This window comes from Pan troglodytes, chromosome 6 (assembly GCF_028858775.2).
Source record: "Pan troglodytes isolate AG18354 chromosome 6, NHGRI_mPanTro3-v2.0_pri, whole genome shotgun sequence".
NCBI lineage: Eukaryota > Metazoa > Chordata > Mammalia > Primates > Hominidae > Pan > Pan troglodytes.
The window spans coordinates 28,920,870-29,036,424 of record NC_072404.2 but is presented as its reverse complement, the minus strand read 5'-3'; the positions used below and the strand labels follow the sequence as shown (position 1 = coordinate 29,036,424).

At 39.7% G+C, this 115,555-nt stretch overlaps 2 protein-coding genes, 2 long non-coding RNA genes and 1 pseudogene across 17 annotated transcripts; 2 read left to right on the top strand and 3 right to left on the bottom strand.

Annotated features, from left to right (window-relative positions):
* Window positions 1–9,912: 9,912 nt before the first annotated feature.
* NUP42 (nucleoporin 42) lies at window positions 9,913–29,322 on the bottom strand. 6 transcript variants are annotated; one of them, XM_016957163.4, is made up of 8 exons: window positions 28,762–29,000; window positions 25,654–25,882; window positions 23,798–23,892; window positions 15,023–15,099; window positions 14,175–14,261; window positions 13,694–13,768; window positions 11,382–11,466; window positions 9,913–10,751 (listed from the first exon to the last, which is right to left on the bottom strand). In XM_016957163.4, the coding sequence occupies exons 1-8, from the start codon at window positions 28,880–28,882 to the stop codon at window positions 10,174–10,176; spliced, it is 1,347 nt and encodes a 448-aa protein (XP_016812652.3). In that variant the 5' UTR covers window positions 28,883–29,000; the 3' UTR covers window positions 9,913–10,173. The 6 variants fall into 6 exon arrangements, with proteins under 6 accessions (XP_016812652.3, XP_054543405.1, XP_063670193.1 ...); XM_054687430.2 differs by having other exon boundaries at window positions 28,479–28,992; XM_063814123.1 differs by lacking the exon at window positions 13,694–13,768 and having other exon boundaries at window positions 28,479–29,322.
* LOC134810415 (uncharacterized) lies at window positions 29,313–34,832 on the top strand. The gene is made up of 2 exons (XR_010158359.1): window positions 29,313–29,449; window positions 34,476–34,832. It is a non-coding gene; the product is annotated as an uncharacterized LOC134810415 (long non-coding RNA).
* A 721-nt stretch (window positions 34,833–35,553) lies between these two features.
* KLHL7 (kelch like family member 7) lies at window positions 35,554–105,258 on the bottom strand. 9 transcript variants are annotated; one of them, XR_010158358.1, is made up of 14 exons: window positions 104,844–105,256; window positions 87,134–87,236; window positions 86,238–86,331; window positions 85,847–85,971; window positions 85,093–85,258; window positions 83,807–83,863; window positions 70,076–70,251; window positions 66,981–67,155; window positions 58,794–58,936; window positions 54,196–54,474; window positions 45,039–45,279; window positions 42,935–43,136; window positions 37,917–38,014; window positions 35,671–36,962 (listed from the first exon to the last, which is right to left on the bottom strand). XR_010158358.1 is itself a non-coding variant. In XM_054687428.2 (13 exons), exons 3-13 carry the CDS (start codon window positions 89,456–89,458, stop codon window positions 36,679–36,681), a joined length of 1,656 nt encoding a protein of 551 aa, XP_054543403.1. In that variant the 5' UTR covers window positions 89,459–89,536; window positions 93,052–93,182; window positions 104,844–105,233; the 3' UTR covers window positions 35,554–36,678. The 9 variants fall into 9 exon arrangements, 8 of the variants coding, with proteins under 8 accessions (XP_054543403.1, XP_063670192.1, XP_001155436.1 ...); XM_054687428.2 differs by lacking the exons at window positions 54,196–54,474; window positions 83,807–83,863; window positions 85,093–85,258 and adding exons at window positions 89,444–89,536; window positions 93,052–93,182 and having other exon boundaries at window positions 35,554–36,962; window positions 104,844–105,233; XM_063814122.1 differs by lacking the exons at window positions 54,196–54,474; window positions 83,807–83,863; window positions 85,093–85,258 and adding exons at window positions 89,444–89,536; window positions 93,052–93,182 and having other exon boundaries at window positions 35,554–36,962; window positions 104,196–105,216.
* On the bottom strand, window positions 81,092–81,961 carry LOC134810414 (GTP:AMP phosphotransferase AK3, mitochondrial-like; annotated as a pseudogene).
* A 47-nt stretch (window positions 105,259–105,305) lies between the features above and the next one.
* On the top strand, window positions 105,306–115,352 carry LOC134810416 (uncharacterized). The gene is made up of 3 exons (XR_010158360.1): window positions 105,306–105,408; window positions 106,656–106,723; window positions 111,661–115,352. It is a non-coding gene; the product is annotated as an uncharacterized LOC134810416 (long non-coding RNA).
* Window positions 115,353–115,555: the final 203 nt, after the last annotated feature.

Genomic DNA, 115,555 nt, shown 5'->3' with positions numbered 1-115,555 from the left:
GACTGCAGCCCAGGGTCACTGAGGTGGCAGGCAGCAACCTCACAGGGCACTTTCCTCTGCAGCCCTCCACCCCACAGGTGGGCTGGGCAGAGGAGACAGCCTCCCAGGAGCACAGGTTGGCCAGCCAAGTGCTTGGAGGAAGAGGAGACAGAGGAGTTGAAGTTAACACATTTTCAAAAGAATGATTATAGCCATGGGCCATGCAATCTTGGCTAAAGAAATATGCAAGGCCAGGAGGTGGCGAAATCATGTGGGGATGGTTCTCTCTTCCCCTATTTGAGTTTTCCTCTCCCTGTTGCAGCTTGTACCCATTTTGGTCTCAGGTTTGGCTTTTTAGAAGCTGCTTGGCTAGTTAGAAAGCTGGAGTTGTATTACAGTCACCTCTGTCCACTTCTGTGGGGACCAGTGAGCTGTGTAAGGTGTTACTTTCTAGAAGTAAAAATTTTTTTTCCTTTTGTTTTGTCGAGATTCATCTCTGGGGTGAATGACAGGCTCATACATTCGGTACCATTAGATATTGTAAAAACTGGTCTGCAGAGCAGATCAATGCCTGATGCATCTTCAGAGCAGCTGAAAGTCCTTTCCCTCCAAATCTTTGTTGTTGTTGTTGTTTGTTTTTTAGATGGAGTCTCGCTCTGTTGCCCAGGCTGGAGTGCAGTGGTGCAATCTCGGCTCACTGCAACCTCTGCCTCCTGGGTTCAAGCAATTCTCCTGCCTCAGCCTCCCAAGTAGCTGAGATTGCAGGAGCCCACCACCATGCCTGCCTAATTTTTGTATTTTTAGTGGAGATGGGGTTTCGCCATGTTGGCCACGCTGGTCTCGAACTCCTGACCTCATTTGATCCACCTGCCTCGGCCTCCCAAAGTGCTGGGATTACAGGTATGGGCCATGTGCCTGGACATTTTCTCTGGTTTTGATGGGGGAAAAAAAAGTCCAGAAGACCCAAAGCAATGTCCATGCAATGCTGGTCCAGGGGGCTCCCTGCAAGGGACTTATGAAAACATTGCTGATCAAACCCCCCATCCCCATGGCTCTTATTGCTGTATGTATTCAATTACAGCAAACTCATTACTTGCTCCCCTTTGAAATGTGAGTGAGAGGTTTTTTCTGTTTTCAGAATGTACACTGTGGAGAGGATGGGGGCAGGGAGCAATTTAACAAATATATTACAATTAAAATTGTTCATACTTTCCAACTCAACATTTTCACTTACGAAACATTCCTGCATTGTGCAAAGATATATTTTCTAGAAAGTTCTATTGAAGCATTATTGGCTCAGAACTAGGGGCATGGTTAAATCAATTAAACAATGGAAATATAATGGAATACTACATGGCCTTTAAAAACAGGCATGTTAGCTAGGCACGGTGGCTCATGCCTGTAATTCCAGCACTTTGGGAAGCCGAGGTGGGTGGATCACGAGGTCAAGAGATCGAGACCATCCTGGCCAACATGGTGAAACCCCGTCTCTACTAAGAATACAAAAATTAGCTGGTCATGATGGCTTGTGCCTGTAGTCCCAGCTACTCGGGAGGCTGAGGCAGAAGAGCTTGAACTTGGAGGTGGAGGTTGCAGTGAGCTGAGATCGTGCCACTGCACTCCAGCCTGGTGACAGTGTGAGTCTCAAACAAACAAACAGGCACATTAATCTATTTGTGCTGACAGAGAAAGTTCTTTGAGAAGATGCAAATAGTATAACATTGATAATAATTATGAGACTGTATAAACATTGGAGAAATGTGTGCAAAACATTAAAGACTGTTATTGGGAAGGTAGAATATCATTTTAATTTTCTGTATTATTATTATTTTTAAAAAGACGGGAGTCTCACTCTGCCACCCAGGCTGGAGTGCAGTGGTATGATCTTGGCTTACTGCAACTGCTGCCTTCTTGGTTCGGGCGATCCTCCCACCTTAACCTCTCAAATAGCTGGGACTACAGGCACACACCACCATTCTCGGCTGATTTTTTGTATTTCTTGTAGAGATGGAGTTTCACCATGTCGCCGAGGCTGGTCTTGAACTCCTAAACTCAGGCGATCCTCCCACCTCGGTGTCCCAAAGGGCTGGGCTTACAGGCATAAGCCACCACACCTGACCCATTTTATGTATTTCTATGTGACTGGAATCCTCTATAGTGAACAAGCATTATTTTTCTCAATGATAGAATTGAGCATAATTTCTCTGCTAAGCATTTAGAGTTCATTTTTTCATTTACTATTCACAAAATCACTAGATGGTGGGTATTACATATTCTACAGGTGATACTTAGAAAAGTTAACCTAATTTCAGCAAGGTAGTAAATATTCTTTAAAGAATATTTTCAAACACTATCTAAGGTTAATGTAATCTCCACAGGCTCATTTTGTCTCTATGAGAAGGTGACTTCTATTTTGGCTATTTCTCCTTCCCATTATGATTTCACTTCCCTCTCAAAACTACTCAAATCCATTTCCTCTGGGAAGTTATCACAGGCTGTAGCCCCTAGTGACTGCATTCACTCTACTCTCTAGCATTTTAATGCACTCCTTTCTCGGTCTTTGCACCTGTCACCATTTGGATTTGTATGCAACGTTTCTATTCTTTTCCTCTCCCTCTTTTGCTTGAGCGTTGATCATTTGCCTGGAACTTCCCGTGATCCTTCAGAGCCTGATTCCAAACCTACAGGGTAGGTGTTAGGACTGAATCCTTAAGTGTAGCATTTGATGGGTCCTTAATATTGAGGAATAACAATCTAACCAATCAAGCAACCTTTTCCTTATACTGGACTATATGCTGAATCCACCGAATTATGTAAATGTCTCTGAGTTGAGAAACTTCTGAAATAATAGATAATTCAAGTAATGTCTTCTTTTCTGTGTGTGGAGGAGAGGTATGAGTCATAGAGTCACAAATTTTTTTTTACAAAATATGCTAATTGTACTAAATACTTTGTCATACACTGGCAACCTCTTTAACATCTAGACACTAGATGTTGCAAAATTAGGACTCATTTGTCCGTTTTATACACTATATACAGAGCAAAACAACATGCACAAAACATGCAAAAAATGGTGTCTGAAAATGTCCAAGTATGAACACACTGGCATATTATCTTTTGCAATGTCTTCCCTCCCATCTCCTCTAAACCACTGAACAAGTATAGACAGTACTATACTGCTCACAAAGGTGGCTTCACAATTCAATTTCCAAAAGACAGCATTCCCTATGAATTTTAGCAAAAAGATATTTACAAAGTGGTATTTTACTACCTCTACATTTAACATACATTGGGCACTTCTAAACATCTAGATAGACTAGATGTTTCAAGTAAGGAGTTAATTTGTCCACTACAAACACAGCAGTCTTGAATAAACTGCAAACATGTAACAACAGTTATAATTTGAAAGAGTCTTCCAAATAGGAACATTCTGGCCTAGAACCCTTCCCATCTCCATCAACCAAGCGGGCAAGAATGCTCAAATTTTCAGAAGACAATCCTTCCTAGGACTTCTAAAACAAAATGTACAAAATATATTAGTTTACTAACTCTACTTTTATCATGTACTGGCAACCTCTTTAATATCTAGAAAGACTAGATGTTGTAAATCAGGACTTGTCTGTCCTTTATGTACACTATATACACAGACAAGTAAAACAAAATGCGCAGAGATAATGATTAATCTTGCCTCGCTGTAAGCACAGTGGCATAGAGATCTCTGCACTTCCCCCTCCTCCCCTGAACCAGTGCACAAACACAATGAGTATTACTCAACAGGTGATTGGGCCATTCCCCCACCAAACATTTCATATGAATTGTAACAAAAAGATATTTACAAAAGGTTATTTTTTTCTACATATATCAGGCACTTCAGAATATCTAAAAAGAATAGACATTTCAAAAAAGCTTAGCATTGTCAACCATATACACAGTAGTGAGGAATAAAATGCACACAAAACAATGGAGAGAATATGAAAATGTCTTCTAAATATGACCAGTCTGGCACAGAAGCTTCTTCTCTTCCTTCTCAGGTCTTCCAGCTCCATGTCCTCTAAACCACTTAACAAACGTGGACGTCTCGCTTCCAGAGGCCGTGTTAACAACTCCATTTCCAAAAGTCGTCTCCAGAAGACATTTATTTTCTATGATTTCTTTTAAGCAAATGAGAATTTACAAGATGTGTGATTTTCTAACTTTATCATACATCAGCAACCTCTTTCCATCTAGCCCATAGAAGGGCTAGATGTGGCAAATGTTTTCTATTAAAAGGTTTGGGTAGTGTTGAGAGCAGCTTTTTCATATTAAATACACAGGCCTTCCATAAACGGCCAGTAAATCTTCCCAAAGGGTGGTGGGCATTTCCAAGAGGCCAGACGTGGCTTGTCATTCCACCATTTCTCTCTTCCGACAGCAAGCTCTGGTAAAACGAGACCAACCGCCCGAAGGCCGCTAACTGTTCCACCCGTCATCGTTCGGGACTTCGCTCACCTCCCAAGCCCGTTAAGGCCTTTGTCCGTTGTCCTGAGGACTCGGCAGGTCTCGTCCAGTGGGAACAGAGCGGTCACCCGGGCCCGGACTTGCGCGGCTCCGTGGCCTAAAGAGGCGGCCGAGCTTGCCTGCGTCGCGAGACCGCCTTCCCGGGCCCTGCACACCCTAACGGCCTCCGCCGCGCGGTGTTGGGGCGGCCGCCATGCTTCCCGGCCCGCCTCTCCCGCCGCCACCCAGAGGCACTGCGTCCCGGCGGCTCGGCGGGGTTTCGTCGAGGCCGGGCAGGATCCGGCGGCGGGGTCTGGGCAGGGAGAGGCCGCCGCCAACAGTCACCGAGGTGGGGTGGGGAAGAGAGGTTCGCCGCGGCTTCGAGGCCTGCGCCCGGCCAGTGGGCAGCCACAGCGGGGCCCCCCGTGTCTGCAGGGCAGAGGGCGCAGCCAGTCCGGGGCCCCCTAGCTCATCTCCCCAGCTCACCCGCCGGCCTGGAGGGCCGTGGGGGGAGCGCGCCGCGCTCTGCGTCTCTTCGAGCTCTCTCTGCCGGGCCGGAATGCAGGAGTCACAAATTGATTCAAATAGGTTTACAAATTTAAAAAAGAAGCTTGACAACCACTTAACCTGTTAAAGGATACTACAGGAGTGGCAGAGAATTCCTCAATTCTTCTGCTTCTGCGCTGCCAGGGCTAAAAGCTGCTTGCATTGTAAATAACCAGGAAAAAGGAACAGATTTCCAGGTGGTTGATGATGTGTGGTTGAGAAAAGAGCCTCAAGGTAACTACTTAATATGTTGATTCTAGATTATTTTCCTCGTCCAGTGTAATTAGAGAAACAAACACACAATTAGTGAATCAAAGATTTTTATTTTGTTCCACAAATGTGTACCTTTTATATTTCGTTAGTCTGATAGCAAAAATTACATTTTCCACCTCCACAGTCAGTTCTCTAGTTTTACTCCTGTGCTTCAGTGTTTGAATGACAAGCCTCATCAGCATGACATATTTAATCCAACAGGCTTGGACACCATTTGGCAAACCAGTGGATTCACAGTGATCACTGCAGAAATCTGAAAGTGACTTGATAATACACAATTTAGGGTGGGGAAAAAGGCATTTTCCCCCTAAATCAAATATTTAAAAGTTTGCAGACTTATTTCAAGCATGTGGGAAAGTATAGAAAACAACAGCGTATTACTATGTACTACTCATCACCCAGTGTCAATTTAAAAAAAATTTTTTTTTGAGACAGCGACTCACTCTGTCATGCAGGCTGGAGTGCAGTGGTGTGATCATGGCTCACTGCAGCCTTGACCTCCTGGGCCAAAATGATCCTCCTGCCTCAGCCTCCCAAGTAGCTGGGACTACAGGTTTGTGCCATCATGCCCAGCTCTGTCAAATTTTATGCTTCTCATATTAAGCTTTTTTTTTTTTTAAGTCACATATAAAGCTCCCTGTCTGTGCCTTTCAGATCCCATTCCTTTTTTTCTTTCCCTAGGTAAACACTGTTCTGAATTTGGTGCTTGTATTAGTCCATTCTCACACTGCTAATAAAGACTGGGTGATTTATAAAGAAAAGAGGTTTAATTGACTCACAGTTTTGCATGGCTGGGGAGGCCTCAGAAAACTTAACAATCATGGCAGAAGGAGACGCAAACACATCCTTCTTCACATGGCGGCAGCAGAGAGAATAAGAGCCCAGGAAAGGGGGAAGCCCCTAAACCATCAGATCTCATGAGAACTCACTATCGTGGGAACAGAATGAGGGAAACCAGCTCCATGATTCAATTGTCTCCACGTGGTCCTGCCCTTGGCACATGGGGATTATTACAATTCAAGATGAGATTTTGGGTGGGGACACAGCCAAATCATATCAGTGCTTATTATCCACATGCTATTATTCCTGTGTTTATGAATCCATACATAATACTACAGTATTGTTTTGCTCTTTTGTACTTTAAATGGTATATCATACATACTATTCTGTACCTTCCCCTTTTTGGTGGTTGTTTATACAAGTAACTTGAGTCATTATACAGTTATATTCCGTTATGCCAAAGTTTATCCATTATCCCGTGGATGGACTTCTGGTGCTTTCTGTTTTGCTATATAAACAATACTGTGTACATTTTTGTACATCTCCTTTACACATGAAATAGTTTCTGACATGTTCATGTGCATACAAATCATTTGGTGGGTCTTGTTAAAATACAGACTGATTCAGTAAGTTTGGGGTGGAACTGCAAATTGTACTCATATGAGGAAAAATGGGGGAAACATATAAAGGTAATGCTATTGTAGAAAATACAAAAAAAAAAGACAAAGTGTCCTCATAATCTAGTATGTGGTATGGCAGAGTGGTTTAAAGCATGGCCCCTTTAAATTCAGTGTTTGAATTACAACTCAACTACTTGGAAGTTGAGTGACTTTGGATAGGTCATTTAATGTCTCCAAATCTTGCTCTTCTCATTTTGAAAATGAGAATTGTTATAATAGCACCTAGGTTATATGGTTGTGATGAGGCAATTTGCTAATATACTAGATACAGAATGCTTAGGACATTGTCTGGCACATAGCAAAAACTCACTAAAATTTGAGCTATTATTGTTAACTTTTAGCCTCCCCCCATTAATATACTCTTTCTCTCCAAATTGGATCACACTGTACATGCTCTTTTTATAGCAAACTCTCGTCCACTGATTGCAGAATGAAAACATTTCCAAGTTATTCTCTATTAAGTCATTTAGAAAGGCTGTTTAGTATTCCAATGTATGTATCTACCACAATTAAATCATTGTTTGATGCTTCAAGTTGAATTATTTTACTCATGAATAATACTGCATAGCTAAATCATTTTATACCTTTTAGTTTTAATATCAGCTCACTTTCTCTCCCCTTTTAATCAGCTCTCAGCTGTTACCATTCTCCCCTTCTAATCTGTGATCAGATAATCAAGCGAGTTAAATCAGTTTATTTGCTATACCTTATCTACAATTCTGTCACTTGCTCTAGACCTTAGGTGAAAAGGACAGCTATTCCAGCAGCTGTGAAGGCAGGCTGTTTTTGCCTATTTTAGGGTATGCCTCTTAGTCCAGCTCTGCTAGTCTCACTGGATATGAGATTAGGAGATACCATCCAGAAGATGCTGGCACATCCTCTTGTTGTGGGTGCCTTTTCCCTTCTACTACCTCCCTCTTGGGGTCTGAACACTCAACCTACCTTTATACCCAGCTGCTGCCACCTCATTATTACCTGTTTCTGATTTTCTGAAGCCCCGATGCCCCTTAGCCTAGGTCTGGGAGTTACCAGTTTTCTTGACTTCTGACACCAGTATGTATGCATGGTGCTAGATTCTACTTTGTGGGCCTCTCTGCTTTAGTTTCTCAAATTTTTTAATAGCCTGTAGCACTTATTTGTGCTTTTTAAAAAACTTCGGATCCTGTTAAATTCCCACATTTTTGTCTATATGGGAGCACAGAAAACAGACTTCAACAATTAAAACTCCCAAATCAGGTATTACTAAGTAGCCTAAATCCAGCTGGATAGTCCTGTTTCCCAAACTTGCCTGAAGGACCACAAGGAATACCTGTTGACATATTCCCAAGCCCATCCCAATGGGCAGCTCCTGTAATTTGGATATGTTATCTGGATATATTATTTAACACCCCAGGTGATTCCTATAATCAGGCACAGTTGGAAACAATGGGCTTTTAACTAGGATTTTCTGAGATCTTCCAGGACACTGGGAAGTTCAACTGAGACCTCAGGGAGCTTGTATGCAATTTAGAGGTAGTGTAGGGCTCATCCCAGGGGGGCCAGGAAAATTCTAGGATTCAAGTATTAGTTCGAATACTGGAAAGTCTGTAGAGCTTGAGACCAAAGAAGGAATTTATGCTCTTTTTGTTTTAATCTTGCTCCTTCTAAAGGAACTTATGCTCTATTTACCATCTCTACACCAGCATGGTTTCAAATATGTATCCCCTGGTTATAGTATAGATTCTGTACCAAACACTGGGGTTCCAGAACTGTCAGATGAGTCATGCAGCTCCTCAAAAAGTGTAATGGAGCCAGGCATGGTGGCTCACGCCTGTAATCCCAGAACTCTGGGAGGCTGAGGCAAGCGGATCATGAGGTCAGGAGATCAAGACCATCCTGGCTAACATGGTGAAACCCCGTCTCTACTAAAAATCCAAAAAAATTAGCCGGGCATGGTGGTGGGCGCCTGTAGTCCCAGCTACTCAGGAGGCTGAGGCAGGAGAATGGCGTGAACCCAGGAGGCGGAGCTTGCAGTGAGCCGAGATCGCGCCACTGCACTCCAGCCTGGGCGACAGAGTGAGACTCCGTCTCAACAACAACAACAACAACAACAACAAAAGTGTAATGGAGAATGCAGGTCTTTTGAGGACTGAATCCTTTGCATACGTTAAAATCATTTGGAGTGCGTATCTTTTATTATGTAAGGTTTTATATTCACTTAGAAAAATCAGCTGAATGCCAGAACCGTGTTAGTAACTGCTCTGGCAGTGCTAGCTATGCAATTTTTGAGGCCTGAGAAAGCGCAGAAGTCTGATATACCTGCTTCAACTCGTGACAGGCATTTAGTTTCTTGGATCATCCATATGTAAAATATAAATCTTACTCCCTCAATCTGAGGACACAGGGAGATCCAAACATGCACAATAATTCTTTTTTTGTTGGGGGAGGGCAGGAAAGGGGATGGAGTATCGCTCTGTCACCCAGGCTGGAGGGCAGTGGCGTGATCTCAGCTCACTGCAACCTCTGCCTCCTGGGTTCAAGTGATTCTCCTGCCTCAGCCACCTGAGTAGCTGGGATTACAGGTGCCCGCCACCACACCCAGCTTATTTTTTGTATTTTTAGTAGAGATAGGGTTTCACCATGTTGGCCAGGCTGGTCTTGAACTCTCCTGACCTCAAGTGATCTGCCCGCTTCAGCCTCCCAAAGTGCTGGGATTACAGGTGTGAGCTACTGTACCTGGCCATGCCTGAGAAGATCTAGAAACAGAAACTGGTGAATCCTGACCCCACTACACACATTATTTATTCACATGAGATCACAATTTGTTTTTCTTACAACTCATCCATTTGACAGACTAATGTGATGAATAAATAGAATTCTATAAAAGTGAGTCCAAAATAAAAAGCAGCCTAAGATTGTTGAAGAAAACTCAAATGGTGGTCCACGAGACCGCCAAAGTTGAGAGGGAACCAAACTTATGGGGGGGGAAATGCCCCTATGGTTCTAAAAATAAAAGCTTGTCACTCTTTACAAACTGATTTATCTCTTTGAGAGAATCCTGAACATGAAGTCATGCTACTAATGTTTATTCTAAAAGTAGGCTAAATATTTGAGCATGTTCCCCCTAATAATTACAGAAATTATCTCCTTCCTAAAAAAAAAAGTTTAAAACTTTAAATGGTGAGACAGTAAAGTGGTATGGCATGAGAAAAGTACTTTATTCGTGCACAATTTTTCAGTTCCATTCAAAATTACAGTACAAAAAAATTCCCTTGCTTGCAGAGTTTTTGTTACTTTTTACTTAAATATTTAGAGTTAAGAAAAAAATCAAATTTAAAATCACTATTAATGGAAGCTTATATTCCTTATGAATATATACATGTATGCATATATACATCTCTATATGAATCACTCAAAGCAATTTTAAACATCATTCTTTTTTGTATTTAAAATTACCCTTTTAAAAATTTAGAAGTTCCAGAGGTGGAGGCTTTAATGGAATTTTTCCCAGAGTAAATTTCTTGGATTGAAATTGTTCCAGTTCTTCTACTGTTAGTTTATCTCTGGGTGTGAATAACACATTATCTGTTGCAATGATGCTGCTTGAGGCTGACAGAGAAGTGGATATGCTGCTATTTCCAAAAGTGTCACTGGATGGCTTAGAAAAAGCAGTGTGAGAATGTGAGCCCGGACTACCAAAACCAGCCACAGAACTGCCACCTCCAAAGGCTGGGGCCACTGGAGCTCTGACAGGACCTGTTGCCAAGGAAGCTGGAAGTCCTGAAAATCCAGGTGATCCAAAACTGGAAGCTGCAGGGCTTTTGAATGAAAATGATGCAGCCGATGTGACTTCAGGCTTCCCAAATCCAAAAGCTGGAGCAGAAGTAGAGATACCTGAACTGGTAGAGGCTGCAGCTCCAAATGCTGGGGAACTCCCAAAACCAGCAGGGCTTCCAGAAGAGGCAGCGGCAAATCCAGAGTTTGTTTTAAAACTAAAGTTCTGAGCATTATCACTGCTGCTGTTATTGACTGGAAAGCCTACAAACAACAACAACAACAACAACAAAAACCAAAAAAAAATCTATTACAGTCAGAAAAATGTCACAATTATTTCCTCCCCCTATCTTTTTTTCTTATTTATGTCATGTTTCAGTGTTGAGAAGCTTACTGGAAGGACGAGATGAGAAAAGTAAAAATGAGAGGCTAGAAATACCCACTAAAGCCTGCTGCCTGTCTTTTCTGCTAACAATCCCATTTTCACCTTGATCGACCTTCACCCAAGGAGAAACCACAGGGACTAGGGAATAGACTTTCACTTTGGTTTCTACTTACCTCACCAGAGCTGCTACCTGAGGACAATGCTATGCTGTTATACACAGTGACAAGAAAGTTCTCAAAGGTACTGCTATCATAGCTATGTACTTCTACGAAACTCCTGAAAACTCATTCCTAAAATGTACTTCTAAAGCTTAAGTGTCTTTCAAAGAACATGCCCAATCTGGCCTCCCTTTCACAAATGTCTAATGAGTCAAATGCTTTGAGGCTCTATGATGGAAGGTTGTAGAATTTACGAAGGTAATTTAAAATGGCGATTCAGGCTTGTAATTTGAAACCTATAAAATCTAATTTTTCTAAATCAGTGAAGTCCTGCATTACTTTATCACTTACCTGGCGACATAAATGTTGCTGCTTGACTACTGCCAAATCCAAATGCAGGTGCTGCTTGATTTACTCCATCCTTTACATCAGAGAGCTGAAAAAAAAAAAGTGTGCAAATAATAAAGTGCTTGATGAATAGTGCTCCAGTATCTTTTCTATACACTTTATGGACAAATTCAAGTTTTTAAAATGTGCATTAAAGGCTGGGTGTGGTGGCTCACACCTGTAATCCTAGCACTTTGGGAGGCTGAGGAGGGTGAAGGGCTTGAGCCTATGAGTCTGGGACCAGCCTCAGCAACACAGCGAGACCCCCATCTCTACAAAAAATTAGCCAGTGGTCCCAGCTATTTGGGAGCCTGAGGTGGGAGGATCACTTGAGCCTGGGAAAGCCTGGATGACAAAGTAAGACTCTGACTCAAAAAAAGAAAAGAGAAGAAAAAAGTGCATTAAAAAAGGCAAAGTTAAATGCTTAACATGGAAAATGCCCATAATATGATGTTGAAAAGGATAAGATATAATACTGTATAAACAGTATAATCACAACTAGTAATATGAATATGCATAAAAAATGTACATTAGTAAGTTAACAGTGATTATCTCTGGCTGATAAATTACAGGTGATTTAAATTTTATTTATGCTTTTTTATACTTTCTAAATTTCTACAATGAGCAGATATTATAATCAGAAAAATATTTTTAAATTTTTTTCAGTGTCTATAAGGGTAGATCTGCATTTATCAAGAAATCTAGATATTAGGTAAAAAGGACCTTTATAGAATACCCAGTCTAATACTCGAAATGAAGTAGATCCACTATTATATAATTAAAAGCTTATGACTAAAAATCCATTAAACATTTCCCATTCCCTGAAAGTACTTTATGTTCTTGCTGTTCTGTGCTCTAGAAATGTCTTTCATCTCTGCTTACTGAAATCTTAATCCTACTTTCAAGGAACTTTGTATTTGCTCCTTCCTTTCAAGAAGACTTTCTTAATCATCCAAAGCAAACATAAGCGATTTCTTTCATTTGGAAGTCTCAAAAGCATTCTTTGGCCAGTGTGGTGGCTCACGCCTGTAATCCCAGCACTTTGGGAGGCTGAGGCAGGCGGATCATGAGGTCAGAAGATTGAGACCATCCTGGCTAACACGGTGAAACCCCGTCTCTACTAAAAATACAAAAAAGCTGGGTGTGGTGGTGGGTGCCTGTAGTCCCAGCTATTCGGGAGACTGAGGCAGGAGAATGGCGTGAACCCGGGAGGCGGAGCTTGCAGTGAGCTGAGATGGCACCACTGCACTCCAGCCTGGGCGACAGAGTGAGACTCTGCCTCAAAAAAAAAAAAAAAAAAAAAAAAAAAAAAGAATGCTTTTGTTTTTGAGACTGCAACCTCTCCTGGGTTCAAATGATTCTCCTGCCTCAGCCTCCTGAGTAGTTAGGATTACAGGTGTGCGCCACCATGCCTGGCTAATTTTTGTATTTTTAGTAGAGACCGGGTTTCACCATGTTGGTCAGGCTGGTCTTAAACTCCTGACCTTGTGATCCGCCTGCCTCAGCCTCCCAAAGTGCTGGGATTACAGGCGTGAGCCACTGCACCCAGCCCTCAAAAGCATTCTTACTCCTGGTCCCTGGCAACCACTCTGTCTGCTTTCTATCACTACAAATGAGACTTGTCTTTTCCAGAGTTTCACACAAATGGAATCACATGGTCTACACTATTTTTTTTTTTTTTTTTTTTGGTCTGGTTTCTCTCCCTCAGTGTAATATTCATTAACAGGCAGATGATAAACAAATTATATCCATACAATGGGTTACCATTCAGTATAAAGAAGGCATGAACTCCTGATACATGTTAAGTCAGCTATGGGTGGGTTGTCCCACATCCTAACCTATGGAGGGGCCCTGGGCAGTTAGCAAGGAGCAGGGACCTTCCAGCCCTGAGGGAAGTTCCACAGTTCTTTGGACTCAGTTATCCTTTCTCCATCAGCTCTCATCCATGGTGATGGTGGGCCACCTCTCACACAAGGACAGACTACTTCCAAGAGGTCCCACTAAATTCAAATAGCATTACAAGAACTAAAAGATGAAAGAAATTAGCTTGCACAAGAGTCTAGTTATTCAGGAAGCACATATTTAAGAAAGGGGTGGGGTGTTGGGACTGTCAACCATTCACTAAGTGTAGGGAGATATTACTCTCATATCCTTATACAGAGTAGAAACCATCTGAGAAATTGGAAATATTAAAATTATAAATGTGAATATCTTATTTTAAAATAAAATTCTTAAGAACTTTTTAATGGGTGTAGAAACATCATAACTTTATTTACAAAGATAATGAACTTGCCACAGTCGGGACCATAGATCTTTGGAGACAGGTGGGTATATATCTTCCAAAGGCATTTCTGTTTAAGACAAGGAACATACTGTGTTCTTCAGTCACAAAACGATACATTACATTCTAAATGTGCATTCATATAACTGTTCAAAGTAATTTCTTTTTACATACAGATAACCTTAAATACTTAAACTTATGTAATAGTTTGCCATTTTCAAAACTAGCACTACCAAAGTTAAAAACTTTACCCTAAAAAGCTTTTAAAAAGCATAACTATTTCTGCTTTTCTGACCAAGGAACACAGAGAAAACTATTTCAAGACCCTGACTCTTAAGTGATGCTATTTTGGGAATGTGTGTATCATAATTCTTGATAGAAAGTTTTTGTTTTGCTTTCCAAATCTAAAGTAAAATATCCTCTGCAAAAAAGCAATAGGTAAGACACTTCCCTCAAGAAAACTCTCCCATACTCACCAAAGCTACTTTAGTTGATATATTTAGACTTTTCAGTTCATTTACCCTGTTCCTCCATTGATTTATTAAATGTTGGACAGAATTTAGCTGAAAACGGAAGACAGAAAAATAACAGTTCAATATTGTATGTTTAAGTTAGTTTCTTCAATAAAAACTTCACATACTTCTTTGCCAAAATCACAAAAGGTTTATGTAACAGTTTTATGGCCCATGACTTGCAAAATTTGCATTGACTTGGCCTATTTGTCAAAGATATTCCAGCTCCAGTTCCCTCTCCCTGTTCAACTCCTTGTATCATCTGGTTAGTATCACAAGTACCTGGCAGCACGTAGTTAGTTATATTTGGATGGGCGGTGAATACATGTACTAGTTGAAATGCATGATCATGACTGTAGAAACAGAAAAATACAGCATTTAAACTGCTTCCTTCAGGTACTCAACTTATTCTAGTCAAGATTTTAAATTTTTTTTGATATTTGATATATGAGGATGTTAATCTGTATTACAGACTGTATCTTATTTTTGTTTTTCTAGCATTCATCACTGGATTGGTACCTAACAGATGTTCAATAAATATCTGTCAAATGATAAAAGGGTTTCATTTCTGGGATTGACTGTTGGGTAATTTGTAATAAAAATAGTAATATTCCTAATTATTAAAGTAAAAATATATTATCATTTTAATAACCAACCAAATTCAATGAAAATAATATAGAAAAGAAAAATAGCCTACTCCTGAAAAAAGATCATAGACCTCATCGGTTTTGCCAAAACACAAGCCACGATAAAGAAAGCAGTAATTAACAGCTCATCTGTTATTGCAGTAGATTAATAGGAAACAAACTTACATAACTCTGTAAGTTATTGCTGGTTAAGAAGTTATGGTATTCAAGCCTCAATTCCTCTGGTGAAATGTCTGTAAAACCTGAAGTGAGGAATCAATCGGAATCTTTAAAATAAATGCCAATAATTTTGATAGTAAAGCTAGAGGTGCTAAACAAGAAAATATCTAATGCTGATTAGAAAATTTTCATAATCATAAGGAAGAAACTTAAAGCCTACACTCTACTTAATGTTTAATAAAGTGTAAAATTACAGTAAAATATAGTTGGTTATTCTGATCTTTAAATGGGGAAGATTTTCTAAAGATAAGTGGCGTAGAATGAACAACAAACACAGGAGAAAGATTTGACTACATTTATATTCAAACTTTTATTTAAAAAATTCTGCCAGAAACTATACTAAGCAAAATTACAAGGCAAATGGTACACTAGGAAAATTGCAATTTTAACATATATGACAAGAGAAGAACTAATGCCCTAATGTATAAATAGCTCTTACAAATAAATGAGAAAAGTAAATGTATTTGGGCAAAGATAATGAACAGGCAATTCACACACACAAAAAATCAAATAGTAAATAAATGAAATAAAGTTAAATGCAACTTAAAATAGAGATAAAATGCTTTACTTATCAGACTGGCAGAAATTTTAAAAGCTGGTATTTACTGTTGTTCCAAATGTGGTGAAATGTATCATTTCCTAAATTACCGTTAAGGGAATTAAAATGGTACAAGTTTTCTGGGAGGGATAATTGTTAATAAGCATCACAAGCCTGAAAAACATTCATATCCTGTGACTTATAATACAATTTATAGGATTTAACCTTGGGAAATAGTTATATATGTAAACAAAGGTTGCTATGTATAAGGGTGTTCATTCTAATATTTTTAGTACCAGAGACAAACTGAAAGCAAAAATTAGAATATAAAACTAGGGCCGGGCACGGTGGCTCATGCCTGTAGTTGCAGCACTTTGGGAGGCTGAGGCGGATGGATCACGAGGTCAGGAAATTCAGACCATCCTGGCTAACATGGTGAAACCCCCTCTCTACTAAAAATACAAAAAATTAGCCGGGTGTGGTGGCATGAGCCTGTAATCCCAGCTACTCGGGAGGCTGAGGCAGGAGAATTGCTTGAATCTGGGAGGCAGAGGCTGCAGTGAGCCAAGACTGCGCCACTGCACTCCAGCCTGGGCAACAAAGCGAGACTCCGTCTCAAAAAAAACAAAAACAAAAACAAAAACAAAAGCAAAAACAAAAAAAACTGGATTACAGCCGGGCGCGGTGGCTCACGCCTGTAGTCCCAGCACTTTGGGAGACCAAGGCCGGTGGATCACCTGAGGCCAGAAGTTCAAGACCAGCCTGGCCAACATGGCGAAACCCTGTTTCTACTAAAAATACAAAAATTAGCTAGGCGTGGTGGCATATGCCTATAATCCGAGCTACTCGGGAGACTGAGGCTGGAGAATCGCTTGAACCCGGAAGGCCAGCCGAGGCTGTAGTGAGCTGAGATGGCGCCACTGCACTCCAGCCTGGGCAACAAGAGCGAAACTCTGTCTCAAAAAAACAAAACAAAACAAAAAACAAAGAAAAACTAGATTATGATCCTTAATATATATATGTATACATATATATGTATAGGTGAGAGGTGACAGCATGCTGGCAGCCCTCACAGCCGTCACTCGCTCTGGGTACCTCCTCTACCTGGGGTCCCACTTTGGTGGCACTTGAGGAGACCTTCAGCCCACCGCTGCACTGTGGGAGCCCCTTTCTGGGCTGGCCAAGGCCGGAGCTGGCTCCCTCAGCTTGCAGGGAGGTGTGGAGGGAGAGGCGCGAGTGGCGACCAGAGCTACCCAGGGCGCTTGCTGGCCAGCTGGAGTTCCAAGTGGGCGTGGGCTTGGTGGTCCCCACACTCAGAGCTGCCGGCTGGCCCTGCCGGGCAATGAGAAGCTTAGCACCCGGGCCAGCGGCTGCGGAGGGTGTGCTGGGTCCTCAGCAGTGCCGGCCCACCGGCGCTGCGCTGGATTTCTTGCCGGGTCTTAGCTGCCTCCCTGCGGGGCAGGGCTCCGGACCTGCAGCCCGCCATGCCTGAGCCTCCCCCTCACCTCCGTGTGCTCCTGAGCAGCCTGAGCCTCCACGAGGAGCGCCGCCCCCTGCTCCACCGGCACCCAGTCCCATCGACCACCCAAGGGCTGAGGAGTGTGGGCACACACCACGGGACTGGCGGGCAGCTCCACCTGTGGCCCTGGTGTGGAATCCACTGGGTGAGGCCAGCTGGGCTCCTGAGTCTGGTGGGGACTTGGAGAACCTTTCTGTCTAGCTAGGGGACTGTAAATACACCAATCAGCACTCTGTGTCTAGCTCAAGGTTTGTAAACACACCAATCAGCACCCTGTGTGTAGGTCAGGGTTTGTAAATACACCAATCAACACTGTATCTAGCTACTCTGGTTGGGACTTGGAGAACCTTTGTGTCCACACTCTGTATCTAGCTAATCTAGTGGGGACTTGGAGAACCTTTGTGTCTAGCTCAGGGATTGTAAACGCACCAATCAGCACCCTGTCAAAACAGACCACTTGGCTCTCTGTAAAATGAACCAATCAGCACGATGTGGGTGGGGCCAGATAAGAGAATAAAAGCAGGCTGCCCGAGCCAGCAGTGGCAACCCACTCAGGTCCTCTTCCACACTGTGGAAGCTTCGTTCTTTCGCTGTTTGCAATAAATCTTGCTGTTGCTCACTCTTTGGGTCCACACTGCCTTTATGAGCTGTAACACTCACCACGAAGGTCTTCAGCCTCACTCCTGAAGCCAGCGAGACCACGAACCCACCGGGAGGAACAAACAACTCCAGATGCGCCACCTTAAGAGCCGTAACACTCACAGCGAAGGTCTGCAGCTTCACTCCTGAGCCAGCGAGACCACGGACCCCACCAGAAGGAATAAACTCCGAACACATCTGAACATCAGAAGGAACAAACTCCGGACACGCTGCCTTTAAGAACTGTAACACTCACCACGAGGGTCCGCGGCTTCATTCTTGAAGTCAGTGAGACCAAGAACCCACCCATTCCGGACACATAGGTATACATATATACACACATAGAACAACTTATACATCCCTGTACAAGTGGACCCTTGCAGTTCTGTTCAAAGGTCAACTGTACACACAGCTGTACAGGGTCCACTTGTACAGGGGCCACTTGTACAGGGATTTTCTTCCGCCTCTGCCACTCCTGAGACAGCAAGACCACACCCACGTATCCCTCTGCTACTCAACATAAAGACAATAAGGATGAAGACTTTTATGATGATCCACTTCCACTATGTGAATGGTCAATATATTTTCTTATCCTTATGATTTTCTTTTTCTTTCTTTTTTTTTTTTTTTGAGATGAAGTCTTGCTCTGTTGCCCAGGCTGGAGTGCAGTGGCGTGATCTCGGCTTACTGCAACCTCTGCCTCCTGGGTTCAGGCAATTCTCCTGCCTCAGCCTCCCCAGTAGTTGGGATTACAGGCACGCACCACCAAGCCCGGCTAATTTTTTTTGTATTTTTAGTAGAGACGGGGTTTCACCACATTGGCCAGGCTGGTCTCGAACTCCTGACCTTGTGATCCACCCGCCTCAGCCTCCCAAAGTGCCGAGATTACAGGCATGAGCCACTGCGCCTGATCCGTTATGATTTTCTTAACATTTTCTTTTCTCTTACAGTACGTTATTAGTAGTTAAGCTTTTGGGGAGTCAAAGCTTATACGTGGATTTTTGACTGCACAGAGGATCAGTGCCGCTAAACTTTATGTTGTTCAAGGGTCAATTGTATACATAAACAAGAAATATGTTTGTGTGTGTATATGTTTCAAAAGAAATATACTAAAATGTAGTAGTTACCTCTGTGATATCAGGTTATTTTTATTTTATTTATATATTTCTGTACTTTCCAAGTTTTCTAAAGCAAAAGCTGTAACTTGTTTTTTATTTTTGAGACACAGTCTCATTCCTGTCACCCAGGCTGGAGTGCAGTGGCTCACTGCCGCCTTGACTTCCTAGGCTCAAGTGATCCTCCCATCTCAACCTCCTGAGTAGCTGGGACTATAGGAATGTGCCACCACACCCTGGTAGAGACAGGGTTTCACCAAGTTGCCCAGGTTGGTCTCAAATTCTTGGGCTCAAGTGATCCACCTGCCTCAGCCTCCCAAAGTGCTAGGATTACAAGCATGAGCCACCACATCTGGCCCAAAAGCTCTAACTTTTATAATTGGGCAAACTTACTAAGAAAGGCAAAAAATGTTCGAGATATTTTCTACCAAGAATTCCTTGTAATCCAGTTATTATTAACTCCAAGGACACCTGCTTCAGAATAAAGGAAAGACTAAATGTTTCCCTGGATTCCTTCTAATGACTTGTCTTCCCCATCTTTACTTACCTCTCAGGCCAAAAAACCCTAGGAATCACCTTGGATTTCTCTTTCCCTATATCTAATTAATCAGCATCCTGCCAGTTCAAGCTCCAACAGAGAACCCAAATATGACCAATTCTGTCTTCACTGCTATGAACTCTAGTCACAAGCAGCAATGTCTTCTAACTTGTCTCCCTATCTCTACTTTTGCCACGGCTCCCAACAGACCTTTTTCCCCCCTCACACAGCATGCTGAGTTAGCTTTTTCTAATCAGATCACGTCCCTCTTTTGCTTAAAGTTCTTCATGGCTGCCTGCCCAGTGCAATTAGGCCCAACATGATCTGGCCCCTGGCTATCTCTGGCCTTACTGTCATATTACTTTCCCTTGTTTACTCTCCTCCAGTAATTCAGGCCCCACTAGTCTGTAAACACTGCCAACCTTGTTCTTACCTCAGGGCCTTTGCAATAGCTAGTCCTACTGCCAGGAATGTTTTCCCCAAATCTTCCCATAACTGATACCCTCTCTTTATTCAGGACTCATTTCCAATAGTGTCTCCCAGGAATAGATAACCACTCTATCTAAAGAAATATTGTTCCCCTAATTGCCTATTCCTTCCAGCTGTGCTCAACCAGAATTCCTCATCTAAACCACAGAACACAGAAAATGATTTGAGTGATAATTTTCTCAAGTCTTGCAAAATGGGGCAAAAGTAGTATCATTCTTTTTTTTTATTTTTTATTTTTATTTTTTATTATACTTTAAGTTTTAGGGTACATGAGCACAATGTGCAGGTTTGTTACATATGTATGGGCAAGGACTTCATGTCTAAAACACCAAAAGCAATGGCAACAAAAGCCAAAATTGACAAAAGTAGTATCATTCTATTATAGCTGCATGGAAAAAGTTAATTTATTAATACAATGGATGCCTAAGGACAGAAGTACTCAAACTTTTGGTCTCAGTACTCCTTTACATTCTTAAAAATCATTAAGGACCCCAAAGAATGTTTGTTTACATGGGTTACTTACATTGATAATTACCACATTTGAAATGAAAACTGAGAAACTTAGTATTAATTCATTTAAAAGTAAGAAAACAATTACTTATCTACATAAATGAAAAAGCTATTTTCCAAAACAAAAAATGAAAATTTAGTAAGATGAATAGCTTTGCTTTATGTTTATACATCTCTTAATGTTTGGCTTAATAGAAGACTGCTGGATTCTTATATATGCTTCTGCATTCATTCTGTTGCAATATGTTGTTCTGACTGAAGTGTATGAAGAAAATGGGCATTCACACAGACACGTATTGGAAAAGGAAGACTTAAATGGCTTTTTCAAATAACTGTGGACATTTTTCTTTGATACTACACCAAAACTTGACAAGTGGTAGTTTTTTAAAGGTTAACTATAACATAGACTCAAGCCATACTAATGAACTTTTTGTGGCATTATATTAACATTCACTGGTTTATCATGCATGTAGAATGGACTTTCAGCCACGCATAATTTTGTAATATCACATATAAGTCATTTGAAAAATGCCAGTTCACTGAGTTATGCAGAACTTCTAAACATTGGCATGTTATTATACAACATCAAAAAAAAAATTTTTTTTTTTTTTTTGAGACAGAGTCTCGCTCTGTCACCCAGGCTGGAGTGCAGTGGCACAATCTTGGCTCACTGCAAGCTCCGCCTCCCAGGTTCATGCCATTCTCCTGCCTCAGCCTCCCAAGTAGCTAGGACTACGGGCGCATACCACCACGTCTGGCTAATTTTTTGTATTTTTTAGTAGAGACGGGGTTTCACCGTGTTAGCCAGGATGGTCTCCATCTCCTGACCTCATGATCCACCCACCTCGGCCTCCCAAAGTGCTGGGATTACAGGTGTGAGCCACCGTGCACAGCCAAAAAATTTTTTTAAAGAGACAGGGTCTCGCTCTGTCACCCAGGCTGGAGTGTGGTGGCACCATCAGAGCTCACCATAACTTTGAACTCTTGAACTCAAGTGATCCCCCCACCTCAGCCTCCAGAGTAGCTAAGAGTCTTGGCATATGCCATCATACTCAGGCTAATTTTTGTATTTTTTGTAGAGACAAGGTCTTGCTATATTGTCCAGGGTAGTCTCAAACCCCTGGCTTCAAGCCATTCTCCCACCGCAGCCTCCCAAAGCACTGGGATGACAGGCATGAGCTGCTGCGTGTGGCCCTCACATTTGTGAATGTTGCCATCCATTTAATCAGAAGAGATTTTAAGTGCTGAGAAGCCATCATGCTCACGATGACAAAGTTTTCCGTAATTTCAATTTTTGCTTGAAAGTTTTAATTTTTTTCATTGGCAATAAACACTATCAACTGTTTTCTTCTAAATAACCATAGTTGTCATTCCTTTCAAATAAATATTGTCTTTGAAAAAAGTGGCTAGCTCAGTCCAACTTGAACAATTACACAAGATTGTTCATCACACTTGGGCATGGGGCAGACACACTTTGTGTGTGCTTCCCATTTTGTCACACAGAATACTAAAAAGGTGCGTACTCAGGGTCAAGGGTTAACAAAATTAATAATTTTTATCTCTTCATAAAGGAAGTTCTTAAGTTCAAATGGCATTAAACATTTTTTTATTGTGACATCTACTAGTAATTTATTGCCTCTGCCTTGATTCTTGCTAAGATACAAGTAGTTCTACTCCTCAATGCTGCTGCACCAACAGTGCAAATGTCAACACAGTGAAAAATGGCAATTAATCACTTAGTATTATCAGAAAATATTTTTGAACTCAGGCAACTCCTAAAAGGGCCTCAGGGATAAAGTTGCCAGACTTAGCAAATAAAAATACAGGATGCCCAGTTAAATTTGAATTTCAGATATACAATAAATACTTTTTTTAGTATAAATGTGCCCCAAATATTACATGGCATGTACACATACTAAAAACACTGTTTATCTGAAATTTAAATTTAACCGGATGTCCCATAGTTTATCTGACAACTATATTCAGGAATCCACATTTTAAGAACCACTGCTTTAGGGCAACAGGCATTAGGTTCAATTTGGAATGGATTAATACTCAAGTACTAATACTTAAGCTGATTAAGGGCTTAATACTTTGTTGTTTCTTTATAGAAAATATCATTATCTGAAATTATCTTAGTTTATTTGCATCACTTATTGTTTTCCTCCCTCAAGAATGTAAGATTCATAAGGAAGGGATCTTGTCTGTCTTGCTCATCACTATATTCCTAGCACTTAGCACAAAAGAAATTCAGTAAATATTTGTTAAATGGACAAGTGAATAAATAAGAAGCGTTGTAATGCAAATGCTCACAGAAAGTGAGCAACTAGAACTGAGACAGAGGAAAGATCCCAAGGTTCTGCGATATTGATTGCAAGAGCTCCCATTTGCAAGGTACCCACTGTTTCCTCAAAAGGACGGAGGCCCAGGAACACCCAGAGTGGGCTTGGGAAAGCCCGGTGGTCTAGGTTTCAGCCCAGAAAGGGCTTAGGGACTATGGACAAAAATAAAATAAAAAATAAAAAATAAAAAAAGAGAGAATATTCTAAAGCAAATGCTATTCCAGGCCAGAGAGAGAGAGAGAGACAGAGAATATTCTAAAGCAAATGCTATTCCAGGCCAGGTGTGGTGGTTCACGCCTATAATCCCAGCACTTTAGGAGCCTGTGGCGGGCGGATCACCTGAGGTCAGGAGTTCTAGACTAGACTGGCCAACATGGTAAAACCCCATCTCTAGAAAAACACAAAAATTAGCCAGGTGTGGTGGCGGGCAACTGTAATCCCAGCTACTCGGGAGGCTGAGGCAGGAGAATCACTTGAACCTGGGAGGCAGAGGTCACAGTGAGCCGAGATCGCGTCACTGCACTCCAGCCTGGAGGACAAGAGTGAAACTCCGTCTCAAAAAAAAAAAAAAAAAAAAAATTGCTATCCCTGTAGCCCAGCTAAGCCTCCTCACATTTAAACATTATCTCCAGAACAGGTCTCAACACAACTATTCTTAGAAGGAAAGACAGGGAAGAAAGAACAGAACCAGGCAGCCAAGGCCTTAATGACAGGCAGGATGACTCTTCTATTCACAACAGGAAGCTAAGAGGTTCCAAAGCTGTACATACAGGGAATCAAGAACGTAGAGTCTCTTCCTGGGCTTTATTTAAATGTTTTCTCCCAAGAACTATATGTCTTAAAAGACTATATTCTCCAACCTTAATCTCTAAATTATGAAGTTTGGCTAGAATACTCGAATACTTTAAACAATGCCCAAACTCTCCTAGTTGTAGCTAAGTTGGTAGTTGATTTCTGTATTTGGCATTCTTTTGGTTTTAGAAAATAATAGTTTTAGAACATACTTTAAAAATGCACAATTTTTCAGTTACCTGAAATATTAGGTTTCTTTTTCACTGGTGAATAAACAGAAAACATCCACTGCCCTGATGATTCCCAAACCTCCATATCTTTTACAATTCCTTCCCTGCAAAAAAGAGAAAAAAAAAAAAAAAAAAAAAGAGTAAAGGATTTTCTTAGCTGCTTGGTAAAATTTATTGTTAATGATTTTCCACAACTGAAAATTTAAATTCTAGTAAATACTTTTCCATTATATTTTCTGAAGAGTGTTCTTTAAAGCACAAGTTTATAGAAGTGTGAACTATATTTCATGGTTACAAATAGTATCATAATGTCAGAGAAGTTAATGAGTTTGGCTTTCCAATACACTGACCCATTAACCAATGTTAATACATAACATTGGTTATGATATGTAACCATATCATGTGGTATCATTGGTATGATATGTAACATTGGTTATGATAGTAATTACATAAATACTATCATAGATACCATACTTTTTTTAGGAATTAAAATCTAAAATACTAACTTTAATCTTTGTTAATTATCACAAACATCAATAATCATTTAACTGGGAAGAACAAAGTACCACTTACGTGATACAGAATCATAATATTTTAAAAGTGGGTTATAGGACTTCAGAGATCATTTAATCTAATTCTCACATTTTGCAACAGGGGAAACAGACCCACATCCATACAACTAATCTGTGGTAATGCCGTGGGTAGATTCGGCTCTAAATTAAAGTTTCTCCCTACTTAGACTATGTCAATAAAAGGAGAATTATCACAGAGAAAACTGTATTAAATTTAGAATTGCAACAAATGCAGAAAGGAAGGTTTTGTTTGTTCATTTACTTAAAAAAAAAATCGGTTGTATATGGTATATGACTCAACATGTCTACAACTGGTTCTGATTTAATTAGGATAAGTAAAAGACTAACCAATTACATTTAAATTCCATCCTAGTCACCATGAGTTGAGAGAACATTACAGATAGCCAAGCACTGTTTTGACACCAGCCATAAATTTTACCATAAATATTCTCAAGAAATGTCATGTATCTACTCCATAATAAATGTAGGAAATCAAATGAGATCAGTTTGAATAGGATAATCCAAGTAAAAGTTTTAGAAAGAAATAAGATATGTGGCTGGGTATGGTGGCTTATGCCTATAATCCCAGCACTTTGGGAGGCTGAGGCAGGCAGATCACTTGAGGTCAAGAGTTCAAGACCAGCCTGGCCAACATGGTGAAACCCTATCTCTACTAAAAACACAAAAAATTAGCTGGCTTGGTGGCAGGCGCCTGTAATCCCAGCTACTTGGGAGGCTGAGGCAGAAGAATGGCTTGAGCCCAGAAGGCAGAGGCTGCAGCGAGCCGAGATTGTACCACTGCACTCTAGCCTGGGCAACAGAGCAAGACTCCGTCTCAAAATAAATAAATAAATAAATGAGATGGTATAATGACCTCCAAGTTCACAAGTTGTTCTAAATTACATCATACTTTGTAAAGGACTTGTAAGTTAGAATGAACTTAAGCAGGACTAATCTTAGAAAGATATTCACAATATAGTGTTATCAACACAAAGTGGAAAAAGCGTAATTACCCCTAGGAAGGCACTCTACTATTATAGAAAGATGATATATTTTTAAGTGAAATAAAATCTAGAGTAATACACAGCAAAAGAGTGGCTATCTATGAGTGATAGGATTGTGGGTGATTTTTCTTCTTTTTGCTACTCTGATTTAAAAATAATGCATTATTTCTTTTTTTAAAGAAAATATTGTATTGTGAAAAGATGTTACAAAAAAAGAGAAAACAACAAAGATTGTAGGTGAAAAAACATAAGCAAATGGATAGTAATTTTCCTGAAAACTTTCACTTACAGAAGTTTCTTTTCATCTTTCTGCTCATCAGGACTAAGTGAAGCAAATGGGTTCTCAGACAATCCAAAGCCTTCCTTCCTGTTAGTTGAAGCTCCAGAATCAAAAGAACTGAAATATGGCTTTTCTTGATCTCTGCTGCCCCCCCATGGTGTGGATTTGGAGAAACTGGATGGCTGGATGACATTGGAATATCTCTGGCTAGTTGTATTCCATCCACGTCTATTATTACCTAAAATAAACAATAAAACAAAATAATTTTACTAGCAACTTTTCTTTCTATTTTCTTTTTAATTGAGATAGCGTCTCACTCTTTTGCCCAGGGTGGAGTACAGTGGCATGATCTTGGCTCACTGTAACCTCAACCTCCTAAGCTCAATCGATCCTCCCACCTCAGCCTCCTGAGTAGCTGGGACCACAGGCGCAAACCACCATGTCTGGCTAATTTTTGTACTTTTTGTAGAGATAAGGTCTTGCCATATTGCCCGGGCTGGTCTCAAACTCCTGGGCTCAAGAGATCCACCTGCCTCAGCCTCCCAAAGTGCTGGAATTATAGGCATGAGCTACTGTGCCCAGCAACTGTTCTTTAAAATCTCAAAAATCTTCATTATATCTTAGTATGTCTAGACAATATAGAAAGATTCAACAAGCACTACATTTAAACTCATTTTAAATGACAATCTCTTCATTTTTTATTTATATACAGTAGTTAGGTTGTAATATCAACAAATCATAGTGGCCAATTGCATTTTTGTTTGAGATTGAGAAGAAAATAATATAGAAAAATAGTGATATATTACTAAATTCAGCTGACAAAGCTTATTAAATGAACAACTGCTTGATAGTTAAGTTGACAGAAGGCATGCATCATAAATCATAAACTCCTTCAGGATAAAAACTTGTGTTTTTATCATTCTTTGCTCCCCCACCAGGCCCTATACTGTAGTAAAGGCTGAAAAATGGACATTGAATTAAAGTTTCTCGAATATAAAAGATTACATTCTACCCTCTGTTTTTGTACAGATGCTTAAGTCTGTTTGATGCAGTCTTTTCTCTGGGCAAACACCTACACACCTATTTTCACAGAGAGATTATATATGGTATTTACATGTGTACAGAATGCATGTAGTTCCTCTACGAGCTTTCCAATATTTCATAAATATCAAAATGAGCCAAAAAGATTCTCTCCTCTCTTTATATATTGGTTTTGTTTTGTTTTTTAAAATCATTTTAGCAATCTCATTTACTCATCACTTCCTAGTTGGGGCCAAGATTAAGGTAATTCATCTTGTTTCTGAATGAATTAAGAGATAAGCCATTAAATATATTAACAGTTAGAATGACACACATGCCCAGTTGTGAAAGTTCATCCTGCAACTCTAAACTACCCTAAAAAAGAAAAAAAAAAGTGGAGACTGCTAGACCAGATCCCTCAAGTAGAAGTTAATGGTATCTTCTTCTTCTAAAGTTCCAAATTCACTGGGGGATGATACAACTGAAGAAACTCACTTCCTCCTTTTTTTTTTTTTTTTTTTTAAATTGCTTTTGGTCTTCATACTTATAATTCCAGAAACATTCATTTGTTTCTGGGAGCTAAATACAATTTGTCTGCCAAATTTTGTTTACACTCACATTCATCAGACCTGAGTCCTAATTTTCGGTCTGAAATATTTCACTAGATTAATTGTGGAGGAAGTAAAAGGGCTGTCTTCCCTGAAGTGGGATCAGACGTGAAACCATCACGCAATACAAGGTTTAAAGGTTAGATGAGGCCCGCCGCGGTCGCTCACGCCTGTAATCCCAGCACTTTGAAAGACGGAAGCGGGAGTATCACCTTAGGTCACGAGTTCGAGACCGGTATGGCCAAAATGGCAAAACCCTGTCTCTACTAAAAATACAAAAATTATCAAGGGCATGGTGGCGGGCACTCGTAATCCCAGCTACTCGGGAGACTGAGGCATAAGAATCGCTTGAGCCTGGGAGGCGGAGGTCGCAGTGAGCCGCCTGACTGAGAGAACAAGACTCCGTCTCAAAATAAAATAAAAAAATAAAGGTCAGATGAATAGCCCTAAAGGAGGAGAAGGAAGGGAGACAGCACCGAATTATTAACCCGATCTTTAAAAATCTTGTGTTGTTCTAAGGTTTCATGTCTAATCTCTCCTTTCCTTGAAGATAAAAAGCTTTGACAATGATCTAGGCCCAGGGACTAGATCAACGTGGCCCCCACATCTCCTTTCCTCACCTCCCGGATAGCCCTTAACTGGGCGTCCCACATTCCCAATTTCACCCCCAATTTATGAGCAGGTGCATTTTTGCGGTATGGCTCTATAGGTTTTATTACGGTATGGCTCTATAGGTTTTATTAGATTTTCTTTTTTTCTTTTCTTTCTTTCTTTCTTTTTTTTTTTTTTTTTTTTTGATAGTCTCCCTCTGTCGCCCAGGCTGGAGTGCAGTGGCGCGATCTCGGCCCACTGCAACCTCCACCTCCCGGGTTCAAGCGATTCTCCTGCCTCAGCCTCATGAGTAGCTGGGATTACAGGCGCGCGCCACCACGCCCGGCTATTTTTTTGTTTTTGGTATTTTTAGTAAACACGGTGTTTCACTATGTTGGTCAGGCTGGTCTCGAACTCCTGACCTCGTGATCCGCCCGCCTCGGCCTCCCAAAGTGCTGGGATTACAGGCGTGAGCCACCGCCCGGCCGGTTTTATTAGATTTTTTCAAAGAAGTCCACGACTTCTCCAAAATGAAGTTCTGATTCTGACCCAAGCTGCTAGCCTCACCCTCGAAAAAACAACTTAGTAAAAATTATATTCAATTCCGGCATTTACCTACAAGGTAGTTTCGATAGGTACTTCCGATTTAAAAACTCAGTTTCGCACAAGCATCCAGGCCCAAACCCAGGTCCTCAGAAGCTCAATAAAAACGGACCACATGAATAATATGTAGATAAAATCCTCGGTTTAAAAACGTTGTGCAGGGCCCAGTAGGGCCGGCAAGGCCGCGACGCGGGCACGTTGGGGTCACCAGCAGCGGGACACACGCAGGACGCCCGGTCCCCGCCGGCGGGCCCTTCCCGGCTCGGTTACCGCGGAGGATTCAGAGGAGAGTCACCTGAAGGCTGCTGCTGCGGTTGCTGCCGTCCTCCTCCTGCACCCCTAGCACCGGGATGTTCGTTCCAGCACCGATCTCCAAAGCGGCACCGGCCTTGAAGGAAGAATTGACAAATGGCCATTGCGACGGCGTCGCTGACGGAGGGCGTCTTCAGTCGGCACCTTTCGATGCCTGTTACTGGGCACAGAGCCCTAAGGCAACCTCGGCGCCCGGCCGGGCTACTGTGACGTCATCTTCTCGCGCCGGGGAAGGCCTTTTTCCGCCTCTCACCCGGCAGTGCCATGAGCGCATGGACTTGAGCCAATAGGACTTGAGAAGAGCGGACCGCTCTGACGCTTTGAGTGTGTCCTGGGAAGGAGGGATGCTTGAACGGTTACGGGAAGACCGGAGGCGCGTTTGACCCCGGTGCAGGGCCTCGGACTACAGGAAGGCTGGAGGTCCAAAATGAGAGGAAAGCGGAGCAAGCAAACGCAGAACTTCAGCAAGGCCCTCAGAGGAGAATTAGCTATGATTTGAGAGACTGAGTCGTTCTTGCTGAGACGGTAAAACTTAGCTTGGGCTGAGAAAGTAACAAACTGCCTAGCCTTTCATCTGGATGGATAACAGAGTCAAATAAAGCCAGACGACGTTAAGAGGAAACAATGTTTCTTTTAGGACATGCTGCAACGGAAAAGTATTACCCCTTTGAGTGAGTAGTACATTCTTACTACACACTGAGAAACCTTGTTATTTCTTTTTTTTTTTTTTTTTTTGAGACGGAGTCTCGCTCTGTCGCCCAGGCTGGAGTACAGTGGCGCGATCTTGGTTCACTGCAAGCTCTGCCTCCAAGGTTCATGCCATTCTCCTGCCTCAGCCTCCCGAGTAGCTGGGACTACAGGTGCCCGCCACCACGCCCGGCTAATTTTTTTGTATTTTTAGTAGAGACGGTTTCACCGTGTTAGTCAGGATGGTCTCTATTTTCTGACCTCGTGATCCGCCCGCGTCCGCCTCCCAAAGTGCTGGGATTACAGGTGTGAGCCACCGCGTCTGGCCGAAACCTTGTTCTTTCAAGTCCACATAAACGTTGCTATTTGAAATTATATCAGAACGAGTGAAAAGTCCCATCCTTGCCTGGAGGCTCTAAGTCTCTTTGACGCAGAGAAGCAGCCTCAATTTCTATCCAGGTGTAGAGCTTCAGATAAACGGTTCTGAAAACACTCTGTATTTTCTTAACTTTGCAGTTTCCAAGGAAACATGCCCTACATTCAATTCTCGTCCAGACCTGATGTTAATGCCTTTACACACAGCTATGCTTTGAGATTTCATTTAAATTTCACCTAAACTTCACTCTCCCCGCCAAAACATACAATAACTACCTTTTATTTTGTACGGTGAGACACCCCACAGCTCCTCTGGTGTGCAGTCTTCTTGATTGCAATAAGTCAATAGATCTGACTTTGTTGGATTACAGGTTTGTGCTGGTGGTTTTAGGATTATTGAGCTGGGAGTGAGCCATCATTCTTGCTCATGTAATTTGTTTGGATTTTGAAGACAGCAGAATCTACAGGACGGGAACTACTTGTCCAAACTAGTTTTTTATTTTCTTTAATCAATGCAATTCATTTATTTTGAAACAAATTTATGGAAAAGTTACAAATAACAGTACAAAGAACTTTTTTCCTGAACCATTTGAGACTATGTTGCAGACCTAATGCCCCATGATCCAAATACTTATTGTATATTTTCTACAAACAAACCAGGGCATTCTACATAACCACAACACAGCCAACAAAATTAGGACATTGATACTGATGCACTACTACTCTCTAATCCTTAGACTCCATTTATGTTTTGCCAAATGTCCCAATATTGTCCTTTAGAGGAAAAGGGTTCAGTTCGGAATCATTGTTGCTTAGTCATATTTCTTGTGTCTCCTTCAATTTGGAAGATTTTTTGTTTTTCCTTTTCATGACCTTGACACTATTAAAGACTACAGGCTGCTTATACTGTAGAAGTTCCTTAGTGCAGGTCTGTTTGATGTTTTCTCTTGATTAGATTCAGATTATGCATCTTTGTCAGGATTATCACAGAAGTGATGCTGCGGTTTTCACATTGCAGGTTGTGCACAATTTCAGTTTGTCCTGTTACCTGTAATGCTCAATGGATTACTTGCTTAAGGTGGTGTCTGCCAAGCTGCTCTACCATAAAGTTATTCTTTTCCTTTTTGTTATTAATAAGAATTTTGTGGGGAGGTACTTTGAAAGTATATAAAAATCTGATTGTTCATCCAACTTTTAGCTCATTCACTTATTTATTCATATCAGTATGGACTCATGATTTCCAATGTTATTCAATGGGTTATAATCCATTACTATCATTATTTATTTTGATGCTCAGATCATCTCCAATTTGGCCAATGGGACCCCCTTTAAGCTCCTTTGCACATTCGAAAAAGGAGAAAAAAAAATTCCCCATGATTACTTGAGCACTTTTTTACTTTCTGGTGCAGAGATGTTCCAGGCTCACTTTTACATTCTCTACTCCAGTCCTGAAATCAGTTATTTCTCCAGGGGTCCTTTTGGTGCTGCTTAGAAACCAAGATCTGAGCTTTAATGTGCTTATTGCTACTGGGATGTCTTTGCTGTCATGAACATTGCTGGGAAATACATATGTATAAACAAACACGAACATTTACATCAAACATTTCTATATTTTATATATTAAAACTATTATGCCTTCTATGTCAAAGACTATGAAAAAAAGAAAAAAACTTGAGTTCACACTGATAATCTCCAATTTCAATCCAAAATCACATGATTCATTTTATTTTCCTCTATTTTTAACTCCATTGATAACAAGAAACTTGGCTTTCATTAACCTTAGTATATTTATTTTATTACCACCTTGTGTTAACCAGTATTGCTTTGTAGCCGCTGACTTCTCATTCCTGCACATGTCAGCATGTGTAAGGACTTTGCTGGGATCAAATACCTAAAATAATACCAGTGGTGACTGAAACTTAAGTGAGGGTAAGCCCAGTGCTTGGTGAAGGTAGAGAGGGGCAAGGCCAGCATGCCGGTTGAGACTGTCTAGGTGGAGTGTGTGTGAGACAATGAGAGCCTAGGGCTTGCAGGACTTGGTAGTGATCGGTTTGGTGATGGGTATATATAGGTGGAAATCAGGAGGGTGGGGTTACAGGAAGGAAACTTCTGATTTCTTCAAGATGGCAGAGGAAAAATACTGCTGCCTCCCCTTGCAATTGGATGAGGCAACTGTCTCGACTTGATAGGAGATAGGATTCCTCCCCAATAAAAAGGAATGAGAGACACTTCAGATTCTAGGACATCAGGTACAGAGAGGGCTTATGCTTATTGAATGGTGAGTCAAACATCCCAGAAAAATACCTATGGATCTCTTATGGACCAGCAACAAAAATAGTTGGCCATCTCCTCATCATATAATGAAGTTCATTGATTAAGCTCACCCTTGTACCCCTGAATTATCAATTTTCAGATGTCTCATTTAAATCCAAATGCACAGTCAGGGACTAGACATTTGAAGGCAGATGCCAACAGGAAAGAGCAAAGCAAAGAAACAGAAAAAGAAGTTAGAGGAAACAAAAACACTAAAATATTTTTAAAATTTAAAGAAACTAAAATAACGTCAGAGAGGATAACATGAAACAAGAATGGCATACTATATAAAAGAACAATTATAGAAATAAAGTACTCTTGGAAAACGCAGATAGTGGGAACAAATTAAAGAAGGTTAGAAGATAAAGTCTGAGGGAATTTCTATAAGATTCAAACTAGATCTTGAACCCCATTTTAAATCTGTTATGAGAGAGGGCGTAAAGCTCTGGAGAGTAAAAAGATTTCTAGTTAATAAGGGCAACATTTCAAACAATTTCCCAGCACAGACTTTTTTAAATAAAATTTTTATTTTTTCTAAAGTAGTGTGAATCATCTTGGGAAGGAGGAAGGTTAGAAAGATAAAAGTGGATTCAAGCTTTTTGAAGTCTTTTGAGGCAACTGTAGAGAGGGAGGAGGATATTTAAAGGAAGGATTTATCAAACGCCGAATGATGCCACCTGTAAAATGTCCTTTCATTCAAAGAACAGATTATTTGGACTTAAGAGTCCAAATAATGACTCTCAGTGAGAGCTGGTTTGGTGCCATGTGGGAGTAAATTGGATTTTCTCAAGTCTTTGGTATAACCTTAGAAAGCAAAATTTCGTCTAAATACCTCCTTTACCCATGCATATGTAGCAAATCCAAAATTTTTGCTGTTAACAGTATATATGGCAAAAGGAATATAGACTGCTTGGTGGAATAATTGTTTATTAAACGGCTCATTTTGATTTTGTTAGCAATATTGTCATGTCAAAATAATTCATGACTCAAAATTTTCATGGGATGATATGTCAAGTTTTTGCCAGCTGGGCCACAAAGTCACAAGTATATGTTTTGTTTTGTTTTTTTCAAATAGCAACAATTTTTTTAAGATGCTAAACTTTTCTGACCGAATTGTGATTTTTGAAAGCATAGACTTACTTTGTCATCAAAATAATATCATTGCAAAGGATATAACATTAACTTATCAAATGTCTACTAAAAAGCAAGCAGAGCACTTTACAGGACAGGGAGTTTTGGGGAACAAAATAGAAAATGTGCTTGTCAGTATGGTGAGTGTACTTTTACCCACTATCCTGATATTGACAATTCTGTAGAAATTTCCAAGGCAGAAAAAGACACTAATTGGGAATTATGATACAGATTACTAAGGAAAAAAACCACTTCATTATAATCCACATCAAACCTGTGTATGTATTTACTATAGTGTGTTCTAGTCAATTGACATAGCCTAAAAGGAAATGCTGGTGTACTTAAAATATCTCAGACAGGTACTGTATATTCTACATAGGAGATTGTCAAATTATATAGCTATATTGTAATATCATAAATGGATATTTCACTCTCAAAAAATTAAACTAGCCACATTTTTCAATAGAGTGCAAAATTGAAAACCCTACTACAAATGTTCAGAATAATCAAATCTAGAGACAGAAAGTAGATTAGTGGTTGCCTAGGGCTATGGTGTTTGGGAGGTTTTCTGTGTTGAACAGCATCTCCCCAAATTCATGTCTATCCAGAAGCTCAGAATGTGTCCTCGTTTGGAAATGGGGTCTTTACAGGTGTAATTAAAATAAGGTCATACTGGATTGCGGGCCCTATGTTGTCCTTTTTTTGTTTGTATTTTGCTTTTTTTGAGAAGGTGTCTCGCTCTGTCACCCAGGCTGGAATGAAGTGGCGCAATCTCAGCTCACTGCAACCTCTGCCTCCCAGGTTCAAGCAATTCTCCTACCTCAGCCTCCTGAGTAGCTGGGACTACAGGTGCACACCACCATACCTGGCTAATTTTTGTATTTTTAGTAGAGACGGGGTTTTGGCATGTTGTCCAGGCTGGTCTCAAACTCCTGACCTCAGGTAATCCACCCGCCTCGGCCTCCCAAAGTGCTGGGATTACAGGCGTGAGCCACAGCGCCCAGCTTTTTTTTTTTTTTTTTTTTTTTAATGAGACAGGGTCTCAGTCTGTCACCCAGGCTGGAGTGCAGTGGCACAATCATAGCTCACTACATCCTTGAACTCCTGGGCTCAAGTGATACTCCCACCTCAGCCTTCTGAGTAGCTAGAACTGCAGGTATATACCACACCTGCTTTTTATTTTTTTTGTAGAGACAGGGTCTTGAACTCCTAGCCTCAAGTGATCCTACTGCCTCCACCTCCCAAAGTGTTGAAATTACCGCCCTGAGCCACTGTGTCTGGCTCCCATGTTGTCCTTATAAGAACACCATGTGAAGATACAGAGACACACAGGGAAAAAGCCCATGCGAAGACAGAGACAGAGACTGAAGTGCTGCAGCTACAAGCCAAAGAATGCTGAGGATTGCTGGCAACCACCAGAAGCTAGGGGAGAGGCATGTGTGGTTTCTGCTGCAGACCCTCCAGAAGGAACTAACCCTGCTGACACCTTGATTTAGGAGTGCTGACTTCCTGAATTGTGAGAGAATAAATTTCTGTTCTTTAAAGCCACCAAGTTTGCAGTAGTTTGTTATGGTAGCCCTAGGAAATACAGGGGCGTTGGGGGAAATAGGGAACCATTGCTAATCAGTACAAGGTTTCTTTTTGGGGTGATGAAAATGTTCTAAAATTCTGGTGATGGTTGCATAACTCTGTGGATATATTAAAAACCACTGAATAATACATTTTTTTTTTTTTTTTAGTCTTGCTCTGTTGCCCAGGCTGGGGTGCAGTGGCTTGATCTCGGCTCACTGCAACCTCTGCCTGTCAGGTTCAAGCAATCCTCCTGCCTCAGTCTCCTGAATAGCTGGGATTACAAGTGCACACCACCAGGCCTGGCTAATTTTTCTATTTTTAGTAGAGACGGGGTCTCATCATGTTGGCCAGGGTGGCCTTGAACTGCTGACCTCAAATGATCTACCCACCTTGGCCTCCCAAAGTGCTGGGATTACAGGCGTGAGCCACTGTGCCTGGCCTGAATAGTATACTTTAAATGGTGAATTGTATGGTATGTGAATTATATCTCAATAAAGCTGTACATTAAAAAACCCTACACAAATAGAAATATACCTATCATTATGTTTTTCCTAATTCCTTTTTGATTTAAACATTTTTAGGGTTTAAGACTATTATAACCTCTATATAAAGAAAAGTGAAAATTAAGAGACACTGGTTCACAAATTCTAAAAACAACCATTACCTAAAATACTTGAAGAACAAACTGAGTGGCCTATTTTAAGTTAAAAAATATTTAATATTATCAGATAAAAACATTGATTGTGACAGCTTTACATGTTTCATTCCATACACAGTGAAAAAGGCAAAGTATTACTAGGAAGGAAATGAGTAGTTGCGTTTGTAAAAGATTTATTGATCACATAAAAGCAATGAATAGGAGATGACATATATTTAACTCATGATTACAAAACTTTTAGAGACAACTAGGTTAAATATTTCATATTTTGGCTAAGGGAAAAGAATTCATGATCTTGTTAAAGAAGTTCAAAGTCAACACTGATATTGTACAACTACCAGTGCTTTTCTAATGATCTAGAAATTTGCTATAAATAGCTTTACCTTTTGCTAGTTAATCACTTACTATGATTGGATTTTATTTAACAGTGAGGACTAAAGAGGCAGAATCCTTTTTTAACCACTGGATAAAACAGAGACATAAATTAATAATGGGTGCTAAGCTTTACATTTTATGTTAAAAAGATGGAATATATTTAAGTGGATTGAATATATTTCATGAGGAGTTGGACATATTAAACCCCCAAATCTGTTTAGGAAGTTTTGTGAGAAAGTGTGTATATGCCTTGACTCACTCTGGCTTACTTTTAAAATGGAATACATTTGGCACTAAATAAAATAAATAGACAAGCAAACTATGTGAGACTAAGCTGCTCCATCTGAGTTGCCCATCTTGACTTACAATTCATACTATTTCTTAGTTCTTGACTGAGCACAAACAGACCTAACTGCATAGCACTTCTGTGATGCATGAAAATAGAATCTAGAGCTAAGATACTGTGCTTCACTGATGAGCCAATCTTCTATTCTGCCAAAATCATAGTTACAAATGTGAAATTCATTCAAGAAATTCATATTTTTAACAAATGCTTATACTTTTTCAAGTTTTCTTGCTAGATATGTTCTTGGTTTTGTGGCCAGCTAAAATATGATCTTTGAATTAAGGAAATCCATATAAAAGAAACATCTATTTTATAGGAACCTCATTTCACTTGAAACTTTCTTTACCAAAACACCAAACCAAAACTTTGTCACCAAACTCCTGGAACAAAGCACTGGTGGCTATATTTTAGAGTCTCTGATGAGTCTGAAGTCCACTCATTTTTCATGTTTCAAGGGTCTCTTCATTTGCTCCACAAGTATCGACAACACAAATTAAACAACTTGTGACTGGAAAAGCACGAACTTTGGAGTTGGCAACCCATTTGTCTGTTTCGGTATTATATTCGAGAATGTGTCCTAATCGACCAACACCCTGAAAACCAGCCAAGACATAAACTATAGAGCCAACTGCTGCACATTTCACTGTTACACCCTTCCATGGCATTGGTGAGACCATCTTCCATTCGTTCAACTTAATATCGTAATATTCCACATTGTCCAGACCACCTTCAAAAGAATAAAACATGAACAACATGAAAAACTATATCAACAATTCTAAGGTTTCTTAAAGTAATAACTTTTTGTATTTTTCCAATATTTTATTGTGAAAAATTTCAAACACACAGAAAAACTGTAATAATTTTACAGTGAATGTCCACATAGCCACCACCTAAATTCTTACTCTTATTTTAACACAATAGACATTTAATATTTCTTTTTAAATATTGATTTTTTTTCTACAAAATTAAACATGTTTTATCTATTCTGGAAAAATGCAAAATAAACCGATCAGTGACTTCCCCTCCGATTAACTTTGATTATAATTACTCAAATGTCCTTCTTTTTCCTCCTTGTAGCACTTTATGGAAAATAGCAATGGACAGGGACAGAAGAAGGAAAAGAAGTTACTGTTACACTTAAGTGATGCTTAAATGTACTGACTAAATTGAAGCTTGTGTCTAGATTCAGTTCCGACTCCCTTTCATTTAAGACAATTATTTAAGATACAAAATGCCAAATTTAGTCATTTAAAAATTACAATATTGATATTTTCATGCAATGTTTAAAAATATTTAGGAAACTTTACCATTTAGGACCTGGATACAAGCCTTAAAACTTGTATTTTAAAAGTTTTTAAAGGTTTTTTAAAGTTCACATATTTCTATTGCTCAATCGTTCTTAAGCTGGTGCGACATCATTCCCCAGGAGGTATCTGGGAATGTATAGGAGCCATCTAAAATTGTCACAATGACTGGTGACTACTGCGACATTTCATAAACAGGAATGTTTAACATCCTGCGATATTTTATCAAGTATGTTAATTCCCAGAAAGTATAAAAATAGATATAATAATATACATGGTAAATGCTTCTATCTAGATTTTTTAAAAATGCTTCAATAATTTAAGGAAGTATCAGCAAACTCATCAGGAAAGTGGAACAGTGAATTAACATCACATACCTAAACCATTCTGACCACCCACAGCAAATATCTTGTCTTTTACAAATACCAGCCCATGATTCTTCCTGGCTTCAATCATTGGACACAGCTCAGTCCATCTGAAAAAATTAAAGTTTTTAGTGTGCTTGTTTACAGGAAGTAAAAGAACTCATACTAATGAGAAAGGTCTATTATTCTAATTAAGTGCTCATTTACTACTCACATATGTGTACATATACGCACAAAATGTCTAGAAGGGTAGAAAACAAAAGTTGAACAATGATTATGGGTAATTTATTAATACACGGGGAAAACATGGATTTTATTCCTTTCAATTCTGATAGGATATAAGAAAATGAGGATATCTATTAAAAAACACGTTTTTAGAGGAAATCCATTTCCTGAGGTTCATAAAAACTTGTAATATGGGAACAAAAAAGAAGAGGAAGATGCTTAGAAGATAAATAATTCTTTTTTCTTTCTTCACACCTCTGCTGGCAGGAAATATTAACTAGTTCTATCATACCTAGCTTTAATTATTATTTATATATGCGTAAGTAAAACACAAACTTATAATGGGCCTCAGGCAATCAGGAAATTAATAGTATCTGTTACTATTCACATGTCCATCTTTAAATCTACACTAAGAACTTTATGCTGCTCTGGTAACAAAAAAGTACTATCATTCTGTCAAGTTTAATACCTCATGTTGCTCTGTTCACAGCCACTAATATATAAATAATGAAACTGAGAATATAAATGTGGACCCAAGTGTTAAAGGATATTAATTCACAGGTTGCAGCATTATGCATATATACACAGACAATCGAGTTTAGTTATTTTTTTCTGAGATTTAATACATTCTTCTGCATACACTCCCAAGACTGACATTTGTGATTGTGAAGGTGGTACTGGCACACAGGCTTGTGCTTTTAGCAGCTAACTTAAACCAAGAGACGCCAAACAACAGTAAGGACAACAACAAAAGGGAAACTTGGCATAAGAGTAACTCTCTATAATTATTGTTTATATCTCTTCTTTAAAATAATTTGATGGCCGGCCGGGCGCGGTGGCTCACGCCTGTAATCCCACCACGTTGGGAGGCCGAGGCAGGCGGATCATGAGGTCAGGCGATTGAGACCATCCTGGCTAACACGGTGAAACCCCGTCTCTATTAAAAATACAAAAAATTAGCCAGGCGTGGCGGCGGGCGCCTGTAGTCCCAGCTACTCGGGAGGCTGAGGCAGGAGAATGGTGTGAACCCAGGAGGCGGAGCTTGCAGTGAGCTGAGATCGCGCCACTGCACTGCAGCCTGGGCGACAGAGGCAGACTCCGTCTCAAAAAACAAAAAACAATTTGATGAATTCAACTTTATAAAACATAATTAAGGCACAATGATTAACTCTGAAATATTAACAATTCTTTTGTCTTACATTTATGTATTGTTTTAAAAATGGTTTGACAGTCACCACTCTCATTTTCAAAGTTCTCTGTTAAGGTGAGGTGGACAGCATGGCTCCTGTTTTTAGGAAAAACACACACGCTCATCCAGGTGAACTGACCGGCATACAGCTCGGAAGTGGGACAGCAGTAAAAACTAGGTCTTCACTGCCCTGCTCGTAGTGAGATTTATAGACTCAGCTATCATCATGCATTAAAACACAGTATCTGACTTGGAAAAATTCCATTTACATACCACTTTCTTCTCCAAATATAATGTTAATGATATAAAAAGACAGCATGTCTTTATGTATATCTAAATCTCCTGAAGGTTTAGAAAAAATTTTCACAAATTCCCCTTCCTCCTATAATTCACATGCAGAGTACATACTAGGTCCCTGCTATCTGCAATCTGAAGTTTAATGTTTAGAAGCGTTTTTTCGCCTGTAATCCCAGCACTTTGGGAGGCCAAGGTGGGCAGATCACAAGGTCAAGAGATGGAGGCCATCCTGGCCAACATGGTGAAACCCCGTCTCTACTGAAAATACAAAAATTAGCCCGTGTGGTGGCGTGCGCCTGTAATCCCAGCTACTCAGGAGGCTGAGGCAGGAGAATCGCTTGAACCTGGGAGGCAGAAGTTGCAGTGAGCTGAGATCGTGCCACTGCATTCCAGCATGGTGACAGAGTGAGACTCCGTCTCACAAAAAAAAAAAAAAAAAAAAAAAAGTCATTTCTTAAAATTCTGACCGCTCAAACTGTGTCACATTGTTTCCATAGACATAATTTCTTTCTTTCTTCAGTTACTTTATTATGAGCTTCTGCTCCTCTCCATCTTTTTTAAAACTGATTTTAAAAATGTGATACATAATACATGTACATATTTTTATGGTACCTGTGATATTTTGACACATGTATACAATGTGTAATGATCAAGTCAGAGTAACTGGGATATCCAGCACCTGAAACATTTATCTTTCCTTTTGTTTCTTTTTGGGCTAGGGAAGGAACCCAGGCCTCCCATGTTGCTGCTGAGGAATATCTTTTCTTTGTGTTGGGAACATTCCAATTCTTCTCTAGCTATTTTGAAATATACAATAAATTATTGTTAACTATAGTCTCCCTACTGTACTACTGAATATTAGAACTTATCCTATCTAACTGTATTTCTGTACTTGTTAACCAACCTCTGGTAACCATCATTCTACTCTCTACCTCCATGAGATCAACATTTTTAGCTCCCACATGAGTGACAACATGTGTTATTTGTGTTTCTATGGTCCATAGGCTTAGTTTTTCAGCTTCCAATTAAACACATTCTAATTATCAAACACTTAAAATGTCAAAATTGGGAAGAAATTCTTATTAAAAAAAACTTGGCTGGCTAGATAACTTTTTGTTTTTATTTTTGTTTTTGTTTTTGAGACAGAGTTTCGCTCTTGTTGCCCGGGCTGCAGTGCAATGGCGCGATCTCAGCTCACTACAACCTCCACCTCCCGGGTTCAAACGATTCTCCTGCCTCAGCCTCCTGAATAGCTGGGATTACAGGCACGCGCCACCACGCCCGGCTAATTTTTTTTGGTATTTTTAGATGAGACAGAGTTTCACCATGTTGGTCAGGCTGGTCTCGAACTCCTGACCTTAGACGATCCACCAGCCTCGGCCTCCCAAAGTGCTGGGATTACAGGTATGAACCACCACGCCTGGACTAGGTAACATTTTTAAAAGGAAATAATATAACATTTATTTTGAGAGTTGGATAATTATATTCACACTAGCTTTTCATTTGTGAAAATTGAAGGGCATTGAAGGGAACATAGAGAATTCAAATTTAGGCTCAATATATATAAAATGAAAGAAATGCTAGGTCTTGTAAGTTTTTAAATATTCCTGAAACTGAATATTCACCTAGTTTTAAAAAATACAGAAGCTGCAGAACTCCTTTATATTTTTACTTTGAACAAAAAAGTAAGTAAAAAATCAATATTAATTTACATTGATAGTGCCTGAATAAAGATGTAAAAATTTAGAAACCTGGAGTTTTTATGGTTATGGCTTCTCTTTTAAGAGATTTTTTAGAAATAAAAAATAATTAGCAGAATGAATCAGTTTTCCAACTAGTATGCTGTAACACTTTTTGAGCCTAGGGTTTATGGGAAGTAAGGTAGAGGTTCACATAAAAGGGAGCAAAGTTGGTAAACATCTTTAGCAAAAGACAAATTTCAAGACAACTTGCTTTTCTATTATTTGCATTGGAAAGAAGTTATTGATTATGCTTCCTTAAATCTTTTAAAAATATGTGGGAATCATAGCTAAATGCACATAATTAATCATATTTTATAATTAAGCTCTTATTTTATTTATTTATTTATTTATTTTTTGAGATGGAGTCTTGCTCTGTCACCCAGGCCGGAGTGCTGTGGCACAATCTTGGCTCACTGCAACCTCCGCCTCCCGGGTTCAAGCAATTTTCCTGCTTCAGCCTCCCCAGTAGTGGATTACAGGCACGCGCCACAACACCCAGCTAGTTTTTGTATTTTTAGTAGAGACGGGATTTTGCCATGTTGGCCAGGCTGATCTCATACTCCTGACCTCAAGTGATCTGCCTGCCTCAGCCTCCCAAAGTGCTGGAATTATAGGCATGAGCCACCATGCCTGGCCTCTTATTTCTTAATTTTAAAAAAAGCAGTAGCTGGAGTTGAAGACTTCCATGTTTTGTAGTTTGGCAATATTTCCTAAATATAAAACTTCAAGCACGAGAGTTTTGATGCAACTCTGGCATAGCATTTTAGTGAACGTATTCACCCAGTAACTTGTTCTAGTAAGGGAAGAACAATGGGCAATCCAGCCATATGATCAAGTGACTTTTCTTATCAAAGCTCTTTGGATGTTTCCATAAAAGGTACGACTAGGGTATCATCTGTTTTATGTCCTCATCAGCTTTAATGTCACTACTCACAACCCGTGCCCTCATGCCCTCTCCATTATTCAATGATTAGCACATTTCCTTTGGCTACATTGAATGTGTTCCATCATTAACTACAAGGTCAGAAAAACTGGCTAACCAGTTACTTCTTTAGCATTTTACCTTTTTGACACACTTTGCCTTTTTAAAAGCAGTTGATTTAAGAATAATTTTATTTAATAAACATGAATCTAAACGTACTTAGGAAGTTTACACCTAAAAAGAACTAGGGAGGCATGATTTATTAATGCCATGAGCCAATATCTAATATTTCTACTTAAGGACAAATTTATTGCTGGTCATAAACTCCCCCCTCCTCCTCTACATTTCCTGACCGCTCAAACAAAAACATTTTATGAGTTGATGAATCAATCAGATGTGTCTCATTCACAGGCATTTATTGCACGCAGAACCAGAAAGAAAGAGGTTCCCATGGGGTGTAAGTTCAAGCCATTTCTGGTGTAAGGGAAAGGTCCAGGTCATAAACATGCCACTGACCCTAGCACACTCAAAAGTTTATATACACTCTTCACTCAAGGACAAAATTCTTCTGTTGGGTTCCTCTGGTCTTTTGACATCTCCTACAGAGCTTATAGAATACAGTTAACTGTAAAATAAATTTTAAATAGATACATACGTTTCTGTGGCAGGATCATAAACTTCACAGGAATTAAGCACTCTCCCAGAAACATTGTTTCCTAAACTTCCACCACAAACATAGATTAGGCCATTGGCTTCCACCATCCCATGGCTGCAGCGCTGGGTCAGCATGCTGGGCTTTGTGTGCCAGCTTTCAGTTCTCGTATCATAGCACTCAAATAAATACAGAGCTGAGTTTCCTGTAAAAGAAAAAGGCCCCATCATGCTTAACTTTAGTGTGTGCGGGGGTTTGGAAAGAACTGACTGTAGATCTTATTAGTTAAGGAAGGAAGAATTTAGGGTCATACGGCCATTTTCATACTCAATCAACAACAACAACAAAGTGTAGGAATAGTTTAAGAAAACGCTAATAATCCTGTTTGTATAGACCCTGGAAAACATCCTTAAAATGATCTGTTGGAAATACTAATTTATTGGTAATTAAACTTTAGAAAAATAAATTTGATTTCAAAAGAAAAATTAAATAAGAAGCCTTATATATGTCTTCAAGCCCCATTATGCATGACGGGAATTATCCATACTTCAAATGTTTATATAAAGTGGAAAAGCATAATAGTTCCTTACAGATGGTAGACCCATACCTTAACATATGAAAACTACTATCTGATCATATTCTTATTTAATATTCTGGAATAGCTACAGCACCATTAACAAAATTATATTTCCTAACTATTCTCAGTTAGTGTGGTATATCCTGAAATCACACTGGTCCCTGCTTGAGTATATTCTCAAAATATTGATGTATATTTCTGATGTATTTTGATTACACAATTTAAAGGCAAAACATACATTCATCATGTTTTGAAACTTCTACACACTGTAGGAGTTCAATAAAAAATTTTAGAAATGATACTATTAAAGATTAAGTGCTTTTTTTTTTCCTTCCCAAGGACAAAAAATTTTAGAAGTTACCAAACTATTTCTCATCTCCCACCATTCTGGGCTAATATCAAATGATTTAAAAACGACAACACCTTTATAATTCTGCGTTGCAACTAAGGTCTGTGAAAAGTAAAGATCAGAAAATAACAACTAGAAGAAGCAATGGTCATGACCAAAAATAACTTATTTTTAACTTTTTAAACATTCCTGATTTGGTAGGTTCAGTGGGTGGACACTATAGGAAAATATATAGTATATAGTAGATTAAAAAAAAACTACTATTTAAGCTAAAAACACACTTAGCAAAGGCTGAAGAAATGAAGTTATCTGCAGTACCACAGAACAGTTACCGTCTATCATCTTTAAGATTTATTGTATTTGAAATATTCTACATTATAACAGTCTGTGAAGAATGCTTTTAAAGAGAGGAAATGGTTACATTTAGGAAATAGTGATTTTTCTTGTATTCATTTGACATATAGTTGAGGGTAAAAACATAAGTATGCAGACCAAAAGTATAACCATTTACGGTCTCCCTAGTTTTCTTTATTAGCCCATTATTTAAGCTAAAGAAATTACTTGAAAATGAAAGCATACAAAAGCTATTATGTATCTAGCCTGCACCTATTCATTTAGAAAAATTATTCATTTAGAAAAAGAGCACTACTGGACACTAACACACTATCCAATAAGGTTTTTATATCCACACCCACATCCCATTCTGCTCAATAAGCATAAATACCACTACAGTCATTAAAAACTTAAAGAATAAAACAAATGAAAAAGAGCATTCTTTTTTCTAATAAAAAGAAAGCAAATATAATACAAATTTTAAAAGCCTGAATATAGTAACTAGTTCTTAAAGAGTCTATAAGTTGAACTCTGAAACCTTTAAAACAAATAATATTATGCAGCCCAAATAATTTAGAACTATAATTCAGATAATGTCAACTAATGCTTCATTATGATAAAAAAAAATGGGCCATTAATCTAGGAAGCTAAAGTTCTGTAATTTAATGGTTTGTAAAGCAATGGACATAAACCTTCAGGGAGATGAGCTCTAAAATGTGACAAACACATATTTAAATTACCAAGAAAGTATCTGGACAAATAATACCAGCTGTTTATTTAAATATGAAAGCCAAGATACTTGGCTTTAAAGCATATGCCCCAAACCAAAATACTTAAGAAGTTCTTACCTACTTCTGAACCTCCAGATGTATAAATTTTGCCTTCTGCAGCACATGCAGCAAGGCTGTCTCGAGGTGTCGGAGGACCCAGTTTCGAATACCAGCTATCTTTCACTACATTATAGCAGTCCATTCGCTTTATTGGGAAAAGCTGAGAGCCTCCCAAAATGTATACTACATTGTCCCAAAACACGCATGCTGCATCTCTTCGTTTTTCAAAGGGGCAGCGGATGTCTGTCCAGCTATAATCCTGTAGCAGAAAAGGATGGGAAGCTTTCAGTAAGGAAAAATATATAACTGAAAAGGACAATGCAAAGATACAGTCAAAAAACATATAAGAATATGTTAATTTATTAGACTACACATACAAATGTTTGGCTTGAGACTATTACCAATTTAATCTTGTGTGGTTTCTGCAGAATGTTGATTAGATGGGGCGGAGGGCAAAAGGCAGGCACATGACTGCTTTGGGTCCTTTCTGGCTCTAAAATAAACTTAAATATATTTGGATGTACCATCACCACCCTGTCTTCTATTCCTTCTGTTATTGAAGACAATACAAGAAGATTCTAACATAAGTTGTTTTGTTATTTTAAAAAAGCTTCTTTTTCAAATGTAAAGGTCTCCATCCCTTCTCTGCCAGATATACAGTGTGATATAAGTAATCAATGGATAATATAAAGCTCAAATTGCCATTATCCTACTGATAGTCTAAAGCCAGAAGGTATTTTTTGGACTTCTTTATTAATTTTCTATATTGAGTTGAGCCAATGTAGTCAGCTGGACTTTAAAACTGTTGATGTTTATAAGGAAATACTTGAGTAATCTCTTCTGAGTACTCTGGATACTCACTTTTCACCCCAATGATTAGAAATACACACCTATCAGTACTTGACAGTAAGGGCTGTTCACAGCATCTGTTTCTTCACTGTGTTTGATAGCATCAAAGAATGCTTGTGCCGCCCTTCCATGTATGTGCATGGGGGGATGCCCCTAAAGTTATAGTATCTTGGACCCTCCCTTTTTTTGAGATAGGAAGCTACAGCGTTCCTGCTATTTTCTGAAAATAGTCAGGGTCAGATAGGAATTCATACCATTCCCAATCTCACCAAGGAAAGCACTATGTGTGATTATTGAGTTTCCTTCGAGAAAATCTGACTGATAACCTATGATCGTATCCAGTGTTTCAGGCATTCATTGGATTGAAGTATCACAGAACATCAGGAATGGTCTCTTAGGAAAGGAAGAGCCCCTAATGTAGAATACTTTGACTCCTGACAAAGATGAACATTTTGCTTTTTAGGTGACCAGGAAAATAGAGCCTTAATAGCTTAGGATGTTATTCTCTAATTAGGATCAATATCCCCGTAGGTTACTCAGTGGTGGGCACACAAAACAATGTGATAAATATAACATGTTCGTGAAACTTCAATTCCACTCAATAAACACTTGAAAAACTGGGGGAAAATATTTTCACTTGTTCTCTTAGAGAAACTGTATACCACAGAATGAAATAAAGAGATAAAATAATGATCATATTGTACAGGGAACAATCCCTCAAAGATAAACTAAATCATTCTCTTAAATGTTCTTCATATCTACTCATAATTCCTATCTAATCAGGTTTATGTAGCAGAGAAATACAATTTCATTAACTGCATTAACTCAGTGAATCTCAAATCTTGTCACTCTTACCCCTAATTTATTTGACATTTATTACTTGAGAGCTATATGGGAAACTTTTTTTTTTTTTTTGCTGATTATAGTACCTAGATACTGTATGTAGTTGGCGGGGGGTGGGGTGGGGAAGAATAGATGGGAAGTCAGTCTTGTCAGCTCAGTGGCTATGACTGTTGGGCATTACCCTAGTGATGAAACTAGTTCCAACCTGGGCTTGCAGGTGAAGGCAGTGCTATTTATTGCTCCCTGCAATAGGGAAATCTACAGGGAAATCTAGAGGAATATGCAGTTCTCATGTTAGCAAGAAGATGGACAAATAACAGTAGAGTCACAGATGGGACGGTGTATGTGTGTGGGCAGGGTCAGGGAGCTGTTACCCTAAAAATATGATTTAATTCACTTAAGTTTTACTGAGTATCTATTCCATGCAAGTTCTTATACTTAGGTGCTGAGATGTGAAATATGGAAAATAGGAAAGCCTGGAAAAGATATGGGTAGAAGGATTTCTTAAATTTTGATATATCTCTCATTATACACACATACACATGTGGACACATCCATGTATAAAGTCCTGTCTTCCTTGGTCCTAGTCAGCCTTTCTTGCCTCTGCTGTGATATGCCATGCTATACTTTTTTTCTAAGCTCAAGACTGCTTTCCTTTTTGTAGGTTTTCCTGATTTCTTTCTTCTGAATCCTTACCACTTGAAGTCCAGGCTTGATGACTGAACACTCCATTGTATCTTGCCCTATGTGATTTTCTAGCTGTAATACAATAGTTCTCATTGCTCCTACAAGAGTAAAAGCTTCGGGCCGGATGTGGTGGCTCATGCCTGTAATTCCAGCATTTTGGGAGGCAGAGGCAGGCAGATCACGTGAGGTCAGGAGTTCAAGACCAGCCTGGCCAACATGGTGAAACCCCCGTCTCTACTAAAAATACAAAAAATTAGCCGGGCATGGTGGCAGGCACGTGTAATCCCTACTACTCGGGAGGCTGAGGCAGGAGAGTTGCTTGAACCTGGGAGGCAGAAGTTGCAGTGAGCCGAGATCATGCCATCGCACTCCAGCCTGAGCAACAAGAGCGAAACTCCGTCTCCAAACGAGCAAAAAAAAAAAAAAAGAGTAAAAGCTTCTTGGGAGTGATAAGTTCTAAATATTTTCTCTAAATGCCTCAAGGTAAAAGATCAGTGTGATATTTTCCTTCAAAGTAAGGACTGATTTTATATAATGTATTCTGAAAACACATAGATCCTCAAATAATAGAAATACTGTAGTAAAAAGGCAACCACAATCCAAAATGAAATACTTTTCATTTTTAATACCTGAGAACTTTATTTTGGATCATTTTGAGAGAAAATCGAGCCGAATTAGGGAAGGCAGGGTCTTAGGGAAAAAAGAAAGCAAAATTATCAAAACTTTAAGATTTCTTAGAGAAACCTCAGGGAATCAATCCAACCTGAGTTTAAGATGACTAAATTACAAGTACTTTCTCTTAAGCCATTATTTGATATATCTTAGTTTCTAACGCTTTAAAAAAGGTCATACACCTATGGTGACAATCTACATGAAAAGCAAGTTTATGTAGATGCCAGAACATTCCTAGAAGTAGTTTCATGAGAAACACATAGAAACAGTTTTGGCTTCATTCATCTTACAAGGACACAAAGAATGTAGTTCAAAGGAACTGGGAAACTTGGGTATGAAGCCAGGCTCTGTATGGAGGAGCTATAGATCTCAATTAGGGTCACTTAACTTCTAAGGGACTTTATAGTTTATCTGTACAACAAAATGACTGAATGACCAAAGGTCTCTTCCCTTTCAGTCCTAGCATCCAATGATCTTAGAATCCAAATGATTTAGCATGCATCCCTAACCAAATAGATACTATTAATTTATTAGTTATTGAGTACTTACCTTTCCAGGAACTATACTGAAATATTTTAAAACATCATCTTATTTAATTTCCTTAATAACTCTATAAGGTAATATACTCATTTACAGATAAGAAAACTAAGAGATATTAAGTAACTTATCAAAGGTCACATAATTAGAAAATGGTGAACCCAAGATCTTAATCTAAATCCATCTGACTCCAAAGCTGCGTCTTTAGCCCCTGCGCTGCTTCTCTAAAAGTCTTTCATGGCCTACGAGAAAGAACAAAGGACTGGGAGTAGAGTGATCTGGGTTCCTCTTGTCACTGCTGTGTTTCTAGCAAAGTGATTCTGTGCACTTGAATTGTCATTGTTGGATCTCAACAGACTCATCTATAAAATCAGGAGGTTAGCAGGATGGCTGCTGAGGTCCTGCACAATCTCCATATCTTTTCACTTATAAGCACAATGCTCAACTGCCAAAAGCACAGCTGCTGTGAAAATGAGTTTTTCTCCATGTGTTTATACAGTATTTGGCCCAGGGCTCAGCATACTGAGGGAATGTTTTCATTGAGTGATAGTTCACATTTGTAGAAAAGTATATATCATCCAGTAGGGCCACCCTCATTTTTGACTCTGCAAATGTCAGATACTGTAGATGCTGCACTGTGCTCCTGGTTTGTACCAGTTCTTCATTGCAGCACTATCTTTATGTTACACTGGCTCCAGCTGGCATCTTATCACTATGGATCCTGGTTCTGTGGTGGCTGCACCACTGAAAACCAGAGGGACCTGTAACCAACTAACCGGCAGTTCCTGGGGTTGAGGGCCAGGCTTTCATCTCCTGCTTTTGTAAATCCAAATAGTTTCCACTTTCATCCTTTGCTAGAGCAACTTTTCTCCTAGGAATTTATCCTAAAGAAAAAACTGGACAGTGTACAAAGCTGGCAGATATAAAGGTAATTCACTGCAGGAGTATTTTAACAGGAAAAAACTGTAAATCAACTAAATGTGTTTGATGAAGACAGGTATTAAATTATGGTGTATCCTTGTGATGGAATACTCTACAGCCCTTCAAAACGATGACATTCTCACTGATGTGAAAATATCTCCATAATAAAATGGTGAGAGTAAAATACAGTCTGTAAAATAGCATGTAGGCATGATCCCGTATTTGTAAAATGTAAGGACTGAAATGATGTTCACTAACTACTGATGACTGTCTTTGGACGTTGGGGGCACTTTGACTTTCTCCTTTATATCTTGCTATATTTGAATTTTCTACAAAGAATATGTATTTTTTAAAAAAATAACAACGAAAATACAATGAATGGTACCAAAAATATGGTACCAGGAAAACAACTACTTTTGTCAGCAGAAGCCTATACTAGTGCTAAATGTTTTAACAGGAACATTTAATTCAAACTAATTTAAAGGCTCTAAGAATTGAGAAACACAAATAGCTATTATATTATGAGACTAAATTTAAACTATAGGACAGATTAGAGGCAGTCTTTGCTTTCCTTCCAAATAGCACGTTCTTAAGGGCACTCTGGTTTTCCAGAAGCAAACACTTGATCATGTCAAGTAATTCCACAGGATGTATACATATTTTGAAATATGCTCATTTTCAGTAGTCACATAAATATTACTGGAAACATATTAACCTCCTTAAGTCCAGAAAGAAATTTAGTAATTAGCCATTAGGAAAAGTACCCTTGTAACTCAAATTCTTCAACAACAGTAACATTGTAGCTCAGTAGCTTCCACAGTTGGGGAGGAAGAGGGAGATTGTGCTATTGCAGGCTGCTAGATAAAATCAGGCTTAATTAGCAACAAACAATATACAAATGGGCATTTCTTAGCTGTTAATGATTAGCTAAAATTAGCAAACAGTCCAAAGTGAGGCCAGTGGCAAGCTGAAAGGGAATTATTAAGAATCACTGCTGCTTTATAAAGTCACAAAATGTTCTTCCTGTCTCCACTCTCAAATTAAAACCACACCACCAAAAACCAAAAATCAAACCTAAGCTACTCAGAAACTCAATCATTAAATAAAACTCAGTCTGAAGTTGAGTAAGCATGACATGGATATTATGCTTGATAACAGTACTTGTCCTTTGAGTAGAAATAACATATTAGAGAAGTATATAGTATCCCTGTGCTGCTACCTTGCCAGTTATCTAAACAGATTGCCTTTAAGTGAACTTTGCCATGCAATTTTTAATCTTGGCGCAGCAAGGTATATTACACTTTAAATTATCTCAAATCCCAGAAAGCAATAGTATACTCATTTATAAAAACGTTCTCACCAATGAAACAAACATCTACTCTTTGTACAGAGTACAGGAGATGTCCCAGGTGTCTGGAAGAGTTCAGAAGATGAAGGGAAAAGCAAAGTGGGGAAGATGGTAAGCATTTTTATATTTAAATACGGGAAGATTAGAAAACCCAAGGGTGACAGGGAGAATCTGACAGAGGAGTGAAGGAGAGCAAAGAAAGGAAAAAAGAGTCAGATGAACATAACTGACATTCACACAAATCCTGAGAAGATTTAAACTTTTTGGCTTTAGACCAGAAAACTGGTTTAGAAAGGCTAACTGATGGTGGGGTATGGTGGGGCAAGGCTGTAATCCTAGCACTTTGGGAGGTTGAGGCAGGCAGATTGCTTGAGCTCAGTAGTTGAGACCAGACTGGGCAACATGGTAAAACCCTGTCTCTACAAAAAATCTAAAAATTAGCAGGTGTAGTGGCATGTGCCTGTAGTTCCAACTACTCAGGAGGCTGAGGTGAGAGGACTGCTTGAGCCTGGGAGGTTGAGGCTGCAGTGAACCGAGATCACGCCACTGTACTCCAGCCTGGGCAACAGAGTGAGACCTTGTTTCAAAGAAGAAGAAGGAGAAAATCCTAACTGACTTGCCTAAGGTTATATCTAGAAAAAAGATAAAAGGAAAAAAAGATCTCAGCCAGGCTTGGTGGTTCAGGTACTTTTATCCCAGTGCTTTGGGAGGCCAAGGCAGGAGGATGGCTTTAGACTGGGAGTTCAAGACCAGCCTGGGCAACATAGTGAGACCCTTGTCTCCACACACAAAAAAATTTTTTTAAATGGCCATGTGTGGTGATGCATGCCTGTAGTCCCTGCTACTTGGGAGGCCGAGGTGGGAGAATCACTTGAGGCCAGGAGGTTAAGGCTGCAGTGATTACCACTGTACTCCACCCTGTCTGACAGAGGAAGACCCTGTTTTAAAAACAAAACAACAAAAAGATCTCACAAAAGACAAAAGACCAATGATCTAGTCCTTCAGCTCTTCCACCTATGTCTAATTTCCTTTTTTTTTAAAAGTGCAGTCCAGTTAGATTCCATTCAGTTATACAATACTTTTGGGGGCTTTTATGAAAAATTTTAATAATCATACTTACCAAGTCAAGATGCATTCATACCCAGGATTCAATATACTTTTAAGTCTTTTCTCTTTCTTCCTACCCAAACCCTACGAGTAAGTCTCCCTCAAGAAAACTTCCATGAAGCTTCCACAGAGGTTTCCTGGTTGACAAATCTGACCCAGGGAGCTCTCTTCTTTCCATGCCACCAACACAGTCATTGTCTATCACACATCAGGACAATTAACTGTTAAGTTCAGCAGAGGTGTTGACAGCCACCTCTGTGCTAACTGCTGTGTGCTTATGTGTACACCTCACGCACTGTGTGTGTGAGGACAGGGTCCTGTTGTATGTGTCTTTCATATCCCTTGCTGGTGTCCAACCCACAAATTTAAAATCCTATATGAACCATGAATATATGCTAAAATATTACTTATTTAAACATACTTTTACAACCAGCTAACCATACAACACACTCTGTTGTTAGTAACAGGTAAGGATAATTATCTTTTATAGCTGGATCACCAAATTTTCAAAGAAAATAATCCATACCAAATCTAATTGAATATGATTCAATACTTCTGAGATGACAGCTCTTAATGCACCTCTGGGTCAACATATAAACAATTACCAAAGGTAACCAATATTAATTATTGGTGACATGGTCTAGTAAAGAGTGTGAATTCCCTGTTAACCTCAGCTTGACTTATCCCTTCAGCCCTGTGCTCATGGACCCACTGCTCTCTTGCTACCTCCCAAAGGCTAGAGTCCCTTAAAACCCCACCCCAGGCTGGCTGTGGTGGCTCACATCTATAATCCCAGAACTTTGGGAGGCTGAGGCAGGAGGACTGCTTGAGTCCAAAAGTTCAAGACCAGCCCTGGCAACATAGAGAGACCCCTGTTGCTACAAAAAATGAAAAAAAATTAGTGGGGTGTGGTGGCAAGTGCCCGAAGTCCCAACTACTGGAGAGGCTGAGGTGGGGGATCACTTGAGCCTGGGAGGTCAAGGCTGCAGTGAGCCACGGCCGTGCCACTGCACTCCAGCCTGGGTGACAGAGCAAGACCCTGTCTCAAAAACACGACACAACACAACTTCACGGAGATAACATTCCCATTTTCCTCATTTCTTCCCATTTACAGCCTTCAATCGAATATGTGCAGCTCTGTTTCCACTCTCCTTGACCCTTTTTAGAGTGATCTGTTAATTTATGATAATTAAGGCCAGCTGTGGCTACGGAGAATGAGTCTGATGTCATGACTCCCAGCGCCAGTCATATTTTCACTGGGGGTTTCTTGGAGATGCAGTGACATAACACAAAGAGAAACAAATCTTTGAAGGTGGGAACTTCAGGCACTATACCAAGGTGGGGTGGAAGGGGCTGTGAAGTTGATTTTAGAACAAAACTACCAACCAGTGTATTATGGAGGTACTTGAAAAGAAATTGAGACTGTCAATATTTCTATTTTGGAAGACCTTCTAGGAAACCAGAGCATATAACTGAGAACTTACCTCAGGATGTGATTTACTCTCTTCTTTACATGAACATGAAGACCACCTGTCTAACAAACTGCCTTCAAAGAATCAGGGAGAATACCTTTCATGCACAAACTGCAGAGAATACTGTTTACCCCTGGCTGCCCATGATGCTGACAACTAAGGAAGCTTAAGGGATACTCATGATGACCCACACTTGCATCTCAGCAATGTCAGTTGCTGGGGCCTGCAGCTAGAGGTCCACCTCATCTGGGATGATTGCTGCCTATTTTAGATATTTTGTTCTTGTAGGTGCTTCTGATCATTGTAGCAGTGTTCACATTTTTACTTCTGTGTAGTACTTCTAGAGCTCTTTGCTGGTGACAAACGCTACTGATATACTGCTATAAACTCTCAATTTTTTGTGATGTAACACCATTTTCCTTTAAGGTTTATACTTTGTTTATGCACATGATCTTTTAAAATCGTACACAATTTATAACTGCTGATTTCCGCCATGATCACAGGGTGGGACTGTTTCCTCCTGTTTAAGAGGGAAGGCGGCTATGATACAGGCACTGCAATATCTTTAATATAAAATATTTCTGACAGGAAAATGTGTCCCAAGTTAAAGATAACTTCTTTTTCTCTTCTTTTCTTTTATTTAGAGCCTTCTATATTTAGATCCAGTCTTATAAAACCAACTGAGAAAATTATGTAAAGTTATATTGGTTCATTCATCCTTAGAAACTTGAGTACTCACCCTGTGCCAGACAATAAGCTCAGTAATGAGTCTACCTTAGAGTTCTGAATATGAAAATGCACCCAGGGTAAACCTTCTGAACCTGGTAGTTCCATGAATAGGGTGCCACATGGTTTTCTGCCTTAGTAATTTACAGGCTCTGGTCCTCGCCCTGCTAGTCTTACTACTAGTTTATTGTTGGCAGGGAATATGCAGAGTCCCATATTCTCCAGGGCATAGTCTCCCGTTTCTCCACCGTATGAAGCCAAGATCCTTACAAAGCCCCAGCTCACCATTTCACTGGGAGGAGGAATCCAAATAAAAACTGATCAGTTAAGTCAACTTTTATTTAGGTATCAATATCGTAAGACATTACCATGTTACAGATTGAGAACACCAATACTAGGATAAATAGAACACTGAATACATAACTCTTTTAGAAATCACTAAGCACTTGATGATTTAAAAACAGATACAGGATGGGAAGAGGCAGCTCAACAGGCTTTATAAAAGGATGATAACAAGAAAAATATCATTTCAATTCAATATAGCAACCCAAGACTTCTTTTTCTGTCAATATTCAGAAAAAAGATTTTTCTTTGCTATAACTTTTTAGTCATCAATAAATACAAATATTTGCCTCCTGTCACCAATGAAATACAAGAACTATAATTGATGGAATGAAAATGTTTTTATTGGTAGTTCATTCCTCAATTATTTGAATTTTCCCATAAATTTTCAAAGTGCAATTAGGAATGAGTCATTTATAAGAGCAAGGCAAGACAACAAATGAGAATTCTGAAGTTACAGTCTCACTTCCAGGCTCGTGTAGAAGAATATGCATCTCTTTTCAACTGTCCAATAAAAAAAAATCAAGGAAAGAATTAGAACTACAGACTAAAAATAAAGTGCTAAGAGTCATCCCACATTTGCCTTATTCTAGGAACAATGCTCCCTGCCTCCTAAATGAACTCAGAATTCTTCTTGCCCATCTGTACATCAAAATAGCCATCTACTTTATTTTAAAATAAAATATTTTCCACCAACACTTGGCTTAATTGCTTTTTAACTGCCAAAATCAACACCATAGTTATGGTTTGGGAAACAAATTGGGTGTAATTATTATTAATCTATAGTTTTTAGAATTACAATTTTTGTTTTGTTTTGTTTTGTTTTGTTTTTGGTTGTTGTTCTCTTGTTGCCCAGGCTGGAGTGCAGTGGTGTGATCTCAGCTCACTGCAACCTCCACCTCTCGGGTTCAAGCGATTCTCCTGCCTCAGCCTCCCCAGTAGCTGGGATTACAGGTGCCTGCCACGACGCCTGGCTAATTTTTTGTAGTTTTAGTAGAGATGGGGTTTCACCATGTTGCCCAGGCTGGTCTCAAACTCCTGACCTCAGGTGATCCACCCACCTTGGGCTCCCAAAGTACTGGGATTACAGGTGTGAGCCACCGTGCCTGGCCTAGAATTACAATTTAAACTATCATTTCAGTTTTTCTTTGGGGAAAAAAAAAAGTTTATAATTTTCCTGTTCTTCACTCAAAAGGATCCTGAAAAATTAAAAAACACAAATAGCCATTGCCGGTGTCCTCACAGTGAGGACACTGTGCTTACTGGATAGTACACAGGCCATGAATTCTCATGGCACCTGCTAGTCACTCAGTCTTCTATTGAGAAAGCCAGATTTCTTAGGTAAAAAATCAGCCTATATTCTGGAGATGAAGGAATAGACCAGAAATTGATGTCTGAGCCAAGAGCGGGCCAGTAGGGACAGTCCAAATATGATGGTGATTAACAAATCTAACCTGATCCTTCCCTCCTTGGGGAGGTGTTTTTGCTATCTGGTGGCATATTTGCTCTATGGGTACGATGTTAAGTGTTACGGTAAGAAAGAGAAACTGATGGAAGTTTCTTTCTCTACCAAAATATAAGAGGAACTGCTTGCCTTGGAGGAACTGCTGAGACTGGTAACTTTGTTACAAGAGGGCCAGATGTAGTCTTCTTACTGGATCAGATTAATATAACCAGGAAAACTTGCCATATAGCTAACACTTTGGCTAACACATATTTCTGTTTCTATCTACCCAGATCATTAGATTGAATTCCTTTTCAGCTGGCAGGGAAAATTTTTAAATGTCATGGTCTGACTTCAAGGATCCCTTGACTCTTTAGCTCTGTGCCATAATCTAAGCTGCAGGCATCCTGGACCATCTCACCTTCCCAGGTCTTCTGTGTTGATGCGCGTAATGCTAACCATTTCTGGAGACCAGAAAATGGAAAGGATCCTATATGTCTTGGTAAGAAATGTTGCTTGATAGGACAGAAGATAAGTTAGCCTAGAATACAGTGCTGATTGCTTCAAAGTCCCTAGATGTTCTTAGGTCTAGAGCAGAGGTTGGCAAACTATGGCCTGAAGGCCAAATCCACCCCCTTAGCTGGTTTTGTAAATAGTCTTTTTTTGTTTGTTTGTTTGTTTTGAGACATAGTCTCACTCTGTTGCCCAGGCTGGAGTGCCGTGGCGTGATCTCAGCTCACTGCAACCTTCACTTCCTGGGTTCAAGTGATTCTCCTGCCTCAGCCTCCCGAGTAGCTGAGATTTCAGACATGCACTGCCATGCCCAGCCAATTTTTTGTATTTTTAGTAGAGACGGAGTTTCACCATGTTGGCCAGGCTGGTCTCGAACTCCTGACCTCAGGTGATCCACCCACCTTGGACTCCCAAAGTGCAGGGATTACAGGCATGAGCCACTGCACCTGGCCTGTAAATAAAGTCTTATTGGAACACAGCCATGACCATTTGCTTATGTATTGTTTATGGCTGCTTTCGTGCAACTGGGTCAGAGAATGAATGGCATGCAAAGCTGAAAATACTTACTCTGGCCCTTTATAGAAAAGTCTGTGAAGCCCTGATCTATAGCATGTTGGAAGAACCCCTTGAAAATGAAGGACAGCTTGCTGACCCCTAGCACCTCCTACATATTAGAGATGGCGTATGGTTATTACACTTCTGCGTAAACTGCAAAGCTATCAGTTACAAGTAAAATCTAGAGTAGGAGAAATCTTTCTAAGTGGGACAGGCTACAGTAGTATGGCTCAACTGCCTGTGATCCTGGGGCATTAGGATGCTGCATATAGCTTGAGGTATGTCTCAATATAATCAGAGCATGCCCCAAATTCTGGAGCAAGGCCAGCCTCCTTTATGCAGGTATCATTCTTTCAGTAGACAATTCCCAGCTGCCCATGAGGTTCTGACAGATGGCAAATGTCTAACACCAAGGGAAACCAGGTGATCATGTCATTAACCCATCTTGAACAATTTTACCTGACCTGCCTAGCCACAAATACAGCATGCCTTCAACCAACAATGTAGCATGTAAATACAAGACTGGGCTTACGGAGGTTCCAAAGGCACAAAATACCCAAATAGACTAATGACAGTGCTTATCCAGTAGCCCTTCACTTAATTCACCATCTTTCTCCCTCACCCAGGACTGTGCCTTCATAGAGGGGTGTCACTAATATATCAGCTAACAAATTTGAGAGGCCTGGGCTTGGTTCACTTTTGATAGTAATAGCCAATAATGAGCTGCAAAAGCGTTGTAGCCCCCCCTCAGGAATTGTTTTGAAGGACAATATGAAGGAAAGTGTTCTGACTTGACAGAATTCCAGGCAGTTCATTTTATTGTCCATTATACCTTTTAGGAGAGAAAGCCTAAGGTCAGTTTTTATCAAGTCTTGGGCAGTTGCTAGTGGTTTATCCAGAAGGATGTAGGCTTGAAATAATGCTCTGGTCTCATCAGGTATCTATCCAACCAAAAATGGGTTTGCAAAATGATGAAAGAGATCATTATGTGTTTGGATTCAGCACCACTTATGGATATCACCTTGCAAGTTTGGGGTGTTATCCTTTAGGACTGTGGTATTTGCTCTTCCCCAGCAATACATGTAGTACCAGAAAAATATGGTATTCTTTCTCCCACAGCCAAAACACACAGGTCTATGAAACAAGGAGTAGAAATGTGAGTGGACCATCTTAAGGTTATAAGTAATGATCTATTAAACATTTTTTTATTCCTATACCTATGACTCAAGCTCTCCTGACCCAGTTGGTCGGCATGATATGTAATGAAAAGTTCACTAAACTTGGTGATCATTTCTAGGTGGTTCAAATAAAGGTCATTTAATCTTTTTTCTTTGTGGTTTTCTAGGGTTTCCAAATATTCTAGAATGACTATGTGTTATTTCATATTAAAATTATTAAGGGGAAAAAAACAAACAAATTTGGCCCAGAAGCAGATTTTCACTGAAAATGGGACATAAGGAAGAAACTGTAATGAATGCAAGGAGCTGCTGACATAAAGGGGTGAGGAAGAACTAGTTTCCCTTTTTCTTTGACAGTGGTTACCACGCAGCATTCCAGAACAATTAAGGAAACATTTGGAATCTAAGCCTGATTTCCTTATCTGTAAAATGATCTATGTATCTCATAACATATGTGAAAGAACACCATAAACTATCATCTCTAAAGGTATGAGTTATTACTACTTCTGGTTGGTGAGTGTCTTATGTGTTCAGTGATTTCAAAGACAACAACAAAAACCAAGAATAAAAATTAGTTACCTTTGGGTTAAAATATCTACAAGACTGTGGTTGAGAGCCTCCAAATAGGGCTATGCGGTAGTCATGTTTCTTTCTTCTAGGTCTTGTGCCATCTACAAGTTCTTCTCGGTCCTCTGGAGACAGTAGATGGTACCTCATTCCACCTGTAGTAAAATACATGGCAACGCTTCAAGAACTTCAGGCACTAACCAGCGCTTTGAAAAGGAAATACCCAGACATAATAGGGCCTTTATTTCAGTAACTTACTTTTATGATATCTCTATAGCATTTGAGGAAAGTGAGGGGGAAGAGGCAGGAGAAATGCATAAGGATCCGAGTACTAACCAATTCATTATTCTCAGCAATCACCATTATTCTAAGACTGCCCCACCCAGTAAGCAACTACTATGCACCAGTGAATTATCTGGCTCCTCAAGCAACAGCTGCCAAAATAATAATTATTGAAATCCAGATCTCCTAACCCAGTGGTTCTTGATCTTTACATTAGAATCACCTAGAAAATCTCTGAAACTATTGATACCTGGGACCTACCACAGACTAATTAAATAAAAATCTCTAGGTAGTGTTTAGGAATTGGTATTTTAAAGGGCTTCTTAAATCTTGCCACTTAAAATGTGGTTCAAAGACCACCTGCTTCAGCATTTGGGAGTTTGTTAGAAATGCTGAATCCCAGGCCCTATCCCAGACCTACTGAATCAGCATCTGCATATTTAACAACCCACAGTAATTAGGATGTACAAAAAACTTTGAGAAGCACTGTCTTAGATGACTCTAAAATGCAATAAGGTCAGAACTACTGTGATCTATCATGATCCTTTTCCTTTAGCAATTCCTTAATTTTGTCAGTGCCACTTAACAATCAAAAACTGTTAAAGTATCGTTTCAAATCAGTGTGGGAAAGGAGGATGGTCTATGTTAGACAACAATATGAAGAAAGAAATTATACCCCTACCTCATATTTCACTCTCAATTTCAAATCAATAAAAATCTGAATATATAAACCCATAAATGCACTAAAAGCTTAAAAAAAAGAAAAGAAAAAAAAAAAAAAAAAAAAAAAAACAGGCCCAGAATGGAGAAGCCTAAGAATGACCAAAAACATAGGAGCCAGAAAAAAATGGTCAGACTTAACTATATGAAATTTTGTTTAAGTTAAAATAGTGCATGGCAAAAAGAAAAGGCAGAATTAAAAGATGACAAACTAGGAAAATATTTATAAATAATAAAAAATACTATTAAAAGACACTTTATTAATTTATAAGAATTACCAGCAACTTAACCAAAAATTGGTGAAGTATCTGAATATAGTTCACAGAAAAAGAACTATAACTCTTAAACATATGAAAAGATGCTTGAGTGCTCTAGTTAGAAAAATACAAATTAAAATCATACTTTTTTCACTTATCAGATTGGCCAGGATCAAACTGCCTGGACCACAGGGTATAATATGGTTGTATCGGGGGAGGCAGCACTCACTTCCATTGATGGTGGGGATGTGGATGGGTATAACCATGGGAAGGGTGATATAGCCCAATCTACAAAAATTATAAATGTATACACCCTTTAACCCAGGAATTCCCCTTTCTAGGAGTTTATCAACCTAAAGTTCACTGTTAGGGAAGTGGTTAAAAAATTATGCTACGTCTATACAATAGAACATTATATGTGGCTGTTAAGATGAGAAAGATTAGTATGTACGCATGGAATGATCTCCAATAAATAATATGGAATGAAAAAAAGCAAGATGTAGAACAGTACGCAGACTGCACTACTGTTTGTGTTAAAAATGTATATTTTAATGCAAATATACAAATTTTACACATGTAATTTATACATGGATATATAAGTAAATGACTGTATGCACAATCTCAAGACTACCTCTGGAAGGGTACATACAAGATAATAATGTCAATCTCCAGGGTAAGAGAATGAGAGAGTAGGGAAAAGGGGTATCAGGGAGACTTACTTTTCACTATGTATCCTTTTAATACCTTTTGAATTGTACAATATTATCAATCTAAAAATAAAATAAGGCCATTTTATTTTATTTTTTTCTAGAGCCAGGGTCTTGCTCTGTCACTTGGGCTGGAGTGCGGTGGTGCCATAACAACTCACTATAACCTTGAACTCTTAGGCTCAGCAGTCCTCTCACATCAGCCTCCCAAAGCACTGGGATTGCAGGCCTGAAACAGCATGCCTGGCCCAAAAATTCCTGACACATGCAAAACATTTCTATAAATGAGGCTATGTTGGGTCTTTATTAAAAGGATAGAGAAAGAAAACTCATTTGGAGAATAGTTGGTGAATTAATGAACATCTTTATCAATATTTATCATTTCTTCCATTTCAGAGTTTGAGTAGAAGCTCTTTTGCATTCAAACAGCTGGATATTTCAGAGGCCAAGGCATGCTGACGCAAGCTCTAGGTCAGGGGTCTGAAAACTTTTTCTGTAAAGGGACAGATAGACTTTGCAGGCTACATATGGTTTCTGTGGAATAGTCTTTGTTTATTGTATAATCCTTTACAATTGTAAAAAATCACATTAGCTCAAGTCTGCATTTAGCCTGTGGGTAGTTCTTGAAGTGTGCTTCCATAACCAGCAGCATCAGTATCATCTGGAAGTGTGTTGAAAATCCTAATTATTGAACACTAACCCAGACCTTCTGAATCAGAAATGCTAGGGAGGGGTTTGAGAGCCACTGCTCTAGGATGGTTCCACACAGGCTGAAAGTGGACTGTGTAGTCTATGAACGCAATATTCCCAGTAAGAGAAAGGTAGGAGGGAAGGAGAGAGACAAGAGGGAACTGTTTCCACCAATAGGCCATGTGGTAAAAGTGGCTGACCGTGGCCAACTGTGCTGACACACTGGAGGAGGCATGCCTTTGGCTCTTTCACTGGTGGGCCTTTTTTTTCCTCCCCAAGAATAGGGCTGGGGGACACTTTGGTATCTTTCTCTGAGGAGCTAATTGTTGCTTAGGCTTATTCCTTTGGGAGTTATTCTTTCCAGATTTAGGTATAATCATTTCTAAATTTTCAGTAAGAAGTTGGCCTGGCCCTTTGTGGTGGCTTTGACTGTGCACTTCATTTGTATTTTGCAATTCATTTTCTTTTAGATGTAAAATTTTTAAGCTTAGTTTTATTTTATTTTTCAACCGTCTTTTCTGTTTTTCTTCTACTCTGGAAAGGCAACAAAGTCCGGTGGTAGGAAGACAACTGATGATCTGAAAAAGAAAGGCTGGAAGCCTTTCCCCAGTTTAGCTCTGCCCAGGCCCCAAAGCTTGGAAGCTTCTCAGCTGCTTGTGCTTAGTCAAGGAGTAACAGAACAATCCACTATTATTTATTTTAAAAAAGGAAAAGAAAAAATGTAATAAGCCTAGTAAGTTAAATTAAACAACATAGCATCCTGCTCAAGTGTCTAATCCTCACACTTGGTTGAATTTCTGAAATAATACTGCTATCCTGTTTCTTACTCAGTTCAGAATCCATGTAATAACTAAACACTAGATTCTGAGACTGGCTGGTTGTTTTCAACAGCCCAGACCATGTATGAAGAAATAGAAATTCTAAGGCCAGAAAAATAACACACAGTTTGGGAATTGGGCATAACAAAAAACCTGATACTAGCATGTACAAAATCTAAGAGACAAAAGTCCTAATGTAAAGGCATCTTCTTGGTCCTGATTTTCTTTCCTCTCTGCATTTAAAGAGACAAGTGGCCATGTATGTTCTATCTTCTAAACACTCTCTTATACCATGGTTTTCCAAGACACTAGCCTTTGGTTCAAGTAGCTTTGGGGTTGCTGTTTTTTTTTTTTTTAATTTTCTTGTACCCCTTAAATATAGGTATTTGTAAGGATGTGTCCTTGACACACCTCTTCTCCTTTTCCTTTGACAACCTCGACTAGGTTCAAACACACTTAGTCTTTTTCAGTTTTGTTTTCATTTAATTAAAAAAATATGCATTTGGCACTTATGAAAATTTTCATTATTAGATATCCATGTAAAATATTTTTAGTAACTATAGAACATTGCATTGTATGGATATATTTTTTTCCAATCTATGGACAACATTGGGTCTACTTACCTAAAACCCCATCATACTAGTAAGCAGTAGCTATGTGATAAGTCTAATGAAAATACTGGAAACCTAGAAATTGTTTTTATTGGCTGTATGAGGCAGAGGAGATAAAGTCTTGGATCTGCTCAAGATAAGGAGTTGGAACTGAGATGAAGCTGGATCACTAGGATTGGTGGTTACACTTTTAGTGAAAGGATGGGCTAAGAAAAATACCTGCCCAATGGCAGAAGCAGCAGCAATAATTTGTCTGTTTCAACTTCAGCTTCAGGTAGAGGTAAAGTCTCCCTCTTTTGAGAATTTATATGGACAGTCTTACCCTCATGCAGGTTCGAGGTTTGAATTTACCCTACCTGCAAGTCTAGGAAACCATAAGCCAAAGAAAACTCAAAGTAGTCCTGGATTGTTGTGCCCTATAGAACTTGGCAAAAGCAAACACCGTTCTATTGAGGAGAAGAGAGAAGACCTGCCAGAGAACACAGAAGACACAACCTAAGCCTCCCAATATTCCTGATGATTAAGGTCAATCAAATATAAGCATACCATTCAAAATTACAAAACATATAAGGAATTACGCCACCAGAAATAAGTCAATAGAACCAACAAATAGCAGCACTGTTCCTCAGGGACTTCAGATACTGACATTACCAAACATAAAACATAAAATAAAATTTGAAGAGTTTAAGGTAAAGCAAGAACTGAAAACACAAGCAAGGAAAAAAGACCATAAAAAATGACCAGGGTAGGCCAGCCTTGGTGGCTCACACCTGTAATCCCAGCACTTTGGGAGGCAGAGGTGGGCGGGTCTCTTGAGGCCAGGAGTTTGAGGCTAGCCTGACCAACATGGCGAAACTCTGTCTCTGCTAAAAATACAAAAATTATCTGGGTGTGGTGGTGCACGCCCATAATCCCAGCTACTTGGGAGGCTGAGGCACGAGAATCACTTGAACCCAGGAGGTGGAGGTTGCAGTTAGCCAAGATCATGCCACTGCACTCCAGCCTGGAAGCCAGTGAGACTGTCTAAAAAAAAAAAAAAAAAAAAAGTCCAGGTTAATAAATAATACATAGAAGGAAAAAGATACAATTTACAATGACAACAAAAATATCTGAAATAAATTAAGAAAATTACTCATAAGAAAATTACAGATTCTCCAGAGACACATGGCAATTTAAATGAAGTACAACAATAATTAAAAGGTATTAGAATGAAGTAGAAGAGAAACTGACTGTGTGTATGTGTACCTACACTATACTTGATCTTGGCCAAAATACTGAGAAGTGATGTGTGTACATATAGATATATGGAAATTTAGTTTAATGTGTTTCAAATCAGTGGGAAAAAATGAATTTTTCAATAATGGTATTGAGCCATCTTATCAGATATATTAGGAAAAATATTATTTATTTCGCACCCAATAGATTTCAGTAAGATATAGCCTTAAAATTAAAAAAAAGAAGAAGAAGAAGAAGAAGAAGAAGAAGAACTCTATAAGTGATAAATGCGCAAGAGGAAAATTTAGTTAATTTTTAAAAATCGCCTTGGAACAGGGAAGACCTTTCCAACCACAACACAAAGGAAAACACTAGTTCAGACTTAACAATATAAAAACAACATGAGATCAGACTTGGCCATTTTAAGATCCTTTTTCTCCTCTTCTCTTGAAAGCTATCCCAAACAACAAAGAAACAAGAAACAAACACAAACTCCATCTTTGATAATACTAAGAGACTTGCAACCCCAAAACACAATTTATGAAGACAGCTGGCAGATGGAGTGTCTGTTAAACCTAAATGGTTGTGCCAGGAGACACCAATGAAAAGCAAGCTAAATTACCCTGCAGAGCCCTGAAAAGGCTCATAATTGGAGATACTAAGTACCTAGAAGTGCAGGTAGGGATGAAAACAAGATAACTCTAAAATACCGAACAAACGACAATTGAACTTCCAGTTCTCCTTCCCCTGTTGCACAGTCAGGTACCCACTGTACCTGTACCACTGTAGGAGACAGGATTCGTCTTTGGAAATACTGAATGAGAAATGTTCCAGACTCAGAGAACAGCACAGAAAAGGATGGGAGTCTGAAAACATGGATTAAGGCCAGGCACTGTGGTTCATGCCTGTAATCCCAGCATCTTGGGAAGCCTCGGCAGGAGGGTTGCTTGAGCCCAGAGGTTTGAGACCAGCCTGAACAAGATAGCGAGACATCATCTTGACAAAAAAATACAAAAATTAGCTGGGCATAGTGGCGTGCGCCTGTAGTCCCAGCTACTTGGGGGGCTGAGGTGAAAGGATCACTTGTGCCGGACAGGTCAAGGCTGTAGTGAGTTGTGATTTTACCACTGTACTCCAGCCTGGGAGACTCTGTCTCAAAAAAATAAAGTAAAATAAAACAAATACAAATATGGATTAAGTGAAAGTCTGCATAGCAAAATATTACTTCATCCAGTTCCCAAATGCCTACACCCAGCTTATAGTTCCCTGAGACAATATCTACAAATACTGACATCTGGGGGTCCCCAATTTAAAAAATGACCAGCTACTCTGATTATGCTACAGTTTAGCCCAAGAACTGAGATGCCCACTCATACATACAGCCTTATCTATCAGTTTTGTAATAACTCACTCTCATATGATATAAAACCAAATATTTAAGAAAACTTTCCAATAAAAAAAGGAAAAGGAAACTCAAAATAATATAGAAAATACAGACAACATAAGAAAACTTCAAAAGCACTACAAAGACTACTTTAGAGTGATAAGATATTGCAGCCATGAAATAATAAATTAGAGAATAAAAACTCCAGAAATTAAAAATTATAGCTGAAATAAAAGGGTTGAAAAAAATCAAGCTCTCTCTCAGAAAAAGGCCAAGAGACAAAGATGGATAATTAAAAAAAAAAGAAAGAAAAGGATCAGATTGGCACTAGACTTCTCAAAATAACACTGGAAGCTAGAAGATAAATTCTAACTGAAAATGATTTTCAGCATAATTCTATCTTCAGTTTAACTATCTTTCTTTCTTTTTTAAATAGACAAGGTCTTACCCTGTTGCCCAGGCTGTAGTAGTGCAGTGGCAGGATCAGAGCTCACTGTAACCTCAAACTCCTGGGCTCAAGCAATCCTCCTGCCTCAGCCACTGGAGTAGTTGGGACCACAGGCACATGCCTCCATGCCCGGCTAGGGTTTTTTTTTTTTTTTTTTTGTAGAGTTGGAATCTTGCTATGTTGCCCAGGTGAATCTCAAACTCCTGACCTCAAGCAATCTTCCTGTCTTGACCTACCAAAATGCTGTGATTAGAGTTGTGGGCTACTGTGCCCAGCCTCCTTCAATATTTTATGATCAAATAAACATATGAGATTTGTCAAGCCTCCAAATATTTACTGATAATATACTCTATCAGGAACCTTTTAGAGGATATGTTGCATCAAACAAAAATAATTAAGATAGAGGACAGCCAGGATCCAAGAAGACAACCGATCTAACAGGAGAGGAGTGAAATGGCTTCCCAGGATTGTGCAGAAGGAAACCCTAGGACAAGAACTGTGCCTCAGGCCTAGAGAGCAAACAGTTCATACTGGAATAGGCAGAAGGAAGGTTCTACAAGGCATATTTCCAAGAAAGAAAAGCAACAGATTGTTTAATTGTATAGACAATTTTATTAAGTGGCATTTTACAAAGGTGTTGAGGGGTTGGGACTTAGCCAGCAAGCAAGAAAATGGAAGCAAATGAAAACGATGTGGCAATATTTATCTCTGGGCCAAAAAAGACAAAATACTGTTTAAGAAAGAAAATGTGATCACAGTACACTACTTGGCTGAGTAAAATAAAAAAGGAAACACTAGAAACAAAAGCGCATGAAAGTTATTGTATACAAGAATAGGAAAAGCATAAGTAATTTGTACCTTCTATCATATATACCCCTATAAAATAAGGGTTGAGGCCAAGTCCCTTCCAGGTGTACAGTTCAGAAACCCAAGGGATTAACTATCTAGAAGAGCAAAATCTTCAATGTTTCTCCCTGGCTACTGAGTCTAATCCATTCTAAAGGGTTTTAAGCCCATGAGAAACTGGCTACATGATCAGGTTATAAATGGTTATTAAGGCAACTTACTTATCACCATCTTAAGGCATTCAGGATTGTCTTGAATAAGTGGTTCAGCTTGTACCGTTTTACTTAAGAAATTCTTTGATATAAGAGGAAACCTGACTTTAGCAAGGATATCAACCATAAATGGCTGGCGATTAGGTTCATCGTATTTCAACCACCTGACTGCAGCATCATAAACCTAAGGGGGAAAAACAGCACAGTAAAGTTCTTAGAAGACAGCAACATTTCCAATTACCTATATTTACTCTCACATTGAAGGGAGAGAACCTCATAAGGAGATAACCACTTATTCCTAGTATTTTTCATCCCTGGACACTTGCTGGTTCTTCAAAACAGCTTACATACTGCTCCAGTGAGTCTTGTAGGTAATATGTTTTTTAGAACTAACTACTATTATGTAGTGTAATGACAGGGAGGATGTTGAATTTATGATTAAAAAAAAAAGATAGCTTCCTTTTCAGACAAAGACATGATATACATTGCACTGAAAAAAAAACTATCAGTCAACAAAAGTTTCAACATATACTCATTTAGTTTAGTACCAGGAAAACAGGTTAATTTCTCAAGAGGCCGTCCATTCCAGGAGATACGAAGGTCACCCATGATTTTATTTCAATATTATATTCCTGCATTATGAATGGATAGACTTATCTGCTTTTTAGAAACTTTAAGATATAAAGAATTCTATACTTAAGAATAAATTACAGGATATTCAAAAGAATTGTCTTCCAAAATAATACTGTTGCTTCATTTAACTGCACTGAACAAGTCCAAGTTCCTCAACATAATTTAACTTACAAATCATTAAACACCCCCCCAAAAATCAATTGCTTCATATACACACACATCTCCCATACCCACTAAATTAATTTTGGGGTGATATTTGTAATTAATTTTCGGGTGATATTAATAAGGCCTAACTTCTGATCTCTTTCTGAGTTAATTTTTTATGGGAATTGGTCTTTTTTTAAACAAATTTTTTTATTTTAGAATAGTTTTAGATTTATGGAAAAGTTGCAGAGATAGCACAAAGAGTTTCCACATACCCTGCCCCAGTTGTTAAGGTGTTGCATTAGTATGGTATATTTGTCATAACTAATGAACCAATACTGACACATTAACTAAATTTCATATTTTTTGGATTTCTTTAGTTTTTATCTAGTGTTATTTTTCTGTTCCACAATACTATAAAGAACACCATATTACATGTAGTCATTAAACCTTAGAATCTTCTAGACTGTGACAGTTTTTCAGCCTTTCCTTGTTTTTGACAACCTTGAGAGTTTTGAGTTCTGGTCAGGTATTTTGTTGAGAATGTCCTTCAATATGGGTTTATCTGATGTGTTACTTATTAGACTGAGGTTATGGTTTTTTAGGAGGACGATCATAGAGGTGAATGGCATTTTCATTACATCAAGTGTGCATACTATCAACATGACATCACTGATGATGCTAATGCTGACCATCTGCAGGTAGTGTTTATCACGTTTCTCCAGTGTAATGTTACTTGTTACTCCTTTTCCATACTGCATATAAGTCAACCAATTTTGATCATGGAAGTAAATTTTTTCTATTTATCTAGTGAGGTCCTCCAGGTCCAACCTGTCAATTTGCAAATTGATACTCTGGGCCACGAAGAAGACTGGGCAAAAGAACATTGCTAAGTGCAAATTTTTGTTTTTAGAACAAAAGCAACTTAAAACATATGATCTTACAGTACCTACATTAGTTTTCTATTGCTGTTGTAACAAATTACCACAAACTTAGTGGCTTAAAATACAGAGAAGGATGTGGAGCTGAAAAGAGAGATTAAGTGAGTCTGCATACTAAAGTGTTCCCACAGCCAGGCATGGTGGCTCACATCTGTAATCCTAGCACTTTGGGAGGCTGAGGTGGGCAGGTCACCTGTTTGAGACCAGCCTGGCCAACATGGTGAAACCCCATCTCAATTAGCAGGGTGTGGTGGCACATACCTATAATCCCAGCTACTTGAGAGGCTGAGGCATGAGAATCGCTTGAACCTGGGAGGTGGAGGTTGCAGTGAGCCGTGATCATGCCACTGCACTCCAGCCTGGGCAACAGAGTGAGACTCCATCTCAAAAAAATAAATAAGGCCGGGTGCGGTGGCTCACGCCTGTAATCCCAGCACTTTGGGAGGCCAAGGCGGGCAGATCACAAGGTCAGGAGATCTAGACCATCCTGGCTAACACGGTGAAACCCCGTCTCTACTAAAAAATACAAAAAATTAGCCGGGCACGGTGGCGGGCACCAGTAGTCCCAGCTACTAGGGAGGCTGAGGCAGGAGAATGGCGTGAACTCGGGAGAAGGAGCTTGCAGTGAGCAGAGATCACGCCACTGCACTCCAGCCTGGGCAACAGAGCGAGACTCCGTCTCAATAAATAAATGAATGAATGAATGAATGAATGAATGAATTAAATAAAGTGTTCTCCCACCCAGCTCCCAAATGACTGCAACCAGCTTACACTTCTGACAGTTTATCTGACAGTTCTATAGGTCAGAGTCCAAAATGGGTCACAGTGGACTAAAACCAGTGTGTCTGCCTGGAGACTCTACAGGAGAAACCACTTCCTTGCCTTTTCCAGCATCTAGCAGCTGCCTGCATTCCTTGGCTTATGGTCCCCTTCCACCTTCAAAGACAGCAATGACCAGTCAAGTCTTTCTCACATTGCACCACTTGACGCTGCCTTCTTTTGCTTCCCTCTTCCAAATTTAAGGATCTTTATGATTACACTGGGCCCATTTGGATAATCTCATCTCAAAATCCTTAACTTAGTCACATATGCAAAGTCCTATCTGCCACACAGGTATATTCCAGATGCTGGGGATTGGGAAGTGGACATCTTTGGGGAAGGCATTGTTCTGCCTACCATGGTACCCAATGGCTTTATCTCTATGAAGTGGCCTATTTCTCAAAGAGCCAGCCTGGCAAGCACCTAAGATTACAATACTCTGTTTAGTGTAAAGAACATATTCTTTCCTAATATGACTCTTTCCCTTGTCATGTGTCCAAACATGAGTTTTAAGAAACCAATAAAGACATTTTTATTAAGAAAAATGTGAGAAGGCAATTTAGTCACCTGATCCTCTGCTCTCACAGTCAGAGTGTCCTGGTTGAGAAGATGTGTTACTCGCTTGACATCAAGTTGAAGAAATTCATCAGTTTTGTAAACTTCAGTAAAATGCTGATGAATAAAGTCATCTGCAGTTGCTTTCAATTCAGGACAATCTAGACACTCCGCTAGCACACTTATACCTAAATACAGAAAGAAAATAAAAGAATAGAAAATCATTTTTAAAAAAACCAAGTATACATTCAAGATGAAGCATGACTTCAGGAAAATTAGTTGAGTAAATTTCATAAATCTGGATCCGTTTCTGTTTCATTGATTTGTCTATTCTTGTGCCAATACTATACTGTCTTATAAAAGACTGTTTTTTTTTTCGTTTTTTGTTTTTTTGTTTTTTGAGACGGAGTCTCGCTCCATCGCCCAGGCTGGAGTGCAGTGGCGCGATCTCAGCTCACTGCAAGCTCCGCCTCCCAGCTTCACGCCATTCTCCTGCCTCAGCCTCCCGAGTAGTTGGGACTACAGGTGCTCGCCACCACGCCCGGCTAATTTTTTTTGTATTTTTTAGTAGAGACGGGGTTTCACCGTGTTAGCCAGGATGGTCTCGATCTCCTGACCTCGTGATCCGCCCACCCTGGCCTCCCAAAGTGCTGGGATTACAGGCATGAGCCACCGCGCCCAGCTGGTTTTTATATTCTGTAGGAGAAGCCCCCTTCAATGTGTTTTCAAACTTTTCTTGGCTATTGTTAAACATTTTCTCTTGCAGACAAATTTTAAAATAAGCTTATCACATTCTACTTTACAAAATCTCCATGTGATATTAATCAGAATTGCACTGAACTTTTGTATTACTTTGGGACAACTTCTGCAGCATGGAGGAGCTCCACTTAAAAACATGACATACATCAAACTTATTCAGGTATAAACTTTTATGTCAGGAGTCTGCAAAGTACTGTTTATGGGCAAAATCTAGCCCATAGCCTGTTTTGTAGGGTCAGCAACTAAGAATAGCTTTTACATTTTTTTTGAAAGGTTAAGGAAAAAAAAAAAAAAAAAAGAGGAGAAAAGGGAGAAGTGAAGATGGAAAGGAAAGGAGGAGGGATAAGGACCACATGTGGTCCATAAAGCCTAAAATATTTACTTTTCTGATCCTTTACAGGAAAAGTCTGCTCCCTCTTCTATATAAAACTACAAATTATTTTTGTATGTGATCAAGTGGCAAGCATCCTTAATCATGCTGACTTTTTTTCAATTCATTATCTGTTTTTCCATGTTTCAATTTCACATTGTCTTCATTTAGTGAATTTTGATGCTTTCATATTTGTGCCATAAAGGTTCTCAAAGCTGATGCTTGTTAACCAACTTAGATTAGCTGGCATTTTCCACCTCCTTTGTAAAATTTACTAACCAATGCCATGACATGTTTGATGCTCATGGTGAAAAGTTGGCTGTATTTGTACACTTCTAATAGTTTCACCCAGTAATATTCCTATTTTAAGGATTATTATTTTTGCTTAAACATCAGAAATGGCTACTGAAATCACAAAAGGTGCCTTCAGCATCTGCTGCTATGATTTTATGTACTCAGTTTTCTCCTACAGCTTGTTAGCATAGTAAATTATGTTACTAGATTTCTTGACATTGAAATGATTGAACCATTGTGTCATTTTTAAAGTAAATCCTAGCTGGTCACAAAGTATTATTATTTTTAAAATAAACTTCATTTTTTCAGAGCAGTTTTAGGTTTATAGCAAAACTGAAGAAACATTACAGAGTTCCCATGTCCCTGTTGTCACCACACATGCATAACCTTTCCCACTATCACCATTCCACACGAGGGGTATTCTTGGGTTTTTTTTTTTTAGCATTAATAAATCTTTTTCAATGAAACTAAAATGTTACATGTGTTTGTACACACACACGTATATACAAGCACACACTTTCTTCATCCAATGTTGCTATTATGGTAACCCTACACCAGGAGAATGAGCTGGCAAGTTTTCTACCCTTTCTAGAGATTTAGAACAATTTAAATAACGTAAGAATTAATCTATTCTTTGAAAGGTTGATAGAATTAACCCACAAATCCTTCAAGCCTGGAGCACTAATTAGAAATACATCTTCATGGTGGCTCATGCCTGTAATCCCAGCACTTTGGGAGGCCTAGGCGGGGATCACTTGAGGTCAGGAGTTTGAGACCAGCCTGGCCAACACGATAAAACCCCATCTCTACTAAAAATACAAAAATCAGCTGAGTATGGTGGCGCACATCTATAATCCCAGCTACTCAGGAGGCTGAGGCAGGAGGATCACTTGAACCCGGGAGGCAGAGGTTGCAGTGAGCTGAGATTGGGCCACTGCACTCCAGCTGGGGCGACAAAGTGAGACTGTCTCAAAAAGAAAAAAGAAATACATCTTTACTTTTTTGATTGTTTCTGAGGTTACTGGCTTCAGGTTTTATACCTGCTTTTTTTTTTTTTTTTTTTTTTTTTTTAAGATGGAGTCTTGCTCTATCGCCCAGGCTGGAGTGCAGTGGCCCGATCTCGGCTCACTGCAAACCCCACCTCCCAGGTTTCAAGCAATTCCCTACCTCAGCCTCCCAAGTAGCTGGGAGTACAGGCGCATGCCACCATGCATAGCTAATTTTTGTATTTTTAGTAGAGACGGGGTTTCACCATCTTGGCCAGGCTGGTCTTGAACTCCTGACCTCATGATCCACCCGCCTTGGCCTTCCAAAGTGCTGGGATTACAGGTGTGAACCACCGTGCCTTTTTTTTTCTTGAGACGGAGTCTCAGTCTGTTGCCCAGGCTTGAGTGCAGTGGCACGAACTTGGCTCACTGCAACTTCTGCCTCCCAGGTTCAAGCAGTCCTCCTGCCTCAGCCTCCTGAGTAGCTGGGATTACAGGCACCAACCAGCATGCCAGGCTAATTTTTGTATTTTTGGTAGAGGTGGGGTTTCACCATGTTGGCCAGGCTGGTCTCGAACTCCCAACCTCAAGTGGTCCGCCCGCTCAGCCTCCCAAAGTGCTGGGATTACAGGCATAAGCCACCATGCCTGGCCAGGTTTTATGCTTTTTAAGACAATTTTGGGCTGGGCACAGTGCGTTATGCCTGTAATCCCAGCATTTTAGGAGTCACCGTGCCCAGCCCAAAATTGTCTTAAAAAGCATAAAACCTGGCCAGGCGTGGTGGCTCATGCCTGTAACCCCAGCATTTTAGGAGGATGAGGCGGGCAGCTCACTTGAGGTCAGGAGTTCGAGACCAGCCTGGCCAACATGGTGAAACCCTGTCTTTACCAAAACTACAAAAATTAGCCGGGCATGCTGGTGGGCGCCTGTAATCCCAGCTACTCAGGAGGCTGAGGCAGGAGGACCGCTTGAACCTGGGAGGCGGAGGTTGCAGTGAGCCGAGATCACAGCACTGCACTCCACCCTGGGCGACAGAGTGAGACCCTGTCAAAAAAAAAAAAAAAAAAAAGACAGTTTTGGTCACTGCCTTTTGCTTTCATGTCTATAGTTCTAATTCTTGATGCTGTTCTTTGATATTTTCTTCTTGATAAGACTTGTTAAGTCTGAGGCTATTTTGTACCATTCTTTGAAATACTTAGCTTTAGTTTTTCCAAGTCTATAGTCTATTAGTTTTATTTCTCTGCTTTATTATTTTTTCTTTTTTTGCGACGGAGTCTCACTCACTCTGTCGCTTAGGCTGGAGTGCAATGGCGCAATCTCAGCTCACTGCAACCTCCACCTCTGGAGTTCAAGTGATTCCCCCGCCCCAGTCTCCTGCGTAGCTGGGATTATAGGCACACACCACCATGCCTGGCTAATTTTTGTATTTTTAGTAGAGATGCGATTTCCCCATGTTGGCCAGACTGGTCTTGAACTCCTGACCTCAGGTGATCCGCCCACCTTGGCCTCCCAAAGTGCTGGGATTACAGGCGTGAGACACTGCGCCTGGCCTAATCTATATTTTAAATCATATTTTTTTATACTTTTATTAGGTGTTTATAAATTATTTTTCTCTCTCTGAGTAGGATACATAAGTCAAGGAAGAATAAAAATAAGTACATTTATTTGGAAAAAAATTTAAGACTACCAATTTTCTTCTAAGAAATACTTTGGTTATATTCCAAAGATTTCAGTTTATTGTGTGCTTATTGCCATGTTTCTATATAGCCTATAAGTTTACCTTTAATATCTCTAAAAAATAATTTTCTAAATAATTCTTTGGTTAAATTTTCAAGTGTTCAGAATGGGGTGGGAGAGAAAAGCTGTCCTTCCATAGTTAATTTTTAGTTTTACTGCACTGTAATAAGGGGACGTGGCCTGTGTCTCCTCTTTTTTAAGTGCTCCAGCTTTTCTGTGGCTGGTGATCAGTATTTGTAAATACTCCAAGGGTATCTGAAAACAATCTGTGTTCTCTGATGACTAGGTAAAACATTCTGTGTTATCTAGCTAAAACAAGTTTGTGTTATTCAAATCCTTCTTTTTAAAATCTGACTTGAGATTTCTGGGCAATGCTATGAGTTACTCACTAGCCATTCCATAAATTCCCTTTCTGTGTAAACCAGCAACATTTGGTTTATTTTGCTTGCAAGTAAGAAACCTAACCGGTACATCCTTATCTTGAGCTCTTTACCTCTCTCACTTAGCTAGCTTCAGTACTTCTAATACTTTTCTCAGAAGGGATACATGTGATTGTTTTCTTGCAATATCCAAATGAATGATGCCTTGAAATGCAATTTTCTCTCCCTCTCATTTGCAACCTTGTGACATTATGTTCGAATTTTGTGCTGCAGATAAAAAATTAATGGCATTCTGATTCTCTTTCTTTTCTAAGTAACTTGTTATAGACACCAGCTGGGATAGTTCATCTCTGCCCTATGGTCTCTAGCCTTCTTCTCATGGGAGCAGAAGAGTTCCCAGCAACAATGGAGGGCAAATCCCAAAGCACAAGCATTTTTCTATCGTCTGCTAACTTCACATTTGCTAATGTTCCACAGGCTATAGCAAGTCACACGGCCACAGATTACAAGGGAGATGGGAGGAGCTACCAAGTCACATTGCAAAAGGGTGGACACAAATGGATGGAAAGAATTTATGGTTATTTTTTGTAATATACTATACTGCTTCTCTTTGAAAGCCTGTAAATTCTTTTATATTGATATTTTTTCTTTTTTACTGTTTTAAGACCAACTTATTTTTACACAGTCACTCATTCAGAAGCCAGTGAGACATCAGGGCAGCAGAAAGGAAGCCGGGACAGAGTAGGCCCTGTGAAGACAAATAGCCACAGTTATGAAATTTTGTTTTATTCTAATAAAGACTAATGTATGCCTGATAGCCTAGTGATAATACATGTTTAGCAGGTCACAACATTTTTAGAAAGCACATATCATTCAAATAAGGGCATTATATGGCTGGAGACTTCAACACCCCACTTTCAGCACTGGAGAGATCTTCCAGACAGAAAATCAACAAACATCAGACTTAATCTGCACTATAGACCAAATGGATCTAACAGATATTTATAGACTATTTCATCCAAGAGCTATAGAATACACATCCTTTTCCTCAGCACATGGATCATTCTCAAGGATAGACCATATGCTAGGTCACAAAACAAGTCTTAAAACATTAAAAAAAAACTTAACAGTATCAAGCATCTCCTCTGACCACAATGGAATAAAACTAGATATTAATAACAAGAGGAATTTTGTAAACTATACAAACACATGGAAATTATACAATATGCTCCTGAATGACCAGGGGATCACTGAAGACATTAAAAAGGAAACTGAAAAATTTCTTGAAACAAGTAACAAATGATGATAATATCCCTAAACCTATGGGACACAACAAAAGCAGTACTAAGAGGGAATTTATAGTTATAAGTGCCTACATCAAGAGAGGAAAAATCTTAAATTAACAATCTAATGATGTATCTTAAAGAACTAGAAAAGCAAGAGCAAACCAAATCCAAAATTAGTAGGAGAAATAAAGATCACAGAAAAAATAAAACTGAAATGAAAAAAATACAAAAGATCAATGAAACAAAAAGTTGTTTTTTGAAAAGTTAAAACAAAATGGACAAACCTTTAGTTAGACTTAGAAAATGAGAGAAAAGATCCAAATAAAATGAGAAATGAAAAAGGAGACACTACAACTGACACTGCAGAAATTCAAAGGATCAGTAACAGTTACTACGAGCAACTATTAATATATGCCTATAAATTGGAAAATTTAGAATGAGCAAATTTCTAGATACATACAACCTACCAAGATTGAATCAGGAAGTAATACAAATGTGAACATATCAATAACAAGTAATGACCTTGAAGCTATAATAAAAAGTCTCCCAGTAAAAAAAGCCTGGGACCTGATGGCTGCCCTGATGAATTCTACCAAATATTTAAAGAGGAACTAATACCAATCCTACTCAAACTATTCCAAAAAAACAGAAGAGGGGGGAATACTTCCAAACTCATTTGATGAGGCCAGCATTACCCTAATACCAAAACCAGACAAAGACACATAAAAAAAAAAGAAAACTACAGGCACCAATATCTCTGATGAACATTGATGCAAAAATCTTCAACAAAATATTAGCAAACGAAATTCAACAACACATTAAAAATATAATTCATCATGACCGAGTGGGATTTATCCCTGGAATGCAAATGATGGTTCAACATACACGAATCAATCAATGTGATACAGCATATCAACAAAATGAAGGATAAAAACCATAAGAAAATTTCAGTCAATGCTGAAAAAGCATTTGAAAAAATTCAACATCCTTTCATAATAAAAAACTAAAAAAAAACTGGGGATAGAAGGAACGTACCTCAACATAATAAAAGCCATATACAACAGACCCATAGCTAGTATCATATTGAATGGGGAAAAACTGAAAGCCTGTCCTCTAAGATCTGGAATACAACCAGGATGCTCACTTTCACCACTGTTACTCAATATAGTACTGGAGGTCCTAGCTAGAGCAATCAGACAAGAGAATGATATGAGAGGCAGCCAAACCAGAAAGGAAGAAATAAAATTATCCTTGTTTGCAGACAATATGATCTTATATTTGGAGAAACTAAAAGACTCCACAAGAAAACTATTAGAACGGATAAATTCAGTAAAGTTGCAGGATACAGAATCAACATACAAAAATTAGTAGCATTACTATACACCAACAGTGAACAATATGAAAAAGAAATAAGAGGGCTGGGCGTGGTGGCTCATGCCTGTAATCCCAGCACTTTGGGAGGCTGAGGCGGGCGGATCACCTGAGGTCAGGAGTTTGAGAACAGCCTGGCCAACATGGCGAAAACCAGTTTCTACTAAAAATACAAAAAAATTAGTCAGGTGTGGTGGCATGCACCTGTAGTCCCAGCTACTCGGGAGGCTGAGGTGGGAGAATCGCTTGAACCCAAGAGGTGGAGACTGCAGTGAGCCAAGGTCACACCACTGCATTCCAGCTTGGGTGACAGAGCAAGACTCTGTCTCAAAAAAAAAAAATAAAATAAAATAAATAAAATAAGTAGCCTCATTTACAATAGCCACACATACATAAATAACTAGGAATTAACCAGAGAAGTGAAAGATCTCTATAATGAAAACTATAAAACACTGATAAAAGAAATTGAAGAAGACACCAAAAAGTGGGAAAATATTCCATGTTTATGGATTGGAAGAATCAATATTGCTAAAATGTCCATACTTCCCATAGCAATCTACAGATTCAATGTAATCCCTATCAAAATACCAATGACATTCTTCACAGAAGTAGAAAAAACAATCCTAAAATTTATATGGAACCACAAAATTTATATGGACCCAGAATAGCCAAAGCTACCCTAAGCAAAAAGAATGAAACTGGAGAAATCACATTACCCAACTTCAAATTATACTACAGAGCTATAGTAATCGAAACATCATGTACTGGCATAAAAACAGACACACAGACCAACGGAACAGAATAGAGGACCCAGAAACAAATCAACACACCTACAGTGAACTCATTTTCAACAAAGGTGCCAAGAATACACACTGAGGAAAAGACAGTCTCTTCAATAAGTGGTGCTGGGAAAACTGGATATCCATATGCAGAAGAATGAAATTAGACCCCTATCTCTCATCATATGAAAACTCAAATAAAAATGAATTAAAGACTTAAATCTAAGACCTCAAACTATGAAATAACAAGAAAACACTGGGGAGAAATCTCCAGGACATTGGTCTGGGCAAAGATTTCTTGAGCAATACCCCACAAGCACAGGCAACCAAAACAAAGATGGACAAATGGAGTCACATAAAGTTAAAAAGCTTCTGCACAGTAAAGGATACAATCAACAAAGTGAAGAGACAACCTATAGAATGGGAGAAAATATCTGCAAACTACTCATCTGACAAAGGATTAATAACCAGAATATATACGGAGCTCTATAGGAAAAAAATCTAATAAAGCCAATGAAAAAATGGGCAAAAGATTTGAATAGATATTTCTCAAAGACATACAAATGGCAAACAGACTTATGAAAAGGTATTCAACATCCTTGATCATCAGAGAAATGCAAATCAAAACTATAATGAGATATCATCTCACCCCAGTTAAAATGGCTCATATCCAAAAGATAGTTAATAACAAATGCTGGCAAGGATGTGGAGAAAAGGGAACCCTCGTACACTGTTGGTGGAAATGTAAATTAGTACAACCACTATGGAGAATAGCTTGGAGGTTTCTCAAAAAACTAAAAATTGAGCTAACATGTGATCCAGCAATCCCACTTCTGGGTATATACCCAAAAGAAAGGAAATCAGTATATCAAAGAGATATCTGCATCCTTATGTTTGCTGCAGCACTGTCTACAATAGCTAAGATTTGGAAGCAACGTAAGTGTCCATCAACAGATGAATGGGTAAAGAAACTGTGATATATATACACAATGGAGTACTACTCAGCCATAAAAAAGAATGAGATCTAGTCATTTGCAACAGCATGGATGGAACTGGAGATAATTATGTTAAGTGAAATAAGCCAGGCACAGAAAGACAAACATCACATATTCTCGTTTATTTGTGGGATCTAAAAATCAAAACAGTTGAACTCATCTTCTACATCTACTCATCTTTCTACAGAGAGTAGAAAGATGGTTACCAGAGGCCTGGAATGGTAGTTGGGAGATTGAGGGGAGGATTAATGGGTACCAAAAAAAAAAAAGAATAAATAAGACCTATTATTTGATAACACAACAGGGTGACTATAGTCAATACTTAATTGTACACTTTAAAATAACTTAGAGTGTAATTGGATTGTTTGTTACTCAAAGGATAAATCCTTGAGGGGATGGATACCCCATTCTCCATGATGTGCTTATTTCACATTGCATGCCTGTATCAAAACATTTTATATACCACATAAATATACTAACTATGTACCCACAAAAATAAACATGCAAACACAAAAATAAATAGGCATTAAGGAAAGTTTTATAAAGAATGAAATATCTACTATAATCCTCTTTAAAGACTTGATTCATTTTCAAAGATCAACAATAATTTTTTTTCAATCAAAAGAAAAGGAAAGTAAGTTTTTTTCTACCAAAATACACAAGAACCATTTGTTGGCATTTTTATTTCAAGTTTCTGGGAAAAAAGGGCCACATTTTCAAAGGCAGTTAATAGCAGCTGTACAAGGGCTTGTTTCATTTGATTCAGCATCAAGTAAAAGTAAATATGCCATGGAAGACAGTCGAGTTTTATCTCCACCTCTCATATTGGCCCACTTCTCCTACCAAGTCACAGTACATAAGCATGCATCCTTGTTGCCCCACTAAGAAATCTAAAATGATTCGGATTTTTAAATGGTTGCTCAGATGACACTCACCAGCAGAATTCTTTACCCTTAAGATAGGGTGGCAGCGAACACTACCAGGTATCAATGTCATCAGGAATAAATAACTCTTTCAGGAAAGTCACTTTCTTGATCCCTGTTAACCATTATGTAAATTCTTTTTGTTGCTATACCTGTTTACTAATTGTGTTTGTTATGCAAAGGGAATACTCCCCAGACATGCCTGATCTATTATTTCTATTTCGTAACAACAAAGTATGTTCACTTTACATAGTGCCACAGGTTTACTCTTAATCTTTTTTCTTTCTTTCTTTTTCTTGGTACCAGATGTTGTTATTTATCGAGGCAGATCATATGTTTGGATCAAAAAGAGAAACTGGCAAGTAGATCTTAAAACATACATTTCTAAACCTGAGTAACAGATGAAAAAATAAGTCTTTAAATTACATTTTCCATTGAAAATTCATTCAACTGTGGTGCAAGAACTTATCCAAGAACTTACAATGTCAATTTCTGAGGGATATAAATCATATCCCTCGGCACATATGTATTTTCAAAAGAAAACAAGTCATCTTAAAGTAATATATTCCCATATGCTAATTGATAATTGTATAGCAAACTGAAAATTCTGAGTAAACTTAAGGTATGTTTAACAACAAAATAAATATAGCATATATGGCTAGCTTATAAATTTCTTAGTGTAAAGGCAGCAGTGAATTTGCATCTTGCAACAGATCTGTAAATCCAGCTGCTGTTTTTCTGGAATTTTATAGATATGATGTCTCACAAAACCATGTTCCACAGGGCTATAAATATCTCTATGCAAAAACTTATATTTTCCCCAAATGACATGTAACTTTTAAAAACTTTTCCAGAAAAATATGAAAATTTTATCAACCACTTATTCTTACTGAAGAAAAAAGACTACTAATTGCTCTTTTAATTTTGCTCTAACATGTTTTAAAAGTTTAGACACCAATGATGTTTTTGAATTGCACACTGCTAGAAGATAACTGCATAAAACACATTAGATGATTTCAAAAGATGAATCAGTATCTGATTCATCTGGCACATCATTAGTATCCAGAATAAAATCTGTAGAAATAATATAATTTTCAAAGAATTTATACATGCATACATTCTTATACATGCCTACATTCTTATTTATACATGCTCCATTCTTAGGAAAAGGAGCCTCTAAATCCAAGGACAAGGAGGTTCTGCTCATCTTACTAGTTATAACCATTTCTCCTCATGGAGTAACTGGGGCTTTCTGATTTTGTGGAACTTTAGTTTGTAGGAAAGCATAAACATGACGTTAAATCTTGTTGGTTTCTGCTCTGGAGAGTGTTTCCAACATCCCTGTTTTTTTCTGCTAAAGTTCTGGGACTGGCTCCATAAGTCTTCAGTCTCTTGATAACTGTGTCTCTGGTCTATTATTCTCAGGCCGAATGAGAGGCTTCCCAGTCAGATCAGCAATACCCACAGTTTGGGGACGGTTGAATTCAATGTAGTCGACTCGGCCACTAGCTAGATGAACAGCAAGCAGTGAAGTGTTGTTTAAATGACCTCCAAGGGCACATACAAGTTAATCATTGTGTCTATCTGATAAGCTCATCTAGGGCTTCTGCCTATGGCAGTGTCCTTGGAAAACCAGCTATATTAGGTGAGATTTTTCAGTTCACGAAGGGCCAGCCGAGTCGTAACATCATTTGGGATGAGTTTCCCTTGGTCAAGAAAAGCCTTGGCTAACACACCAATTTATGTGCCCTGTAGCATGTTGTCCTGGAGCAGTCCCTGCTGGAGAGGTGCCTCAGCTTGAAGTGTTTGGTGATGTACAACTACACAGTGCCCTTGCCTAAGCCCAGGGCTGGGGCCCCCATGATCACTGCATGCAGTAGCTGCAGAGATGCCCCTGCAACCATGGACAGAGGCCCAGGCTGTGCCAACTGTAGGGCTTTGGTCTGACCTGTGCACTCACCTGATCCACAGCCAAGGTCCCAGATGGCAGAAAGCACTTTTATTTTTTTTTGTTCAAGTTAACCAGTGCTTTCCTTTTCCTCTATAAAATGTGCTGGCTTGGAAACAATCCAAACATTCACCCATCAGTAAATGGATAAACACATTTTGGTATATCCATGCAATGGAATATTATTCAGCCATAAGAAGAAATGAAGTACTGATAAATGCTACAATATGGATGAACCCTAAAAACACTGTGCTCAAAGAGGCCAGACACAAAGGGCCACCTTTGGTATGATTCAATTTATATGAAACACTCAGAATAGGCTAATTTATAGGGGCAGAAAGCAGATTCATGGTTGCCAGGCCTGCCGGAGGAAGAATGGGGAGTGACTGCTAGTGGGTGTGGGAGTTTCTTTTGGGACCTGCTAGCTGTAGGGTCACTTTTTTTTTTAATGTGGTAAAATACACATAAAACTTACCGTGACATTTACTTCGTTCACAATGTTGTACCACAGTCACCACTATCTAGTTCCAGAATATTTTTATCACCCCAAATGTAAGCTCTCTTTTGATCTTTGAAGGTGAAAAATATCACTAGAATATATCTGAGGGAGGAATATCTTAGTTCATTGATCAGGTTTAATACTCAGTATAACTTAGTCCGAAAGTTAAAGTTCTTTTTTTTTTTTTTTTTTAAACCCAAAGAAGTCGTAGTCTTATTTGATTATTGCTTTCTCCATCTGTTCCTTCTGGAACTCCTACCTCACACTGCAGTTCCTGTATCTTCCTTCCCTTTCTTTTATCTTCTCACTAGTGGCTTCCTTTGCATTTTTGTTTCTTATCATGAGGCAACTTCCTGTTTGATCTTCTTCGGTTTGAGTTTTAAGAGTATCCATTCTATTTTTCAATTCAACTGAATGTCAAAAAACTGTAAAACCATATTTTTACACATCGTATTTTTAAGTTTGCTTTTTTTTTTTTTTTTTTTCTTGAGACAGAGTCTCACTCTGTAGTCCAGCCTAGAGTGCAGTGGCGCAATCTCGGCTCACTCACTGCAACCTCCGCCTCCCGGTTCAAGCGATTTTCCCGCTTCAGCCTCCGGAGTAGCTTGGACCGCAGGCGCGCACAACCATGCCCGGTTAATTTGTTCCCTTCTATTTCTTACATTAAATTTGCCTTACAGGAGCCATTCATTTTGGCTGTTTAGCTTGGTTTTCTGTTCCTCAAACTACTGTTTTTTTTTGTTGTTGTTTTTTCCAAGACAGGGTCTCACTGTCTCATGCAGCTGGAGTTCAGTGGCAAGATCTCGGCTCACTGCAACCTCCGCCTCCCGGTTCAAACGATTTTCCCGCCTCGGCCTCTGGAGTAGCTGGGACTACAGGTGTGTGCCACCACGCCTGCGCTCGGCTAATTTTTGTATTTTTTTGGTAGAGAGGGGTTTCACCATGTTGGCCAGGCTGGTACTGGGTTTAATTTTTTACATGATCTTTGCCCGATTCCATCAGCTGCCACCGGTTCCTTTAGCATTTGTGGAAGTTCGATTGATGGACTCTTTCTGGGCAGCAGAGAATTGACAGGTGGTGAAAACTAAGCTAGGAATTATCCAATCAGCTGACATTGAGAGCCATGCTCAAGGCTAAACAGAAAGCAAGCAGAAGCGGTTTCCCTAGTTATTGGGCCATGGCACTTGGCTCACCTGGCTGGGCCACTGTCTTTGCCAGAAGCTTAGCCAGGAATCAGTCTACTTTCTAGGTGGTGGGGCTGTCCTTCCTCCCAGCTTTGTGAACAGTAAGGATAGAAGGTATCCAGAGGCAAAACTACTAAATGGTCTCCTCAGAAGCCCAAAGCCTAAGATGTGCTTAGCACAGACTCACTCCAGGTTCCACACTATGCTTTGCACCACCACATCTACTACCTACCTATATTTCAGCCATTCTTCTTTGTAGTTGAATCACCCCAGGAGGAAATTTAGAGTGCTAGGGAGTTATAGAAACAAACATAAGCCATCATTTCCAAAAACTTAATTAAGGTAATTCCCCTTTTATAGTACATTGTCTGAAGATAATTATTTATATAATGGAAGTAAGCTTAAATCTTAGGAATATAAATCTTATTGATGAGTGAAGCCCCAATTACGGCCCAAAGAGATGGAAGGACTCATGCCAGAGTGTCTCTGCTGTATAGGTAGGATGAGAGATTGGCCTTTTATTTTCTAATATAGGGATCTTTTCAATATGTAGACCCATGGCTACCTTTTAAAAATTCCTTCAGTATATTCACCTGCATAGCTATTTCTCTTCCTGCTCCATCTAGTCCAATCCCTTTTCTGGATATTAGGCTAAGTCTCATTTTTATTCCCTTCACCTGACTTTTACTCCCTCCTGAAATTTATTCTGCTGCTTTCCATCTGCCTTCCAAGATCTCTCTCTCTGTGCTCACAGTGAGGGGGTATGCAGGAAGGAGTACTAAAGTGTCCGGAAGGAGGAAAGCCTACAAAAAGTAGGGACAGAGGAGGCTTGCCAAAATTCTGAAGCATCTCCAGGAGCCCTTTGCATCAGTCTTTGCGTTCTTGTCATTTAGCACCCCGCTTCTTTTCTCCTGGGTCAAATATCTTAGCACTGACTGGATTCTTTGACCCCTCTTTATACTTTCCTTCATTCTACTTTTCTTTCCTCCCTGCTTTCCTAGCACTCCTATACCAGCACTCTTCCCTTTCTTTAAAGCCTCTGAATCACAACAAGGGTAGGAAAATGGAATTAGAGTAGTCCCCCTTATCCATGGTTTTGCTTTCTGTGGTTCAAAAACATTAAATGGAAAATTCCAGAAATAAACAATTCATATGTTTGAAATTGTGTGCTGTTCTGAGTTGTGTGATGAAATCTCACGTCATCCTGCTCCATCCTGCCTGGGACAGAAATCATCCCTTTGACCAGCATATCCATGCGGTATAACCTACCTGCCTGTCACTTAAGAAACCATCCTGGTTATGAAGTGGACTACCCTAGTATTGCAGTGCTCTGTTCAAGTAACCCTTATTTTACTTAATAATGGCCCCAAAATATAAGAGTAGTGATGCTAGCATATTGTTAAAGTTGTTCTATTTTATTATTGTTGTTGTTAATCTTTTACTGTCTAATTTAGAAATTAAACTTCATCATAGGCATGTATGTATCATAAAAAACACAGTATATATAGGATTCAGTACTATCTGCAGTTTCAGGCATTCACTGGGGGTCTTGGAACGTATCCTGCAGATAAGGGTGGGCTACTGCACAAACATCTGGACGTTCATTCATGTGCCACTAAGGATCATCACACAGTGAAAAGCATACCACACTCTGGAAGGCTCTGATCAACTTTTTCTGCTTCTCCTATCACAAAATAGAAAATACTTTATTAATAGCTTCAAAATGGCTATAGCAGTCCCTCAGATAGTATCTTAATTTATAGACTAAGGTTATGTTTTCTAGTATAAAACAGCATTTTGACAATGTGGGGAGGCAGCAAGGTGTAGTAGCTAAGAATTAGATTACTTGAGTTCCAATCCCAGCTCGTTCATATATTAGCTATGTGACCTCTGGCAAGTTACCTAACTATAAGTTGCCTCATCTGTGATAGACCTTAGCATATCATAAGTGCTTAAATAAAAGGAAACATTCATAATCATGTTACCATCACCACATGCAATCCTTATTCCTTGTCCTAGATCTGTGAAAAACCATTATAAATGCCATTTTGTGTTTTAGAAAATGTTGATATAATATTTAATAAGCTTGCTGCTGCCCAGGTTAATATGCATCTCTCTAAGCCCCTCTTAAATTTTATTACTAGAAAACGTTCTAGTGGACAATGTCTTTAAGGTTAAATGAGGATACTTAAAATCAGCCGTTTAAAAAAATTAAATTAGAAATAGAAGATAAAACAAAATAAACACACAACAGGAATCTGATATTTCTTACCAAGACAATTTGAAGCATCAACTTGTTCTTTCAAAAAATCAACACACATTTTCTTCACAGGTTCAATCTGATATTGGTTTGCTGCATCCAACAAAGACTGAACATTGTTGCTATTCACGGAAATTCTGCAAATAAGTTAGAGGGAATATTAGTTACCCATGATTTTTTATTATTTAAATGTTACTGTGGAATGTATCCTAATAGCCCCTGAAATTAAACACAAAATTAAACTTTCAGTCCTTGAATTAGTATGGCATAGGATACTCAAACTCTTCCATCCTTGCGGTTTTTCATTTTGAAGAATTTGTAGTGCAACTATTTGTTACAACAATGCTTTGCCATGGTAGATACCAACATTACTTCTCTAAAATAAAAATAATACTTAACTCACCTAGCAGTATAAGCAAATTCCACCAGTTGTTCAATAATATCAGGTTCAGCATCTTTGAGTTCTACTTCAAAGGACTTTGATTCAAGCATGTTAGCTACAATGAAGAGAAGAAACATAAATGGCATCTGTACTATCACAAGTTTGACTGAGGAACCACGGCATTCCAGGCCATGTTAAATATGCAGAAAAATAACGGGACAGTTCTCTCTGGAAGAAAATGCCCCAGCAAGCCCAACATTTCTATAGTGAATGCAAATTAATTCTCCACACAAGATGTGCCTTAAATTAAGCTAAGAAAAGAGTGAATTAGTGTACTTCTTTTTAAGACCATATTAACAGAAACATAAAACTAGATTTTGTTTTTTTCCCAAGCTCATAAAATAGTACTAAGTAGAGGAAGTAGGACTTGGACCCAGTTCTGAACACCAAATCCAGGGTTCTTTCTAGCACAATATGCTACAGCTATTTTTTTTTTTAAGGTTTAACTTGCCGGCTAAAATATTATGAAATTTATCTGCTTCTTTGTCTTTCCACCTAAGGTTAAAAAGAAAACCCTGGGCTTTTTTTTTTTTTTTTTTTTTTTTGAGACAGAGTCTCGCTCTGACGCCCAGGATGGAGTGCAGTGGCGCAATCTCGGCTCACTGCAACCTCCACCTCAACCCTGGGCTTTTAAGTAGAAGCTGTACCTCCATCAATAAAGGCATCAGGCCTTTAGGTCTAATGAAAGGACATTTTTTCCTTTGGTTATCAGCTGACTACTTTTTCAATCTCTTCACTGTTCTGTGGCCTTAAGTTCTTAACTGCTTTAAAAATTAGAAAAAATGACATATTCTCTTTTAGATTTTACTTCATTCTCATAGAAGAAATAATGGCATGTTTTACCTTAAGATACTTACTTGTGAACATTAAGTTAAAAAAATGACTGGCTGCAGCAAGAACAACACGATGAGCAGGTATCTTTCTTTCCTGGACCATGAGGATCACGTCACACAACGTTTTCTAATCAAAGGAAAAATACATAAAATAAAAAGAGGCTCACTAGCCTAGCTTGGCAATACATATTAAAAAGGTGCTTGCCAAATGCTTTATCTCTATTTTCTATTTAAAGCCAATCTTTTTCCAGCACAGAATTTCTTTTGAAGACATATTTAGAAAGGACTTACAGAGTCGCTGCCATGTAGTATAAAAATTTTGCACTGAGTTTTCCAACAGTCAAGAGGAAAGAAAAAGTTCCTCATAATCAGAAACAAGTCTACTAACCCTTCAGAGAAGTCTTTTTTTTTTTTTTCTGACACAGATTCTAAGACATTTCTCATGGTAAGCTTTTCTGGGGGAAATTCAATGACATCATGGCAGTGCCCCTGACACCCTGACAGTTTTTCAAACGCAGCAATTAGTTTTTATATGATTTATTTTCCATTATTTATCCTTGATGAAATTGAGAACATACACTGCATTTCCTAAGAAAGTAGCATTCACAGATCTAATTTGAAACAGAAACAGCTCAGAATACAGAGAGGAGATGAACTAAATGTCCTTTCAGCAATCTTTTATTAAATAACACTTCTCTCAAATGCACTTCTGATAGAAGCTGGATAGCAGCCAGTTTTAAATTCTGATTTCTGACCAACGTCAAAATAGTATCACCATAAGCTGCTTAAAGAAGGCAGCTCTGAGTAATACTTAATTAAAATGTGGGGAAAATGGAATAATAAAGAAAAAAATTTAAGGCTTACTAGAACACTTATAAATGAGTATCAAGAAAAATAAATGTCCTTTTTGCCAAATAAAATCTTAATTTCTTAACGAAGTTAAAGACAAAATATAGAGATTAGGCTTACAGAAAACTTGGTGTATACAATGTATTAAAGACTGTCCTAGGCACTGGGAATATGAGGCAAATAATATATTCAGAGTAAAAAAAAATATCGCTTACAAATCTAAGATTGGCTTCATGGCTCAGAGGATTTGCATTTTGCAAATTTTAAGTATTTTACTAAAACTGTTAATATAGTTTCTGATAGATAAATCTCTGTTATTCTTATTGTATTATTTTGTGAAGATAAAATAAAATAATAATGTTTAGAATGAGAGAGAAAATAAGCCTCAAATAGCAGGCTAGGAAATGAACAAAATTTCACTTTTACAGCTTATTTGAAGACTTTCAAATAAGGCCTAGTATTGACTATTGCTTAAAACTTATATGCAGGTTTATAACTAAAGCTATTTTTATTCTCAAAGTGTCTTGAATTTTTAAATTTTATTTCATTTGGGGAGGGGGTACAGAGGCAGATCTCTCAGGTGATTTTGCTACATACTACACCAAAAAATACCAAGTAGCATAACCAAGTTAACTATTTGGTTACCACCAAAAAACAAGTGATCAAGTTGCCTTGGAGGTCAAAGGAGGGAGAGAAGGAGAGGGAGAAAGGGGTGGGGAGTGAAGAATAAAGATGATAAAGCATCAAGCAAATCAGATTATATCAGATCATGGGGAGAAATCTATGGCTAGTGATGGAACTTCTATGAAACATAGGGTTAAACCAAAATACAGCAAAAACATCTCCAAGGCATACTCAACAACAGAGTTTATAAGTAGAATGACTTTATAGGCACTGAAGGAGGTTGAAGAAATGTAGATCTTTGTACAGCAACTGAGTTTTAGTCTAAGATTAATGTCCAGCTGGATATTAATGGTTGGAGGGGTGGGGAAAATAAGTAGGAAGAGTCTTTTGTATCCAAATGGTACATTTATTTGCCTATACTACAATAGACTGATAATTTCCAATAAGAGATGGGACTGCCGGGTGCAGCGACTCACGCCTGTAATCCCAGCACCTTGGGAGGCTGAGGCGGGCGGATCACAAGGTCAGGAGATTGAGACCATCCTGGCTAACACAGTGAAATCCCGCCTCTACTAAAAACACAAAAAATTAGCCAGGTGTGGTGGTGGGCACCTGTAGTCCCAGCTACTCGGGAGACTGAGGCAGGAGAATGGCATGAACCCAGGAGGCGGAGCTTGCAGTGAGCTGAGATCGAGCCACTGCACTCCAGCCTGGGCAACAGAGCGAGACTCCATCTCAATTAAAAAAAAAAAAAAAAAAGGATGGGACTGACCTATAGTGAAAGGCCCCTCCTGTTATTAATAAGCTAAAGAAAGGTATATCCACAGACAAGAAATGGGGGCTGGGTGTGGTCGCTCAAACCTCCAATCCTAGCATTTTGGGAGGCCAAGGCAGGTGGATTGCTTGAGCCTAGGAATTCGAGACCAGCCGGGGCACCATGATGAAACTCTGTCTCTACAAAAAAAAAATACAAAAATTAGCCAGGCGTGGTGGTGTGTGTCTGTAGTCCCAGTGACTGGAGGTGGGGGTGGTGCTGAGGTAAGAGGATCACTTGAGCCCCAGAGGTGGAGGTTGCAGTGAGTTGTGATTGCATCACTGTACTCCAGTGATATCATTATAACAAAGAGACATCTGCACCCCCATGTTTACTGCAGCACTATGCACAACAGCCAAGATATAGAGTCAACCTAGGTGTCCAGTGATAGATGAATTGATAAAGAAAATATGGTATATATACACCATGGAATACTATTCAGCCATAGCAAAGAATGAAATCTTGTCTTTCACGGCAATGTGGATGGAACTGGAAGACATTATGTTAGTTGAAATAAGCTAGGAACAGAAAGTTAAATGCTACATGTTCTCACTCATATGTGTAAGCTAAAAAGGTTGATCTTATCCAAGTAAAAAGCAGAACAGAAGATACTAGAGGCTGGAAAGGGTAGAGGGAAGGGGAGGCGGAAGGAGGGATAGAGAGAGGTTTGTTAAAGGACATAAAATTACAGCTAGATGGGAGCAAAAAGTTCTAGTATTCTATATCACTGTAGGATGACTATAGTTAACAGTAATAGATTCAGGCTGGGAGCAGTGGGTTACACCTGTAATCCCAGCACTTTGGTAGGCTAAGGCAGAATTGCTTGAAACCAGGAGTCCACGGCCAGCCTAGGCAACATAGTGAGACCCTGACTCTACTAAAAATAAAAAATTAGCCAGGTGTGGTGGCACATGCCTGTAGTCCCAGCTACTTGGGAGGTTGAAATGGGAGGATCACTTGAGCCCAGGAGTTTGAGGTTGCACTGAGCTGTGATCATGCCACTGCACTCCAGCCTGGGTGACAGAGCAAGCCTGTCTCTAATAAAATAATAATAATAAATATTAGATTCTAGAAAGAAGATATTGAATGTTCCCAACAAAGAGAAATAAGTGTTTGAGAGAATGGATATGCTAATTAGCCTGATTTGTTCACTACACATTATATGCATTGAAACATCACTACATTCCATATAAGTACAACTATTATTTGTCAATTAAAACAAAAAAAATTTTTTTTAATCAACAGCAGACATCACATGTAATAGTGAAACATCAGACATGCTCTCATTTCAGTCTTGAAACAAGGTATATGGGGCTGGGTGTGGTGACTCATGCCCATAATCCCAAACACTTTGGAAGGCCGAGGTGGGCAGATGGCTTGATCTCAGGAGTTCAAGGTCAGCATGGGCAACATGGTAAAACCCATCTCTACCAAAAATACAAAAACATAGCCAGGTGTGGTGGCACGCATTTGTGGTCCCAGCTACTTGGGAGGCTGAGGTGGGAGGATCGCTTGAGCCCACGGGCAAAAGGTTGCAGTGAGCCGAGACTGTGCCCTGGCACTCCAGCCTGGGTGAGAGTGAGACTCAAAAATAAAATAAAATAAATAAAATAATAATAAAATAAAACAAACCAGGTATACAAATCCTTGTCATTACTGTTATTCAACCTTGCTCTGGAAATCTTAGCCAAATTAGTAAGACGATAAAGATAAATCAACTTACACTTATAGAAATAACAAGTCAGTAAAATGGCCAGACACAAATAAGATAAATATGGAAACACAATTAGCTATCTTGTATGAGAAATAAGCCATAAAGAAACACAAATGAGAAAAAAATCCCAAGTCATAGAAGCAACAAAATAATTAAATATTGAGAAACAAAAAAAATGTGAGGGATCTTCATTAAGTGGCAATTTGATATATGACAAAGATACCATTTCAAAAATGTAGTGAGAAGGTGGATAACAGGACATGTTTAGGGCAGTGAAACTATTCTGTAGGACATTGTAATGGTGTATACATGTCATTATACATTTGTCAAAACCTGTAACATGTGCAACACAGAGTCAACCCTAATGTAAACTATGAATATTAATAATATGTGACAATATTGGGGGCTGGGCACAGTGGCTTACCCCTGTAATCCCAGCACTTTGGGAGGCTGAGATGGGTGGATCACTTGAGGAGTTTGAGACCAGCCTGGCCAACATGGCGAAACCCTGTCTCTACTAAAAATACAAAAATGAGCTGGACGTGGTGGCGCACGCCTGTAATCCCAGCTACTCAGGAGGCTGAGGCATGAGAATCGCTTGAACCCAGGAGACAGAGGCTGCAGTGAGCAGAGATCGTGCCACTACATTCCAGCCTAGACAACAGAGCGAGATTCCGTCTCAAAAAAAAAAGGAACAATATTGACTCATCAATTGTAACAAACATACCACACTAATGCAATATGTTAATGATAGGGGTAACTGTGTGTAGAGAAGGAGGTGAGGGAATAAATGTAAATACTATACTTTCTGCTCAATTTTTCTTTTTCTTTTTTGAGACAGGGTTTTGCTCTATCATCCAGGCTGGAGTGCAGTGGTGCAATCTCGGCTTACTGCAGCCTCGAACTCCTGGGCTCAAGTGATCCTCCCACCCCTCCTCCCAAGTAGCTGGGACCACAGGCGTGTACCACCATGCCTGGCTAATTTTTTTTATCTTTTGTAGAGACGAGGTCTCACTGTGTTGCCCAGGCTGGTCTCCAACTCCTGCATTAAAGCAATCTTACTACCTTGGCCTCTCAAAATATAGGGATTACAGGCACGAGCTACCACACCTGGCTCAAATTTTCTATGAAATTAAAACTGCTCTCAAAAAAAAAGTCTAGGAAATAATGTGATAAGAGATCAGATAATCAAAAATGATATTGAGATAACTTAATCATTTAAGGAACCATGAGATTCCTCACTCATAATGTATTCCCTCTTCCCCTGGGAAGGTAAGTACTGAGAAGGAAGTTTCAGTCTCCATCCATCACATGTGGAAGAGTGAATACAGGATGAACAAGAGTGTGGCAGAGGACACCGACAATAGATAGCCAGGCATTCTGGCTCATTCTTCTTTCCTAGGTCTGCCCCAAAAGTGGGACATCAATCATCGGGGCAGGGTTGCTGCTCTGGCAGGAGAGGACTGTTCCTGCTCATCAGCTGCTCTGCCTCAGACTGGGTGGGTAAGTTTAGTTTAGGGAAGAAAGAATAGAAAGCCCAATTTAATGCTCAGGTCAATGTCCTATAGTTAGAACTAGTAGTGACGGGTCCTCAAATATGTATGCACAGATACTCAACGCGTCATAAAGAAAGAAACTTTGGTGCTGCTTTAGTGCCTGCAAGATTTGGGGGCTTTTACAGGAAGAATCCTTTGGTTCTAGTAAAGGCTCACCTCAGAAGCAGCAGACATTTTAGGCATCTGTTGGTATCACGACCTTTTGCTCTCTATCAAGTTTACTCGACAGGATTACAAAAGGCAGTTGGGTCCATGTAAGTGCTAAAGCACTGTATGAGGATTAGCTTTTAATCACATGTGCTGTCATTAGTAAGAGGCATGCAGTCAACTGCCCCACGTTCTATTCTTTGTTATATCCCAAAGAGAAGACTGAGGAATGACTAACCTTTAGATTTATGTGGCTTGTCAAGAAGGTTCTGCAATCAGTCCCTCCCAGCATGATATCAAATTGGCATTGAGTATAAATCCCTGAGCAGATTGTAGATTCAACTACAGCTGGGTGGTAGATTTAAATCACTGAAAACATAAAGGGAAATGAGGCCCTTATTAGATGGGGTAAATAATTTTCTTGGGTTAGTTACTAGAAAAGCTTCAATAAAGCAATAATAAATGCAAAGGCTAAGAAACATTAAAAAGACTTCTCTAGAAATCACATTTGTCAGAAAAGCAGAGAAAAACAGGATTGAACTTAAACACACACACAATTAGAATAAGGCAAGTGGGATAGTGAAGGAAAAACAAAGGAAGATACCTAGACTAAGCAGAAGGAAAAGAGGGACTGCCTTCCTTAAGGAAAACATATGCCAGGTCAGGCCAAACAGCTTTGCAATGGAAAGGAGACTTTGGCATAATTGCCCTTTAAGAGCTGGGACTAAGAAAAAAAAGCTATTTTTGTTATTTATTCAAGGAAGGTGTTATGGACCAAACAGGAATAGAAGAAGAGAAGTAAGAATTCAGGAGTAGGTTAAAACAGTTCTCTCAGAAAGGCCTGGATCAGCACTTTGGGAGCCAAGGCATGTGGATCACCTGGGGTCAGGAGTTCAAGACCAGCCTGGCCAACATGGCGAAACCCTGACTCTACTAAAAATACAAAAATTAGCCAGGCGTGGTGGTGCGCGTCTGTAATAGCAGCTACTCGGGAGGCTGAGGCAGGAGAATCACTTGAACCCGGGAGGCAGAGGTTGCAGTGAGCTGAGATCATGCCACTGCACTCCAGCCTGGGTGACAGAGCGAGACTTGATCTCAAAAAAAAAAAAAAAAAAAAAAAAAAAAAAAGGCCTGGCTCTAGGAAAATTTTATGATTCCTCTTAATGCTAAAGATATTAAGAGAAAATTAGAGGATTTCTCTTAAAGAATAGGACAACTATAATAGGCCATTACAATTAAGTTCAGACAGATTTGAACAGGAGAAAGATCAGCAAGAGTATTTCTTGCATTATTAAGTAATTTTCAAGGTGATATTGCTGGGAAGACAGGTGTGGTATTTGCTATATGGCATATGGTTTATAGTGGAACTGAGAAGTTTGTGGAATTAAGACTGTACGGAAGAGTACTAGATCACATTAAAGTAAGTCAAATAACCCAAAAGTAGTCCAGCTCTAAGTTATATGCTGGACATCCCCACAATTAGAATTACCTTTCTGAGAGTAGTGACGGCTGGCAGTAGCTGAGCTAATTCTGAACACATGTGCTCTCTTATTTTCCACTAGGGGAAGTTCTGTAGGAAAGGCATTAGAGGAACATGTATGCAAGCAAAACAAACACCAAAATCATAAGGAAAAGAAAAAGAAAGGTATTCTAATCTAAAAAGGTCAGCTACCTGATGTAGAAAGGAAAAGATCCAACTTAAGCAGGTTAACAAGTCAGCTGAGGCTGCCTGAAAGAACAGATGTACCATAGAGGAAAATGCAACACTAGAGACATAGCCCATTTTGACACAAATAGGTGACAGAAAGGAACATGTCTGCGCTGTGGCTGAGTTTGCAAGGCCTAGAAATTTCAAATACTGAGGAAAAGCAAGGTTTTGAGGAGCATGCTGTAAGGGCCATATTGGTCCCTGTGGGACCACGGGCCTTAAAGGAATGTTAAAGGCCATTCTCCAGCTGAGACAAATGGAGAGGAGAGGAGGACAAACCCCTCCAAGAGACAGGATTCATAGATACAAGGAATTTCACAGCATGACAGGATCTTAATGGGCACACAAAGGTGCAGAACAATCAGGAAGCTCAGAATTGTAAGGAATGCAAGGCCACAAACTGTGCTGTGCAGAACTGCTGGCTACAAATGTAAATCACTCTCCTCTCAAAAATGAGAGAAGGCTTTGTCATTAGATAGAACTCAATCATTTCAGCATTAGGTTGCCAGGAACATAGGGTTCAAAAAAGATACCAAAATTAAGCTTTAAATGTGCAGGATGGATAATAGGGTAAAAAGGGAAACTCTATGATACCTGGTAGCTGAGTATTATCACCCTGGCAAATCTCTAACAATTGTCTAGAAAAAGAATGAGTCCTGGCCGGTCGCAGTGGCTCACTCCTGTAATCCCAGCACTTTGGGAGGCTGAGGCCGGCAGATCAGGAGGTCAGCAGATCGAGGACATCCTGGCTAACATGGTAAAACCCCGTCTCTACTAAAATACAACAAATTAACCAGGTGTGGTGGCGGACACCCGGTAATCCCAGCTGCTCGGGAGGCTGAGGCAGGAGAAATGCTTGAACCTGGGAGGCAGAGGTTGCAGGGAGCCGAGATCAAGCCACTGCACTCCAGCCTGGGCGACAGAGCGAGACTCCATCTCAAAACAAAACAAAACAAAAAAAAACCAAAATGAGTCCTATGCCAGAGAAGCATCAATATACATTGAATAAATCTCTTCTATAGATGGTAAACAGTGCCCCTATAAGCATGGAAGATTCCTCCCAACTGAGTTTAGCCCTAGAGTCTATAGATTACAGAAAGCTGATTCAGACTGGCAAGCCAAAAGCCAAGATTGTTATGTTTTCTTTGAAAACCCTCTGTTCCCCAGAAACCAAAGTTTATATTCTGTTTTTGGCTGCGAAAAGTAATGTGGGTTAGGACTGTATAAATAAAATGTCAACATCTGGGCTGTTTGGTATAGAGATGAGAGATCTTCTTATATCAATCCTAGGGACATTCTGACATACTGGAAAGTGTGGCAACAACTACCTTGAAATTGGACAAATTCAGCTTTGGAGGTGCTAAGCTAACTAAATCCATTCCAATGGAAGCCAGCCCACATTGCAGCTGCTGAAGAAGCTACCCTGACTGTACCCAAACACTCAAGCAAACGCTTTCTGGCTGACTAAACTGAACAGTATAAGAAACCAGGGTGAGCACATATTTGGAATTCAATTGCCTTTCATTGTAATTCAGAGGAAGAGCATAGATGTGGGAATTTAATCATGAGAGGGCTCATAACAGTCAGATTTGGGAGATTCTGTGTTGCTAATACAGAATTATATGGAGTGCTTTAGGCTGTCCTTTGGTTCACCACAGAACATCCAGAGAGCTATGAATGACACCTTGGCTTAGAAAAATTTGAGATGGGAAATAGAAGTGAATTGCCAGCCCGTGGTATCCCAAGGCCTGGTGTTAATAGTTATCCACCCATTTCAAAGCTTTCTTGGGTAAAAATTTAAATAACCTCTTAAGCTGGTCTTCGGATGATACAAAAAAGAACAGTTATTGGTAGAGGAAAGTAGCCACATAAGCATTTAAGATAGAACAAAGCATTCCCTGAGCTAGTAAGAAAATAGCCCAAAAGACAAGGCAAACTTGGAAAAAAGAACTTACAGCTACTTGGTCCGGCTACTTTGTGCTGGAGTTTGGGGTGGGGCTTTGGTGCCTGAATTCTATCATTCAGCCCACTGAGATTCTCAACTCAGGTTGTTTATATAAGGAAGTATCAATAACCAAACGAGACATAACAAGATGCACTTTTGACTGAAGGGCAAGTACTTGTTAATCTCCCATATGCAGTGCTTCTCTCATAAAACAAAGTTGGAAAATGAGGCTTTGCTTGATAAGCCAAACTTTAAATTGCCCCTACATATCCCAATAATCTAAATTTTGGAAGCTGCACAGTCATATGTCCTACATGGGAAAAATGAGAGATGGCTTGGTCCAAACCCAGCTTATGGAGTCCATCATAACACATACCTTACCTGTCCTACTCAGCAGATGGATTCCTTAAATACAACAAGGTAGCTCTCAACAGAGTAACTTTACCATTAATAAAACAACAGTGTCTTCAGTTCTAACTTAATTAGATTAGCAACTCCTCTCTCATTTGACAAAGTGAGGAAGTGAGATAGATATGAGCTCAAGATGCCTCATTTCCTTTCAGCTTCTTACATTCGCGCTTTTCAAGCTTCTTTTTTATGTAGCAGAATTCATTCTCAAATAAGCTAATCTGATATAATTTATATAGACAGAATGGTCTCTATGTAGCAAGAATTAACAGCCTGGCAACCAAAAAATGGAAGAGGCTCCCTTCAATATTTGGGGTTTTTTTTTGAGACAGAGTTTCGCTCTTGTTGCCCAGGCTGGAGTGCAATGGCACGATCTTGGCTCACAACAACTTCCGCCTCCTGGGTTCAATCGATTCTCATGCCTCAGCCCCCTGAGTAGCTGGGATTACAGGCATGTGTCACCCGGCTAATTTTTGTATTTTTAGTAGAGACGGGGTTTCACCATGTTGGCCAAGTTAGTCGTGAACTCCTGGCCTCAAGTGATCTGCCCACCCCAGCTTCCCAAAGTGCTGGGATTACAGGCGTGAGCCACTGTGCCCGGCCTGGCTCCCTTCAATATTACACTTAATGATTCACTTACAAAAATTTTGCTTCTAATCTCAGCAATTAGTCTTTCTGCTAGTGGATTCTGTTAGTTTAGAGATTTGGAGGCCCAAAAGAAAAGTGATTCCACCAAGTGATAGAAAAATGTTTCCATGGGATTGAAAGTTAAGACTGTGACCTGCCTATATTAGCCTCCTCATTTTTACCTCCTCTTCAGGTAAAAAGAACAAAAGACAGGGCTTTGAAGGCTAGCTTAATATTCAACGTAAGTTCATGACAATGTCAAAAGAATCTTCAAAAATACTGACAGCCATAATACCATTTCTATTCTTCGCAAAGACTACATTCCTCAACCTCCAGCTTTGCCTTCTTACTCCTTCATTTTAGCAGATGATCTCATTCTGTTTTTTTTTTTTAGAGAAAAGAGAAATGACTGGATAGAAACTCCTTCATTCTTCTGATTCCAAACACACCTACTATCAATCCCCTCCTTCTTCCCACTTCTTATGGAAGAGGAACTGCCCCGCCACCCCTGTCTGAGATTAATCACATTTGCTTTGGATCTCATATCAGGAATTATCTATTAATTGCCCACTCTGTCTCATATATATCCAACCTCTACATCTCTTTTTCCCACTAGTTTTTAAAGACACCTATATCTTTCCCATTTAAACAAATAAAACCCAGCAACCTTCGTTTGACTCCCTCTCCCTTCAAGGCCAAATTTCTCAAAACAGCTGCCTGAATTTCCTCATATTCTACTCACTTCAGCTTACATTAATCTGACTCCCATTTGTCTGCCCATCAAAATAAGTCTTACTACAGTCAACAAACCACTCTGTGTTGCTATGTCCTACTATAAGTATTTTTAGTTTTAATCTTATTCTGATCTTTTACCAGCTTCAAAAGTTGCAGTCCTCCTGTGAATACAGTGCTTTAGACCATTTGGCCATCCTGACTTGCTGGGAAGGAGAAACAATTTCTTCCCAATTTTCGAAACTCTCATTTTTCTCCTATTCTTCTGGTGATTCCTTTGTTATCTCCTCCATAGGCCCATTTTCTATCCTTTATTCTGGACTCTTGACTCTTCACAGCTTCAATGAAGAAGTTATCTTCTATATGCAGATAATTCACAAATGTATACATCTAACCACAACTTTCCAGACCTGTCAATTTGTCATATATACTTCAGTGTCACAATGATATCACAAATTAAACACATCTAAAACACAAATTATAATCCTTTCCCCAATGCTTTGATCCTTTTCCAATACCTCCTTTCTCAGTGAATAGTGTCATCATCCATTTAGTTATGCATTCCAGAACCCTAGAGATCATAAGTGACACCTTATGCTGAATCCCTCAACATCCAATCATGTACCAGCATCACAAGACAAATAGCTAACACTTACTGAGATGTTACTTGTTATCAGGTCGTATTTTAAGTTATCTTAATTTGGTTACCTAATTTAGTTATCACAACTACATATGGCAGTTATCATCACCAAGTCCTGTTGATTTTATTATCTTTTTAATCTATCACTTTTTCTTCATTGATGTTGCTTGTGGCTGCCACTGTCATCATCTCAGTCCAAAGGACCATCATGTCTCACTGGACTACTACAGCTTCCTATTTGGTCTGCCAGCAAGCACTCTGAAAACTCTTTAATTCATTTACCACAAAGCAGTAAGTCTTTTTTTTTTTTTGAGACGGAGTCTCACTCTGTCTCCAGGCAGGAGTGCAATGGTGCAATCTTGGCTCACCACAACCTCTGCCTCCCGGGTTCAAGCAATTCTCCTGCCTCAGTCTTCTGAGTAGCTTGGACTACAGGCACGTGTGACTATGCCTGGCTAATTTTTTGTATTTTTAGTAAAGATGGAGTTTCACCATGTTAGCCAGACTGGTCTGAAACTCCTGACCTCAGGTGATCCACCTGTCTCAGCCTCCCAAAGTGCTGGGATTACAGGTGTGAGCCATTGTGCCAGGCCAAGTCATTTTTTTAAAGAAGAAAACACCCCATCTCTACAAACATGCATGCACATGCACACAAACATGCATACACAGATTTTAGAATAAGGGCAAATCACCTAACTTGACTTATGAAGCTATGCATGGGCAGGTCTCTAGCTACTTCGCCAGTTTCATCTAGAACCATCGTCCGCCTTATGTTCTGTGCTCCAATTACACTGACCTTTAATCAGTCTCGAACTTGCCATTCTATAATAAAGTAGGTCTCCAACTCAGAGCCTCTGAATATATTGTTCCCTCTACTTGAGTCACTCTTCCCTTTTCTCTTTACCTAGTTAACAGCTACTCTTATTTCAGCTCTCAATGACCATTTCCTTAGAGAAAACTTCCTGATGGTCAAATTACCCACCCATATGCCCTCGTTGTACCATGTTATTCTCCTGTGTAATACCTACCACTGTTGCAATATTAAATTTATTTGTGTGATTACTTGACTAATGTCTTGCTTTTCTACTAGCCTATAAACCACAAGAGGATTGGGACTGTCAGGGTTTGCTTATCATTGCAACCCCAGAATCTAGCAAAATGTTTAGCATACAGTGGGTTGTCAATAAGTATTCATTTCGATGAATGAACTTGGAAGCCAAATTGAACTAGAGTAATAAGTAAATAGTAAGTAAGAAAAGGTAGTGAACCGCATGTTCTCACTCATAGGTGGGAATTGAACAATGAGAACACATTGACACAGGAAGGGGAACATCACACTTCGGGGTCTGTTGTGGGGTGGGGGGAGGGATAGCATTAGGAGATATACCTAATACTAAATGACGAGTTAATGGGTGCAGCACACCAATATGGCACATGTATACATATGTAACAAACCTGCACATTGTGCACATGTACCCTAAAACTTAAAGTATAATAATAATAAAATTAAAAAAAACAAAAGAAAACGTAGTGAATTTACCCAGCTTTTCATCTTAATGGGGGGAGAGACGTATTTAGAGGGGTATGTTGAGATTAAGAATGGGTTTGCTGGTTGTTTGATTCAAAAGCTGAAGAGGTTAAAACAAGCTTAAGTGCTAATAGCAAGAATCCAGCAAAGAAGAAAAGTTAAAGATGCTCAACAAAGATGGAATAACCAACAGTATAATACTTCTGAGAAGCCCAGCATCCAGGAAGCCAAAGCCTAGGTAGAAGTACTGGCCTTAGAAAAAGCAGCAGCATCTCCATTGTAGCAGGATAAGAAGAGAAAAGGGAAAGTGTCAAAATAGGTTTATAGATCTGGTGGTAGAAAGTGAAAAGGTAGACAGTTCTAGACTAATGACTTCTATTTATCTATGGTGTCAAAAGAGGGTGATCTGCTGAAAGTGAGGATCTAGAGAAAGGACTCAGACTGGAGGAAAATAGTACAACAAAAAGATTGCTCACTGGCACTGATAGTCTAGTGGAAATTAGTGGCCAAGCACTTACTTGGCAGAAGTTGCCCAGTGAGATATTTTCCAGCTGTGCTTGGAGCCTTGCACAAAGAAGGTAATCAGTCATCAATACTCAAGTTTGCCAGATGGACATGAAAAAGGGACAGAGGGTCAAGAAAACTGGGGCACTGGAGAGACAGTGGAGTGACAATAGCTTCTAAGCTGGACAGACAGAAAAAGAAAACAGAAAACAGTAAAGTACAGGGAAAAGAATAAGAAGGTCTGGATGACTGGAATTGTCAATGAAAGTTAAGAGAATTAAATGAGACAAAGCATGTAAAACACTCTGCAGAGTGGCTGGAACAGAGTTATAAGTGCTCAAGAAGCCTTATTATTATCAAGGGTTTAACACTGAAGGTTTAGATTATTCACAAGAGAACCTAAAGATAATGACATGTAGTAATTTACAGTCAGACAGATGAGAATACAGAAGCAAAGTCATTTTAGCTGGAAGGTGAGCCCAGTTAACTGCCCAGTATCTAATTGTGAAATCAGCTTTGTAGTTCTCTCACATAACTCTCAATAAGGACTTTAACATAAGCTTTCAAGTTCCAATTATGCTTTAATTCATTTAATGTGGAGAAACTATAAACTATGGTGGTACTCAGGAAGGTCTTAAAACATCTTCCTCCAATGTTAAGAGACTCCTGGACTTCATTAACACAAAAGAAGAGTATGGCAACAGCAATGTGCATGTGCAATAGTGACTGTGACCCAGACCTGCCTTGTAAAGCCTCTATTTTACATATCAGGTAATAACATTAATCTAAGCAAAAAGTTAAAGAAATAAATGAAAAGGTACTCAATCCAATTAAATAAGATGCTCCTATACACCCAGTTAGAATGGCTAAAGTGATAAGACTGACAACATCAAGTGATGGCAAGGATGTGGAGCAAAAGCCTCTCTCACACACAACTGGCAGAAGCGTAACATGGTACAATCACTTTGGAAAACTACACGACAATATCTTTTAAAGCTGAAGGTGGTATAGCTTATGACTCAAAAATTCCTGTTTGGTATTTCCCAACACAAATATTAATACATACATATGCATACCAAAAGGCATGTACAAAGTGTACAAAAATGTTCAAAGTAGTACCAGTCTTAATAGTTCCAAACTAGAAATAACCCAAATGTTCATAATGATAGAATAGATAAATTGTGCTATATTCATTCAATGGGATACTATATACCACAAGGATGAAGCAGTGCTACACACAGCACAGATGAATCTCACAAACAATGTTGGCTTTAAGAAAACAAAACACAAGAGTTTATGCCATATGATTACATTTATATAAGTTCAAACACAGGAAAAACCCACTTTTTGCCGATGTGCTGCAGACTTTCATGAATGCACCACACACCAAAGACAGAACAAAGAGCTCCTCTTAATAACAGGGGTGCACAGTGCCCTTAGAAGATGGCATGGCATGGTATTTATCAATGGCTGCTTCTGCTCTAACTTCAATGGTTACAGAGTTAGAATAGTTGTTACTACTGTGGGGTTGGTGACTGAGAAGGGCATAAGGGGGGACCTCTAGTGTACTAGTCATGTTCTTGTCTTGTTGGTGGGATGTGCACTTCGTAATAACTGAGCTATACATTTATGATTTGTGCCCTCTTATATGTATCCCATACTTCACTGGAGAGTTTACTTAGAAACAAAAGGCTAGAAATGACAAAAACAATGTAGGAAAAGGCTTTAGAAGAAGCCGAGGCTGCTGGCTCTGCAGAATCCCCTTTTGCCTCTATGTATAGAATCAGCCACTATGCTACCGAGAGATGGAATGACCTAAATCATGTTATCTAAAATAACAAAATGAAATAATGAGAGAGCAGGATTGGAACTGAGGTCTGCTAATCTCACAATGTTCTCAAATTCTTGAAGGAATGTTTCTGGATGTTTACAGAGGGGTCCTTGTCATCTAGGCACTCATTATCCTGATCCTTAAAGCAATGAGATTGTAAAGGGATGCAAAAGTAGTCATAACACAAAAATATTAATTAAAGAACAAGAGCACTTATAAAGTTGGTCCTCACTCAAACATTCCTCCTCTGGCTCAGACCAGCCACTGTTTCTGCCAATTCCCATCAACTGCCCTTGTCAGTCATTCTTGGTCAATTGTTTCCTGTGTTATGATGTTAAACAGGACAATACAATATAACCATAATGTAAATCAATTGCGAAGTGAAACTGCACATCTTGCAAAAGATGCATGATTCCATGAAGTTGATAAAAGTGCTATTGGAGAACTGTTTGAATCACATGCCAAACCACTGACAACAGGAGAACCTGGCAGATTAAGGTCAGTTAATCATTGTGGAGGGGACCCCTGGTTGTTCACCAGGTAACCATTTTTTCCTTCCTACTCAGTAACAGAACCCTGATTTTTCAGTAATTGTACTTCTATTGTAACGGTAAATAAGTGATGTTAATATACTCCAAAGCTAAGAAATGTGAGTCAATTTTTAAATCCAAAGAGCTAAACGGACAGTCTCAGACAATCCTCTCCTCCTCAAGTAAATATTTGCTGCTGCAATCCAGTTTCACCCTATTTAGGGATTAAGGCAATGCTTTACAATGCTATGATCCACGAATGAAAACATATATTCGAGGGAGTGGGAGGGAACCTAATGAGTCTTCAACGAGTTTAAGCCCTGGTAAACTATGTTCAACTACCATTACAGGCAGGCAATAGCTAAATGCACCAGCAATTTGAAGTCTGTGGTATTGTAGATACAAAAAGGTTTACATGAAAGGAACATGAATTTGAAAATAGATACATGAAAGTAAGTTACATAAATTAACGAATTCAGGCATTCACAGTACTTCAGCACAAAGGCCAGGAAAGATTTAAAAGCATTCCCATACACTGCACTGGTGCACTGTAGCAGGAGCTGGTGAAAAAAGACAAAATCCCTGCAGTCAGCGTTTGCTTATAGAAATCTGAAGTTGATATCTTCATAAAAATCTTAAATTCCTCTACTGTTGCCCATATTCCCAGCAGAACCACTAGACAAAGCAAACTAGGTTTTGCAGTTACACATAACTCACATCCTGCTTTGTCCTCTTGAACCAGGATCCCAGTCAACAAAACCCAAACATTCCCACAAATCTACTTAGATGTGTATTATCTACAAATAAAGCTTACAGAAAGGAAAAAGTGACTTTCTATGCTTATCGGTATAGATGTTATGGAATTAAAAAAAAAAAGCCTCTTTGTTTCACCTTCGCCAGCGTTAAAATCCGTTCTTTTCATAACCCACCTTTCGCCGATGTGCTGCAGAATTTCACGAATGCACCACACACCAAGGACAGAACAAAGAGCTCCTCTTAATAACAGAGGCGCACAGTGCCCTTAGAAGATGGCATGGTATTTATCGATGGCTGCTTCTGCTCTAAATTAGCACGAACAGGAGGACTCCTCTTCAACTAGCTCCACCGGGGAATACAGGAAGGGGCGGGGATCCTTATTTAAGAGCAGCTGATTTCAGGCCAGCAACTCTCCTCCCTTTGGGGGCTTCGGTTTGGGCTATGCCAATGGGTTTCTTCACACAAGATCTCACGACACCTTAAAACGGCTCGCCAATGGAAGGATCCTCGCCCCACAAAGAGATAACTAGGGCAGAGCTGTTACACAACCGATACCCGACGGCGAAAGCCAGCCCGAGGAGTCCCCCAGGAGTCTGACTTGGGAGCTACATCTTCGGCAGACGAGAAGCACTTTTGCTCGAGAATTGTTTTACGCGCCCCTCTACCAACTGCGGAATCGCTCGCCTGCGAAAACGGAAGGAGGGGCGAGGACAGAGAAAGAGGGGCGCGATCCACAGGGCGCGGGGTTCGACCCCGGGAACCAGGGGCCCGAGCCCCGGACCACCTCCCACCGTCGTCCGTCACTCCCACAGAGGCGGTACCTGTTTCCGCATGTTATTCATGACGCCCATGAAACCCGCCAACAATTTAGCTTCTTCCCGAGCAGCAAGTTTCTTCTCGGTCTTCTTCTTGCTGCTCTTCTCCACCCCAGAGGCTGCCATCCTCCCTCAGCTCGGTTCACGCCCAGGGCTCGCCGGGCCGGGCGAGGGGTCGCACTCTCTGGGCACACTGGGGATTCTATCGACCAAACACGGCGATCGGCAGTGCAGCTGCAGCGCCCAGCTCTGGAACGCGCGGCAGGCGGCGGTGGCTCGGCCACTGCCGAAAGACAAGGCCGGGCGGCCCCCTTAGAAGCGCTCAGGGAGCGACGCTACTAACTGGGCTGCGTCCCCGGGCAGAACCCAAGCCCTGCCCAGGAGCCTGCGCACTTCGCGCAAGGAGGCGGGGGCACTATGAAGAGAGTCAGGGGCGGGGCCTGACACGTCACAGTGGCGCGCCGTTCCGAGCAATGAGACTGCAGGCACAGGTGCGGCCGGATTCCCTGTCGCTGTCCCGCGCTGAGTGAATTTTGCCTCGGAGCTGGTCCGAGGTCGCGCCTGCTCTTTTGTATGTCCAAGGCAGATTTCCAGGTTTCGGTTACGTGATTATCTTTTTTTTTTTTTTTTTGATAATTGGGCGATGGAACATGCAAAGGTGTCTCCCATCAGTGTAAGGCTTCATGGGACAGGGTCGGTGTTCAGTGCAGTATGTGAGCCTGGTGTATGGTAGGCGCTCAATAAATATTAAATGATGAAAGGATATTACTGCAAGTTAAAGTCTTGTTACACGGAGCACAAGATTTATTTTCGTGGGATTCATAACGCAAGAGCACGCAGTCCCGTTGGTGTCTCCTTGGCGTGCAATGAATGTCTGCCTAACTAGGCTGGCTTACTGTGTGTTTACAACTGAAATCAGTTGTCAGTCGGTTCTAGAAATCTTCAGTTAGGCTTCTCTAAGTGTTTTTACGGGAACACGGAACTCAATCACAGCCCTCATGGAAATGTTTTTTGTAACCATATTCTTTCTACTGTATAGTAATATACAGGATTATTTGAAATTGTACATTATTTAACATTATGAAAACTTTATATCTCATTGGTTTTCCTCCTCGGTCTATATAGGACTATACAGAGACATTTTATGTAAAATAATTTACACCATTGAGGCATTTTTTTTTTTTTAGAGGCAGGGTCTCGGCCCTGTCGCCCAGGCTGGGGGTGCAGTGCAGTGGCTAATCATAGCTCACTGAAGCCTCAGCACTCCTGGGCTCAAGCAATCCTCCCATCTCAGCCTCCCAAGTAGCTGAAACTACAGGCGTGCAACACCACTCTGGGCTAAGTTTTAATTTTTAAAATTTTTTGTTGTTGTTGGTGGTGGTGGTGGAGAAGAGGTCACACTATGTTGCCCAGGCTTGTCTCGAACTCCTCGTGTTATGCAATCCTCCCACCTAGGCCTTCCAAAGTGCTGGGATTACAGGAATGAGCTGCCAGGCCTGGCCCACAGTATACTTTTCTTGTTGAGGACAAACAATATAGCATAATCCAGATGAAAGAGCAAGCTGTATATACGCCTCAATTTTTACAAAAGAGTAAGATACTTATGTCTCTGTACTCTTTATCTTTCTTCTATTAATCTAGAGGTTCTCAGATGTGCCTCTATTTTAACTAGTTGATTTGGGGATTTCAGGTGAACCCTGGCAATAGGAATAATTTATTGTTAATAGAAATGAGAAAATTTTTCATTCACTTTATTAAATGACCCAGGACACTGAAGAAAAACAGAATAAAGTTTTTTCTTTTTTTTTAATTGAAAAGAAGGAGAAATCTGTCTTCTAACTCTAAGGCCTTGGGAGATGAAGGATCCGTGATTCTAAGGCAGAAATGTAAGTGGTGAAAAAGAATGCTGTCCTGTAATAAGGCAAAAAAGAAACGAGGAACAGCATACTTAGTGCTTGATGTTAGAACAGTCTTTTTACATATTGCTGAATATAAAACATCAAAGTTCATGGAAGAGCCATAGGATTCAGAGCTCAAAGAGGCCACAGAGATTAAGCATGAGACTTTGCCTGGATGCAAAGTCAAACATCTCAACTTTCTAGTTGTGCAACTTTGGGCAAATTGCTTAACTTCTGTTATGCCTCAGTCTCCTTATCTGTGAAAGTAGAACCTACCACATGGAACTGGCGTAAGGTTTATAAAAATGCTTAGAGGGGTGCCAGCACAAGACACTTAAAATTACTTTACTGAGTTAATAATACACACATACTTCAGAGATATTTTGGGTTCTGTTCCAGACCACCACATAAAGTAAATATCGCAGTAAAGTGAGTCACACAAATTTTTTGGTTTCCCAAAACATATGCAAGTTATGTTTACACTATACTGTGGTCTATTAAGTGTGCAATAATATTATGTCTGCAAAAGCAATGCACATACCTTAACTAAAAAGTGCTTTGTTGCCAAAAAGTTGCTAATGATCATCTAAGCCTTTGCAAGTTGCAAGTTTTAAATTTATTTTTATTTTTATTTCTATTTTTTTTAAGAGATGGAGTCTTGCTGTGTTCTCCAGGATTGAGTACAGTGGCTATTCACAGATGTGATCATACTACACTACAGCCTCAAACTCCCGGGGTCAAGCAGTCCTCCTGCTTCAGCCTCCTGAGGAGCTGGGACTACAGGTCCACATCACCATGCCCACTAGATTCACAGTCATTTTGCTTGTGGAAGGTCTTGCCTCAATGTTGATAGGTGCTGACTGATCAGGGTCAGGTTGCTGACTGATCAGAATGGTAGTTTCTGAATGTTGGGAATGGCTATGGCAATTTCTTAAAATAAGACAACAATGAAGTTTGCTGCATTGATTGACTCCCTTTCACAAAGGATTTCTCCATATCATGCAATGCTGTTTGATAGCATTTTACCCATAGTAGAACTTCTTTCAAAATTGGAGTCAATTCTCTCAAACCTTGTCTCTGCTTGGTCAACTAAGTTTATGCACTATTCCACATCCTTTGTTGTCATTTCAACAATATTTCCAGAGTCTTCACCATGAATAGATTCCTTTTCAAACAACCACTTTCTTTGCTCAGCCACAAGAAGCAACTCTTCACCCATTCAAGTTTTATCATGAGATTGCAGCAATTCAGTCACATCAAATTCCACTTCTAATTCTAGTTGTTTTTCTATTTCCACTACATCTGCAGGTACTTTCTCCACAGAAATTTCAAACCTCTCAAAGTCATCCGTGAGGGTTGGAATCAACTTCCAAATTTCTGTGAATGTTGATATTTTGACCTCCTCCTAATCACAAATGTTCTTAATGGCATCTAGAATGGTGAATCTTTTCCAGAAGGTTTTCTGTGTGCTTTGCCCAGTTCCATCAGAAGAATCACTGTCTGTGGTAGCTCTAGCCTTATTAAATGTATATTTTAAATAATAACACCTAAAAATCAAAATGACTCCTTGATCCATGGGCTGTAGAATAGACATTGTGTTAGCAGTCATGAAAACAAGATTAATCTCCTCATATAGCACCATTATAGCTCTTGGGTGACCACGTGCATTGTCAATGACCAGTAATATTTTGAAAGGACACTTTTTTTTTTGAGCAGTAGGTCTCAACAGTGGACTTAAAATATTCAGAAAGCTGTGTTGTAAACAGATGTGCTGCCAGCTAGGCATCATTGTTCCATTTATAGAGCACTGGTAGAGCAGATTTAGCATAATTTGTCAGGACCCTAGGATTTTTGGAATGGTAAATGGGCACTGGCTTCAACTTCAAGTCACCAACTGCATTAACTCCTAATAAGAAGAGTCAGCCTGTCCTTGAAAGTTTGAAAACAGGCATGGACTTCTCCTCTCTAGCTATGAAAGTCTTAGATGGCATCTTCCTCCAATAGAAATTGTTTCATGTACATTGAAAATCTGTTGTTTGGTGTAGCCACCCTCTTCGATGATCTTAGCTAGATCTTCTGGATAACTTGCTACAGTTTCTACATCAGCACTTGTTGCCTTACCTTACACTTTTATGTTATGGAGATAGCTTCTTTCCTTAAACCACAGGAACAAACCTCTGCTATCTTCTAGATTTTCTTGGGCAACTTCCTTACTTCTTTCAGCTTTCATAGAACTGAATAGTGTTAGGATCTTGCTCTGGGTTAGGTTTTGGCTTAAGGGAATGTGGTAGCTGGTTTGATTTATTTAGACCACTAAAACTTTCTTCATGTCAGCATTAAGGCTGGTTTGCTTTATTATCATTTATGTGTTCACTGGAGTAGCACTTTAAATTTCCTCCAAGCTTGTTTGCTTTTCATTCACAATGTGGCTGTTTGGTGCCAAGAGGCCTAGCTTCCCAGTCCTGGCTTTCAACATGCCTTCCTCACTAAGCACAGTCATTTCTAGCTATTTATTTAAAGTTAGAGATGTGCAACTCTTCTTTCACTTGAACACTTAGAGGCTATTGTAGGGTTATTACTTGGCTTAATTTCAATATTGTTGTGTCTGGAGGAATAGAGAGGCCTGGGGACACAAAGAGAAATGGGGAACAGCTGGTCACTGGAGCAGTGAGAACACACGCAACATTTATTGATTAAATTCGCTGTTTTATGGGCTCGGTTCATGGTGCTCCAAAACAATTATAATAGTAACATCAAACATCACTGTTCACAGGTCACCATAACAGATATAATGATAATGATAATAATAATAATGTTTGAAATATTGCAAGAATTACCAAAATGTGACTCAGAGAAACAACAAAGTGAGCACATGCTGTTGGTAAAATGGTACTGATAGACTTGATCCATGCAGGGTTGCCACAAACGATTAATTTGCAAAACAAACAAACAAACAAACAAAAGAACATGCAGTATCTGTGAAGCACAATAAAGCATACTGCAAATAAAATGTGTGCCTGTCCTGTATTAACTTTGTTACTATTTAATCTAGCATTTCCCAAAATGTGTTTCTTGGAATACAACTAGTCTTATGATTCCCCTAACCTGAACTGGTTCTCTGGGAATGCACCCACAGGAGGATAGGTCCTTGGGTGATCTTGGCCAATCCAGCTCTCCCTGCAACTTGTAGTTCTCAGAATAACCGAGAATGCAACTTTCTGAGATAGAGAGGTAATGTCTAGAATAATCCATATTGTGTCCTTGTTCCTCCCAGAACAGGGTGTACTGCAGCGCTTGTTCTCAGTGATCCTAGTGCCACCTAGAATATAAAACCCAGAGCACAGTGCTTTCAGTGTCCCTCAGCTGCAGTGGGATGTGGAGCACACACAGATAAGACCCTTTCCACACTCAGCAGCTTTCTTGAGCCTTAGAGGACTGGCTTGCTGTGGATCCTAGGCTTCTATTTATTCCTGCTGCTCATCTATCTGTGCATAATAAATCTTTGTCTAGCCTGTGTGAGTGTTCTGTCTCTCTCACCAGACTCATGCGATTGGTAGAGAACCTTTGTGACAATTTTGGGAGACATGTAAAATATATCCTTGGTGAAAAATCCCAAAATATATTTGCATATTAAGTGTTTAGAGAAGGTTTTCTGTACCTATTACTTAAACCTATTGAACTTTTCTATAGTCCAGTACTTCTTGAAGTGTCAGCTTAGCCAATTCCCATTTTCTGTGAGTTGCTTACTCCTCTATTCACCCACAGGAGGGATTCCTAAAGCTGTACCTATTCTGTGGGACTTTACCTCTACCTGGTCTCAGTTTATTGGATTAAGGTTGAACACCTAAACCAAAGAGACCCAATTAATAAGCTGAAGTAAAGAGCATCATGTTCTCTTTGGACACTGGACAGATGGATGTTGATGAGCTTGTGTGCAGCAGTTCTACTGGAAATATGTACAAGGGGCTCAGCCAGCCAATTTGGACGGTGTATGTGATAAGCAGAGAAAGGCAGCAGTCTGCAGAGACTGCAGAATGAAAAAAAAAAAAAAAAAAAAGCAGAAACCCAGAGAGAAATCAGACAAAAGACCAGGTGGAGGGCAGGGGTCTGGGGATTATCCAAGCTTAAAATTCAGGGTCTCTAAACTTGAACAGGCTGATTTCAAAGCTGTGGGCCTAGCAATGTGTTCACATAGCAATTTGGCTTTGTAAAATTTATAAAAGTAAGATATTTTAACCACAATGGCTTGAGTCTATTGTCTCATTTCACCCTGATTTCCCTCTATCTTACTTTTTTTTTTTTTTTTTTTAACTATCTGGTGGTGTTGAAATTGCCATATATATCTTTGGGAACAAATCACAAATTGAACTGGGGATATATTTTTTGGCATCTAGCAGGATATATATTTGTAGATCACAGTTACTTCCATACAGTTAAGCTATTTCCAGCCCTTCTAATGTAAGAATGGCATTCAGGAATAGTCCCTAGTCCCACTGTGCCAACCCTATCTTGTGATGCCAAAGATGCAGGGCCTGAGATCTCCTAATATGTCTTACAGTAACCAGCACTGAAAGTATTTAAGTAGTGGAGGAGAAGCAAGTTTTAAACAGGTTTCATCAGCTAAGCCACAAGCTGGTCTATGGAAAATTCTTCAATCATCAAATATGTAAAATTTTAAGCAGAAGGTTGGTACTCACTTCCAATCAGAAGTGGAAGGAATATATATGTCATGCATTTTTTTTTGAGACAGAGTCTCACTCTGTTGCCCAGCATGGAGTACAGTTGTGCAATCTTGGCTCACTACAACTGCCACCTCCTGGGTTCAAGTGATTCTCCTGCCTCAGCCTCCCAGGTAGCTGGGATTACAGGTGCCTGCCACCATGCCTGGCTATTTTTTTTTTTTTTTTTTTTTTTTGTATTTTTAGCAGAGACGGGGTTTCACTATGTTGAACAAGCTGGTCTCCAACTCCTGACCTCTGGTAATCTGCCTACCTTGGCCTCCCGAAGTGCTGAGATTACAAGTGTGAGCTACCATGCCCAGCCAGTCGTGTGTATATTTTACAATATGACGTATCAATGGTAAGTGTGACCTCAACTCCCAGAAAGGTAAAATAAGGGACTCTGAAAATCTACTCCTCCATAAAAGCAACAAGAACACTGGGAAATTGTCAAAATTAACTTTTTCAGATCGCTGGAAACTAACTAAAAGCTTATAACAATCCAAGAAGTAGTTATTTAAGACAAATGGCTGAATCTCATAACAATGAGACTTGAGGTGTTTTAACTCTTCCTAATCCCTTCTCACTCTCTCTAGCTTTATAGTAGCCTTAAAAACCAACAGCTTCACAACTATGGTAGCTGTGAAACCCACCAGCCCACTGTCATTGGAGAAGTCAGAACAGGTTAAGAGGTCCTCAAAAGCCTCATCCCTAGGGTATTTTTAGTGTTCAGCCTGTCTGGCACCTTACTGAAAAGCTCCGTTCTCAGGGCTTGTATTTGTTTGACATGACTCAGAGCTCACTTTGTGCAAACAGCTCCGCCAGCAGGGAATTTGACAAAGACAATAAGCAGCAGTTGTTTAATATTGTAGCTGCCTAAGGCAGTATTGCCATTTAGGGCTAGCAAAATGCTGACCTAAACACTTAAATGGAAAAACTGAGTATATTAGTCAGGATTCTCCAGAGAAACAGAACCAATAAGATGAATGGATGGATGGAAAGATAGATAGATAGATAGATAGATAGATAGATAGATGATACATACATACACACATGTATACATACATATGTCACAGGATCCTTAGGGTGTTGCTTCACCAGCCAGAAACCTCTGTGGCTAGTGGCACCTTCTGCCTGAATATTGCTTGTACCTGCTGGACTCATTTTGCCCGCTCGGCCTGGCAAGCTGTGCTCAGCTCAGGCTACCGGCCCGGATCCCACACCTGCCAACAGCAAACCAGGTTCAGAATGGTGAGGAGTGTGTGGGCCAGTGAGCGTGGGGTCCGGCCACTGTGCACAGCCAGGCAGGCTGGCTACTGTGGCAAGGCAGGCAGCTCCAGGCGCCAGCACAGGTGCTGGCTCCGTGCGAGGCTGTGGCTGGTCCAAATGTTCTGTGTGCAGATTCTGTTGCAGACACCCATATCTGGATGAGGGGAACACAGTGGCACCCAGAAGCTTGGAGATGCCAGGAACCACAGAGCCCTAAAGAGGGTGTCACAGCTCTGGCTGGGGAGTCCCTAGGTCTGGGCTTCCCGAAGGGCCACAGCTCTTCTCTCCGTCTTGTCGTCCATAACATGGCAAGCAGGGGGGCGTGTTTCATACCTGTTTGTGTTATAGCTCTTTCAGTCCTGTCATTTGTTGGGTCTTGAGCTCTTATCCTGCATCCAGGAAGAATGAGGTAAGCAAGCAAGGTGGAGAGGGCAAGCAAGGTGGAGAGGAGCTTCATTGAGTGACAGAACAGCTCTCAGGAGACCTGAAGTGGGTAGCTCCTTTCTGCAGGTAGGTCACCCTGATGAGTGTCCAGCTCTCAGTGGAGAGGAGACCCATAGTGGGTAGCTCTTTTCTGCAGGCAGGTCATCCTGATGAGTCAAGGAGACTCGAAGTGGATAGCTCCTTCCCACAGCTTGTAGTCTTGAAATCTGTGTGAGTCTGGGGATTTTATGGGCTTCAGAAAGGAGGAAGTGTGTGCTCATTGGTCCATGGGCAGCCATGGGTGGGCCCAGGAAAAGCACCGTAAGTTCTCACTGTGGGCCACAGACTCTACCCAGAACTGGCAGCCTGGCCCCCAGGTTTCAGGCCATTCTTGGCTCAAAGGAGGGGCTTTACTGGGGACCTGCCCCTTCCCATCCAGGAACCTGTCTGCCTCCTGCCCTCATCAACATGTCATCCATGGCACCTTGGCTGTCCACACTGAGGGGTGTCTGCAGGCCCATGCCAAGCTGCCCTCAGTCACTGCCCCTCCCATCTCCCTCCCATGCTCTTTGGCGCCCAAAGTCTGGAGGGGGCTGAGGTGGCTGGGGGCTGTTGTGTCAGCACCACCCTGAGCCCATGTACAGCTGGCCAGGTTATGACACTGCCCAGGCTCAACCACAACTTTGCTCTGCCCCAGAGCAGGTGCTGGGAGCAGGGAGAGGCCACAGAGCAGGAGCAGGCACTTCCAAGCCTGCGGGAGCGGGGGAGCTTCCCAGTCCCTGAGAGCACAGGGATGCCCAGGTCTGGAGTTGTGGCTGGGTGGCTACAGCTGTGCCCCAGAGCATGGTGCTCCTAGCCTACCAACTTGGTAAGGCAAGGAGCTCCCACCTATTCCTGGCCCCTGCTAGCTCTGGGGAGTGCACAGCCCCAGCTGCACCTCCCCCACTGCAGCCTGTGTCTTCACAGTGTGGCCACTCCAGATGGTCTGCTGCTGCTATCACATATACATACATAAATGCATGCATACATACATACATAAATATACACAGATTTGTTATGGGAATTGGCTCATACAATTATGGAGGCTAAGATGTCCCAAGATGGGTTGTCTGCAAACTACAAAATCAGGGAAGCTGTTGGTGCAATTGTCTGAGCACAAAAGCCTAAGAACCGGGGGAGCAGATGGTTTAACTCTCAGTCCTAGGCTGAAGGCCTGAAAAACTGGAGGGACTGCTTATGTAAGTCTGAGTCCAGTTGCCTGAGAATCTGGAGTTCATTTTTTTTTTTTTTTTTGAGACGGAGTCTCACTCTCTCGCCCAGGCTGGAGTGCAGTGGCTCGATCTTGGCTCATTGCAACGTCCACCTCCCTGGTTCAAGTGATCCTCCTGCCTCAGACTCCTGAGTAGCTGGGACTACAGGCATGTGCCGCCATGCCTAGCTAATTTTTGTATTTTTAGAAGAGACAGGGTTTCACCATGTTGGCCAGGCTCGTCTTGAACTCCTGACCTCAGGTAAGGTTCCTAAGGTCCCTCCCAAAGTGCTAAGATTATAGGCGTGAGCCACCACGCCCAGCTGAGAATCTGGAGTTCTGATGTCTGAGGGTACGAAAAGATGACTGTTTCAGCTCAGAGAGAGCAAATTCAAACTTTTTCTGCCTCTTTGTTCTATCTGTCATCAATGGTTTGAATGACCTGCCTACATTGGTGACCGCGGGTCTTCTTTACTCAATCTACTGATTCAAATGCTTATGTCTTCTGGAAACATCCTCACAGTATTCCTAGAAATAATATTTTACCAGTTACCTGGGTATCTTTAACCTAGTCAAATTGACACCTTAAATTAATCACCACATTAGGTAATGAGATGTCCATAGTTGGCTTTGAAAACTATGACATATACTTGGGAATCTAGAAGGCCAGGAGAAACCTGAGAAGGCCTGAAACTCTTACCTCTGGTTGACTTTTGTGGCTCTATGCAAGCAACAAGTGACAGGTAAGGCAGAATTATAAGCTGCCTGCTGGAGCATTAAAGGTGCAACCCAACACACACATAGAACCCTTTGGCAGAGTAAAAGAATTATTGTTTTAAGTGATTTTTTATATAAAAAGGATTATACACCATGACCAAGAGGGATTTATCCCAGGAATGCAAGGTTGGTTTAACATATGAAAAATCAATCAATGTAATATATATTATATTAATAGCATAAAAAACAAAAATAACATGATTATAGATGTGGAAAAGGCAGTTGAAAAAATCTGGCACCCTTTCATGACAAGAACATTCAGTAAATTATGAATAGAAGGGAACTTCCTCAACCCATTAAAGGGCATCTATGAAGAACCCACAGCTAATATCATACTTAATGTTGAAAGACTGAAAATTTTCCCTCTAATATTAGGAAGACAAA

Bases quoted from the DNA above. Each gene is read 5' to 3' on its own strand.
- KLHL7 (XM_527686.8), bottom strand. From the start codon at position 104,963: ATGGCAGCCTCTGGGGTGGAGAAGAGCAGCAAGAAGAAGACCGAGAAG. The intron at 58,937-66,980 runs GTAAGTTGCCTT...ATTTTACTACAG, and splicing joins ATGCCTTAAGATGGTGATAA to GTGGAATGAGGTACCATCTA. The intron at 38,015-42,934 runs GTATGTATCTAT...TAATTTTTTCAG, and splicing joins TATGATCCTGCCACAGAAAC to ATGGACTGAGCTGTGTCCAA.
- NUP42 (XM_016957163.4), bottom strand. From the start codon at position 28,882: ATGGCCATTTGTCAATTCTTCCTTCAAGGCCGGTGCCGCTTTGGAGAT. The intron at 25,883-28,761 runs GTGACTCTCCTC...TGTTTATTTTAG, and splicing joins ACCGCAGCAGCAGCCTTCAG to GTAATAATAGACGTGGATGG. The intron at 13,769-14,174 runs GTGAGTATGGGA...TGTCTTAAACAG, and splicing joins TATCAACTAAAGTAGCTTTG to AAATGCCTTTGGAAGATATA.